The 104,098-nt window shown below is 50.3% G+C and overlaps 6 protein-coding genes, 1 long non-coding RNA gene and 1 pseudogene across 25 annotated transcripts; 2 read left to right on the top strand and 6 right to left on the bottom strand.

Annotated features, from left to right (window-relative positions):
* Positions 1-905: 905 nt before the first annotated feature.
* On the top strand, positions 906-8,141 carry ZNF414 (zinc finger protein 414). 2 transcript variants are annotated; one of them, XM_033134810.1, is made up of 8 exons: positions 906-1,043; positions 1,781-2,093; positions 2,417-2,524; positions 2,638-2,743; positions 3,258-3,601; positions 3,682-3,732; positions 4,146-4,325; positions 7,645-8,141. In XM_033134810.1, exons 1-8 carry the CDS (start codon positions 1,041-1,043, stop codon positions 7,671-7,673), a joined length of 1,134 nt encoding a protein of 377 aa, XP_032990701.1. In that variant the 5' UTR covers positions 906-1,040; the 3' UTR covers positions 7,674-8,141. The 2 variants fall into 2 exon arrangements, with proteins under 2 accessions (XP_032990701.1, XP_032990700.1); XM_033134809.1 differs by lacking the exon at positions 7,645-8,141 and adding an exon at positions 4,419-4,582.
* LOC117038140 (uncharacterized) lies at positions 4,774-8,915 on the bottom strand. The gene is made up of 3 exons (XR_004425632.1): positions 8,664-8,915; positions 5,565-5,892; positions 4,774-5,229 (listed from the first exon to the last, which is right to left on the bottom strand). It is a non-coding gene; the product is annotated as an uncharacterized LOC117038140 (long non-coding RNA).
* PRAM1 (PML-RARA regulated adaptor molecule 1) lies at positions 8,561-16,106 on the top strand. The gene is given in 12 exon segments (XM_033134808.1): positions 8,561-8,812; positions 8,904-9,013; positions 9,015-9,116; positions 10,796-12,716; positions 12,802-12,868; positions 12,943-13,019; positions 14,967-15,021; positions 15,136-15,241; positions 15,391-15,553; positions 15,635-15,668; positions 15,754-15,788; positions 15,922-16,106. Coding segments are annotated over 12 exon segments (2,811 nt in total). The 5' UTR covers positions 8,561-8,709; the 3' UTR covers positions 15,960-16,106.
* A 1,108-nt stretch (positions 16,107-17,214) lies between these two features.
* HNRNPM (heterogeneous nuclear ribonucleoprotein M) lies at positions 17,215-54,609 on the bottom strand. Of its 17 annotated transcripts, XM_033135270.1 has the most exons (18): positions 54,267-54,443; positions 46,943-47,112; positions 39,245-39,297; positions 38,319-38,326; positions 38,140-38,233; positions 37,021-37,059; positions 36,868-36,903; positions 36,011-36,164; positions 34,812-34,861; positions 33,922-33,982; positions 31,525-31,626; positions 30,178-30,222; positions 29,626-29,703; positions 26,401-26,499; positions 22,744-22,797; positions 20,074-20,873; positions 19,360-19,411; positions 17,219-17,641 (listed from the first exon to the last, which is right to left on the bottom strand). In XM_033135270.1, the coding sequence occupies exons 1-18, from the start codon at positions 54,377-54,379 to the stop codon at positions 17,478-17,480; spliced, it is 2,172 nt and encodes a 723-aa protein (XP_032991161.1). In that variant the 5' UTR covers positions 54,380-54,443; the 3' UTR covers positions 17,219-17,477. The 17 variants fall into 17 exon arrangements, with proteins under 17 accessions (XP_032991158.1, XP_032991161.1, XP_032991168.1 ...); XM_033135267.1 differs by having other exon boundaries at positions 17,215-17,641; positions 36,868-37,059; XM_033135277.1 differs by lacking the exon at positions 26,401-26,499 and having other exon boundaries at positions 54,267-54,609.
* Positions 54,610-57,775: 3,166 nt separating this feature from the next.
* MARCHF2 (membrane associated ring-CH-type finger 2) lies at positions 57,776-70,646 on the bottom strand. 2 transcript variants are annotated; one of them, XM_033135096.1, is made up of 6 exons: positions 70,505-70,646; positions 68,101-68,192; positions 66,767-66,994; positions 61,695-61,890; positions 60,130-60,339; positions 57,776-58,370 (listed from the first exon to the last, which is right to left on the bottom strand). In XM_033135096.1, the coding sequence occupies exons 3-6, from the start codon at positions 66,940-66,942 to the stop codon at positions 58,212-58,214; spliced, it is 741 nt and encodes a 246-aa protein (XP_032990987.1). In that variant the 5' UTR covers positions 66,943-66,994; positions 68,101-68,192; positions 70,505-70,646; the 3' UTR covers positions 57,776-58,211. The 2 variants fall into 2 exon arrangements, with proteins under 2 accessions (XP_032990987.1, XP_032990988.1); XM_033135097.1 differs by lacking the exon at positions 68,101-68,192.
* A 2,302-nt stretch (positions 70,647-72,948) lies between these two features.
* On the bottom strand, positions 72,949-73,264 carry LOC117038521 (thioredoxin-like; annotated as a pseudogene).
* A 7,421-nt stretch (positions 73,265-80,685) lies between these two features.
* Positions 80,686-91,856, bottom strand: RAB11B (RAB11B, member RAS oncogene family). Its single transcript, XM_033134870.1, has 5 exons — positions 91,222-91,856; positions 83,913-84,108; positions 82,838-83,031; positions 82,447-82,527; positions 80,686-81,887 (listed from the first exon to the last, which is right to left on the bottom strand). The coding sequence occupies exons 1-5, from the start codon at positions 91,259-91,261 to the stop codon at positions 81,742-81,744; spliced, it is 657 nt and encodes a 218-aa protein (XP_032990761.1). The 5' UTR covers positions 91,262-91,856; the 3' UTR covers positions 80,686-81,741.
* A 5,303-nt stretch (positions 91,857-97,159) lies between these two features.
* On the bottom strand, positions 97,160-102,648 carry ANGPTL4 (angiopoietin like 4). The gene is made up of 7 exons (XM_033135220.1): positions 102,142-102,648; positions 101,829-101,939; positions 101,592-101,709; positions 99,260-99,373; positions 98,852-98,947; positions 98,482-98,763; positions 97,160-97,784 (listed from the first exon to the last, which is right to left on the bottom strand). The coding sequence occupies exons 1-7, from the start codon at positions 102,475-102,477 to the stop codon at positions 97,603-97,605; spliced, it is 1,239 nt and encodes a 412-aa protein (XP_032991111.1). The 5' UTR covers positions 102,478-102,648; the 3' UTR covers positions 97,160-97,602.
* Positions 102,649-104,098: the final 1,450 nt, after the last annotated feature.

The following is a 104,098-nucleotide window of genomic DNA, read 5'->3' as shown; positions in this document are numbered from 1 at the left end:
ATGCATTAGTGTCTAGAATAGAAACCACACTCCTCTCCAGTTCACAAGGCTCTGCACGACCTTCCCTGCACCATATTCACTTTCTGATCTCCACACCCTGCCTCCGCTCTGCTCCAGCAGCTGCTGATAGCTCTCCTCACTGTTCCTTGAAAGAGACAAGCTTGTCCCCACCTCAGGGCATTTGCGCCAGCTATCCACTTTCCAGAGTGCTCTGCCCCATGACCTTCCATTGGCTCACTTCTACCAGCTCAGAAGTCACCTCACCGAGAGGCTTCCTTGACCGTCACTATCTTTTTTTCTTTGTAGCACTTAACCTCAGACCGTTTTCTGCATTTGTTGTCTGTTCCTCCATTTTAAAATGTGAGCAGCCTCTGAAGGCAGGGATGTTTGTCTGTACTGTTTATCTCTGGGTCCCCAGAAACTAACACAGTAGGCTGGACAGGTGACTCATTCCATCTGGGTCACTGGGGGGCCAGTACCCCCAGTGCCGCCATCCTGGAAACACACTTTTCATGACTGACAGTTTGCCTTGCTTTCAGTCCCTGGCTATAACAACAGACCCACTCCAACTTCAGAACTAAGTGCACTGAAAAGTTTGACGACCATTGCCAATTTCTTTCCAAAAAGGCTGCCCACTCAACACGACCTCTTCAAAAAGTAGAACCGCTGTTTATCGCCTTTGGAGTCTGGTGACAGGACAGGAGGGAATGAAAATGCCCATTTTGCAGACGAAAACACAGGCCAGGAAAGATTTTAATCCCGGATCTCAGCGTACAGACTCTGTTAAAAGTGCACCCTAGGATTGCTCTCGGCTCGCAACTCTGTCCCCGGGGTCTGCTCTGGGGTCCAGCGGGACTCCTGTTCTCAGGCCCCGCCCCCTCGCGGAGCGCAGTGCGCAGGTCCCGCCCCCACTCTCGCGAGAGCGGAAAGGCGGAAAATGGCGCCGGCGTGATCGCGAGCCCGCGGCCGTCCAGGGAGTCGTCGCAGGTTCAGCGAGAGCCGTCGGAGCCGCGGGAACAAGAGGCTGAACCGGGCCGAGGATGGTGAGCGCGGCGCCGGGGACGCGGCGAGCCAGCGGGGACTGGCGGGAGCAGCCCGGTCTCTCACACACGCACACACACACACACACACACCCTCCAGTCGACCCCGCCCCCACATCCGGGCACTCGTCCACCGCTAGCTGTCACTCGGCGAGCGCCCTACCCCCTACTTCCGGGCCCGGCTTCGACTGGGCTACGCCCACAGGGCCCGGGCTCCGCCCCTGATTCTTGTACAACCGGGCCCCCAGCACTTCCAAGTTCTGCACAGCTCGCGCCCGGCGGGTATATGTATCTCCGCCCTCAGACAATCCGCATGGCCACTTCTGGTCCCACCAGTATCTTCCTAGCCGCGACTTGTTCAGAGCCCCGCCTTCATAGTCTTTGTCCTGTCCACTCTAGGCCACGCCCTTTCCGCGTAGAGGGCCTCCCACCTTCCCAAGTTGGGTAGGAGGGGATGCTGCTTTCTTAAGATCATTGCTGACAGATGCCCCCTTCTACATTTGGGACACCGCCCAACTCCTTGCCTGGGGATGGAGACAGGAGTCAGGAGCCCAATCCACATTCACCCCCTGCCCTCTTAATGGTGCCTCCTTGGGGTGGGGGCTGACTGGGTGATGTCTCGAGCATTCACTGCTTCAGGAATACCCAACGGTCTTGCGGGGGTGAGAGGGGATCCTCTGGCTGGCCCCAGCAGACACTGGGCCCAGAGGGGTTGGTTCTCCTCACCTTTCTTCCACCAGGAGGAGGAACCCTCGGGACCCAGCCCGGACATGCCGGCCACTGCAGAGCCCAGCTCCAGTGAGACTGACAAGGAAGTATTGTCCCCGGTTGTGGCTGCTACAACCACCTCCTTCTCCATGGCGGAGGAGCCGGGTCCTGACCGGGCAATCACTCCCCCAGTGTGGGAACGTGGAGGGCCTAGCGGGGCCCAGCAGGGTGCCTCCCCAGTCCCAGACAGTGGCCAGCCTGGCCCTGGACCCAGCCTTGGCCTGACAAGCACAGTCTCCGGGACCAGTGAGGACCTGCGGCCTGCTAGACGACGCCCACTACCAGGTGACCTGTGATGGGGCCTTGTGTGGAGTCACAGGCCCTGGAACAATAGGAGTGAGGAGTGCAGAGTATCTCCAAACTTGGGCCTTATCTAGAGGGAATCACCATTTACTGAACACCAAGTTGTGCCAGGCTGTGGCTACAGAGATGGGCCAGGCCAGCTCAGCCCCTGCCCTCTGGCAGCTCAGTCTGGTGGAGGAGACAGAGTAAAGGCCCCAATAGGAAATCATAGGGTAATTCCTGCCTCGTATATACCTTTCTGGGGCAGAGCCCTGGACAGCGTGTGTGGGGAAGGGACCGGTGACCTGGCTGTGTGCATCCTACAGGAAAGCAGATACCCTGCTCCAGCCCTGGCTGCTGCCTCAGTTTCCCCAGCATTCGCGACCTGGCACAGCATCTGCGTACCCACTGCCCACCCACACAGTCCCTGGAAGGTAGGGCCAGGGTAGGTGGTGGGAGGCAGGTTAGGGTGGGAGGCAGGCAGAGCCCCCAGGCCGACCCTGGCCACCCCACTCCACTCCTCTGTCCTCCAACCCTGCCTTGCCAGGCAAACTCTTCCGCTGTTCCGCCATGAGCTGCACGGAGACCTTCCCCAGCATGCAGGAATTGGTGACACACGGCAAGCTTCACTACAAACCCAATCGCTACTTCAAGTGAGACCCTGACCACCCCAACCTCCTATGGTGCTTAGTGACCAGGCAGCTCCGCCCACCTCTGGTGTGATAGGCAGTACTTGGGTACCAGGCCTTTCCCCATCCTAGTCAGGGGTTGGGTCTGGATGTGGGTGTGGCCTCAGGCAAGCCCTGCCCTTACCTGCCCAAGAAGAGAGACTAGTACCAGGAGTAAGTCCCAATGACACGGAAGGGGTGGGGCTTACGTGGGTGTGGCTCCGCCCAGTCTCTTTACCTCCCACGAGGAAAACTGACCACCTCAGTCAAAATTGAGACTTCTTCCTCGTTTTCCCAGGGCTCCGACCCGGAGGGGTTCGGAAGGGTCGCGGCCACAGTAGGGGGATGCTTAGGGCAAGCTCCTCCCCGCAGGTGGGGGATCTGTGATTTGGGCCCAGGCTCCGTTATCACGCCCGCGGGGCGGGTCCCCAGGTGGCATCGGATAGGCCCCTCCCTCGTCCCCCAGGAGACCCAGCCCAGCCCTGTGCCTGCCCCCCAGGTGTGAGAACTGCCTACTGCGCTTCCGCACGCACCGCTCGCTCTTCAAGCATCTGCATGTTTGCGCCGAGCATGCGCAGAGCCCAGCCCCGCCGCCACCCCCCGCCCTCGACAAGGAACCACTCGCGCTCGAGCGCCCCCCGGAGTCCGACCCCACGTCGGCACCGGGCCTGCAGTTCCCGCTGCTCGAGCCTTTCACGACCCCCGCCCCTGCCCCCACCGGGCCCTTCCTGCCCTACTTGAACCCCGCGCCCTTTGGCCTAAGCCCCCCACGCCTGCGCCCCTTCCTGGCCACCGCTCCCGGGCCGCCTGCCTCCAGCGCCGCCGTGTGGAAAAAGAGCCAAGGTGAGTGTGATGGCTGGAGCGCCAGAAGGGTGGACTGGGCTCGCTCCGATTTCTGACCCTGACCCGCCCATATACCGCAGGTGCAGGCGGCAGCCCGCGAAGACCCCAGGGCGGCTCCGACGCGCCCTCAGGTGCGTGCAGGTGACCACCAGGGCGGGATGGAGGGGTTTCTGTCCTTCGCCCTGCCGGGCCCAGGAAATACTGGGAGGCAGCAGTGCCAGCCCCGAAATACAGGATTTTGCCTTAAAAACTACCGGCCCTCGTGCCTTCATCTGCGCCGGCGTTTCCGTGTAAAGCTCGCGCCGGGTTCATGAGTCCCTCCCCATGCGGTGGTTCCGGGGACGGGATGCGGAGAAGTCAAGTTCAATGGCCCCAGTTCCGGGGGCGTGGGGGACGGATTAGCCAGACCGGATCCTCGGCGTCCGGGAACTGACGGGGAGGTGGGGAAAGGTTCGAGCCGCCCTCGCCCATGTCCACCGTCCTCAGGAGTGGACGGGTCCTTCGGGCAGGGGCCGGGGACTGACGGGATCCCGCCTGCCCGCAGGGCACGCGGCCCCGAGCCGCATCGTGTGGGAGCACACGCGGGGCCGCTACTCGTGCATGCAGTGCGCCTTCTCCACGGCCTCGCGGCCCGCCATGACCCTGCACCTGGAGGACCACCGCCCTGGCGCCCCCGCGGCCCCGGCGTCCGGGCAGCCGCGCCCCGACCCCGACGCGCGGGCGGGTAAGGCCGGGGAGCTCGCGGGTGGGGAGGGCGGGGTCCACGAGGTGAAGGGCGGGGCCGAGGCTCAGGTGCCCCCTCCTCTGCCCCACCCAGACCCGGCCCCGCTTGCACCCAAGGTGTCGCCGCTGCTGTCAAAGGGGGAGTGCCCAGGTTTCTCGCCGCTCTGAACCCCGCCGCTTAGGGGGTGGGCCGTGAAATGTGGGTAGTTTTGTAATTTAGGGGTGCCTGAGATGGATGGGGTGGGGGACAATAAAAAGAGGCGCGCTGATCTGACCTGTGCTGTGTGGGTCCCTTGCCCTCTGATGTGCAGCAGGGCTCCTCTAGCAGTCCTGGACGCTGCCCCCTTGGGAGAGGGCAGGCCTCCCCTCACTGCCCACCTGTGTCCCCCTCCCCTGTCACCTCGACACTGGGACCCAGGTCTCCAGCTCAGTACACCAGTGCCCACTGTCCTGTGCCACCACTTCCAGAAGCCAGATGGGATGGAGGTTTCCAGTTTTATTTTAAGTCCTAGGAACATGGAAGATCAGGCTGGGAGGCTGGTCCTGAGAATGTTCTGGGACTGGCCCCGTTGGAGCCCCCCAGGTCCTGAGGCCAGTGCTGCTTCGTAGAGAGGTGAGAGGGTGGTGGGGCAGCCCCACCAGAAGGCAGTGCCAGGGTCTCCAGGGCTGGAACTCAGCCTCCGTCCATGTTCTCCCTCACTTCTCCTCCTGCCCTGGCTCTGCCGAGAAGGGTGGGTCAAGGTCAAGCCTGTAGAGCCTGGACGTCTTCCCTCCTTAGTACTCCTCCATCTTGGTCCTCCTCTTCCCTTCCTTCATGGGAAGTCAGACCTGGGCCAGGGTTCAAACTCAGGTGCCACACTGCTGTGTCAGCCCTGCTGTCAGCAGAATCTGGCAGGCGAAGCCTCCTAGATATGGAAGTCCCATGTGTTGGCAGCCACCCCTCAGGCTGGTCTTACCTCCTGCATCTTGCTCCCTCCCAGCCCCGTGGTCCTCTAACCCAGGCCTCAGCCCTCTCCCCTTCCTTGGGAACTCAGAGCAATCCCCCCTGCCCTTCCTCCCAGTGTGAACACCCCCAGAAATGGGTCTCTTCTGATGGTGCCCCTCCCCTGCCTAGTACCCATCAGTGGCTTCCCACAACTATATGGATGAAGATCCTGTTCTCCTAGTAGCCCACAAGGCCCCATTTGAACCTCCCTTTCCCCTCCCCTTCCTCCAACACAGACAGCCTGTGAGCAAGCACCTGAGCGGGAGCACCTCCAGCCCCTTGCTGAGGTGGTTGTCACTCGTACCAGCTGTGGGGTCACATGGGCCATCAGGGGGTGGGGCTCCAGGGCCTCCTGAGCTCCCCCTCTCTCAGCCGGAAGCCTTGGAACCATGACTGTGACGCTGGGGAAGACTCGGCCTTCCTGCATCTCACTTTCCTAGTCCTTAAAGTGGGTGTCACGATGCTCACCCCTGGAGTCCTTGTGAGGATTCAAAGGGGGACTGGGAGGGGCTTGGGAAGTGTTGCAAATGATTCACATCCCTCTGGTCACCAAGCCCATGGCTTCCTGGACCTTCTCAAGAACCTGGTGAGGAGATGGGGCAGGGTCAAGGGGCTTATTTTAGAGAAGATGAGGCTATGAGGGTAAGTGACAGCCCTGACCCTAGCCAGGCCCAGTTTCAAGTCACTAGCTGATTCCACACCACCCTGGAAGCTGGGCAGTTACCACCCAGGAGAAAACCCAGGCAGCTGGGCTCCAAGGGCACTCTTCCCTTTTCCCACACTCCCAAGGCCACTAGCTGTCCCTGGGGAATCCAGCCCTAGTCCCAGGCTTTCCTGGATCTCCAGGGACAAGGCTTAGTGGTCCTCTTTCCCCAGGTCCCCAACCCATCTCCAGGATACCAGGTTCCCCCAACCCCTAGGCGTCTTCCTTCCCCATTAAGTCCCTCATTCAGCCACCCGCAAATCCAGGCGATGCCACTTTGCAGTCTGTCAGGACCTTTCCAGAGAGACCCAGAGTCAACATCTTGGTCCAGGTACACCCCTACCTCATCACCCATGTAGATGCAACCACCCCTCCCATGAGTATAAAGGGTCCAAAGCCCCCACTGCCCTCTGGAGCCACCTGAAACTCTGCCCTGAGGCCTAGGGAGCGTGATCACTACCTGTCCTGGGTACCCTGTTCACGCCAGAAACGACCTCCTCCCTCATCCCCTCCCAACTCACATCCAGCCTTGTCTGCTCGCTTGGGAAACATTACTGCTCCCAGTGTCCTTTCTGGGCTCCCGCAGCTTCTGTCCTCCCTCTGGCCAAGCTGTAACCCCACGGAGGTCCCCCACCCAACCCCAACTTGAGGATGCCGGCAAGCTGAGTCCTCGGAGGGCCCCGGCTTGCCCAGCAGAGGGCGCCCAGGAGTGTCTGAAGGAGAATGAGGGGCCGCGCACAGCTGCCCCAACCCGGGCAGGTGGTCCAGAGACTGCAGGTTCGTGTTGAGCGGGCTGAGCGTCTCCAGGCGGCTTAAGTCCACGTGAGGCAGGCCAGGTGGCCGTCCACCTGGCAGTTGTCCGGCACCAGCTTCGTCACTGGCGAGTGCCGGCTGGGTTACCCTCACCCAGGACTGGGAGAGGGGAGGTGAAAGCTCCTGACGCGGGTCCGAGCACCCCATCCCTGGCTCCCGACTTCACGCGCGGCAGTGGCCCTGGGATCAGCCGCCCACGTGCTTAGTCCTCCGGGCGCTCAGACCACACGTGGCTGCCCCGGCCGCTGACACTCCGCCCCAGCCCTACCCCCGGGGATTAGGGCAGTCGAGTGCACTGCCCCCGGCTCTTGCGCTGGGATCCCACGCACCAGCTTCGGCTTCCCACACGCGATGGAATTCCCGGCGGGCCCCCTCCCTGACCCACACAGTTCCACACACTCGCCCCAACGAAACTCCCCCACACACACACACACATACATACACAGACACCCTCAAGTCACCAAGGCAGACCCTGGCCTGCTGTCACTTCTCATGGTTTCTGGTACTGCAGCTCCTAGTGCAGCGCTCTGTCGGTGTTCACGGGCCTGTGTCTGGGAAGGTGCCAAACACACAAAGGGGAGTGGAGGGGCACACGCCGCCCTGGGGGCCTTGCTGGCAGGCTCTCCCCCGGGGAGGGACCCTCCAAACTCCGAGTTCCGGGCTGTGGGTTTCCCCAATGAGTGGCTTGCCTGGAGCCTGCCTGGGGAGTCACTCATTCAGTCCTTTAGCGTGCCTTAACTGAGCCAAGACTGTATGCTCTGGGCAATCAGTCATCCCTCGTTCTTTCATTCTGTGTTCCCCTCACTCACCAAACACTAGGACGGTCAGTCAGCCCGTCACCAGCCTGAGGTGGCTGCTCTCGGAGACCCAGAGAGGACCCAGACATCATCCCTGGCTTCCTGGGGCCCTTGCTTGGAGGGGGACCCACATCTGGAAATGTGACTCAGGATGCGTGTCTGTCTGTGCACGGCTGGATGCACAGAAGCTCCAGAATTCTCAGGCTGTGCTCTTAACGCTGACATACTAACAAGCGGTCGTTTCCGACGGTGCCTCCTGAGGCCTTCATGGCAGGGCAGGCAAAAAGAAGGGCTCCCGCTGGGAATTTAAGTCCTCAAAACAAAAGAGCCTTCTTCTGGATCTCTCTGAAAACTTCTGTGTCCTTACAACTCCAGGTGTGATCCTCGGATCACATCGGCAGCACCGGGACGCGGCAGCCTAAGCGGTCTTACCATGGACCAAAGGCAGACTCCACTTGAACAACGGGGAATGAGGGTGACCGATGGGCACCAGTGCTTCTCAGCCTAGCTGCACAGTAGAGTCACCCCACAAGTGTCTAAGAAACCCTCTGGCTCAGGCCACACCCCAGACCAACTACGAATCTCCGGAGCTTGTCTCTGTAAACTTCAAGCAGTCCCAACGAGTGGCTAAACTGAAAATCAGGACTCTGCACTCTCCCATCTATGCACCGAGGTCACTGACCTTCTGAGGAACCTTATCTGGCTGGGCCTCATCCTAATGGTGCTAGTCTTACCCACTACCTTCCCCCCCTTTTCTCTGGTCTCCCACCTATCTCGATTTTCCTCCCATCCTCTGTCCACTGGGAACCTGGGGTGTCCTCGGACCCCGTCCCTCCTTAGGGACCAAGGCCTTGGATACTACCCACCCACCCAACCTCAAATCTGCCATCCCAGTGGGCCATCTGCTCAGCCGCAGCCATCCATGGCCCCTTGTGACATCTGCCCCTGCAACAGGGAAGTCCTGCTCAGAGCTGGCAATCAGACCGCAGAGAAGTGTTGAAATGAGGAAGACAGATGAAGTAAGTCACAGAAGGGTCTCACCCATCACTCAGCAGACTCCTGGGTCTCCCGCCAAGAGAAACAGACCATGCCCTTCCGTCCCATGGACACACCGGCTGGAGCTGGCCTTGGCCTGCTTCTGGTGGCAGGAGGTCCTCGGCCTGGCACCAGGTCCTCCCTGGAGCCCCGAGGTTAGCAGGGCATATGGTGGGAGTGAGGGAGACAGCAGAGAGCCAAGAAACCAGTGACAGTGTTGTGACTGTGCTGCCCTCCGATGCCCAGAGCAGGGAGACAGCAGCAGGCAGGTGAGGAACTCAAGAAGTGCCCAACAGGGTCTGGGGACAGGCCAGTGGCTGTCCCCGCCTCCTTTCCTTCCTCCTCTGCCCTGCCCACCCAGTGGGGCCTGTGGAGCAGAAGCCACTGTCACTTCCTGAAGGCAGCAGCCTCAGCTCAGGTCGCACTCGCCCTGTGGCCCATCATCTGCCTGCAGCCATGGTGAGTGAGTCCCCAAGCCCTGGGAGAGCCCCCACTGGCTAGAGGCAGGAGGTGCCACGGGTGAAAATTGGGGGGCATATTCCAAGAGTGGAGCAGAGAAGGGGCTAAGAAAGCCATCTGGGGAATGGGAAAGACACACACAAATGTCCAGGGGTGGGAAGCAGCCAGGACACACCTCTTGGACAGTCAGAGCTCCCCGGGGCCTGTGGCCCGGGCTTAGACTGCAACTATAAAAGGGGACAGGTGGCACTACTCAGACAGCTCCCTTCCCCCCAGGTCAGCATGAGCAGAAACCTGGTAACAGAAGACCAGGGTGAGTAAGCGCAGGGTCTTCCTGTGGGTGACAAAGTGGGTCAGGCCCCTGCTACCTGCCGCCACCCCAGCCAGTCACCCCGGCGTGACCTTCTGGCCCCACGGGCCATCTGGGAGCCCTTGCCCTGACTCACTGGGTAGGGAGGCTTTTTCACAGACGCATTTCAGACCCCAGGCAGGAATCGCAGTCTTTTCTCACATTCTCTGGATGGGAGAGGGAGGCAGAGGCAGGGAAAAAGGACGTGGTCCTGCCCTTCCCCTCCCTCCCCATCTCCTTGATCCCGGGTAAAACCAGGCATAGGGGCCTGCAGCAGGGCCACCTCTGGGGAATTTGTCATCAAAGCAGGCCTGTCCTACTTTGTGCATCTGCCTGTGTCTGCCTGGTGCTGCAGGTTGGTGGCCACAGTACACGGGACAGACGGCGTGTACCACAGATGGCGTGTGGTACATGTGCCTAACCGTGCCCAAGCTCGGGGGCATGGCTGCCAGTCCTCGTGGCCATTGTCAACTGAGCGTCCCTGACTATCAGCCTGTCTGTGACTGAGAGAGACTGTGCCCACATCTGCCCCAGGCCCCCGAGTGTCTCTGCACCTACCTCTGAGAGTCTGTGACAGTCAGACTGGATGTGGCTGAGTATACACCTCACTGTGCCTTCTACCGTTTCCCCGAAAATAAGACCAGGTCTTACACTAATTTTTGCTCCAAAAGACGCATTAGGGCTTATTTTCAGAGGATGTCTTATTTTTTTCATGTACAACAATCTACATGTATTCAAATAGTCATGTCATCTTCTCCTGGAACATCGGCATAACGTACTAAATGCATCCGTCTGGCTGATGATCTTAACTGGGGCTTATTTTCGGGGTAGGTCATATTTTCGGGGAAACACGGTATGTTATTTATTTCAACAAATATTTACTGAGCACCTACTGTATGCCAGGCACTGGGAGAATAGCAATGAATGAGCAAAGTCACTGCCCACATATTTAAAAAGCAATATAAGTGAAATAAATATGACACATGATGGCAGGTACTAAGAGAAAAATAATGTAGGCTGGGGGATCGGGGTTAACAGGCTTCCTCTGGCTGCTGTGGGTGACTGACCAGAGATGGAGGGTGGACAGGAGTCCAGGGAGGGAGCGAATGGATGGTGCCTCCGGCGGGTGAGTGCTGCAGTCAGAAGTTGAATTCCGGATGTATTAGAACAGAAGGGACTGGGGACATGGGGGATGGGGTGGGGGGATGAGGGGGAGAAAGAATAAGAAGGAAGGAGTGGTGTGTCTGTGACCATGTCCTTGTGTCCCCATGTCCATCTCTCCACCACCTGTGTATACCAGTCCCTGCCTGACTGGTTCTGTGTCTCCTAGGGAAGCCATCAGGATTTCCGGAGCCTTCAAGCAAAGTTCCAGGCCTCTCAGCCCGAGACCAGCGAACTCCCTCTAAAATCCCCTAAGCCCGAGTTCAAGAAACTCCTCAAGAAGTTTCCGCAGCCTGAGCTAAGCGAGCACTCCAAGAAGCCCCCGCAGCCTGAGTTCAATGTCGTGCCCAGGAAGCCCCCGCAGCCTGAGTTCAGTGATCTCCACAAGAAGCCCCCGCAGCCCGAGTTCACTGATCTCCACAAGAAGCCCCCGCAGCCCGAGTTCACTGATCTCCACAAGAAGCCCCCGCAGCCCGAGTTCAGTGTCGTGCCCAGGAAGCCCCCGCAGCCTGAGTTCAGTGATCTCCGCAAGAAGCCCCCGCAGCCTGAGTTCAGTGATCTCCACAAGAAGCCCCCGCAGCCCGAGTTCAGTGAGCTCCACAAGAAGCCCCCGCAGCCCGAGTTCAGTGTCGTGCCCAGGAAGCCCCCGCAGCCTGAGTTCAGTGATCTCCACAAGAAGCCCCCGCAGCCTGAGTTCACTGATCTCCACAAGAAGCCCCCGCAGCCTGAGTTCACTGATCTCCACAAGAAGCCCCCGCAGCCTGAGTTCACTGATCTCCACAAGAAGCCCCCGCAGCCTGAGTTCAGTGATCTACACAAGAAGCCCCCGCAGCCTGAGTTCACTGATCTCCACAAGAAGCCCCCGCAGCCCGAGTTCAGTGTCGTGCCCAGGAAGCCCCCGCAGCCTGAGTTCAGTGATCTCCACAAGAAGCCCCCGCAGCCTGAGTTCAGTGATCTCCACAAGAAGCCCCCACAGCCCGAATTCAGTGCAGTGCCCAAGAAGCCCCCGCAGCCTGAGTTCACTGACCTGCCCAAGAAGCCCTCCAAACCTGAGTCCAGTGAACGCTTCAAGAAGCCCCCACAGCTCGAGGCCACTCCGTTCCCCAGAAAGCCCCCACAGCCTGAGGTGGTTGAGGCCCCTCAGAAGGCTTCACAGCCCGAGCCAAGTGCACTTGCACAGAAGTCCCCGAAGCCTGAGCTCAGCAACCCCACCAGCTCCCCCACAGAACCCAAATTCAGTACATTCCCTAGGAAATCTTGCCAGCCTGAGCCCAACGAGGCCACCCCAAAGCCTGAGTTCAGTACCTTCCCAAGGAAGCCCCCGCAGCCTGAGTTCAGTGTGCTCCCCAGAAAGCCCCAGCAGCTTCAGGTCGGTGGCCTCCCTAAGAAGTCCCTGCCACAGCCCGAGTTCAGCGAGGTCCCTCAGATGTCCCCCCAGAAGCCTGAGCCCAGTGAGCCCCACCCCCACTCCTCACAGCCCAACTTCAGTGCCTTTCCTAAAAAGACCCCACCACCTCAGCTGAGTGACCTCCCCAAGAAGCCCCTGCAGCCTGAGTCTGCTGACCTCCCCAGGACATCCTCCGAGCCTGAAGTCTGTGTGTTTCCCAAGAGGCCCTGGCAGTCTGAATTCAAAGCGCTCTCTAAGAAGCCCCCGAAGCCTGAGCTGGGTGGCCTCCCCAGGACCACCTCAGAGCCTGAGGTCAGCCTGCTCCCCAGGAAGTTTCTGCAGCCAGAAGGCCAGGGGCCCTTCCGCAAGTTCTCGCAGCCTGAGCCCAACGCTCTGCCCAAAAAGAACTGGGCCGAGTTCTTTGGGGATCACTCTAGAAAGCCTCCACTGCCTGGCTCGGTTTCGGAGAGCTCACTGCCCACCGCCATTGAGGGCTCCAGCCCCAGGTTCAGAATCAGGCAGCAGAGGTCAGGAGCTCTCACTCACAGTGGAGGATCAAGACTGGGCCTCAAACCCAGACACCCACCCCAGCGGAGGCCTCTACCCCCAGTCAGCAGCCTAGGACCCCCTCCAGCCAAGCCCCCGCTGCCCCCGGGCCTCAGGGATGTCGAGAGCTTTCAGAGACACTCAGCAGCAGCCACAGGTGGGTCAGGGCGGCCGAGGCTGGCAGGAGGGGGCAGAGGCTCCCCGGCCACACGTGCCTCCCTCCCACCCTCATCTCTCCACAGCTCTGCGGAGGACCTGCTCTGCTGCTGGAATCCACTTCCAGGCCCCACAGCCTAAGCACATGGCGCAGTGAGTGTGGGGAGTGAGGGGACACAGGCACAGGTCATGGGGCAGAAAGGCCCTCATCTCAAGTATCCTTGCAGGGACCCGGACGAGATCTATGAGCTGTACGACGACGTGGCACCCTCAGATGATTCCAGATCCAGCCTCAAGGGCAGAGGTTTGTTGGCGGCGGGGCTGGACCCAGCCAGACCAGGCACCTGGGACACATCTGTTGCAAGGGCATTTTCTGCCATGCTGCTGGTGTGAGGCCCAACAGCGCCTGGGAGAGAGCAGAGGGGAGGAGGGGCTTTTCAGAAAGGCCACACCAGCTCCTTGTGGGCAGGACAGTGTGAGAAATGGCAGTATGGGGGCCAACAGCCAGTGGGCATGATGTGGCCGGGGCAGTGGAAGAATCAGGTAAAAAGTGGCAAGAGGACTTAGCGGTGTACTCTGCAGGGGTGAGGGAGTGAGAGCTTGATATTGATGAGGCCTGTTTGGAGGCTTGAGCCTGGATGCAGAGTGGAGCCATCCCTGAGTTGGGGACAGTGACAGGTTGTTGGAGGTGCCTGGAACTCAGAAAGGCATGGGCTGGACACAGAGTGTGGCCCTGGCACCTCTCTGTGTGTCCTGGGGTTCCAAAGGACCATTCTCTCCCTTCTTCCAAGTCTCTGCTCCTGGAGAGCAGGATGCTGGCCTAACAGGCTGGTGCCTCCAGCCCAGCTCCAGAGTTAATGCCTTCACCAAACTCGTGAAAAATGAAGATGGGTTCCGCGCAAGCACTTCACTCAACCTACACAGCCCCCTCACCCCCCAAGGCAACGCCATGCCCCCTTTACAGATGTGCAAGCTGGAGGACCCGCGAAGTGCCCTCCCCCAGCTTACACAGCCAGTTCAGGGGAGCCCAGGACCTCTGCCCCCAGACTGCTTCCCTGCCCTGGCTTTGAAGGGCCTCCTGCAGGGGAACTCTCAGGGGTGTCTTTAGGATGCTACCACTCCCTCCCCATTAGCACCCCCACCCAGGTCTGCTGCCTCTGTGGCTGCTGCTCCTGAGCTTTCCCCGGGGGCTGCTTGCAACAGCCCTCTGTTAGCACAGAACTTCCTGACAGGGCCCCTCCTGCTTCCGCTCCAGTGAGGCTGTGTGGCTTGGCTCTGGGGGGCCACTGTTGGGGACGTGGACCCGGGAAGGGAATGCCCGGGGCGTGCTATGCTGTGGTGTCTTGTAGGGGCCCTGGGGTGCCCATGTCAAGGCTGCTTCCAGCTGGGTGACCATCCGCCCTGGGCGGCCTCTGGGAGAGGTGGGAGCAGCCGGAGGGAGTAGTCTGGGTGGGACCCTGGATGGCACTACTGTCTGAGCAGCAGACCAAGTCTAGAGGCGAGCTCAGCGTCTGAAGGGTGAGAGCACCACGCAAATACCCCTCAGTGGGCGGCTTCACGGCAGGGAGTGCTGGCCCGCAATGTCAGATGCTTGGAGTCATTCAGAGGACAGCAAGACCTGGGGGGGGGGGGGGGGCCTGGGGTTCTAGCACCTTCACTCACCTGTTCATAAGGCACTCACTGTAAGCCAACCCCATGGTTGGTCACTTGCCAGGAAGCCGGCCTCACCCTGGGAGACCCCTCCCAGTCCAGTCTCATCATCAGCCCGTCCAAGAACCCGCCCCATGAGCCCCTTCTCAGAGGCTGACTTAGTTTGCCTCCAGGAAATGCTTTTGCCTCATTTTTGATCCAAATTTTATTACAGTTCCCAGAACCCAACCTGCTCTAGGTGCCGGCCGTGAAATAGCCTCAAAAGCAAGCAAATAAATCCTGCCTCCCTACCACTTACCAGCTGGGTGACCTTGGGCAGGTTACTTTACCTCTCAGAGCCTTATTTCCTCATCAGCAAGCTGGGAATGACAATATTGTCATGAAGAAGGTTGTTGTGAGGGTTGAATTAACCTGAAGTTTCTGCCACGCCTAGCGTGGGCAGAGGATGGACAGGTGGGCAGGGCAGGGGTTGGGAGGGCGCCTGGACAGAATGAGGGGATTCTGAGACCTGACAGAGAAGGTCCACTCAAGACCAAGCCACCAGGGCTGAGAGGCCGAGCCCACGGACCCTGCCCTAACTCAGTGTTCTGACTGCCCCCAGATCAAGTGCCACCCACCCAGCAACCCCCCAGGAAGTCACAAGAGCTTGAACTCAGGTACCGCAGGGCAAAGGGGGGTGGAACAAGGAGCTGAGCTCTGGGAGGGCGGTGGAAGGGGACCCCTGAGGAATACATCTTGCTCATGATCAACCAATTCCTTGGGGAGCTCAGGAAGGAGAAGGCCCCCCAGCCACAGTTGCTGCCCACGGACCCGAAGGTCCTGAAGCAGATCCGGAAGGCAGAGAAAGCCGAGAGGGAGTTCCGGAAGAAGTTCAAGGTGTGGACACCAAGCTGAGCAAGAGCCCTGGGAGGGCTGGGCTCAGCCCAGCTGACCAAGGCCCCACGAATTCCATCCTCAGAAGCGGGGGCGCGTGGGGGGGTGGGCTCAGCACCAGCCAAAGGTCTAACATGTCCCTCCCTCCCCAGTTTGACGGGGAGATTGTGATTCACACCAGGATGATGATCGACCCCAATGCCAAGACGCGTCGGGGGGGCGGCAAGCACCTGGCAATCCGGCGCGGGGAGATCCTGGAGGTGATCGAGTACACCAACCAGGAGGAGATGCTGTGCAGGAACAGCAAGGGCAAGTGTGAGTACGCCGGCCGGGGCCCCGGGGGGCCCGGGGAGACGGGCCCCGCAGCAGGCTGACACCCGTCCCCTCTCTTCGCAGACGGCTACGTGCCCAGGATAGCGCTGCTACCCCTGTGAGTGCTGTGCTGCTGCAGGGGGGTGGGGGATGGTCAGTGGGCCTGGGTACCCCTTTGCTGACACAAATGTGCTCCCCACCAGGGAAACGGAGGTGTACGACGACGTTGGCTTCTGGGGTATGTAGACGCTCGGGGCAGGTTGGAAGGGATCACAGCGCCTTGGGAGGGAGTAAGCCCCCACCCCATTCCCCTGGGGGCTGCTTGGTATCTGCTTCTGGGGAGATCACTGGAAGTCACCCTTCCTCTGCAGACCCTCTGGAGAGCCAACCATTCCCCAGAGGACGATAAGGCCCGACGGTGTGGGGACCCGGGAGAATACGCCAGCCTAGCCACCTACTAATCCAGGAGTCCTGGTCCCAGCTTGGAGGTCACAGAATTGCCAAGGCTCATGCCTGACCATGTACACGGACCGCATAAAGTCCCTTTTTAAAGTGATCCCCGCTTCTTGTCTGTTCTTTCCCTCCTGATCAGCGCACACAGTGGGGCCATGGTCACACTCAGGGGTCTGTGGGGTCAACCCCTTCCTTCTCGGTCTCATCCCTCAGGATAAACCAGGAAGAAGTGTGGCAGGGAGAAGATGGCAAGGGAACTGGTACCTTGCTAGACTTCAAGGTGGGAGTCCCTGTGATTGGCCTGTCAGTGGCCAGCCACGACGGAGGGAGGACGGGCAGGGCATGTCTCACACTCTGCAACCGGCCACATGCAGACAGGACAAAGCAGCAGCTGCTGCTCCCTACAGGGTGCAAAGAGCAGTCCAGCCCAAGTGGACCTATGTGTGAGGTCACATCTTGGTAGTGACGGTGCTGGGGTGACCCAGTTCCGACAGGGCCCAGGTATCAAATTCAGCCTGAAACTCTGCAGGACTAAATATGCTCAGAAACCTGCACCCTTCTGGGTCTGTTTTAGCAAAGAAAAGCTGCTATGGACTGAACATTTGTGTCACTCCCTGTCACAACTCCTATATTGGAAACCTAATGCCCAATTTGAGGAGATTAGCTCATGAGGGCAGAGCCCTTGTGAATGGAATTAGGGCCCCTGTAGCCCCCAGAGAGCTCCCTCCTCTCCTCCCACCAAGTGAGGTCACTGCTAGAAGGAGCTCTCTACGGGCAAGCAGGCTCTCACCAGACATCTGCCAGTACCTTGAGCTTGGACTTGCCAGCCTCCAGGCCGAGAAATCTGTGTTGTTTATAACCCACTCCGCTTCTGGTACTTTTGCTACAGCAGCCAGAGCAGACTCAGACAAAAGCTAAACTGGAAATGGGCCTGATGCAGTGCCTGTGCCACTCATCAATGGCACAGGAGGGACACAGGACAGCTTTCCTGACTGCTAACAGCCAAGGGCTCCATTACAGCACAAGGGCATTAAAACCCACTCAGGGCTCGGTTTCCATAAACAATTTTCCTTAAGTGGCAGGGCTGACAGACAAGCAAGAATGAAGATGAGACCCCCTAGTGGTCACAGCTCCTCAGGTACAAAGACCGAGTGACTTCAGCTCCCCAAATCTGGGGTGGTGGACCCACAACACACACACACAAAAGCAAGCAGCTTTCAGGAACTGGTATTTATTATCAAAGTCATATTCGATGTCAACAAGATGCCACAACTACAAAAAAAATTGCGCACATTGCAATCTCAATGCAAACAGTCAAATGGAACCCCAGTCATTAAAAAAGTAATTCAAATTACCCCAAAAAGCAACTGAATTTTTTAAACATCTTTATACATCCAGCCAACAAATTAAAATGGTTAACAAGAAAAAATACAAATTCAGAGATCTGGTATCGATGTTTAAAAAAGGCAACTGCTTAAGCATTTCTATCGATTCGAACATCAATCTCTCGGCCACTCAGCTTCATCCCATTCATCATCCGGCAGGCTCTCTCAGCCACCTCTGGCGACTCAAACTTAACCACACCGCACCCCTTGGACTTCCCATTCTCCATCTTGATGTCGGCATACAGCACGTGGCCTGGGCACAAGGAGGGAAAAACAGACCATAACTCATCAGGCAAACCAGAGCACAGCCTGAGGCTGGGCTCCACTCAGCCCAAATCACCTGCTGAATTTCAGATGAAGAGTCAAAAGGGAGCGTGGCCCCCGGGCCTGGCGCATGAGCACAGTGACCGGGACTCACCTACTACAGCCCTCGACCCCACTGCCATTCTTTTGCCAACAGGACAACAATCTGACCGGTCCCGTGATAAGTCTTCCTGGCAGTTTCAAATGCACGCCTTTACACTAAGCAGAGTTGGGGGGCGGCGCGCGAGAAGCTGACTTCACAGGCCAATTTTAAAGGCTCTGTTTCCAATACAGCACACCGCCACCACTTATACAAGGCCGTCACAATACGACGGACACTTCTGTACTGTCCAGTGTAAGCTGCGTAATAATGAACAAGCAGGTTTCTTCTCAGGCTCATTCAAGCTCCGATTAAGCATCCAGCTATGTGTCACGCACCATGGAAGCAAGTGCACAGGATAAGTGCCCCAGCAACACAGGGCTCCACTTCCGTGACTGCCACGAACAGGGCAATGCAGCCGTGGTGAGGGGCCCACAATTCTACAGCCATTAACTCTGAGGGAGGGTCAACGTCCTAGACGGCTTCTCACGGGAAGTCCTGAAACAGCGTAAGTTCACCAGAGCAAGACTTGCTGGTAACAGCTCTCAACAGAGCCAGACCTTCTGGAGAGGAGCACTTCCAACTCAGGGTGCAGAGAAAGGAGGGAGATGCAACAGAAAGGGACCAAGTAGTACAGGGCTTGTGAGCTTGGACTTGCTCTTGTCGGCTGAGAGCCACCTCCAGGCCTCTGGGGCAGGGGGAGTTGCATGCTCCAACCTGACGTTTAGGAATATCTACTACAATGTGGAAACTTAGGAGTGGGGACAGAGGGCAAGAAGGCAGGCTATGGCTCAACATCAGACCCAAGAGAAGGACCAGGAGAAGCAGCCATCATGGTGAAATCTGAGCCATTACTGAAACAGGAAATGAGAACACCGAGGAAGCCTTGACCCAGCAAGCCTCCCACCTGACAGGGTGAAAAGAACAGAAGTGGTGCGGGTGAGGGGTGGGGGGTTCTCCTGGAGACAACTTCACTTCCTTTTGGCCACTTCCTTTTGTCTGAAGTGAGCCTTTCAGAACGGTTGCCTGGTGTGCCAGGAAACCACAATCAGAGACCCTCAGCCTCATCCACACACAAGCTACGGCAAGCCCAGAGCCTGCAAAGCCTCTCCCATGGGACCTTGCTGGGCGAATGCACTTTGAGGCACAACCCAAGGGTGCTATGGTGGAAAGCGACCTGGTCTCGGTGGTATTCATTTTATTTTGCTTTGTCACTTAGAAGCCATGTGACCTTCAGAATGTGACTTGGCCTGACTCATCTATAAAATGGGGACAACGCTACCTCCTTTCAAAAATTGTAAAAGGAGAAAACCAGATAAAGATGAAATGAGAACACAGATAATAAGTACCTGACACATAACAGGAAACTCAACCACCTGCTTGAATATATGAATAGGCAGGAAAATAGCGAGTCCCACCCCACCCGTCTTCCTGAGTCCTGGAAAACTGCTCTGAAGACAAGGATGGAAGCCTCACTGCGCGACTCCAATGCATCACCAGTGGGCTAAGATTGCTGAAGCCACAGCATATGGAAGGAAGCACCTAGACAGCCTTTCTCGAACACTTACCACATTCGTTGAATTTGTCCTTTAGCATCTTCCATGTAAAATCAAATGGGAGCTAAGGGGTAAAAAAGAACAGACTGATGAGTGATTCAACCAAACCCTAATGCATACACATCAGCACTGTCTCTGAGGGTGACTTAAAGGGTTCCTTACTGCAGAGAAAGTGGCTGACCTTCAAACTAAGACTATCAACAAAACAAGTCCATCTGGAATGAGGGTCTAAACTAGCACACTAAGTTCACTCCCTTGTGACTTTATCTGTCCGTGGGAGGATCGTGCAGAGAGCAGAATGCACAGCGGCCTGTGGTTCAGCCCTCGGAACCACTGAATCGCAGCTAAAGGCGGTCAGTTTGGTAGTTAATTCAGACACAGCCATTTTTTCCTCTGAATCGTCATGCCAAGGTTCAGCGGCTCTTCCAGCCGAGAGATCAGGAAACGAGTTCCTCCGCTCATTCCCGGTCTGTCCCATCTAGTAGTCAGGGCAGCCCACTATTCTTTCTACATGGAGTGTCGGAAGCACTCACATTCCCTCCTCATCCTCCCAGCACCAAGCTTTGGGGGCAGCAGCAAGGTGGTCTTGCATGCTGCTCAACTCCCTTTCTGAGGGCACCGTCTCTGACTCTGACCTGCCACCATTCTGTCCTGCTGACTTCCTGCCCCCCACCGCCCCAGGAACGCCTCACAACACCACTGAGGCGTTCCTGAAGAGCCACTTACGTTTCTCACAAATATCTGGCAGGCCTTCCTGGCCACCCCGGGAGCATGGCCTCCAGCTCCACCAAAGGAACCTGCGAAGCTTCCTCCGAAGTTGCCACGCTCCATCTCAATGGCGCGGTCAAAGCTGGCACCGCCACCACCACCCATAGCCAGGCCCATGCGCTCAATGCCAACGCCCAGGGCCGGGCCCATGGCAGGACCCATACGCTCCAGACTGTTGGCGCCCATGCGCTCCAGGCCCATACGCTCCAGGCTGTTGGCGCCCATGCGCTCCAGGCCCATTCGCTCCAGGTTGTTGGCGCCCATGCGCTCCAGGCCGGTGGCCATGCGATCCATCACAGGGCCCATGCGCTCTAGGCCAGCCCCCATGCCTGCGGGCACCATGCGCTCCATGCCCAGGCCCATACGCTCGATGGCAGGGCCCATGCGCTCCACACCAGAGCCCATGCGCTCAATGGTCTGGCCCACACGGTCGATGGGCGCGGCCATGCGCTCGAGGCCAAAGCCCATGCCGGCACCCATGCGATCCACGCCAGACCCGATGCGCTCCATGGTCTGGCCCATGCGCTCGATGCTGGAGGCCATGTGGTCGAGGCCCAGTGGGCCCATGCGCTCGATGCCGGAGCCCATGCGCTCGGAGCCCATGCGGTCCATGACCAGGCCCATGCGCTCGATCTCAGAGCCCACGCGCTCCATGCCGTGGCCCAGGCCTGCGCCCATGCGCTCCATGCCAGCACCCCCAATGCGGTCAATGCCAGGGCCCATCCTCTCGATCCCGGGGACACTGCCTCCACCTCCACCTGAAACAGGGACATAAGACACAGGCAGATGTCAGGGGCTGTGCAAAGAGAGTGGCCTGAGTACTTCACAAGCTCAACCACAGTTCCGAAACTAAGAACCACAATAATTTACCATCAGAACCGCGCCCCCCACCCCAAATGTTGACAGCTGTTAAAACTGCGTAGTGAGTACATCATTCTTCCTACTTCTGTACCATGGTTGAAATTTCCATAATAAAAATTTAAAAGGGAAAACCCAATCCTGGAGGGCTTGTGTCAACAATGTTCTCTGTGTCACTAGTGCTACTATTTGTGATAACTTTTATGAGCCATGGCTGTCAATTCCTGAGAACTCTGCAGTTTCCCCACCACTGGACACTGAGAAATGCTCTTAAGGGGGAGGCTCAGAAATCCCACCCTCAGATCACCCGGTATAATGGATTACATGGTGACAATACAAAAATCACTCACCACTTTATCCTCTCCCAACTTGTCCCTTTTTAAGATGCCCTGCTGGTGGCCAGGCTGACTGCCATTTCCTTAACATCTCCAGGGCACAGAGAAGCTATTATATAGCTACGTAATCAAGAAGCGATACAGAAAAGCAACACCAGCAGCAACATAGATCCTGCGTATAAAGGAACAGGCGGCCCCTTCCAAGGGAACTGCCAACTGACTAGTATGTAACTTTGCTGGCATTGGAGGAAAAGGGAGTTGACGGCACCCTAGTGGACTCTGGAAGAGGCCAAGGACACCCGTCCCTCACTGCCACAGTTCAGCGGGACATACGCTGGCAGGTCAGCAGTGCAGTGACCCCATGAGGCCACCGTCCACTCCTTTTCCACATGCTGAGCAGGAGGGTCCCTCACTCCAGCTTCACCACACCCCCACCACCTGCCTCTGGAAATGGGAGTTGAGCCTGCAGCCCAGTCCAAGATGCAAATTTAAGAGGAAACTCAGCAGTTTCTATAACTGATTCTATAACTGACCAACATTGTGACCTGGCACGAGTCACTGCCCTTCTCTGTGCCTATTTCCTTAGGTGAATTAACAGCATACCAAGTGGCAAAATACAGGCACCATTTTAAGACTTTTAGACTTTCAGATCAGAAATTTCTCAGAAACTGTAAAAGGGTAAGAAACTCTGAGAGGGGAGGTTGCCTGCCCCAGAGCATCCGAAATGAGGCTGACCACCCGTTCCAGACACCAATAGCAGCAGAGAACTAGGAAGAAACGGTGCCCACAAGGATTTCTAGAATCAGCCCGCCACAGAAGGAGTCAGCAAGGGAGTCACCAAGGAAATGCTAAAATGCTCAGAGCCATGAGGACAAACTGGGCTGAAAACAGCACATTTCGTTTTAAGTACCCATTTTAAAAAGTCTATTAATGAAAGGATATATTCCAAAATCCGTATAGCATTCAACACTGAGCAGATATTTACTTTCCTCACAATTTTCTGAGTTTTTCTGAGTACATGTATATATTTGAGTAAGCATTTGTTACATGTTAGGTAGCATATTTTTATAATCGAGTAAAATATTTACTTTTAGGAATTTACAGTTTTATAGTATTGAAAACAAGAAAGCCCCCGTATTATGTGGACACATTACGATAATGACAATGGCTGACAGCTTACATAGTAGCACTTGTATGCAGTAACTCATTTACTCTTCACAAAGGCCCTATGAGGTAGGTACTATTATATCCCCATTTTACAGTATAAAAAACAGGTTCAGTAACTTGCCAAAACGTCACACAGCTACAGGCAGAAGCTGGTTCCCGCCCCAGGCCGTCTATTTTAGAGCCCATGCTTTTCACCACTACACTCTACTACCCCCGGGAATAACAGCCTATTCTAAACATCAAAACAGCAAAACTAAGCGTTTCCTACCTCCTCCCTGCTTTGCAATGATCTCTCCTCTCTTCAGTGCATTACTTAGGATTTCTAAGGAAATCAGGAAGAAAAAAAAATTAGCCAAATTTCTCTATGGTAATAGAAATGTGTTTATTACAGCTTCCAGAGTAGGAGTATTACTAATTAAAAATCTTAAAAGGAAAGGGAGGGGGTGAGAAATACACACACAGACAAGATCACGTTCCGGGAAAACCATGGCAGAGCCCTTGATGACGAGTCACGACGCAAGGAGCCCACGTCGCCCCGCAGTCCGAGGCCCAGTCGGTAGAGCCACCTGGGAATGCGCCCAGCAGAGCTAGGAGCCACTCTGCATCCATGAACTGAATTTGGAAAGTCAGACAGGAACGGGGCCAGTGGCAGTTTTTCTAAAGCTGCTCCAGAGCCACAGTACTCACAGACGAAAGCCTGCACTCACCCTCCCAGATCCAATCAACACCTCGCAGTAATCCCTCAGCCAACTAACGGTGTAGCTACACTTCAGGCCAAACCGTGCAAACAGCAGCGACTGCATGCAGTGCGGGGAATACGACCCAGTTACCAAGCCGTGCACGGAAGGCCTTCAGCAAGCTGAGCCTACCAGCCCCGCCTGGAAGGAGCTGGGGGTGACGATGACTAAGTGACACACGAAGCCTCAGGAAAATAAATACCCAATGCACTCAGCTGTCCAAAACGGAAAACACTGCTGCTTGCTTGCCAACGGTTCACCCAAACCTCTTCAGAGCTTGTCTAATACTAACATTAGTGATAGCTTTTCAAAGTTTCTCCTCGGTCTCTCATTACGTAGAAGAACGTTGTACCCACTCCCATGTATCTGGTCCTGAGGTGGACTCAGCAACATGAAAAACAGTCACAGGGCACATCTTGTATTACGACCATGACCACAAAGAGCTTAAACCCCACCCCACAGCTGATTCTAGTACTGCAACTGCCTGCTAAAGGAAGGAGGTAGAAAGTAGACCAAGAAGCAACAGACCTTCCGCCCGCAAGCCAGTGCAGGGCTTATTCCTCCGTGACACCCATAATCCTGACCACCAGGCCCAGGCCCAGGCTCGTTTTCCTAAAGCAGTGCTTAGGACAAACCATTCCCACCAAAGCCTCGGTAAGCATTCGCAGGCCTCCCTGCTGACTCCTAACTTGAATTTGCTCTTCCCACCCCGGCAGCCCCTCACCTCCAAGCCGCTGCACCTGACGCTGAGAGCTCTGCCAGCACAGCCGCTAGGTACCGATGCTGAACCATCTGGCACTAGCCTGTCCAGCTTAAGCCTCTCCTGCTCTCCGAGCAGCACGCTTCTATTAGCCAGCTAGGGCAGAGTTTTTTCAAATCTGAACAGAGAAAACCCTCACTTTTGTGTGGTGCTCACAGAGCTGCCAAGGGCCCGGGACCCAACACCTCCACCGGCTCCCTTCCTAGGTCCCTGCGATGTGCTGACTTGAGCCACTCGCAGCCGCACCATGTCCTTCAATGTCAAGGACCACGTATCTATCTATGTCCCTGCAGCAAGTAGTTGTTTGCACAAAGTGCAAAGATCCACTGCCTTGACAGGAGAGAGGGAACACTGAGTAGGGAAGCACTACAAAAATGCAGGATCTGATTCAACTGTCAAGTAAACAACACAGAAAATAAGATGAACAGAATCTGGAAAACCAATCCAGGTAACTACTCTAAAAACCTGACAAATATTTTATTTGGTACAAAGACCTTTTTACCAACTTGGGTCTGATGACAAATAGCAAGAGGGAAATCCAGAAATCCTTTGCTCTTGCCCATGGTCACTTTGGGAGACTTCAGAACAAACAGACAAGTCTCAGTCAGAGAGAAGGTGCCAAAGTAGCAAGAGAGAGCAAGGCCGGCAGATGATGTTTTCCTCCAGGCCAGGACAGGATGAGTTTCTTGTTGCCACATGAAGTAACCTCACTAGATCCTGTGCCACTGCAGGAACTGGGACAAGGCCAGCAGCCTCATCACAGAGGTGAGAGGTACCAGAGTGGCAAAGGATTGAGGGCTCAGAGCAGGAAAAAGTGCCCGTGGGAGCAGTCACGTGCCACGTTTTTCTTCTCACTATAGGTATCCATAAATTGGTATTTGCAGCCAAATGACAATACATTTTTAAATATTTTTTTAATGTTCTACCATTTTAAGACACAAAAACAACGCCAGTCATGGCAATGAGAAACTTTTAACTGACCCAGTCACATACAGATTATCAACTCACCCCCAAATTCTAAAGCTTTGGAACAATCTAGAATAAAGCTAAAGTCATATCAAGTAAATACAGAAAAAAAAAAAGATGCAAGGAAGTCATTCAAGTTCTCTAACCACAGTCAGAGAAAAAGCGAAACAAAAAAGTCTCCACCAACAGTGTCTACTCTGAGGGCAACAGTTCCTATTAGTTCTGGATCTTCAGGAAGAACACAAAGCACATGGGGTCCTGGAGACAATGTGCAGAACTAAGAATCCCGTTTCACTGATGAGCTGACTGACGACTCTTTCTAGGGCCTTCATAAATTCTAAGCATGCAGCTTAGCTCAAACTAAACACAAAAAGCTTCAAGTCCTCACACCAGGCGCAAGGTGTCCCATGAAGACAGAAGCTGAGGGTCGGCCCAGTGGCTCAGGCAGCTGGTTGGAGCTCTGTGCTCCTTACGCCGAAGGCTGCCAGTTCGATTCCCACATGGGCCAGTGCCAGATGGCTCAGTTGGTTGGAGCGCAGGCTCTCAACTACAAGGTTGCCGGTTCAACTCCCACCCGCAAGGGATGGTGGGCTGTGCCCCCAGCAACTAACAACAGCGACTGGACCTGGAGCTGAGCTGCACCCTCCACAACTAAGACTGAAAGGACAACAACTTGACTTGGAAAAGTCCCGGAAATACACACTGTTCCCCAATAAAGTCCTGTTCCCCCCTTCCCCGATAGAAAAAAAAAAAAAAAAGACAGAAGCTTAGCACTCTTGAAGCTGTAACCTAGCAATCTCTTATCTGCACAGGATGAGAAGCAGGTGGAGATTGGGGGGTGGAATCCAAGCTCTGAATCGCCTTTGAAAGAAACAAACTTCTTCTTTATAGCCCAGGAATGACCTATCTCCTTGCAACACACTAATGAAGGAGAATTAAGCTGAAAGTCTCAGAAAAACCTAAACTCAAAACGGGAAACATGCCCATGTAAAAGTAAAGAAGAAACTGCTTTGCAATCTAACTAAAACTGAAAAAAGTTTCTCTGCATTTCAGACAGGCCCCATACTCATCCTCAAACTCTCCTTCAAAGGCATCAACCAGCAAGCACACGACACCCCTTGCTGACTGAACAGCACCCTGGACTATGGAGATTCAAACCCTCACCGGGCAGGGCCCTGACACTCTCTACCAGGACCAGAAAGTCAGTACCATAAATGCAGCTTCTACTCCCACAGCCAGCAAACACCTATATGAAAAAAGCCATCTGAAAAGACTTGAAAAGTGGCGCTATGGACATCAATAAAAAATTCAAGGACCAGAAGTTTTTACCTAAGCTCTAGAGAAAACACAATTTTTAAAAAGCCTAAGACAAACCACCAGACTTTGCCTAAGAAAGAACCCCGACATCAGGGTGAGCCTGCACCCCCGGGGGGCGGACCCCACCCGCAAGGGGCCTTCTTACCCATTCCTCTGCCAAGGGGCTCTCCAAAGCTTCGAGACATTCCCATCTCGTTTCTGGCAAAGTCTCTCTCAAATCCTCCACCCATGCCACGCTCCATCTCTGTGGAAAAAAACATTACCCTAGGCCTTTCCAGGAATACCAATATATTTTAGACATAAACAACTATACACACAACAGCCGCCACCAAGTCAGCATGTTTAGTTTTTCTATAGGAAACCAACATCCATCCTTTATGCCTTAAAAAGAAAGTCACCTCAAGTGAATCCCTGAAAACAACCTACCTTTAGCTCATTAAGGACTCACTTACAACTTCCATTACAGCCACACTATCGCACACCAAGCAGTAACTGGGGGGTTGGGGGGGCTGCAGGGCACGCTGAGTCAAAGGCAGGCTGCCCGAGAACCTACTTAGGTACCAACAACAGCAGGCACCATTTCTGGGGCACCCCACGTACCCTGCTCTGCCAAGGGCTTTCCCTGCTCTGTTGTCATGGACTCCTACAACCAGCCTGCACACCTCTATTACCCTTCACCACCAAACACAGCCCCTTTACAAAGACACTGAGGCTCAAATGACTTAACTTGACCAAGGTGACATGCCTGGTAAGGGGCAAGGCAAAGGTTGGAACCTAAATCCAATGCAAAAGCCCATGTTCCAATACACAAGCACAGCCATCTGAGTACAGAAATATGCCGCGGGTAACACGACCTCTCTACAGATAACCTGGAGTGCTTTTGTCTACACACTGCAGTTTGGGTAACATTTTTTTCTATGCTGACAGGAGTATTTATTTTTTACAGTGTCTTTTAAAAACAAAGTTCTCAGCTTCTGTGGGGAAAAGCCCTGTCACAGATGTTGCTTGCTTGAGAAAGCCTTTCATGACGCCTTATTACTACCTCTCCTTATACATTCAGCTAAAGCAAGACTTAAAATGCGTTATCACACTTTCTCTCCTTCCTATATTGAGAGGTCCTTGAAAATACCTAGTTTATTAACCTTGCTCCTAAGAAACGCCAGGTAAACAGGTGCTATGTAATGAACACCTTTTATTGCACAACTACAAAAAACTGCTTCTAGCCTTACCCCTTCAATGAAGTAAAAAGTCTATCAGACACACGGAAGCAGGCGAGCATTATGAATTAATAAAGAAATGCAGCAGATGTTGGCAATGGTGGACTTCATATTCATAGTTTCAATCAACCCAACCAAACCCCCTAGGTTGGTGGCGTGCTATCTGCTGGAAATACAGATAACTGTGTGAGCCTGTGTCTGGTGGACAGAACAGAAATCCCAGAGCAGCACCCACCCCTCTTCAGAGAGGAAAGTCATATGCAGGCATTGGCGAGGTATCAGAACTCACCTCTGAGTTCAGGGAACCCTGCGTGTACTCCAATGTACTCCCCCCAAGAGAGAATTTTCTCTGTTAAATATTGCACCAAATCAGTCATTATTTGGTATATGACGGTGTTTTAATTACAAAATATTTTACATCCACTCTGTCAAGATTTCACCTCTACTGGTTGACTGGTCCTGAGAACTTGATTAATTTCTATCAGGCTAATGTTGTCAGCACCTGTAACCATGATATATGCATTACAGTCATCAACTACACATTAAATTAAACCTGAGTCACCTTTATCAATTGTTTTCCAATGATTAAAACTTTCCTCAGACCAGCACTGAAGGGCTCTGAAGCTGATTCCAGCCAAATCTCAGAACACAGCTCAAGTGTGAAGTCTCTGTTCTCTATTGTAGAGAATGGAGAAGGACTCTGAGTATCTGTGTCTCAGGACATCTCAGAACTAACATTTTTACTGTGACTCTTCATGAGAATAAGCACTTTGAACCTTTCACCACCAGACTCAGAACAGCACCTACTGGGTTCCAGCTGCCCGGTCACCAAGGACTTGGTCCACATGGCCCGGCACAGCCCCCACCAGTTCTCACCTGCTTCCAAATCACATCAGTGCACTTGGGCAACAGCCCAAATCTTCCTAACGACTCACCTGCTCTGAGTAAACACTCTTTCAAGCCAGATTTCCCCCAACTCTCATTTTTTATTATAAATCCCAGTCACACAGGCAAGCTTCAGAGTACACTGGCCACACAGACCTTTGTCCCTTCATTCCTAACTTACGGGGAGGACCTCCCGACATCTTTTCCCATCATCTAGAACAAGGCACCCCGTGAAGAAGAGCACTTTATTCAGCAGAGTATGTCCTTCCAGTTGACAGCTGATGTCTGTCTTAATAAGGTTCTTGCTTGCTCTATACTCTCTTCCCATCAAAGAAAGGTTTAAACCCAAATCCTTAATGACTTCCCATTCCAGGGAAGTTTCTACAGCCATATTCCCAAAGGTGGGTCAAAGACTCCACCAACATCCAGAGGATTTCAGACAGACAGACTCAGGGCACACTCAACAGCCCTGCTGGGGAGGGGGTGCTGACGCCAGTGCTAGAGGCAATCCTACAAGGCAGCATCACAGCACAGCAAGAGCCAGGCTCTGGAGCCAGACAGCCTGGGCCCATATCCCACCATTACGAGCTATGTGCCCTGAGGCAAGTCACTCTCTGAGCCTCGGTTTCTAAGGAAATGGGGATAACAGTACCTACACATCATGTGCTATCTTGCAAGGACTAAGTGAAATAACACATTATCATCATTATAATTAATATTACTACACTTCTGTTACGAGGTTGGAGGAGTTGGAAGATCTGAAGGACAGTACACGACAATTCCCATGATGTAAACGCTAAATGAATGCCTCTGCTTACAATTCCAGTCACCAGAGCAGATGCACAAGGACTCAACCGTCCAGCACTGCAGGGGAAACATGAGCTTCACACAAACTCCAAGGAGACTAAGCCCTTATACCTGGACACCTTTGTAAAGCGTGCAAAGCAGAACCACAGACACCTACATGACACTTGCCAGAGGGCATAAGAAAGCTTTACAATTTTACTGGACAATTACTGAGGAAGATTCAGAACACAGGACATCTCAAGAGTTTCGTGACTAAGAGAATGAACTTGTCTAGCTTATAGAATACAGACTTAGGATTTTACCATGTAATGCTTAAGGCAATTCGAAGCCATCTGATCCAGTAGAAAAGTGAAAGGGGAGAAATTCTATTAAAAATGGGTCTGCTGCCTAAAGGTCACCGAGAGCGAAGAGCCAGCAAAGGGTAAGTTTAAGTGCAAGCAGGAAGGCAACACTAGTCTTACCGTTTATTCTGCCCATGTTCATCCCAGATCCAAACCGACCCATGTTTTCCATACCGCCACCAAAGGGTCCCTCCATGCCTGAAAAAGAAGTCAGATTTCAGCACCATTCCAACGAGACTGCTTAGACTGATCAGGAAAAGAACAGTTTTCACAAGTTTCACCCTGGGCATCTTCTATTTTCTGCCAGGAACTTACTTACCAAGTTTAAGGATTTGGGGGGGAGGCGGGGAGAATGCTAGTGCCCTTGTTTAAAAATCAGCATCCTCAAAAAGCTGCTCTGATCCAACCCCCTCTATGACTAGACAAGCAAAGAGGCCCAGAGAGATGGAATGATTTGCCCAAGGTCACAGAGCTAGTTAGTGAGAAAGCCAGAGCCAAAAGCCAAGACACCCACTGGAAGGACTGACAGGTAAAGGTAATTTCGAGACTCAAACTTTTTGGAAACAAAAGTGAGAATTTCATGCAGGGTTTAAGAGGAGAGAAAGGGTTGAAAAAAAGAGAGAAGCCATACCTAAAAGTGATCACATTTGTACTTCATTTTAAATTTCTTACCTCCCATTTTATTTATTCCAAATCCTATGCCTTCCATTCCCATTCCTTAAAAAGAAAAAGTCAATGCAAACTAAATTATGTCAAAGCAGTAATGTTTGCACTTAAAAAACACAAATTCCAAACCAGCAAATGAACAAAAAATATCTGTTTATGAATATATTTTAATTGGCAAGAAAAAGGGGGGGGAGGGGAGACCCTCTGCCATTTCAACTGTCAAACTATCAATTCCAAGAAAACCGTTTAAGCCTTTAATAATCACCATGTGACTCAAAATTCTGTAGGGTCCACACAGTTTTATTAAATGACCAAGGTGGACAGTTTTAAACATGAAATATAATTACAAGGTACAGAGTAGGGAACATTCACTTTTTAGAAGCTTACTCTTAGGAACAGAAGTGGATTTTAAAATCCCTTTGAAAGATAAAATTTGAAAGATAAGTAAAAAGCAGTTCCTAAAAACACTGAGGTTACCCTCCCCGCCACACCAGCCTGTCCTCTCTAAGTGTCAGGTGAGGGGGTGAGGGTGGGTCAGACTGGCAGAGCCATTCGAGGCCCAGGACACGCTGAGGTCAGCCCCAGATTACACTGAGAGGAGACAAGACATATGCAGAACTGACAGTAGGAGGGCTGAGGGGCACTCGTCTTGGAATTCAAAGGATTTCAAGAAAGGCCTTAAATCGGAAGTCATAAAAATGGATTATTTAATAGTATAGAAATGCCTCACTGCACCGAAATGAAAATGCTAAACAGCAAAGTTTAAAGTTTATTCTACACGTCAAAGCTTTCATTCATTAGCTGTTTCTTGTCTTCTTGAACAAAAACAACACTGCATCATTTGCCCTGTGGCCTACAGCAGCTATGCAGTCATGCAATAAGGCGCGCCGTATCTTTCTGCATCCATCAATGCCCCTACAGCTGAAGCTATGTCAACACCAGCCCTGAGCCCAATGGGGTCTGGGTAATAGACTGTGGCAGTGCTGTGGTCCCATGGTCAGGAGACCTACAGTCTCTGTCACTAACTGATAGTGTGACCTTGAGCAAGACCAACTCTCTGGCTTGCCTCCTGTTTTTGGATGGCTCAACTATCTCAGCTCAGGATGATAAAATGCAAAGGTATAATGGCTTTAGAAAAAAAGGATTCAAGTTGGGAAATATGTATACAAAATACTGCCTTTATCAAAATGAACCAAAGATTAATAAAGAGGGACTTTTGTCCCAATTACATCTTTATTCCATTTGAACTATTCAATGTCCAATTATCCCAGCTGATAATTTTCATTACTATAGAACTGTAATAACTTTTAACGTCCGCAGAAATGCCCAGTCGCGGCACACTGTAATTCTCACCTGCGGGCCCTATGTTTCCCATGCCAATGCCTTTGTTCAGGTGATTGGCATCAATAGGCTGCCCTCCTGGTCCTAACCCCATGCCAATACCACCAAGTCCATCTGAAATGAAAAGAGAAAGTCAGAAGTGCAGACTCCACTTACTTACAAGAGACCTGACCCTCAAAAGCGAAAGAGTCTGTGTTTACTGTGGCACAGCTTCTCAGTCATTCCCACCAACAAACCACGGTCTATTCACAACACTGGTACACTTGGGAGCTCTCCCTTTTAAGGCACAACTTTTTATATGCAATTACAGATTGAAGTTTGTAACATGTATAAAGCACGGGCAACTAAAAATCAGTTCACTTGAAAGTTACAGAGAAGAACTATGGACAACTCACACAATAAAAGTCATGAGCATCTAGCTATTTCCCTAAATCGTGAACTGAGAAATTTTTTATCAAAAAAAGCAAGTCAAAACATCAGGTGGTAAGGAGCACAAATATGCCCACCCACCCCTCCTAACATGGCAGCCCAAAAGACTTTTCTTATGAAAAAACAATGTTATAAGCCAGTCAATTAATATACTGAGCATACACTACTCTCTGTTGCAGGCGATTTTAATAACAATGAAGCTAGTGGATTCACAGAACCTATTCTTCTACCCAGAAAGCTTCCTAAACTTCGATGGATACCCCAGCTCATCCCCAACTCCATGTTCCACAAACAAACAGTGACACCAGAATAGAATGGTATCAAATTGCCAACAAGGCCTAAGACAGTGTTAACATACTTGTAACGCTCTGGATAACCATGGTCTGAGGCTTCAAGCAAGACCAGGCGAGACTTTTTAAAATGGGGGAAAAGTGCATTAAAGAGAGCCTGAGAGCTATTCCCAGGTATTTAGTCTGATTAACAACACTGCTTTTAAATTGCACAGAAACAGCAGCAAGAGATCACCAATGTTACTGCTCCCCAAAGCACTGAAGACTTTCAAGTCAACCCTCTGAAATGTGCTCTGCGACCAAAAGCCATGGATAATGGGCTCCCTGGGGCCCAGTGTGTGCCTGCCAAGGTTACCAAGCAGCCTGCACCCCGGCTCCTCTAGGCAAAAAAGTCAACAAGAGGCATCACCGTGAACTTGAGTGGTCACTGCTAAGCGATCATACCGATTACAAGGAAATGTGGTCCTTTGCTAAATCATGTTAACTCTCAACTGGTAAGCCATCTCCTGTTATTGTAACCATCGACCTCCCTTCAAAATCTGCCTCTACTATGCTTCTAGAACCCTAAATTGCAAAGGCACTCAAGAAATAGTTTTCTAATCTTTGAGGGCTTGGCCACAGGCTTCATTCACTGCTCCAGACCAGAGGTACTGGCTGGCCCTCCAAACAGCCCTGCCCCAACGGCCTCATGTGATGACAAGTCCTCCCCACCAGAGCACAAGCAGGTCCCAGCCCCTGTGGGTTTGTCAGATGGAGTGCCTGGGACGTCACTAATAGGCCCCCTTTCCATCCACGTGGTGACCTATCAACTAGCCTTCCCTGTCTCAGGGCAGATTTTCACCTGGATGTTGCAAATAACCCTATATAAAATTTTTGATAGCTGTATTTCACATACCGTAAGTTTCACCCATTTAAAGTGTACAGCTCAGTGATTTTTAGTATATTCAGTTATGCAACCATCACCACCATCTAATTCCAGAACATTTTCATCACCCCAAAATGAAACTCCCTCCCCATTAGCAGGCACTACTCTCCACTTACCCCTCTCCCCAGCTCCTGGCAACCACTAATATATCTACGGATTCGCCTGTTCTGGACGTTTCCTATAGATGGAATCAAAGCTCATCCATGCCGTAACATGTATTGGTACTTCATTCCTTCTATGGCTGAGTAAATTCCATTGTATGGATTTACCACATTGTATTTATCCACTCATCAGCTAAAATCATTCTGCTATGAACATCTGGGTATGAGTTTCTGTGAGGCTGTAAGCTATTAGTTCTCTCGGAGTGTACCTAGGAGTGGAAGTGCTGGGCCATCTGGTGACACCCAATCTCTTCTGGACCCAAGTGCAGCCTGGCTTTAATTCCCTTTGCAGTTTTGAGTTCTTCGTTCCCCAGGATACCCTCAAAATGCAATTACATCCTGAGCAGCCTGCCTCACTGCAAAGTAGTCCTAACAATCCTTACGAAGTTGTGAATCCCTCTGTTCTTCTTCCACGCTGGGAAAATCCATAGGGGATTAAAAAAACAAACAAACAAAAAAAAAAAAACACCACCCTGTGAAACTGTCCCTCAAGAATGGTCAAGAGAATTGCAGAATAACATGGCCCAGGGTTCATAGGTAATTATAGTTTTCTGGTCAGTATAAACAAATTCGAAATCTCAGCCATAATAATTGAAATACTCACGGGGAAGCTGTTGAGGACGTTCAGGAGGGAAAAAATCCCCCTTTGGTAAGGCCCTCTCATCCTGAAAGACAAAGTGAATAAATCTCATTGTTCCTGGCAACACTGTTTGCAACAGAAAAGATGGAAACAATCCCCAATAAAGGACTGTTGGATATCTTATGCTACATCCTTGCCACAGAATACCAAGCAAGTATCAAAAGGAATATGGGAAGAGTTCTTGCCACCTTTTGTGTAAAGGGGGAAGGATTAAATATACTCATGTATATACTGTGGGGGATGGGCAGGACCTGGGCATGAAGCAAGAACAAGACTCTCACACTATCTTTTTCATGCTTTTGAGTCACGTGAAACAATTATCTATTTTAAAAACAAAAACAAAAAACCGAATGTTTCAAGTAACTAAAAATTCTTTCACAGTCCTTTTCTTCCTGATGTGCTAACTAGATTGCCCTCAGCACATTCCAGTCATGCTTATATTAACCATTATCTTCGGCAGAGCCACAGCAGGGCTGATGTTTACATTGAAGGGCTTCAACAGAACTTTAAAGGCTGTCTGAACCAGACTTAATTAGGTTCACAACAGATATGCCAACTAAACATTTTGAAAATTGGAAACCCATATTATACATAACCAGTCTTTGAAATTGATCGCTTGCTCAAGCAGGATACTCAGCTGACCTCCTGACCATGCCGATCAGCCAACTGTGCAAAGAAAAATGTATCTGCAGCAAGAGCTACACGAGCAAAAAGTTCTTTCTGTCATAAATTTGCTCAATGCACAGCACCCTACTTAACTTAGACTGATCCATAAACAATGACTATGTGTACACTCTTAACAACCCCATGTATTTGAGTATGTTGTGGAGAAAAAGATCCTCCTACTAACTTACCATTTTCACGTGCATTGGTCTATCAAATAGCAGTTGGCCATTAAACATAGCTGATATTACAATTAAGGCTATTTCTTACAATTCTAAAAACATGCACAGCAGAAGAGAAACACGTAAGAGAAAAATAACCCAACTGCTACCGTTCCCTAAGTGGTGAATTTATGAGCAATTTTGATTCCTCATGACACTTTCAAGTATGTGTTTCTACTCAGCAGAAAAGGAATAAATAATGCTCAAGGGGGGGAGAAGTAAACCTGAGCGTATTCCTTAAGTGTGGCGCTTCATTCACACCACCTTACACTTCTCGCCAAACCATCCTCTTGAGCACTGGCATCAGTTTTCTGTACGTGTCCAATGGGCCAGGTATCCTACCCCCCTTTTTTTTAAAGTGTTTTTCCAGGACCCATCAGCTCCAAGTCAAGTAGTTGTTTCAATCTAGTTGTGGAGGGCGCAGCTCACTGTGGCCCATGTGGGGATCGGACCGGCAACCCTGGTGTTACAACCATCACGCTCTAACCAACTGAGCTAACCGGCCGCCCTGTCCTACAGTTTTTGAAGTAGTACAATGTTTTCTGGGTAAGATACTTGGTGACAGTATTGCCGGAGTTTAGTGACTGTGTTCCTGTGTGGTATTCTCCACTGTGACTACAAAGATGTCACTACAGGGTAAGCAGCCTAAGGGTTAGAGAGAAGTGCTTCTTCCAGAATGATCTCAATCCACTGAAGAAAGGGGGCCCTGAAAAGACTTATATACGAAATAAATGAATTTCTCTCCAGTGGCACATGCTTCGGATTTCCCCCTTCAAACCAGACTCCTCTAAAAAGAAAACACTGAGAAAGATCACTCGTGGGAATGTGACTATTTGCTAATCGGCCCTTCTACTGTGTTTCTCCAAAAATAAGACCTATCCGGAAAATAAGCCCTACCATGACTTTCCCCCTGAACATAAGCCCTAATGCGTCTTTTGGAGCAAATCTTAATATAAGACCTGGTCTTATTTTCGGGGAAACACGGTGTCTACACAAAACTGAATTAATTCCATCCTAGAGAACTTTCAAATTCCATAGTAATGCTTTCCCTCTAGTCACTCAGGAAACAGTAATACACAAGGAAACCACTTCCCCCCACATACGTATATTAATAATACAACATTTAGGCCAATCCGTTCACCAAGAGTTGAATTCCAATAAAAGGATACATATAGCTTGCACAGCTTCAATGGACTGTTCAAAAGTAACAGTGCCTATTCCACGACTTTTCCCATCTTTATCTTCTAGAATGTCTGCTCGGACCACCACACCAGCCATACTAAAAACTTCCTTCAGTTTCTTCCAGCCAACTTTATAATCCAGCTAATCAAGAGACAGGGAAGAAACATCTCAACGCAGACATCTTAAGAAAAACAGTATTTGTATTACATGAACACAACATGCCTTGGTTGGAAATAAGCATTAGAAAGATAAGTCACAAAAACTTATCGACTACAGTGGAATTTTTCAAATAGGATGAAATCTGGCCTTAACTGCTATTTACTGCCTCTTTCCTCTGAAAGAACAGCTTAAGTCACCTCATGCATTTCAAATTAATGCTTATTTTTTAACACTTAAAAAAAAAAAAATGTTCCCCAGCTAAGGTTATCACCCTCCCCAACCAACCCACTTTCTTTTAAAATATTTCCCTTTACAAATGACAAAGGCATTGTCATTCATCCCAGACACAAGAGGGAAGTGTCAGTACACAATCTCTGCTAACTTTTTTACCCTGCACCTAAATAAACCCACCAAGAATGCAGCTGCCACTTTTGTAAACAGCAGCAAAACGCAGTAAACAGGGTCCCAATGGGATCACAGTCAAGCCTGTGATTTATGACTGCGTGGTCATCAGGGAACAAAGCCCAACCAACCCCAAGGCTGATTTTTAAAAATAGATCAAAAAGATAACATAACCCTCTCTAAAGCTTTTCTTCTCAAACAGCAGAACTACTTTTATAACACGTTGACAAGGAGGTTTCATAAAGTTGATTTTCTACTTACGACACTGTTTCATTCTACTTACATTTGCTACAAAGACTGTGCTTCCAAGTCTTCCAGCCTGTAATGCATGGATAATCTCATTTGGGATGTTAGGGTTATTTAGGATACTGGGTGGGATAGTAATCATTCCTGGGCCACCTGGTCCCATACCCATCCCACCAGTCGTAGCCATCACCTTTTGCATTGCTCTCCTGGCATGTTCACCATCAGGATCCTAAAACAAGCACAAAAACGTTACATCTAACTGACCCAGAGACAACTAAAACCATGCTCGGAGTAAGTGATAGTCCCAAAACTTCAGAAATTGGAAGGTTGTTTGGAAAGCATTTTTCAAAATCTATAACAAGAAATTCAAATGAACTCAACCACTAGGCCAGGAAGAATCCCAGCCAAAGGAATGAAGAAGAAAGAAAGGGGTGTAAACTTTAGCTCTCAATTGAACTAAGTAAAAAAAGGGAGGAGGGTGGAGGATATTAGTTGACATAATATAGAGCTTCTAGATTGAAATAAGATCTTCACGGGCGTGGCATGGCTGGATCTTATTAATTCAGTGGAGGTTCTGTAATTCCTGCAAACCCCATCAGTGATTTTTTCAGTTTGAAAACACAGCTCTAGATCACCAAGGTACTCTCCATCCTTCATGTTATTCAGGCATCTGACTCCTGTGTAAAGTCTGGACAGGTTTGTGAAGCTCTGGTATTGACACTATGCTTAAACTCTCTGCCCTTTCGTGTATCATCTTCAACACACAAGAGACCTTAAACCCTACCATACTTTCCACTCTGAGCTCTGAATATACTAATTTTCCTCCAAGAAGAAGTAAAAATAAGTCAAGGAGGGAGCGAATCACCAAAACAACCTCCCCCTTCCTGGAAAAAGAGAAGGTATCTGAGATTTGGATTAGATATAAAAAGAGGATTTGAGTAATGACAAACTCAAACAAACAAACAAACAAAAAGGCGGGACAAGAATAGGGGTCAAACTGGGTAAAACTGTATGTGTAGAACCCACTAAAAAAAAACAACAGAAAACCACAGGCTCAGTATGAGTGCCTCTGAGAAAATCGAGGCAGGTGGTCACAGACCGATCACAAACATTAGGAAGGCAGGTGGCAGTGGCTCAGGGAGTGCTCATTCTTACAGGATGACTACTGAAGCCTGTGATGACCCTCTTCATCAAGAACAGGTTAGTCTGCACTGTAAAACGTAGTCCAGGACTACTTTTGTCTTTTCCTAACTCCGAATAGGACAACTCGACAATTACAAACGATATCCACAGGGTTTCAAGAGCTTACTTCTTTGACTTTCAGTGGTCTTCCACTCAGACTATGCTTGTTTAGAACTTCAGCAGCTTTTTTCATGCTCTCTTCCATCTTGAATTCAACAACGCTATGAAGAGTCAAAAGGAAATGAGTGAAACCAGTCCTACAACTTAGAAGGCTCAATTGCCAATAAGTAACTAGACAATACTTACGCACATCCCTTTGGAAGAAGCCACAGACCAATCAGAAGAGCAAGGAAAGGGGGAAAAAAAGACAAGAAAAAAATAGTAAATATCAATGACAGTTATAAAATAAAAATGATGTATGTAATAAAAGTTGTAGTTTTCTTTAATCAACCCTTCTAAGGGGAAACTGGCAGAAGTAAGCGTCTCGCCTAGCCGTCCTTGTTAAAAGCTGGGCTCCTTATCTCCTGTTCCCGCACGTTACCAGCATTGCACTATAGCTGCTGAAGTTATAATAAGCAGACCTAAATTCAGATTCTCCGAGAAATCACACAAACTTTAGATCTGCTTCCTTCTGTACTCAAAAAAATTCCTTATCATACTCCTCCTAAATCCATCCCTTCCATAAATTAAGCTCATCCTTTTGATTATTCTAAGCCATTCTATTGCACGACAGAAAATAGTTTATTGTCTCTTTAAACTAGGCCAATTTTAAACGTTCAGGTTTTAAATATTTGTTTTACAATTTACTGGCACAAAGGCAACTTTTCGGAATCTTTGGTTCACACCACTTTCAAATTCAGCAAACAACCAAGAGTAACATTTTCTAGACAAGAACACACGTTTTACATTAATATACCACCGCTAAAATTCCATGCATAATTCACACACAGCCAATTCCTCTGTTAACAAAGAGACAATGCTGCTATTGGTCCCCAGTTATCCAAATTGGGCATCCAAACAGAATACCAAAAAGCTCTTTGGCCAGCCATTTGGAAAAGCGGGACTCCCGTTTGCAAATCCCCTCCCACCCCACTCGAATGTTTGGCAAAATCAAACATGGCTACTATAACATGAGCACTCACTGCCTTCCTGATTTCATTCGATTCCACGCCACCATACAGTTACATTTTTCATGTAGTAAATCCACAGAAGAAATTCTCTCAGACACTTACCCTTGACTTTCCTTCAGCGTCCATTAAGAGCTCCACGTATGTTACCTCACCAACTACAAATCAGTTTCCAGACGACACATAAACCAAGGGAGAAAAGCCAAGAAAACAATGGGAATTTAGAACAATCATCAGCAACCTTGTATGGAGCCTCTGCCTTATAAGAAAGCCCAGAAACACTCCATATACTCTAAAACCACCGAACTAGGCATTACAGGTGTGCAGTAAAAGTAGGTGAAACTTGTTAACAATATGTCCTTGATTTTCCTCCCACCACAAACAAGCTATTTCCACAGATTTCCATATCAATTTCTCTGTCTGGACTCTCCTTCGTGACTAGAGGCAATCCAAATCTACAGGAAAGAAGTCTGCGTGATTCACTTTTGAGGGGAAGAACACAGTTTTATACATACACTTATTGGTGAAAGCAGGTGAACAGCACAGCAATTGCAATGCCACTGAGCTGAGCTCAAACGCTAAATCAAGGACATGTATTAGCTCAAAGACGCTCACACTGTGGCGAGCTCCATGGTGTGCAACCTGCGTCACAACACTGGGCCTTACACTAAGGAGGGTCACAGGCTTGGTTTAATGCTCTGTTGCATCTTAAAATTCCGAACCATTTATTAACAATGGGCCTCCACATTTTCATTCTGCACTGGGCCCCACAAATTCTGTAGCTGGCCCTACACACAGCACTAGGCCCCACAACTGTCAGAAGCAGACTGTTTGAACATCCTATCAGAAAACCAGAGCATCTGGATTCTGACTAACCCAGGCTTTATTCTTGATGCTTTCGCAACCTCCCCATTAAAGGACACAGATAAATGCAAATTTAGAGTTCAATTTGCATCTGAACAGTTAAACAGACTCACGTAATTCTGATTACACCAAGGGGGTAAAAAAGCAAAGCACTTCAAAAGATTCCGCAGATTTTCCTCAAGGTTTGGATTGCCAATTCATGACCACCATGATCAGATGTTAGAACCCATCAAGACAACCACCAAAATGGCTGCTGAACTTGAAGATGGCACACAGAAAACTAAGCAGTTTCTCCAAAGTCAAGAAAAGGGCTTTTGTTCTCAGAAATATCCTTTTTTTTTTTAAGGATTATTTTGATAATGATAAAGCCTTCTCCGATTCAGTTTTCAAGTTTTTGTTTAGCAATACAAGGGTTAAAATAACCCTTTTAATGGCCTCGACAAGCCATGCCTATTTTAACTCTTTTGTTCAAAGGATATTAACATTACTGAGGATTTTTAATTATAAGAAAAGATTTAAATGCAAGATAAAATTAGTAATTTGAAAGGCACATCCATTAGTGATGTACTTGCATGGCAGTTGAAAGTAAGAAGGCCACGCGTTCACAGTGTAAGGCTACAGTCTCGCCTCCCTCGCCCTTTCCTGAAATGTGAACCAAACCAGCCCTTTGCACAAAACAGGAAGGACACAGAATCAGTGCAAAGAGATGAAGAAAGGAAATAGGAGGGACTGGTACAGTTTTAACTTGTGCAGTATGTACTCCTGTGGGGCAAACTGAAAAATGATCACAAAGGACAGTCACACAGATTGGCTTTATTTTACCTGTACAAAAGTAAAGCAATTCCAAAAAAGTTGTGGTCATTCTTGAAGCCATGTTAAGAGCCATTTATTTCAAAAACAGCAGCCATTTGAGGACCAACAGTCCTTGTTTCCATTTTGATGGAAGTAGTGTCAAGACAGTGAAGAGAAACCCCAAGTTTATTTGCTACGAGCCTGTAACTGTGACCACTGCCTTGAAAATAAAAGAATCACAATATCTACCTCAAGGACAGCTGTAACTATGTTGTTAAAATCCAAATACTGTTGCATATGGACAGTTTCTAGTCTGTGCCCATAAAGACACTGCATCAAAAAACTGTCATTGTAACCTAGAAACCAAGCAAGTCCCAACCAAACTTTTCTCCATAGTCATAACCATTTTAACAAAAAGCCAGTTTTAGAAATTAGGACTTTTCACACTTAACATTCTAGTGATGGCACACACCCGACTTCAGTCCTTTGCACTAAAAATTTGCTTTAAATATTCCCTGTCTTTTTTTCCCCAAACGGTACAGTTTAGTAAAAACAAAGAACTACATTAAAGTAACCCTCCAGCCTTAGTTTAGCCACAGGTGAAGGTGATCCCTGGGCTGTAGCATGAGCAATGCTGTTCCCAGGGTCATCAATAATAGCCATGATCTTTATAAATTCACAACCTTCCCCTCTGGACCCTGAGACCACAGCAGTCCAGGTGTTAAGCAAATCAGCGTCAAGGATCTGCAACAGTAACTAATTCATACTTCCCTACAGGAAGTTAATGATAAAGCCTTCAAAAGACCACTTCTCTTTTAGATCTAAACATTAAATTAAGCAAGATCTGCTTAGTAGTCAGTACAACTATCAACAAAAACTCTGAAGGCAAAATTTGCCATAGAACTATGCAGACTCTGGTCACATTCAATGAAATGAAGTTTAAAAGAGCCAATCAACCAGAGCAGATCACAGTTAGGACTGAGAGGCTGAATTCACAAATTGGCAGTAGCCAACAGTGTCACAGAAACGAATTCTCAGGTGTTAATGAAAATTACTGCTGCTCCTCTTCCTTTCGGAATATGGATGGACTCCCAAGATGAGGCTACTGAGACAAATTCTACTCCAGCTAAACATCAAAATATCAACATGAAATAAAACTAAAACTCTGAAAAATCTAATGCCAAATGTTATCACCTACCTTTTAAAAAAATGCTAACAGGAACTCATTTTTAAGCAACATTTAGGTGGTTATTAAAAATATTGCCTGAAGAATAAAACACATCATGAGGATAAGTAGATGAGCAACCCAAGAATAATTTAGGTAGTAATTGGAGCTACTCTGGAATTTAACACTTCTGCACCTATTTTTCCCACAAAGCATATTTGTTTGTGTTCTCATTTACTGTTCGAGTCGGAAATGGACCAAAAAATGGAGTACAGAGGCCAAAGCTTCACTGAAGAGAATTCATATGTGAAAAGGCCTCTAATTTTAAATATGGGGGCTCGTAAGTAGGACATGCTAGCAAACATTTTCACTTTAATGGAGGGGTGCATAGAATACATGCATACTTGAATTTAGAAAGGCTTGTTTCTTTAATATGCAGGAAACTTGAAATCTGGCAAAATATTACCGTATTTTGCCATGTATAATGAGCCCTTTTTTGCCCAAACTCATGAGGGAAAAATAAGGGAAGTGTACGCTTTACATACGGGTACTAATTCCGTATCTACATAAATGGTTTTAATTCTTATGAATTAATGCTTATGAATTAAAAGTGTAACTCTAGAAATCAATAATAATATCCATATGCAAAATAATACCCAGGAATGGGATCCTCGGTTTTGTTGAACTTCCCACAAACTTGCAACAAATTTACCAGTATGTAGCCTTCTAGGATGCGTAAATATAAATGTCATAAATTTGTTACCCTTAGGTAAGATTTCTTGTACCTTGTATCTGTTCTTGTGTTTTGTAATTATGTTACCTAAAATTTAAAATTTAAAAATTAAACGCTAAAATTCCTTTATAATACAAAAAACAAGTACTTAAATGTAAACAGATAAAAATTTGAATTAAAAAATTAAAACAAAAGATTTTTCCCCCTGCAAGTTTCGGCCAAAAACATGGGTGTGCATTATACGCGGCACTATACGATAATCTACACAGTGACTGCTTCATTTATGGACAAGTTAGAAAACGACTGAGCCCATTCTTGCTCCTGACTGTAGCAACAGCAGAAGAGCACCACCAACTAACTAGACCAAAGACCACCAAGTAAACCAGGCAGGCTGCGCTGTTGGGGTTCAACCCAAGTACCCACAGATATGAATGCTTTAGCATAACAGGACTTTCCAAAATGCAGGCTGAATTTCCAACAAAAGAAAACCTGAAGGAGCCAGATAGACTGGGTGGGGTTTTCTGAAATTAAAAATAAAGTTCTGGTCCACAGACACCCAGTGAACATTATCCCCCAGAACCACCAGGGACTTCCTGTGACTCCACGTGCCCTCCGGGCCTCGGTTTTTTGTCAGCTGGAATTTGAAATTTACTTAAAGTGATGCATTAAGTTAAAATAGAAGGATTAAGTGCTTAAGAAATCTTTGCTTACACAAGTTCAACTGACTACTGCTAGACTTGGCATTGAAGAGTACACTCCAGCACTGACCTTCCTTTCTTCCTCCAACTGTGCCATTTCCCCACTGTGGGCATGGCCTGGGCAGCAGCTGCCCCACCGGTTCCCCGGCTCCCCAGTGAGGCCCGAACCAGCAGCCCGGCACAGAGCTTTCCGCACCCACACAGGCCCTCCCAGTACTGCAGCACAACACTGAGTGCAAAATGCTCCAAATCACCCTTTGCTCACAGAAATCTTACTTTTTTGCCCAGTCCTTATGGAGAAAGTCTTTAAGACATTCAGTGATAAAAATTAGGTAGCTGTTAGACGGTTAAGTCACTTTCAAAGCTGGTTTGGCAATCGCCCAATTTCGTATTACACTGGCTCTCAATTTTTTTTCAATCCAGCAACAATTGGGTGTTCAGAGCAGCTATTTGTTCCATGTAATACCTCCGTTAAAAAATAAGCACAGTCAAAAGGAAGGACAACAGAAACCTTTCCCTTGTCCCAGCAGAACACTTAGAGCAGGAAGGGGAAAGTTCAGGGGAAAGAGGGCATTCAATTCTAAGAGCGTGAAAACTGTTTGTTTAATCCATGTCCCTGACAGATATGATGGGGGTGGAGGGGTGAGCAAAAAAGCAGCCTGCCTCAGAACACAACAAAGCTCTTAATACATTGTTTCTCTTTAAAATCAGCAATGCTGATTTCGTGGAAGTGCCACCAAAAAGCTGGGCACCAAACAAGCTTTGTGATCCCATCTACGGAAAAGGCCGGGTTTGGAAAGATGATCAGTTCACATAATACATAAATTATTACTAGGATCTCCCAGAATGCTGTTAAACACTAAAATTAAAGACAAAGACTATATATAAATATACACTTGATGTCCAAGGAGGGGGGGAAAGATCGGGAATTAGGGAGTGGTACATAAGGAAATCTCAGGCAAGATTAATCAGCCTTAGAAAAGCTCCTGTCATGCCATCTCAAAGCTACTACTTTAATTCTGAGAGGTGACAGTGCTGCAACGATGTTAACATTTTCAGGTCTTTAAGCTGAGGACAACTAATTCTAGCTCCACTAGTTTTCTGAAACAGGATGATCTCATCAGGGATCGACTCTTAAAATACAGAGAGATAAAGAGGTTGGATCATGACAGCCCAAATCTCTGCTTTGTCCACTCCAGAGATTATCTTGAGACTCATGCTTTTAGAGTGGCCTCTATCTGCAATTTTTTCCTGCACAATAACAAGTCTTCAAAAACCTAAAACTTATTTGCAACAGGTTTCGAGTAACTATTTCAATTTCAATCAGATTTCAGATAACCATTTAAAACCTATTCTTGGTATACCAGGACATGAATAAAAATATATTTTGAAAACCTCATAATGAAAAGAATAAGAACATTTCTTAAGGAGTCATATGTATGTAAACAGTAATTTTCTTTAGACTTTACATACTAAATACAAACATTACCATAAACAAAGGCTACCTTTCTCATAAATCCCTTTACCCACAATCCAATATGGCTAATAATTTAATTATACAGAAAGTAGTTAATTTAACCTGTACAGGGGAGCTCTAAACAAGAACATTTTAAGGTTTGTTAAAAATAACTGATTTACTGCACACCTGTAATTCTAAATTACACCACCAAAAATACACTGAAAGGGCTGAGCCAGGGCATTCATAGCAGTATGCCAGGGGAATATGAGAACCAGTTTGGAAGTATCCGAATAAACCACCAGGCTGGCTCCACGATTAATACAGTGCAAAATAGGAAATTGAGGTGAACTGCTTCTACATCCAGAAACGTCATGGCTGCTGCTGCTACCAGCTTTAAGGCTTCCAAAACTGAAATTACTGAATGGTTAAGCAGTAAAAATGTCACCTACTTTATCCATCATGTCCCAAAACTGGTTCACACACTCCTAAAAATGAAAAAATAATTTGGCCTGCAATCTCTTACAAAATTCTAACATTGCATTTTCAAAGCCACATTCCTGGTTCTTGGAACTACTATACCTTATTATCAATGGAAGTATCCATTCAGTGGTTCAACCAAATCACAAGAACACAAATTTGGGGGTTATTCCAAAAACTAATTCAAATGAGACCCAACTGTACTGTACAGAAATTCTAAGCTTGTATTGAAGCAGCAGTCCCAAAAACCAAGAACACTGCATCTGGGATGCCACATGACACGCCCTTCAGACAAAAAGAAGAAACTTCACTCTTGCCCTAAGAGCATTGGCAGGAATGATTTGGCTGATCAAGGCAGGAAAACAAATCTCACACCAAAACGTTTTTCCATCCGTGTTATCTGGAGAAATACTACATGGGAGCAGCATACATGACTGTACAGAGCGGTTCACGGTGCCTAGTGCTTCTGGAATGTCATGGTTGAATCAAGTGATGGGACAATGATGGCAGCGGGCCATTCATATTTTCAAAACCCAATGCTGGGAGCACCAGTACACATACCAAAATGGCCTATATCCAAGTGGCACCTCTGTCCGTCACTGAAATGTTAATCATTTGACAAATCAAGCTCAAATCTCTTTTCATTATGAATGCTCCAGAAAACCAATACCTTTCAGTCCTTCAAAAAGACTCCATTTAAGGGTAATTTGAGTCTAGGTTTCCCTTGGGGGTGGCGGTGAAGGGAGACCTCGAGGCATTAGACAAATTGTTCTCTATCAAGTTTTGTCTAAACCAGGGCTGAGCAATCTCTTTAGCCCTGAGTGCCACCAGCAGGGCCAAGAATCAGGAAAGAAAGGAAGACAGAAGCAGCAGAAGAGTGGGAAAGAGAAGACACACCTGGTGTGCACAGGTGTGTGAGGCAGAGACCATGGGGGCAACCAACCTCCTCGGACCTCCTGGTGGCAGCAGAGCTTCAGCTGTTTTCCCTGCCCTAGTCCAGAATTTGCACACCTGGGCTGTGACTACCATGCGCCTGAAGGCACAGCAGTGCACGGCAGATGCCTTATTTTGAGCTCTGCACTTGCCAATCTAAGTGTTTTTACCCAGGGGGAAAAAAGCCTAACAGTTTAAACACAAGCTAATGTTTTATAATTTAGAATCTGAGTAGCACAAGTACCAGATACCAAATTTTAACCCCAGGAAGACATCCACAAAATTTAAACAAACTACCTTGCCACCAGCATTAAAAAGCTTTAAAAAATAATAATTAAAAAAAAAGCAAGAAAAGGAAAAACCTCTCCCACCTAATATGAAAAATTCCGAAAATTTCCTGAACACAAAGAGGACCCCCTCAAGCTGAAGTGAAGTCCTATTAGCCATCTGAAGCCAGTAAAATCATTTGTAGGCCAAAGGACCACACAAACCACCCTGTTTGACACACAGGTGCATGACCACAAAAAAAATGGGGAGGAAGGAACTTAACTCTCAAGCCGGGACAGAACACATGCTCTACCCAGAACAGCTTCCAATGACAAAAAATAACCAAGGAATTAGCCACAGAAAAGATGACACACCAACCTTCTTACCCTAATCAACCACCAGTACCATTCATTACCTTTTTCTTTAACCAGGTCTTTAAGTGACTGCCATTTCACATCAAAAGGTATGTTTGTAATGAAGGCTCTGTATCTTTTGGTTGGATTGGCATATGGCTCAAAGCGATTGCCTCCTCTTTTTATGTTTTTCTCCTTCCTCTTCTCATTCTGAGTAGGTCGTTCTCCTTCACTGAATTCAAAAGAGGTAAAAAAAAAAAAGGGGGGGGGCATTCCATATATTAGTACAAGAAGACAGTATTTGATCTGCCAGGTTTACAATTCCACACACAGTTACACATAACACAAGCCTAACACTGATTTGGACGCGACATTCAAACTGAAGTGTCCCATAGAGCAGCAAGTTGCAGTAGTGCCCTCCTCAGACCCACCTATCAAGAAACCACTCCCAAGAAGAGGGTGCTCCCCTAGGCCTTCACACACTTCTGTGGGGCTGTAACAAGAGCTGGGACTCAGGGCCAATTCCCTACCTGAGGCGCTTTAATTCCAAAATAGAAACAGCAAAAGATTTACAAGATTTCATGGAATAGAAATGAGGTGGTGCACATAGGCCCAACCAATTTTAGCTCCACAAATAAAAGTGCCTTTTGCTGTGTAAAACAAAAATTGTTTTAAGTGGGAATGTAAAAGGCAACTGTTACCAAAAAATGTGGCAGTTACTCAAAAAGTTAAAACATAATTACCATGTGACCCAGCAATTACACTCTTAGGTATATACCCCAAAGAACTGAAAGCAAGGACTCAGGTACTTGTACAACAGAGCTTTATTCGTAGTAGCCAAAAGGCAGAAACAACCCAAGTGTCCATCAAGAGATGAATGGATTAAAAAAAATGTGGTATATACAAGAGCATTATTCCATCATAAAAAGAAATGAAGTGCTGATACATGCACAACACAGATGAGCTTTGAAAACATTATGCTACGGTTAAGTGAAATAAGCCAGCCAGAGAGAAAGAATTGAGGTTACTTACCAGGGACTGGGGGGAGAGGGAAATAGGGAGCTATTGTTTAGTGTGTACAATTTCTGTTTGGGATGATTTTAAAACCTCTGAAAATGGAGAGTGGAAGTGGTATAACGTACAACATTGTTCTTAATGCACTAAATTATACACTTAAAATGGTTAAAATGACAACTTACGTATATTTTACAATTAAAAAAAATTTTAAGGGAAAGAAATCATTCTCTATACATCCACACTACGTTAAACTAAGAAAACCCCAAGTCTGAGCAACCCTGGAAGGTAAAAGACAGCTTGCAAACAATCCCACCTTCGGCAAAGAAGGGTGGTACTTTCTTGGCATGGCCTTTCTTGTAATACTTTCTACCTTGGTGTGTTAGGTGTCTCCATGCAATAACACTTCATTTCTAAGCTCTATACATACAAATGTGGCTTAGAGTGGGACACGAAAAAAGCTTCGTAAGAAATGCAGACTTCCAAAGCACAGAACCAGACATCAGGCTGGAAGCCCAGGCAGTAGCCCAGGGACAACAGGGCAGTACACCCATGCGGTGCCCAAATGAGGCTGTTCCTCAAGCTGCCTCGTCGAGTTCAGCCCCTTTTGACCACAGGCAGACATGTGTAAGTGCCAACCAGGAACCGGGGAGCCACAGGAAGTTCCTCTTAGGGCATCGAGTCCTGCACTTTCTGCTTCCTGAGCCCTGTTCTTTCCACCAGTGAGAATCCTGAGACTCCCAAACAGCAGAAGCTTTTGATCCATAATGCAAACCAGGCTGGGTGGGGTGGGGGGTGGGGAGCCAAGACTATTCGGAGTATTGATGATTTACAAAACTACTTATTTAATTAAAGGGCTGATCTTTATTCTAGGAGAGTCTTCCTTGTACGGGGGAGTAGTGTTCAAACACTGGATGGTAGCTAGAGGACCTTCTCTTAACATACTTACTTGGAAAAATTGTAAAGTTAGCAACTTTTTGCAGTCCCCTAAATTTTTTTACTAGTCCCTCATATCCCAGTACAAAGGTGCCAAGTGGTAACCCATCCGAGGCAAAACTAAGGAAAGCAGCTTCCTCCATGATCTGAATTATACCAACATGCAATAGACTTCCTTCACGTAAAGTGACAGATGTCAGATTCCTAGAACTCTTTACCATCTACCCAGGCTCACAACAGACCCTCCTCAGGCTGGCTGCACACCACAAACGGATCTGTCACACAGGCCAGTGTCTACTCCACAGGAAAGTCCTGCACCCAAATCTCCAGACAGAGAGTACTGACCAATTGCTTACTCTTTGCATGTGAGGAGGCAAGTGTTAGTAAAAATTCCTAAACTGTAGATATGATCTACATTTCACGGACCTACACAGGGTCTGTGGATAGAAATGAATTTTAATATAACTGGCTTCTTTTGAAACCCAAATATTCTAAGATTAACATTTAAAAAAACATTCTGACACAGGGTCCATGACACAGTAATACTAGTCTGTGTTTTCAGACAGCTGTCAGCTCACCTACTAGTTACAAAATGTATAAATCACTAATTACAGTCAAAGCAGGTAACAAAGCACCTAGACTATACTCTTCAGTATTCTCATGGCTAAGAATAAACTGCCCAATTTAACCACAGAAGCTGGTATGTGGTTTGGAGTTAATCCACATCACATGGCTCGCCACTGAGAAAGCAGCTCACATGGATTATTCCCAAGGTGTGAACACAGTACCAAATCCTCACTCTGAGGAGTTTCCTCATGAGTAAAAGGCGTTAGGACGATCTCTTTGTCACTTCCAGCTTCTTAATAAACTGACCTCTTCTTATTTCTAACAACCACCATAAACTCTATTCTTGACAGAATTGGAGAGAACCACTCCTAAAGATATCTCACTCAAGAAAGATATTCAAGTATAGATGATGTGACAGTTTAAGAATGGTGTCCTGAAAAGTCCATTTTTCAAATGTCCAATCCAATTTTCTCCCCATCTTCAGGATAAAATTAGGTAGTCTTCTGTAGCCCTAAAATGTATGTTAGCACTGAACTCTAAAAGCCTTTCAGAAGTATATTTTTTATAGGCAGATTATAATTTGGCAACATTGATAAATACCCCAAATTTAGATGATAGACATTAAAACATGGTAAACAGACACTTACCATGACCCAGTCACCCACAGCTACCTACCCAAGAGAAAATAAAGCATATATCCATACAAACACTTGTACTTGAACATTCATAGCAACATTTGTAGTTATCTCAAAACAGGAAATCTAAACGTCCACTAACAGATAAATGAACAAATTGTAGTATATCCATACACTGAAATACTACTCAACAAAAATAAACTACCACAGATAAATCTCAAATTATACTCAAAGAAACCAGACAAGTATACAGGCGTATATATGGTATGATTCCATCATATAAAACGCTGTATTTGAAAAAAATCTAATCTAGCAAACTGATCTGTAGCAGGGTTTCTCCACCTCAGCACCGACATCTTGGGCCAGATAATCCTGTTATGGGGTTGCCCTGTGCACTGCAGGGGGTTTAGCAGCATCTCTGACTGCTATCCAAGAGATGCCAGCAGCAACCTCATCCCTCAGTCTTGAAGATCAAAAATGTCTCCAAGACACCCTGATGCATACTGATAGAAAGCAGCCCCTAAGTTCCCAGGCGTGGGGGAAGGGAGGACTCAGAGGATCACAAAGTGGTGAAACAAAGTTTCTGGGGGTTATGGATATATATTTATTATCTTCATTCAGTGAAGACTTCATATACTGATACTTTCCAAATTCTAAGTTTACAGTGCAGTTTATTGTGCCAATTATACAACATTGTTTTTTAAAGTTTCTTCTCATGTTTGTTCATTTCAAACCCAGTAACTTGACTTTTAACCATAAAGTAACAAATGTGTAATCTTTCAAAGAAACATACTGGGAAGCCACAGTGAGTGATCTACCTAGGCCAGCCTAATTCGCCTTGCTAACTGGCTCTCAACTCCCAATCGCCAATGATTCTGATTCCATCTGATCTGGCACCCAATCATCCGCGTTAACGTCTAAATAGAACCAATATAACCAAAGTTTTTTCTGACATTCTATCAACCTATTTCATAATACATCAATAAAGACAAGCCTAAAATATCTGAAAGTACCTTCCAAGTCATTAAAATAAGATTAATTATATTTAATATGGTTTGGAATCGTTTCACTGACTTTGTTCTTTGAAAATTGATAATTTATCACATCACTGCTCTTTCACACTAGAATTATACTGTACATAAAGATCACAACTTGAAAAAAAAAAGTGCCTATTCCACAAGGACCTCTACATTCACTGTGTAAAACTGAACCCCTACCCTCCTAGGCCTCCATGGCATTCCCATGTGTAATAATCTCATTACTTTCAGAGATTTTCAATCGAGAGTGCACTCTGAAATGGCAACCCCAATCCCCTAAAATCCTGAACACATTTCCTGAGGGTAAAGATTCTCCAACCCTGCCCCCAATCCCCTTGAGAACCATCCCTTACATAAAATGATTCTTCACAGAAATCCTTTCAATCCTGAGCTCCTCTAATGCATATAAGATGTGGAGAGCACTATTCATAGCACTATTCCAGCTCCAGGTCCACCACTTAATTAGCCACGTGACTCAAGCTCTTCCTCGCTGGTTCTCTACCAGCAAAACCAGCAAAACCTGTGTCCATGGTAGCTCACAGGGCTGATCAACAAACAGCCTAACAAAAAAAATTGCTTGGTAAATGTTAAGCGCAACGTTTAAGGTGACTAAGGTAGTAGGGTCCCATACCAAGCCTAAACCTCAAGGTCACCATCTCTTTGCTAGGCCTCAGTTCTTTCACCTGTAAAAGGTTACTATCCACACCTACAGGTTTAATTAAAGCAGCGACTCAGCACAGTGACTGGCAGTGATATATTTTCCTACCAATAATTTTCTTGAGGGAAGTAGGGAGGTAGCCTGATTCACTCCTAGCCTTCTACCATTGCAGATACTGATTAGGTTTTAAAACAAGCTCACCAGAACAGCGGCTGAGGAAACCTAGGCATTATACTCATTACAGACTATGGAAGGAGCAATTCAGCTTTCAAAACATGGTAATGGGAGAACCCACCTGAGGACCCTGAAAAGAAAACAAACAACCTAATCTTTGCGGACTCTATCTCTTTGCTTAACTACTGTGAATAAAATCAAAGAGCAAAGTGAAAGCAAAGAGCTGACAGCATGCATTTGAACAATCCAGAGGCCCCTATTCTAATCCTGAGCTCACAATCTAACGTGCCTCAAAAATTCTTTTTATCAAATATACAATCCCTTTTTAAATTATGGGGCGCGCGCTGTGCACACACACACAAAGTAGCTCTCAAATCACTGCGAAGCACGGAGACCCTGGTTTAAATAATACATTTCAAATGACTGTTTAGTAAGAGGTTACAGGGTGGTGTTGTGGAAGCAGCTAAGGCCTTGGAGTCAAGATGGCCTTCCCTAGACTCTTTGGGTCAATTATCTTAACTGGAGTTTTCTCAACTGTTAAAAAAAAATTTTTTTTTCTTCCGTTGCAAAACACTTAACACTAACATTACCACCCTGGTAATCTACAGTAAACATAAATTTTTATTTTTAATAGTCCACATGCTATGTTTGTCAAATAAATCAGTCATAAAATGATTTTGAAGAAACTAAACAGTGGGGAAAATGGGAAATTTGCTAAAGTACCTCAAATGCTACATAATCCATGACTAATTCAACTTCTCACCTACCACAGTTCTAGCAGCTCCAACCTGTGATAACTACTTTGAAAGAAAAAATACAGGAAATAAATGTACTGTAAATGTACTGCCAGGGCCCTCAGAAGTCCAACTAGGCTCCCCCCAGACAGATGATGTAAAAAGTCTAAACTGAACACATCCCTCCAAAGTTTTCAATAGTAAAGTGTTGGAAATATTTCCAGAATGCCTTTCTCTTGATTCCTGAGGACGAGGAACCACGGTATTTTGTTCCTCCCCACCCAAGGAAAGTTTAACAGCATAGTAGCTAGTAATTAGTGAGTGCTCATTAACCTTGCTTTAACTACACTCACTTTTAATCTCCACAAACTATAGTTAAGCACATTAAAAATGTGTTGGAAGGCAAATTCGTAAGAGACAATGTATAACTGAGGTAACAAGGACCTGGGGAGGGGGGAAAATGGGGAGTTATTGGTTAATGGCTACAATTTAGTTGGGGTATGAAAAAGTTCTGGACATGGACAGTGGTGATGTTTGCACGACACTGTGAATGCACTTAAGGACACTTAATCATACATTAAAAATGGTTAAAAGTGTAAATTTTATGCTACCGCAATTTTTAAAAACTTTTAGGAAATCAGATGTGTGCCCCAGCCTTCCCCTGTCCTCCCCCACAGCTGCTGGTCAGAGCCAAAACGTCTTTCTGGTGACTGTAATCAAAATGGGGGGTTTCACAGGGACACAAAATGATGCTTTAAGGAAATTTTTAAAACCAAGGATCCGAGACAGAGCCTCAAGCAGGACTCGAAAGGTGACGGAATTTGGAAGTGGGTGGCCAGCTGAATGATGGAAAATCTTCCCCTAGAACACGGAAGAGAATGTTTTCTTTTTTTTCTTTTCCTGTTTCTAAGGGTGCACACGGAGCAGCAGGCCCGATCTCTCCATAAATAACTACTGCGCACCTGGGGAGGAAGTGAGGGACGCAGCGAGGGACTTGAGCCAGGGCCAGAGCGTGGGGCGAGGGGCGGTCCCGACCGAGGCACTTCTCGCGGGGCGGGAGAGGGGGGCGGCGCGCGCCGGAGGGGGAGGGGAAGAGAAGGCCCCCGGAGCCGGCCTCCCGGTCCCTACCTATACCTCCGCTACCCGCCTCCGCTACCGTTTACCGTGGTCGACCACGAGCCAAGGTCTGCGCGCGCACTCTCCTCCCCCCACTTTAGGGATCGGGAAACTGAGACGCCGAGCACTGGAGGGGTTGGAGGGAGATATGAAACCACGCGCCCAAGGTCACCCGACAAGCGAGCGGGCCGCAGACTCTGGGACTCGCCCGCTCCCGGCCGGGTCCGCGCCATCATCCCCGCGCGCAAAGACTAGACCCGAGACCTCGGACCCGGCCTTCAGGAGCCGGAAGAATAGACGCCCGAGGCCTGGGAGAAAGGAGTAATCCTTGAGGCGCTCCCGAGACTGCCAGGCTTCATTCCTCACGCCTTGTCCGCCTCCACCCGCGGCAGGCCCCGCGGGGAAGGCCTGGGCCGAGGCCCGGCTCAGGGGAGGCAGCCAACAGACTTAACGGAGCCACCGCCAACTGCCGTGTAAAGTGCCCGACCCGAAACAAGGAGCCGTGGAATACTCACCCTTTCGGGCCCGGAGCCCCGTTGCCGCTCGGCGCGCCCGGCGCGCCGCTCTCCCCCTCCATTTTGGGCTCCGTCGCCGCCACCTCGGCCGCCGCTTCGACCCCTGCCGCCATTTTCTCCGCGTCTGGCTTTGTGTGAGGGAGCGGGCTGCGCGGCGCTGCGCCTGCGCTCTCACGTGATCCAGAGCGACCAGTAACGCCTGCGCGCGCCGCGGCCGGCTCCCGCCTAGTCCCCTCCCCCCGGGCCACGCCCCTGCTCCGGGCCATGCCCCCGCCGCGCGCATGCGCGGACCCGCAGCTGTTATTCATTCATTCCCGCGACAAATTCGTTAGACGTCTACTGGATACTCCACCCGCTCTCGAGGTCTGGGAGCAGGAGTCATCTCCCCACCCCCTACCTGGACCTAGTCACTTCCTTCTTTACGTAATCAGCTAGAGCGGAGGGGCAGCGAAATTTGTGTTTACTAGAATATAAAGGAATTAGCTAGGCAAGGGCAGAATACCGACGGGCCAGACTGACTGGTGTGCAAAATGATGTCTCTAAGCAAGTATCATCCTGCACCAAGAATAACTGGCACTGTCCAGCCTTTCTCTCCACTCGCTGGGAGCTCCCGGGTGTAGAGCCCATGGCCTAAGCCTTTCTTACTAAACCCATCAATCAACCACAAAAAGCATAGCTGAGGACTTAGTATGTATTCATACTCATCGTTTATTGAGTGAATGGACAAGCCAGAAGCCAAATGTGATGGGAAAAATGAACTACAGGCCAGCAGATCCCATTAGCCACAACTGGAGCTTCCTTCTGCCTGACACTGGGTCCCTCTGCCCTGAGGGCTTGTCCCTGACCCCAAACTGGTTTTCAGTGCTGTTACAGGCAGAGCCCAGAGAAAAGGCCAGAGCCTAGGGGTGCGTTCAGAGGCTTCAGGCTTCCTTCCCCGGCAGCCCATCTCTCTGGTGTCTCTGGAACTTCGAAATGCTTCACTGAATCTTACAGAAGTTGCCACCAACCTCTCCCAAGGCTAACAAAGGGAAATGCTTTTGTTTTGTTTTTTTTCCACCTCTCTCACAGAATGACTACATTCCACCAGTCTCTGGAGAACCACCTCACCTGCCACCCTCTCCCAGCTGCTTACTTCTGCCTGGTGATTCTGACCTACAGAATAAATTCATCAGGTAGCCCAACATGACAGGAGGCTATGCCCCACCCTCTCTTTCCACTTCCATTCCCATATACGTCGCAAACTACCTGTCTCACAGAATTCCCTTCTCTGGCCCATCTTCAAGTCCCGCCGCCTCCCATGCCTCTTCCTGATATCTCCTCTCTACTCAAATCCACTGTGCACAGCAACTCTTCTGCCATGGCCACGCTGGAATCTGTGGACCTCACCCCACTCCCCCTTAGATTTCTCCTACACTGGAGGGGCTCTTGGGACAGAAGAAGCCTCATAAACCTCTGAATTTCTTTGCCCAGCAGTGTTCAGAGATGGTGGAAGAGACCACAGCAGTCTGTCAGAACCAGGGAGAAGAGGCCCATTGCAAAGCATCAGGGACAAGAAGCCACCTCTCTGATCCTTTCTCCCACAGTGGGTGTGATTGGAGATTTCAGACAAGCCAGGCCCTGGCTGAGGAGACAAACTCTCCCAGGCTGGTCTCCTGCAAGCTGGACCCAATACTGCCCAGATTCCTGGGTTTTGCCATCTTCAGAACTATTACTTACTTTGCACTTTCCTTTGACACACCTTGTTTTTCCTTTTAAAAGTACGTGTTTTAAAATTGTGTTTTATATTGAAAACTTCCTATAAATAGCTTATTGTAAAAACTAAATAAGAGGGCCGGGCCGGCCCGGTGGCTCAGGTGGTTAGAGCTCTGTGCTCCTAACTCCGAAGGCTGCCGGTTCGATTCCCACATGGGCCAGTGGGCTCTCAACCACAATGTTGCTGGTTCAATTCCTCCAGTCCTGCAAGGGATGGTGGGCTGCGCCCCCTGCAACTAGCAATGGCAACTGGACCTGGAGCTGAGCTGTGCCCTCTACAACTAAGACTGAAAGGACAACAACTTGACTTGGGGGAAAAAAAAAAGTCCTGGAAGTACACACTGTTCCCCAATAAAGTCCTGTTCCCCTTCCCCAACAACAACAACAACAAAAACTAAATAAGAGGATGATGCTATTAAAGTATAAATTCAGTCGTGCATGCTGCCAAAGTCTCTGAGCCTAAGACTTGCTCTCTTTGCTAAGGTTAGGGGTCATTAAAGACAGCCTTAGCACCAAGCTACAACTTTCTCCTGGACATAATTGAAAATATTAGAAGAGACCTGAAAAGGAAACAGCTTTCTCGTTTCATGATGGCTTATCCTGGGGCCTCTCTGCCTCATCTCCAGGGGCACCACACTCCAAAGATGGCCTGAGAGGTAGGTGCCAGGCCTGGGTAGAGTGAGCAGCTGCAGAGGTGAGAAGGGTGTAACCCCGTGTTTCTGCAGACCACCAGATGCCTAAAAGCCCTGCTTGTCTCACTGCCTCCCTCCGAGCCCTCTGCCTCTCAATCACACTGCTACAGCACCGACGTCTGCCATGCTGCTCCCTCTATGGGCCGTGCAGGTTCCAACCCCTAGGCCTTTCTCTTTGCTGTTCCTTCCACTCCGCAGCCAAGCTGGCCAGCCTCTCCTTGCCCTTCTAGTCTGGCGTAAAAAGGGTTTTTCTTCCTCTGTGGGTGAGCCACAGACCAGACCGGGATTCATGCAGAAAACAATAGAGTGTGCCAGACACTGCTAGGCCCATCGGGGACGTGTCACCTTGGGTGAGCGACCCCACTGCTCTGAGCCTCATTTGCTCATCTGCCAAAGGGATTAATAAGAGAACCCCAGAACCCAGTTTTCAGAGCTGCTCTGAGTGTTAAATGTGGCCCGATGCAGAGAGCTCCCAAACGTCCAAGACTCCTAAAACGCTCAAAAAGTGGCTGCTGTTATTAGCATGACCGTTCTCCTTGTTTCCTGAGTCCTCCTAGAAGGGGAAGCACAAAGCTCAGCACTAGGGCCACACAGACCTGTGATCTGTCCCAACTCCACTTCCTAGAGCTGTGGGACCTTAGACAGAGGCTTCCCAACTCTGGGCTTCAGTCTTCTCATCTGCAAAGTGGAGGTCATAGCCATTCCTCCCACCGAGGATGGTGGTGAGAGTCGGAGGAAGCCTGTGAAGGCTCCAAACTGAGCCCCATCCAGCGAGACCCTTAGTAAGTGTGGACATCAGTTATTAATAAGTGTCAAGGGCCCAGCACGGCATCTGGCCCATAGTAGATGCAAAGTAAGTGGCAACTGTTCTTCCTATGTATATTTGAAATCATTTATTAGATAACTTTGCTACCTGCTCTTCACTTGAAAACTCAGGCTTGACTTCTTCTGCTGTGTTCCACGATAGATCCCTCAAACCAGCCTACTGCATTTTTTTAAAACCTCTGTGTGGTCCCTGATTCCCCTTGGTCCCAGGTCCCTCACTTTGAGGCCTCGGTTCCAAAATGTAATTGACAAGTCCATTTTATCCAGCAAGAGCTCCTTTTATTCATTCAGGGTGGGTTTGTGAAACGCGGTGCAACTTTATAAAGTCGAGGGTGCCAGGAATGCGAGCCTGCCAGGTGCAGAGAAGCGCAAGAAGCTTGCGGGACCCCCGCCCCATGGGCGCCCTCGACTAGCCTATGGCTACGGCTGCGGGCCCACAAGGGGCCGAGTGGACCTCAGAATGAGATCAGAGTGCCTGCTCCGTCTGAAGCTCAGGACCACATCCATCTGTCCTCCTCATGTATAATAGTGTGCAAAATAATCTGAAAACACCTTCACACAGCATCACAGAATCAGCTCCACTTGGCATCTCTTGGCCTAAGAAGCGTTCTGGCCGTGCAGGAAGGGTCGGGCAGTTCCCGTCCTTCTGAACACCAGGGCATCGCCAGCCGGGCCTTCACACAGGTGTCTCCTCTGCCACCTTCTTCAGGAGTCCAGCGGCCAGTGGGGAGTGCTGGGTAGCCTCAGGGCCATCCGTGTCCCGGATCTTCAGGCGCACTTTCTGGTTGGTCCTCCTCCACTCAGTATACAGCTGGCAATGGTAGCGGAAGGAGACCTGTGGGCAGTGCAGGCATGGGTGGAAGGCCAGCCGGCAGGCCTCCACCCCCAAGGGAGGAAAACTGGGCCCCTGAGCCTCCGGACTTGGGCCACACCAGGGCCGGAGCTCTTGCTTCCAGAAGCAGAGTCAGCCGCCAGGCAATTTTCATACAGACTGTGCCCACACACAGCCATTCACTCTCCTGGGAATATTCCCACCAGTGTTCACAGGTCTGCAAAGGTGAGGGGATCTCTCAGAGGGTGAGAGTGAAGTGGTATAATCTCCTGGAAGGGATTAAATGTCGATAGGTCATATAATCGCCAAAACTCAGAAGCCACCAAGATGTCCTTTAGTAGGTGAATAAATAAACTTAGGACATACAGACAATGGAATATTATTCAGTGCTAAAAAGAAATGAGTTACCAAGCCATAAAAAGATATGGAAGAACCTTAAATGCATGTTACTAAGTAAAACAAGTCAATCTGAAAAGGCTACAAACTGTATGATTCCAACTCTATGACATCCTGGGAAAGGCAAAACTATGGAGACAGTAAAAGGAGCAGTGGTTGCCAGGGGCTAGGGTAGGGAAGAATGAATAGGTGGGGCACAGGGGCTTTTTAGGGTAGTGAAATTATTCTGTGTGCTACTTTAATGGTAGGTACATGTCATGATGCATTTGTCTGAACCCATAGCACGTCCAACATCAAGAGTGACCCCTAATATAATCTACGGACTTTGGGTGATAAAGACATATGTGTCAATGGAGGTTCACGACTGTAAGAAATGTATCACTCTGGTGCCATGTTGACCGTGGGGGAGGCTGTGCCTGGGTGTGGGGAGAATATATGAGAACTCTTTGTACTTTCTGCTCAATTTTGCTGTGAACCTTACATTGTTCTAACAAAGTCTATCAACATTATTTTTAAATAAATGTCAATGGTTCATACTCTTTCACCAAGCAAGTTCCAAGAAACAGTCGCACATGGGTGGTGCCCCAAGCACTGTTCATAATGGCAAAAAAAAAAAAAAAAAAAAAGGAAAGAAAGAAAAGGAAAACCAATATTGGAAAGCATCCCGGAGCCTATCAAAAGGGATTAGTTAAATCAATATGGTACACCCATACGACGAATGACTGCTGGGTGACTGCCTTTTTTTAAAGGACATTAACAAAGTGAAAACAAGCAGATTGCAAAGCAGTACCTCTGGTTTCATCCTATTCATATTTAAAAAAAATATGCTGGTGGATGCAATGAAAAATAATTTTTGAGGAGAGAATGCCCCCACAGGTGGACAACAGTGGTTACATCTGAGGGGTGAGACTTTGGGGGAGCCTTTGCCCTCTGAGCAAGGGTTCTACTGCCTGCCAGAGGCCCGGGACCACGCCCCCCACCCCCGTCCCGCTCTCTCTGTCCCAGTCACTTTTTCTCTCAGACTCTTGATCTTCCTCTCTCCAGGTCTCTCTCATTCTCCTATTCCTCCTCTCTGCGTTTTGCTCTCAGTCTCTCTCTCGCCCCCTCTGCCCCCAGCCCAGTCCTGTCTTGGGAAGCTCGTGGATGCTGGGCCTGCACCCAGCACTGGTGACCAGGTGCCCAGGTCTTCTTGAAGCGGAAGGAGCCTTGGAATCTGGAGTTCCATGAGACTCTGGGGATTGCTTCCACCCAGGGCCACATGCACAGGCAGGCAGGGAGCCCCCCAAAGCCACTGACCAAACCCATGGCCTGGCTGCTCCAAGCCGGAGACTCGTAGACACCTGCTCTCCAGCTGACAGCCACTCACCAGTGTCCAAAGGACGTAGATGGTGAAGAGGGCAATAGTGAGAGCGATGAGTCCCACAGCCTCCAGCCGGCTGTGGAGCCGCAGGTGGTCCTGGGCCCCACGCAGGCACAGCCAGCCTGAGATGGCAGCCAATGGCGTGATGAACAGGAAACACACCATGTCACAGCACAGCGTCCGCTTCTCTGTCCTGGGCCCCGGGTCCTTCAGCCACTGCGGGGTGGGGGGAAAGGCGGAGCTGCTGAGAGGGGCTACAAGCCCCCCCACCACTAGCCCCCACCTAGGGATGGGACATGGGACCTCCAGAGCCTGCGCCTCCCTCCTTCCTTTCCTTCCTTCAAATACTTGTTGTGCCTACGATGAGCCAGGCCCTGCTGGGCATTTTTACCCCATTTTACAAATGGGGAAGCTGAGAGGCACAGAGGGGCTGACTCATTTGTGCAAACTCGCACAGCTAGTTGCCCACAAAGCCAGGACTGGAAGCCAGGAAGTCTTTCCCCAGGGGTTCTGTGTCCTTGACCACTGGTACTACACTGCCTGCCACAGATGACGGGCAAGAGAAATGGGCTTCCCTCACGAAATTCTGGTGAACGGGACAGAAGGGGTCCCCACCCTCCAGGAGCTCCCATGCTAGTGGGATAAGGTATGAACTGGGGCAGGTGGTCAGGGAGGGGAAGGCCTTGCCGAGGAGGTGACATTGAGGAGAACTGGATGAGCAGAAGAAGCCACAAGAAGAATGGGGGAGATGGTATTCCAGGCAGCAGGAACAGCAGGTGCAAAGGCCATGAGTAGGGAGTATGTGAACTGGACAAAGTGCAGTGGGGAGGAAGCCCATACGCTGAGCATGAGGGAGAAGGGGGATGACAGCTGGGGTCAGCTCTCCCTCCTGCTGTTCTCTAAGAGCCCAGCTCCTGGCTGGGCCAGGGGCCTTTCCAGGAGCCCACACCTCAGCTCAGTGACATCAGCCTGCAGCTCTCAGGCTACCCCTGCCAAGCTGGGCAGGGAGGAGCCTAGCTGGCATCCAAGCTGCCAGCAGGGCTCTGGGGAGCAGGAAGGCAACTGCCAGGCCTGGGAATGCTCTGTCTCAACCCTGGCCCATTGCACTCCTGGGCATGGCCCACAAAGCCCAGTGTGGCTGCTACCGCCTCCTTCCAGGCCACTTTCCTCCTGCTTTAACTTGCTCCACTCCAGCCACCTGGGCGTTGTCAAGAACACCTAGCTCTTTGTGGCCTCAGGGCCTTTGCACTTGCTATGTCCTCTGCCAGGACTGCCCTTCCCTGGGTTCTTGGCATTGCTGGCTCCTTTTCATTCTTCAAGTCTCAGCTTCAGGGGTCACCTGAAGTGACCAAATCAGGGAGGGGCACAGGGTCTGTCAGGTCTGGAACTCAGGCCTGGTTCCCCACCCCCATCAGCGGAATCTACCCGGGGTGGGGGTGGGGGTGGAGAGAGGTCCACCCTGTATCGAAGCTGTTTCCCCAGTCAACAGATCCTCCAGGGGAGTTCCTTCCTCCAGGCCCGTGCCTGCCTTTCTCCCCTCTGCCCACTCTAATCTCAGGCTCCAAGCGTACCTCTGTGAGGGGCCGGGGCCGCTTCTCCACTGCAAACTCCGTGTGGCACAGCTCGCAGTAGCTGGTGTTGGACGAGGAAAGCCACCTCTCCAGACAGCTCTTGTGCACGGCACCCAGTGTGCCGGTGCAGCCGCATGGAGATAGCAAGCTCTCCCCATTCGCTCCCTCATGGCAGATCCGGCAGAAGGGACCATCACTAGACACAGATGAGACATGTGAGCAACGATCAGGCTTCCTGCCTACTATGCCTGCTTCATTACCCACGGGACTGCAAGCTCAGCGTTGCCCCTGTGCTCCCACTTGGCAAACTCCTAGTCATCCTTCCACACCTAGTTCCAAATGTCCTTTGCTTTGGGAAGCCTAGACTCCCACAGGTGACGTGATATGCTCTCTTCCCAGGGTTCCTACAGCATCTTTTTAGGCCCAGGGTGAGCATCTTTTGTACCTATCTGCCCAGTGCCCACTTCTATTTTTCCTACCACCCTGATTGTCCTGGGCAAACACCCCATCTTAACTCTTGGTCTTCAAGGACTAGGGAAGAGCTGACGATACCCCTGACGACCTCAGGCCTGACCAACAGTAAGAACACATGCCGCTGAGCACAGGGACCAACTCAGATCATCTGTGAGGCAATCAGAGCCACAGGGAGTTAATTCCTGAAATTCTTTTTTTTTTTTTTTTTTGTAAACTCCAGAACCACAGGCAGCAGGGCTGATGTAAGTCTGGAACTGGTGGCAGCAGCCTGGTCTCCACATGGAGTCTGTGAATGATGCCAAAAACAGAGGAAAGCAGGGCCAAGAGACAGCGAAAGGCAGATTCTTAAGGATATCAATCAGAGACACTGGATCTAGCCACACCTGAAGGCCATGCTACCTGAGAAACCTGTGTGTCCAGGGAGAAGAGCTCCCCTGCTCCTCTGCCCTGTGAGGCTCAGAAAACACACATAACAAGCATCGCAGAGAGCCCCTTCGGGAAGTCTCATCCCCAGTACGATCTCTGGGGTTGCTGGTCCTTCCTGGGGCAGCTCAGGAGGCCGGGGGTGTGGCCTTGGTGGGCCCAGGGGCTGTCTAGTACATGAGTCATTGTTTTCCAGACATTTCTGCCCAGAGAGCAGTACTGCAGGAACACACGGAGGCGGAGCAGGAGAGCAGTTTTCCAGAAAACACCAGTTTCCCTTTGGAAACTGTTTTCCATTCTTTTCTCAGCAGCTCCTGTTGGGGGGCAGGGCCTGGCTGCTTTGAAACCAAAGAGCTGAGCTGACCCCTTGTGTCTGCTTTGCGTTGCCAGCCCTGCACAGGCTGCTGCTTTCTCCCACAAGATCAAAGGGCATGTGCAGCTGCACTCTCACCCCATACCCTGATCGCACCCACCACACACACACACACACACACACACACACACACACACACACACACGACGTTCACAGGAAAGGAACCCCAGCTCCGGAACCTAAGCTCGGGAAGTGGAAGTGACGAGAACATTGAGGAAGACCCACGTCAGTTCGGGGTTTGTCCTGGGGAGCCCTACTTTGAAGGAGTAAGTTCATAGAGAAGGCAAACCAAAAACAGATTTATGATTGAGCACTTATTATATACTGAGTGCTGTTTGAAGTGCATCACCTTGGATTAATTTGTCTTGTTCTCACAGGGAGCCTAGGAGGAAGATGCCCCCATTGTAGAGATGGGGAAACTGAGGCGTAGAGGGGTTAACTCAGTTATGTAATCTCTCACAGCTAATCATTGGCAAAGCAGGGATTTGAACCCAGGAAATCTTGCTCCAGGGCCTATGTACCCTTGGCCACCATGCTACGTATGCTGCATGCCACAGATGGTGGGGCTTCACTCAGGAAATTCTGGCAGGAAAATAATGTACATAAGACAGATGGGAAGGAAATGGGGTAGGGATGGGGGAGACATCCACAGACTCCAGGGGGGTGCCCAGAGAATGCTCCAAGAGTAAGAGGAGAAGGGAGAGTGTGAGTAAAGAAGGAAATAGAAGCCGTGAACAGAGGCAGCAAGGGAAGGCTACGCAGAAGGGCTGGGGATGCAGAACTGCTCTAGGAAGCTTCCAGAAGGGCCTGGGCCCACTCACAGCCTGGTGGGCAGAGTGCCGAAGGCTCGGGGCCCAGAGGGGTCCCAGATGCTGACCACAGGCCTGAGCTTGTGTGGATTGTCCTGGACCCTGGAGACACCTCCTGGGCCTTCCTCTTTGGACTCTTCAGGTTTTGGGTGGGGCCTAATCTCTGCCATGGGACCCCAAGAGTCAGGGTCTCCTTTAAAGCAAAATGGAAGGTTGGATTATTATGAAAGCACTGGGCATTTTATCTTGGAGCCCCACCCCCGCTGCTCTCAGAGGGCACAGGCTGGCTAGGAGGAGTTGTTACAGGGGGTGGTGACCTGCTTTCTTGGCCTCTGCATCTGTGTTAAGTGGTGGGAAGATCCTCCTTTGCTCCTGGGGAGACGACCAGGAGGCTGCAATGAAGGCCACATCCCTGGATGATAACAGCTCTTTGGAAAAACAGCGGCTTTCTCGCTGGGAAACGCTGATCTGCCCTGTCTTCAGCCTGGGTAGTTGAGATTGAGTTGCATGAAAAAGCAGAGGGGAGAAGCCACTGGCAAAGAGGCCATGAGGCAGATCAGGAGGGCCCAGTGGTCTCCAAGGGGGTGGCTATCCTGGCCACCAGCCTGAATGCAGAGGGGCTGCTCTGTTCCCCGCCACTTACCTGGGTCTCTGAGGGCCACAGGAGAGGCTAGTGGGACCCATGAGCTTTTCCCCTTTCTCCTCCCCCACCCTTGCAGGATCCCTGAATTTAAGACTCAATTCTGCTCAATGATGTTGGCAGGTGTCTGCCTCTCTCTGGGCCTCAGTTTCCTCATGTGTCAAGAGGGAGGGTGGGGCAAGGTGGGGCCAACTCACTCAGTGCCCCTCCGGAGTCCCATGTAGGGAGACCTCAGCTCCGGTCAGCGTCTTCCCTCTCCTCTTGCCCAGGCAGCTCTGGCCAAGAGGCCCCTGGGTCTACCAATGGTCCCCCTCACTCCCAGCTTCACCGGCACAGACCTGCTCCTGCCTTCAAGGGATCTGATGGCAATGCAGACATAAAAACCAATGCCCTGAACAGAAAAAGGGGAAGGGGATTAAGAAGCCCAAACTTCCAGTTATAAAATAAGCCATGGGGGTGTAGTGTACAGCACAGAGAATACAGTCAATAATAACGTAGTAACTATGTTACTAGACTTACCGTGGTGATCACTGGTAAGGTTTATAAATGTCAAATCATTATGCTGTACACTTGAAACTAATATAATACTGTTGTCAACTACAATTAAAAATAAATTTTTTGAAAAAAAGACAATATAAAAATGTACAATAAAAAAATAAATAAAAGCATGGAACAACAACAACAGAAACCGCCCTGGAGGAAGCCCAGAAGGAAAACTCGCCATCTCATGTGGCCTCAGGCAAGGGTTCCTGCAGGAAGTGACGCCAGGCAAAGGCAGAAGGGGAGCGCAGGGAGTCCCTCCAAAGCCCTGCAAAGCTTCCATTTGCTACTTTTTATGTTTGAATGAAAACCTTATGAATTAATTTTGACACCTGCTACTTCATGGATGAACCGAGGGCATGATGCTCAGTGAGATAAGCCAGACACAGGCGGACACACACTGTGTGATCCCCTTATATGAGGTCCCCAGAGGAGTCAGCTTCAGAGACAGGAAGTAGATGGTGGTGCCGGGAGCGGGGGCGGGGGAGGGGAAGAGTGTTTAATGGGGACAGAGTGTCTGTTTGAGGAGAAGAGAAGAGTTCCCGAGATGGATGTTGGGGACGGCTGCTCAGTAATGTGAGTGCACTTAACGCCACTGAGCTGCACTTAAAGGTGATTAAGATGGTACAGTTTATGTTATGTATATTTTACCACAGTACAAAAAAATTAGAAAGAGCTAAAACATGAAAACAACACAGGCGTCTGGATAGACAAATGAATAAACAAATTGTGGTCCATCCGCACAATGGAACTGCATTCAGCCTTGAAAAAAAAGGACATCCTGACACCTGCTACAACGTGGATGACCCCGGAGGACACGATGAGGCTCAGTGAGAGAAGCCAGACACAGAAGGACACACACTGTGTGATCCCACTCACAGGAGGTCCCCAGAGGAGTCAGAGTCATAGAGACAGGAAGTAGGTGGTGGGGCCAGGGGCTGGGGCAGGGAAGAGTAGGGAGTTATTTTGTAATGGAGATGGAGTTTCAGATTTACAAGATTAAAAGAGCTACGGGCATAGACGATGTGCCGGCTGCACAACACTGGGAATGCACTGAATACCACTGAACTGTACACTTCAAACGGTTACGATGGTAAATGTTATGTGTATTTTAACACAATAAAAAACTGGGGGGAAAAGCTTGTGAATTAAATAATATAAAATAAACATAATGACAATACATTAAACTTGAAAAACTGGTGTCTATTTTAAATTTTAATGAGCTAAGATTTAAATTTGTGTGGGGTTTCCTGGAAAGTCTTTTCCTTGGAACTGATGACAAATTGGCGAACCAGGCAGATCCAGCTCACAGATGGGTCTGGAAAGCCAGCACCAAAGTTTAAACACATTTATCAAACGCAGACGAGGTGGCAAACCCCCTTGCGAGCCCTCTTGTGGACCCCGCAATGTACTCTCAGAACAACCCCATGAGGAAGTTGTCTCCAATTTAGAGATATGGGGGTGAAGCAGGGTGTCCCAGGTCACACAAGGAGAGAGGCTTCCCCTCAGGATTTGAGCCCCGGCCCTGTGAGTCACACTCCTATCTCACTGCACTCCTAACTACTTCTTTATACTGCCTCCCCAAAATATGAGCTATTCGCCAACACTTCATCTTCAGATTTCACATAATAATCTGGAATTTCTGGCTTATCCTAAAGAATCAGATCTGCCCACCCTGAGCCTGTTTTCACACGAAGATTACTGATCGGGCTCCTCCAGGTGGTTGGATTTCTGACCCCAGACTGAGAGGAAATCACTGGGCCCAGAGAGTGAAGTGAGTGAAAGTAAAGACACCTACTGGGCCACCACTCACCTTGGCGTGTCCAAGGCCCGGATGACGGTTGAGAGGAGCCGGCCGTCCCTTGAAGTCACCTGTGCCACATATTGGGGTGGCCTGAGGCCTGTAGCCTCCACAACCTTGGAGAAGGCAGGGCTGCCAGAGCAGTCGCACAGGGAGCCAGGGAGGTGGCAGCAGTCACCCGTCGTCATGGCCACAGGGAGCACCTGGTCTTCAGGGCCCGAGGCCCATGGTCCCAGGAGCCTGGGGAGAGGCCAGCAGGAAGAAGGTCAAGGTTAGTGAGCTGGGCACAGACCAGGGTTTGAATCCAGCTTTTGCAGCCTTGGTTGCCCAATCTGTAGGTTGGGGCCTTGTAGGGGACTGTGAAGAGTCAATGAGATCACATGCGCTACTCAGCCCAGGCCTGGTACACAGCAGGGGTTTCGTTATATTATCTCTAACTCTCCAAAGAAAACCAGCCTGGTCCAGCCCTAAAGCTTGCAGGCCACCCCAAAATCACCTTTGCAGACATGGTAACAGCACCTAACAGTTACTGAGCACCTGCTGTGGCAGCCTCTGTGCTTGGCGCTCCACGCCCACGAAGCATATAGGGACTGGTTCTCCGCGGACTAGACTCCCAGGGCCGGGCTCAGAGCAGATGAGCCTACTTCTGAGCCGAGGAGAACTGAGCTGGCAACTTGGCCCCACAGAGGGGGATGGTGAGTCACCTTCACCCATCTGGTTCACGGCCTCTCATATAGCTCTGAACTCCTTGACACCTCAGGCCATCAAGGAAGCGGCCCCAGCTAGGGGGGACCTTGGTGGCCTCTGTCCCCACCAGAGCAGATGTCCTAAGCCATGCCTCTGTCCCAGAGGAGAGGCCATGGGTGACAGCCGGAGCCTCAGGCAGCAATCTGAAGTCAGCTTTGGTGGGTGACTTGAGCAGGATTTGGCGCCTCCACCTCAGGGTCTGACCTGCCAGAAGGAACCCTGGGCAACCTCCTTGGCCACCCCAGAACCAGCCATCAAGACGTGCGTGTTTCCCTCTGAGAATTTCATGAAAGTAACAGATGCCCCTCTAGATGCCCCTGGAAGCGAACACAGCTAAGGAGCTAAGTATCTCTGTCCCTAACTTGTTTCATCCTTTGTCTCCAGGAGCTATGATACAGAGACCCCAGAAATACTCACTGAGGTACCACCCAAGTCAGCTTTGACCAACCCCTACCAGTCAAAATATGAGACCCAGAGAAAGAGAATGAGGAACAGAAATGATACATGTCTATTACATAGTTTTATACACCTGAAACTAAGTTAAAAAAAAGAAAAAAGAAAAAACGGTGGGGGGAAAGCAGTATAAGTTATTGACTAACCTTTTGCACCAGGACAGTCTGCCAATGGATCGATGGCCTCTGAACAGCTCGGCCAGAAGTGTTCCTAGGCCAACATGCCCTTCTGAGCCTCCCTGGCAAGGCCAGACAAGCACGTATCAGCAGGAGGCGCCAGGAGGAAGAATGGCTGACCAAGATAATGTCCGCAGGGCAGCGGCCAGCCTGCATGTTGTGTATGCTGCTGTCCCTCCCAAGTGCCTATAACCAGAACTTCTGGCCCAGGTCAGCAGGGAGGCCACTGGCCTATCCAAGGGAACGCTCCTGCCCCTCCAAGGATCAGCCTTAACTTTCCTGCAAGTAATTGGGCTGTATAAGAATCATCACAGCTCCCACATATTAAGTTCTGCCATTTCTTTTACTATCATGGGGGAAAAAACCCTACTGGTAGATCTGCTGATGCAAGGCCAGAAAATGGCCAAAATAATAACAGCAGTTACTCTGTCTTAAGGACCTAATGCGTACTGGACACTGTGCTAAACTCACTGAGCTCTAAACAGTTGTTTTAAGTGTCCCCTTCAAAGGTCACCTCCCCAAAGAGGCCTTCCCTGACCACCCCAGCTAAAGTGCTATTGGTGTCCACATTATTGCCCTCACAGAATGTGCCCCGCTCCGAAATGCTCTTATTTCTTCATCTACTTGTGTAGCCACATCAGTCTTCCATGCTTCATGGAGCTCTGTGAAGAAGGAACTGAGTTGGACTTGCTCTCCGCTGTCCCCAGCACCTGGCTCTGTGTCTGACACAGAGTGGCTGCATTAATATCTCAGTCCCTACTCTGTGTAAGAATTATGTTAAGAATTGTGTAAAGAACAAGGTCCCTTCGTCTGCCAGTGCCCATGGTAGGAATCAAAGATATTTAGAGGCTAGAGGTCCATGCGAACCAGAGACCTCGGCTCAGCAGAGGTGAAGAGGTCAAATTTGAGGCTGGACACAAGGACAAGATGCCTGCAGGTTGGACTGAGCTCTGGGGCTGCTGGTATGGGAGAGGGAGCCAATGCCTAGGGCAAATTTGGCCCAGTGCCCAGGAGATGGATTTCACTGAGTCTTTACAACATATCTATGAAACCCCATTTGAGACTGAGGATCAGAGGGGGCAGCTACTTGCCCAAGGTCACACAGCTAAGAAGGGAAAGTGCTAGGTGCTTTCCCTGCACTTTCAACTTAGTGCAGTGAGTGGGTCTGGGACTCAAAAGACCTGGGTTCTTTTAAGTCCTGACTCTATCACTGATGCTGTGAGTCCTGGGATGAGTCACTTTACTTCTCTGGGCCTCATCCTTCTCCTCTGTCAAATAAGTTGACTGTGTCTGCTGAGGGGCTTCCTGAGAAGGAGCTCCCAGGCTCAATTCCTCCAGTGAAGCTCATCCTTGTCTAGGCCTGTTTTGGGGCACTGGGGCAGCACAACCTTTCCACACCTGCCCAGCCTTCTTTTTCTGAAGGCAGGAAACGGAAGAGAAGTCTGAGGGCCCTAATTCCCCATAATGTGATCTTGGGCCAGCTGCTTCATTCTCTGGCCTAGGTTTTCTCATCTGTAAAATGGAAGTCATAATGATACGCAGCTCAAAATTCCATTAATATTAAGAAGTCAATAAATATTTATTAAATATAATTGCTGTCATCCACTTGAGAGCTGTTGGAAGGATTTGATGAGACAAGGCAGTCAGTGCCTGGCACACAGTTAGTGTCCAATAAATGCTCACTGTTATTTTTTTAAGGATAAATGTGGAGCCTGTGAAATGCATTCATTCCTCTTCACTCACCAGAGGGGCTCCCGTGTGCCCTTCAGTACTTCCATAGCTTTGCACTGGAAGCCAGGTTCTAATCCCAGCTCTGCTCTTATTTGCTGTGTGGCCCTGGGCCAAAACTCGACCTCTCTGAGCCTCCGTTTCCTCATCTGGACAAGAAACATTTCTAGTACTTGCAACTATTATGGTCCCTAGAGGACTAAATGAGCTAATGACATAAATTTTGAGCACCCACCAACAGCCAGGCAGTCTGTTAAGCAAGTCCTTTCTACACGGTGCCTGGCTCACTGAAATATTTACTATTTTCCAGGCAGAGCCCCTTTAAGAAGGAGGTTGGGAAAGGACACTGACCACTTATTGACCGCCTACTGTGTGTCTGACACTCTCCACATCCGCCACCTCCAGAATCCTTCCAACAGCCCCATTAGGTTGGCGCTGGGATGACCCGGTTTCACAGATGAGGAAACCGTGACTCGTATACCTCCCGCCGCCCTCGAGACTGGAACTGCGATCCCCTCGTCCCAGGGAAGGTTGAAACCAAGGGTCCGAACCCAGCCGTCCCGCCCGGGGGCCAGGCTCGGGCCTCGAACCCGGGACCGGCCGGCGGACCAGCGTACCCCGGCCCCACCCGGCCGCCCGTGCCTACCTGATCCGCGGCCGGGCCGGGAGGCCGCTCTGGCCCCTCCGTTCGCCCCGGCCCCGGTCCCGGCCCGGCCGGTCCAGTCAGCGCCGCTAGCTCCGCTCCTGCCGGCACCTGCGTCCGGACACCGCCCGCCGAGCAGACGGAGTCGAGGGCCAATGGCGACCGCCTCTCGCCCGCACTGGCCAATAGCCATGCACGTCCCGCCCTGGGAGGCGGGGCCGGAGGCGACGGGGACGTCCTGGGCGGCACAGGCCCTGCGGCGCCGCAGCTGCTGACTCCGCCCCCTACCCCGCCCCCAGTCCTGGCTCCGCCCCATCCTGCATTGGGCACGAAGCTACTGGCGCCATCTGCCGACGACCAGTGCTTGTTAATAAAACCGTTACAGAATTTGACACCCGTCAGAGATTTGAGTGTTCATCACCTCCCTTACGCTTCTCATCAATCTTGGGGGAGAGAGAGACGCACCATATGGCCACATTTTACAGAGGGGAAACAGAAGCCTAGAGAGGTTAGGAGGCAGTGGAAGAGCCGAAAGCCAACCTCATTTATTTATCATTCATTCATGCAATAGATTCTTTCACTAGATGTAATGTAAACATCAATAAGAAGGTCTATTATGATCCAGGCGCTGTACTAGACTCTGGGGACACACAATGTTGAGTAAGAGAAATATTGCTACCCTCATGGACCTCAATCTAGGGAGTAAGACAGACATAAAACAACCAATTATGTTACTAATGATTAATTACAAAGGTGATAAATTGTAGCAAGTGAGGGGAGCATAACTCATGGAATAATTTGGAAAGTCCAAAAATATGTTCTTGAAGATGAATCAATTGAACTGACAAGATGTGAGTAGAGGTTAACTAGAAGAACAGGAGGGCACGAAATCCTAGGCAGAGTTCAACCACATGCAAAAAGACTGAAGTAGGAGGAGAATCGCCTTAATACTCCTTTCCCCTCCTGCCCCTGCTTTTATTTAATATATAGATCAGCTTGTTTACCTCAATTAAATTCTGTTGTGTTATATTGGCTTATATATTTTTTTAAATGTAAAGATGAATATAACATTTTGAAAAAGGTTACCTAGAGAGAAAAGGAGTAGGATGGAAGAGACAAAGGTAAAAGCTAGACTTTGAAAAATATACCTTGTTTTGTATATTTGACTTTACAATCCTGGAAATATTTTATATAATTATAAAACAAAATTTAAAGATATCTCTAAAAACAAAAATTAAATGAACCTGTGTGTCCAGTTGGTGACAAAACAATGCAGAGATGAACTAGTAACTTTAAAATGCAGCAATTTGTACATACCACTACTGTATTGTTACATATGCAGTATGGGATAAAGCAGAGGAGTAATTACACTGATGTCGAGAACTGGGATTTTCAGGAATGAAGAAGGTACAGATGTATGATTGATTACATTAAATAAAAACCCTGGGGGCTGCTGGATGGCTCAGTTGGTTACAGCGCGAGCTCTTAACAACAAAGTTGAGGGTTCAATTCCCGCATGGGATGGTGGACTGCACCCCCTGCAGCTAAGATTGAAAATGGCGACTGGACTTGGAGCTGAGCTGTGCCCTCCACAACTAGATTGAAGGACAACGACTGATGGGTTCTGGAAAAACACAGTGTTCCCCAAAATTCCCCCCCCAAAAAAGAACTATAAAAAAAAAATTGGAATCTTGAATTTGAATTGGGAGTATCATGATATATTTTATCTTTCTAAAAAGGAAACCTTTCCTAGTTCTGTTCATTGAAAATATCAGAAACAAAGACCAACCTTGCTGCAATGAGAGCTCCTTAAGCCTGTGATTTCTAAATATCATTTCCAGTCCAAAGCACTAGGGAGCCTTGAGGGAACGGCTGACTCTGGATCTGGTGCAGAAAATGTACAAGATGAACCTGGCACATCCTGATAAACCAGAAGGCACGAGAGTTACCAAAGACATCACCTAATAAAGTAGTGTCAGTGGGGGCCAAATGGAAGAAGCTTCTACTGGTCACAAACTGGATAATTTGGCTTCTAATAAAGATAATGATTGCAGATCAAAACACATCAAATGCTTAACTTTGTGCACTTGGGCTTTTTAATTTACCTTAAAATAATGTCAAAGTTACATAAAAGTTACAGAAATAATGCACAGAGCTCCCATAAACCTTTTGTCCAGATTCCCCAATTAAGATTTGTGAATCCTTTGAGTATCAGGTATACACGGTGTCTTATTAACGCTTAATACTTCAGGGTATATTTATTTTTTTTAATGGCCACTTTTCATTTATTTGGAAAGCTATTCAAAGACACCAGTTTTAAAAACAGTAGAATTAATATTTTATTCTCATTTATAATTAGGTGGCAGTTGAATATTATCTTTCTATTTGATCTTTCTTTTTCATAAAAAAAAATACGAGTCTTAAAGAGCTGATGGCTGGTTATGTTTTCAGAAAACATATTCATTGATGGTGGATTCAAGTTGTTCCTTATTAGCTCCAGAAAAATTCACTTTTGTCCATTTTCTAACAACGGGAAGGTTGGAATGCATTTGACTTCACACTCTGAAGCAACATCCTGACAGTGACCTTCGATACCTCAAGAAACACCACATTGGAATACTTTTCAGACAGGAAATGAAAGAAGGGTTTGATCCTTTTGCAAGGCCCACACCACATGGCTGAGAAGTCAACTACTATGAGTTCACCTTCTGCACTGTTCAAATCTTCCTCAAAAGCATACTTGCTCTCGATCTGCTTCACCATTTTGGAGGCTGAGGTCTGATGAGCGACCGCAAGAATGGATGGAGGTGGATGCAGAGCACTGGACTAAGCTTCCAGGACATATTTCTTAGGGATAAACAGTCTTCCATATAATTGCAGTATAACTTTCAAAATCAGGAAATTAGTATTACCATGTAATTCCCAACTCCCATTCATGGTTTCAATAAAGTCCTTTAAAGCTCCAGAATCCATCTCAGTATCACGTTATATTCTTTTTTTTTTTTTTCAGATTTTTTCTTTTACTGGGGAAGGGGAACAGGACTTTATTGGGGAACAGTGTGTACTTCCAGGATTTTTTCCAAGTCAAGTTGTTGTCCTTTCAATCATAGTTGTGGAGGGCGCAGGTCAGCTTCAGGTCCAGTTGCCATTGTTAGTTGGTTGCAGGGCACCATCCCTTGCAGGTGGCACCACTCCCACCATCCCTTGCAGGTGGGAGTCTAACCGGCAACCTTGTGATTGAGAGCCCATTGGCCCATGTGGAAATCGAACCGGCAGCCTTCGGAGTTAGGAGCACGGAGCTCCAACCACCTGAGCCACCGGGCCGGCCCTGTTAAATTCTGCTGTCTAATTAAGTCTCCTCAGTCTAGAACAGTTACTCAGTCTTTTCTTGTTGTTCATAACATTGATACTTTTGAAGATTATGGGCTAATCGTTTTGTAGAAGGTCTCTCAACTAGTGTTCGTGTAATATTTCCTTGTGGTTTCTACATTTGGGACAGGAACCACAGGAGTGATGGTGAACTCAGTGCATGTATCAGGAGGTAGAAAATGTTGATTACTTCCATCACCAATGATGCTAACCTGGTTAAAACTAAGTCTGCCAGGTTTCTCCAGAGTGATTGAGAATGTTGCACTTGTAATAAGTGCTTTATGGGAAAATACTTTGAAACTAATTAAATATCCTGTTTCTCAACAAACCTTTACCCACCAGATTCAATATCCTTTGACGACACTTGCCTGAATCCATTTTTGTTGTTGCTGTCATTAGCTTCAACGAAGAGGGTTTTATTTTACAAGTATTCTGGAGAAGGACGGCTGCTGGCATTGGCTTAGTCAAATGATGATATAGGGTCAACAACTCAGACTCTCTTGGCCTTTTTCTCCCAGTAGCAAGACAGCGGCTGTGCCTCCAGGCTTCCCATCCTCAGTTGTGGCAGGAAGGAAGCAGTAGCCCGGAGGTGTTATCCGTGCCTGTCTCTTTTATCATATAATGGTTTTTCTAATTCCAACTTTGAGCACTTGCTTACTTACTGGCTCAGCAAGATGTTCCAGGTGGTGTTTTCTTGAATTTTTCCCTGCCCCAGCTCTGGAATCAACCATTTCTCCAAGGAGCACTGGTTTCTTTTAGTGGGGAATGATATTTAGAAACTAAGATCTGAGTGCTAGGTGTGCTCATTGCTACCCTTGATGAGGTAAAAAAGGAGTTAATAAAAGTGAGCCCAAAGGGGGACTGCCCAGGCCTGCACCCCCTCCCCAGGAACCGCCCAGGCTCATCCCACACAAATAAATCTAAGGTGTCCAAACACTTCTAAAAAGAGGAGATAAGACCTGAGTGGTTCTAACTGGTTCCTCACACATGCACAAACTGCTACAACCTGTCGTTACTTGAACTCTAGCCTCATTATAATACAATTAAAATGAAATGAACATTACGGCTTGCCCCCCCACCCACCCATGGGCTTTTCTGTATGCATTATGGGTAAGAGCACAAGCAGAAAGAGACTAGTTATGTAACAAACATATGCCAATCAAATGACCTCAGAGGGACATCACATCTCCTGCTGTAGGGACACTTACCTGCCCATTTCTAGGTAAGAAAAACTGAGCCTAGAGTACAGGGCAGCCGCCTCCCTAAGACACTTCCGTTAGTTTCCTACCTCTTGACTTTAATACAAACTTCTCGTCTTTTCACTTTTCTGTGCCTCGTGAATTCCTTTACACTTTGCGAACCACCGGGAGTTTCAAAAGACAATACAACCCTGATATCATTAATTCTTGGTTCTCTCATCGTAATACACACGTATGTATGTACCTATATACAGACATTTACTTATCTATCATTAAAGCCATGAATACACACCAATACCTCTCATTCTAATCCAACATCAAGATTTAGCCCAGACCCTTTACATGTTTCTAACTTCCTTCTCTGACTCTGAGAAACCTGGCTCCCATGCTCCTCAGTGAATTTACTCATTTTTCCACCCCCACCCCACCGTGTGTGTAACCAAGCTCTTAGACACACTGGCCAAGGCTCAGCCCCAGATGTGCTGCCTATTCCACTCCCATTGGGTCCCAACAAAGGGGCTCAATCCACGAATTTAACTAAAAATAATAATCATTACTTTTGAAGGCTACTTGGGAACCAACTCAAAATCTTGAAAACTACGACTTTTGAAAACGGACAAAGGAAAGAATTCAGTATTTATGTTGGCCTATACAGTCTATGCCTCAGGGCAAGCGCATATGAGGTCTGACAATTAAGTTCCCGAACTTTGTTGCACTGATGTTGCTAATCTTTTTTGATATCAGAGGGATTATTCATTATGAATTTGTAGTAACCAGTCAAAGAGTTAACCGAGTTTACTGTTTGGAAGTGCTGAAAACACTGTGTGAAAATAAGTGAGATGAAAACGACCTGAACTTTCCCCCAGCAATTCATGGCTCTTGCATCACGACAAGGCACCAGCTCACACGGCACTGTCTGTGAGGGAGTTTTTAGCCAGTAAACAAATAGCTGTATTGGAACACCCTCCCTACTCACCTGATCTGGCCCCCAATGACTTCTTGCTTTACCCTAAGATAAAGAAAATATTGAAAGGAAGACATTTTGATGACATTCAGGACATCAAGGGTAAAACGATGACAGTTCTGATGGCCATTCCAGAGAGTTCCCAAATTGCTTTGAAGGGTGGACTAGGCACTGGTATGGTGCATAGCTTCCCAAGGGGAGTACTTTGAAGGTGACTGTACTGATATTCAGCAATGACATATGCAGCACTTTTTCTAGGATGAGTTCGTGAACTCAATTGTCCGATGAGGGGAAATTTCTCTTTATAGATGTGTTCCAGAAATAGATGAAGGCGGGATAGAATTTGAGTATACCCACTTTGCAACCCCCTAATGGGTTGCGAATCTAGGTGATGCTTTGCAGCGGCTCCTAAAACCAGGAATGAGAAACACACTGAAATACACCTCGTAGTGTATACACACATCACCTATGAGGTTTTCAACCCTAAATCTGATCAACCTCTAGATCTATTAATTTACAGGAAATCCTGGGGACCAAGAGATATGAGAAATGATGCCATAGGTCTATAAGAGGAAAAGCAGATGAGTGACTGCCAGAGGCTGGCAGGGAGAGGGGAAATAGGAGAGACTGTAAATGGGTACTGAGATTCTCTTTGGTGCAGAAGTTTTGGATTAGATAGTGAAGGTTGCACAACGTTGTGAATATACTAAATATCACCGAATGTACTTTTTAATTTTATGTACATTTTTGAATTTTACATTCAAAATGTACATTGAATGTGCATTTTGAATTTTATGTTATGGGAATTTAATCTCAAATTTTTGAAAAGCAGAAAGACCCCCAAGGGAAGCCATCAGCAAAAGGAATTCAAATGACCCATTTCTTAAAAATAAAAATAAAAGGCACGAAAAGACATCAAAGGAGGGGGATCTACAGCTTAAAACAAACTGAAGAGACACGTACAACCGCTTGAACAAGCGTACTGTGTTTGGGTACCGATTCAAACAAATAAAAATAATTTAAAAAGAGAATTGACTCTGGGTGGTGAACACACAATGTGAAATATAGATAATGTATTACAGAATTATACTCCTGAAATCTATGTAACTTTACTAACGATTGTCACCCCAATAAACTTTAGTTAAAAAAAAAAGCTGAACAAAAGTAGCGTAAGACCTGTCCACTGAAAATCACAAAAAAACTGCTAAGAGAAATCAAACATTTAAATAAGTTGAGATACAATGTAAAAAAAAAAAATTAAGACAACCAGGGAGATGTGAATACTGGCTAGACATGTGATGATATTAAAGAATTACTGCCCATTTATTTAGGTGTGATAATAGCAGTGAAATTATGTTACCAAAAGTCTTTGGATTTTAGAGGTACAGACTGAAATGTTTCTAGCTGGGATTTGCCACCGGGAGGGAAATAAGGTGAAACCAAATTGGTTGAAGTTGGGTGGTGGCATATAGGGGTTCATTCGGTGTAAGAAACTTCCAAACCTATAGAGAATTTTTCGAGTTTATTTGAGCCGGGGAGCAAGATCTCAAATGCTCGGGAGAATAAATTTTGCAGTTTCTTTTATGCATTTGAGATTAAGGAGGGAATGTAAGGAAGATTACATGGAGGTGGGAGAAAGCAAGGTGAGGGTCGGATTATAGGATAGTTATTTGCTCTTTTGAGGGTGGTTATGTCTTAGAACAGGGGTGTCCAAACTGCGGCCCGTGGGCCAACTGCGGCCCGCAATCCATTTTTAATTGGCCCGCAGCAAATTCCAAAAATATATTTCGTTTACTTAAATAAACCAGGTGAGGCAATACATACTTCACCTCGAGTGAGTGGCCTGGCCCGGCTGTTTGTGTATTTTACCGCTTATGGACCTTGGTGAAAAATGTTGAAAAAAGTTTGGACACCCCTGTCTTAGAAGGAGGGGTCTGAAAGGGTGGTTCACACATTAGAAAGAGGGGTCTAAAAAAAGGCATTTCAAAGGTGTGTTACCCAAGGTGCCCAAGAACAATGGACAGGGCTTGCTTATGGCAAAAAAGATAAAACTTTTACTAAAAAAAGTTATATGCCTGGGGTGGGACCATCCACCATGACCTGCCCAATTCAGAATTTATGATCAGATCACCCTTCAGGTTACTTTCCATAGAACCCCTTTTCCGTCTATAGGTTCATTAGACTATTCTCCCCACTTTAAAATGTCTAAACTTTTCCATTAAAAAAAAAATTTAAAAACATTTAAAAGTTTTGGTCTACTTCTTAACAGTCTTTTATCTGGGTATTTTCTCCAATTGTTAGGACTTTCTCGCACATAGCAAGCCCTCAGTAAACATTGGAAGAAGCTCCATAGCTTAGTGGTTCCGAATACAGCTCTGGGGTGGAAACCTGCTTGCTTCTTACTAACTGTCGGACCCTGGGTGAGTCGATGACTTCTGTTTCCCATCTATAAATTGGGCTGGCAAATTATGCCCACCTCCTAGGGTTGATGTAAATACTAGATAAATTATGACATGTAAAAGACTTACTTTTTTTTCCTTTTCCTTTTTATTTTTATTATTAGTTTCAGGTAAAATACTTATTTTTTTGTGTAACCATGTTCTTTTATGTGTCGTAATTTATTTAGGTTAACAGTTCCTCAAAAAATTAAACACACAATTACCACGTGATCCAGCAGTTCCACTTCTCAGTATCTACACAAAAGAATTGAAAGCAGGGACTCCAACAGACACTGGCACACACATGGTCATTCTAGCATTATTCACAGTAGCCAAAAGGTGGAAGCAACCCAAGTGTCTATTGACGATGAGGGATAAACAAAATGTGGTCCATCCAGACAATGGAATATTCTTCTGCCTTAGAAAAGGACATCCTGACACCGGTTACAGCATGGATGGGCTCTGAGGACATGATGCTCAGTGAGATCAGCCAGCCACAAAAGGACAACTATCGTGTGATTCCCTTATATGAGGTCTCCAGAGGAGTCAAATTTGTGGACAAAAAGGGGGTTCTAACTTCCTGGGTGATCTGATCATAAATCCCTAACTGGGCAGATCAGGGAGGGTAGTCAGGCCTGAAGCAGGTAACATGTTAGTAAAATGTTTATTTTTGCCTTACGCCAGCATCTGGGCTCACACACTTTTGAAAAGCCCCCTTTCAGACCTCTCCTAAAACATGCGAGAGAGCACATCATCTTACTATCCTGTAATCCAATCACTGTTACTTGCTTCCACCTTCATATAATCTTATATTCCCTTTTTAATCTCAGATGCATAAAATACTGCAAACTGTTCTTTTCCGAAGCATTTTTCTCAGTCTGTTGAGATCTGGCTTCCAGGTGTATGCTGTCTGGCTCAAACAAATTTTTATGAAAATTCTCTACAGGTTTGTTCTTACATTGACAAATCCAGAGACAGTAGATAGTGGGGGGCCAGGGGCTGGGGGAGGGGAATGAGCAGTTAATGGGGATAGAGTTTCAATTTGGGAAGGTGAGAAAGATCTGGAGATGGACGGTGGGGGTGGTTGCACAACAATGGTACTGTACTTAATGCTAATGAACTGTACACTTAAAAATGGTTGAGATGGTAAATTTTATATATGTGTATTTTACCATTAAAACAAAATAAAACCCCTGAAGACAGTGCCAGGCACAAAGCGAGTATGTTGTGCTTATTAAATCACTGAAATTAGAGTAACTGAAGTAGTAACCCCGAGGGGACAGTCACATCAATCTTGTTCCCTAGTAATGTGCCCAGGGCCTAACCAATCTGAGGCTCCAGAAAGATCTGACCATTGCTTGAAGCCCTTCCAGGTGTCTCATTGCTAGCTCACCTGGCCCTTCTGAAGCCTGTTCACCCTCTGCCCTCTGCACAGCCCACCCTGCCCAAACCCAGGGGAGTCAGTACCCCAGGGTCCGTGAAAATGATCCCTGGAGTGTGCGCCCACCAGATCCCCCGCCCAGGGTGCTCCTCGGCCCAGAGCACGCGCCTGGCTCACCCCAGCTCCCATCAGAACAGCTCCCACAGCTATGAGTTCTTCGGGAGAGATGTCTGGGTTTGCCCATCCCTCTAGCAAGGCAGCTATAAGGAATCTGAAGGGCATGGATCTCCCCCTGGTGGCTCTCCTCGGGTCAAAGGCACATACACTGGGGTCATGTAGTCAGTACAGGGAGGGGACTGGCCACGTTACCTCCTCCTCCTCCACAGTGGGGAGAAGCAGAAAAGCAGAACCCCAGCTCATCTCCCCTACCCCCACCCCCCGCCCATCACCAGCGTCCAGCTGGGTCCTCCTCAGAGGTCAGACGGTAAGTTTAGAATGGAGATGCGGAGAGCTGGATGGGGCTGGTACCACCACTATCTCCTGGGCCAGCCCTTTGCCAGTCTTTGCTGGGACCCCAGGTGAGGTGGTGGCCAGTTGGGTAGTAGATGGAAGCGATGAGCAGTCTACCCCAGGGCTGGAAGTCGGAAGCAGTGGGCAGCCCATCCCCTCCTGGAGGGCTGTCCTCAGGTCCTAGAGCTGTTGGTCTAGGGCCAGAGTTTAATGTCAACCCCCAGCCTTCCCTCCCTCCCGCACAGGGGCAGCTTGGAAAGGATCCACCCCACCCTTAGCCACCCCGAGACCCCTGTGGTCAGCTCCAGGAGGCCTCTGCATGGTCCTGGGCGGGGCTCAGGCCTAGTCTTCTAGCTCCCTGTAAGACTGAGCAGGGCAGTGCAGCCCACCGCAGGACATGAGCAGGGAGGGGCCTGGCTCAGGGGTGGCCATCGGGAGGGGAGAAAGAAGACAAAGGCGCAGCGGCAGGTTTCTGTCCAGGAAGTCGGATTATACATTTTAGTAATGGGCCAGAGAAATGAAGCATCGGGCAACAGTGCAGGACGGGCCACAGGGAGAATAAGAGATCCGAGAGCTGGGGTTTGGCGTCAATCTTACAAAGTGTATAAAGAATCTGTTTCTCTACAGTAACAAAAAAACGAAAGGCTACAAGAGCGGTTGTATATACAAAACACGGAGATATTGCTTCACTTGCAAATAGATTCCTGACCAGACAGGGAGACAAGACAGAGGGAAGGGTACAGGGAAGGGTGGGGAGCGCGCTGCGTGCAAAAAGGAGGGGACATGGGGAGGGGGGTCTTCTCCCAGCATAAATCTACAGGCAGGAGCTGGAGTCACGCACGCACGGGAGAGGCTGGAGGTCAAAGGCATGTGCCGGTGCTGGCTGTGCGTGGGGAGTGGGGTGCCGGGAGCCTGTGTCTGCCTACCTGGCCCCCGGGTCACATACTCTTCAGGCTTCAGCCCATAGAGGGTTTCTAGGTGGGGACTGAGGCCAGATGGGCCAACTGGCCAGGGAGGGAGGGAGGCAAATGCTCCCTGGAGTCTGCTGTGGAAAACTGGAGAAGCCTGTTCAGCGTGCCCATCCTCTTGCCTCTGGCTGGCCCTGTCCATCGGGCCACCCTCTCTGCCCCGCCCAGAAGCCCAGTGGGACCCAAGAAGAGCAGGTGCAGCAGCCAGGGCTTTGAGCTTTCCTGGGGGGGGGACAGGAGGTGCCGCTTGACTCCTGCTCTTCCGAAGCCCCAGTTGGCTGTGCGGAGCTCAGTGGGAGGGTGGGAGCCAGTCACGGAGGGACAGAAAGGGTCAGGGCAGGGAGGACAGCGCGGTGAGGGGAGGGCAGAGGACGAGGACGTGCACGCACACTCGGGTGAGGTGCGGGGTGGTCACAGGTTCTGGCAGCACTGTAGCTTGTTGGGTTTCTGTCCATCGGTAGTGGGCGGGACGCTGATGTCCACCACGTTGTTGCCAGGGGACTCGTCGTGCGCTGCGCGGTCTGCTATCTGCTTCTGTGACACGATGCGGTAGATCTCTGCAATGAGGGGAAGCGGGTGAGTGCCCTGCCTGCAGGGACTGCCTGTGGGACTCATCTGGATGTCACCTCCCCAGGTAGTGCCCCGGGGGCTGTGTCCAGGGCCCTGCCCAAGGGACCCTACTGTGCCCTACCTGCCCCCATGACACAAGGGTTCCCCCTGTGTACTCAGCAAGGGCAGAACACATCTGGTCACAGAGGTCCCCCCCAGCCCAGGCCTCTTCTTGAAGATCAGAGACCGCCTCCTCGTCAGAATACACTCCCAGAAGCCCAAGGGCTCTGCAACGGAGGCCACCTGCCTCCCCAGCTGGCTGTGCCCTGGTGGAGCTATGGCAGGACCCACCCACCAGAGATGAGTCCAGGGGGATCTCTGGGTCCGGAGTGTCAGCAGGCGTGGGATCCCCTGACCTCCTGGAACATGACATGTTTGTCCTCCTGTCCAGACTGACTGGCAGGTTTAAAGAATGAAGGTTCAGGGGCTGCATTCAGGAGCATGGGACCAAAGTGGCTGGTGCCCTTCCCATGCCACCCTCAGTGGGCCCGCCAGCCCTGGAACCACCTGTGAGGATGTTCTTGAAAGCTTCCTCTACGTTGGTGGAGTCCAAGGCCGAGGTCTCAATGAAGGACAAGTTGTTTTTTTCTGGAACAGAGAGAATATTGCCCAGGTGAGTGGAGCGGTGGTTGTGGGGGGTGGGGGGGCATGGTACCCGCACACTCTTGGAGACTCCGCCTGCTGCACCTGGCCCAGGAAATGAAGGGGTAGGACCGAGATGCCCACTCCTGGTGGGGAGGCTGGCACTGAAGCCAAGGGAAAATGGGAGGGGCCTAGAGAGGGCTGCCTGCCCCCAGATACTTCTCCGCCACCTTCGTCAGTCTGGCTGTCAGAGCTGGACCCTGCGGGAGGCCCTGGCCCAAGTGAAAGCCCTCTCCTCTAGCTCGCAGGCACCTACCTGCGAAGGCGCGGGCCTCATCAGTGGGCACGGCCCGCAGGTGGCGCAGGTCGCTCTTGTTGCCCACCAGCATGATGACGATGTTGCTGTCAGCATGGTCCCGCAGCTCCTTCAGCCAGCGCTCCACGTTCTCGTACGTCAGGTGCTTGGCGATGTCATATACCAGCAATGCGCCCACTGCACCGCGGTAGTACCTGCGGGGACGGGGCAGGGCCCAGGCGTGAGCTGCCTGCTAGCGCCCCACAGGGACGCAGGCTCTGCAGGCAGCGGCTCAGGGCCCACGCACAGAGCCACAGGGACCCAGGCTCTGCAGGCAGCGGCTCAGGGCCCACGCACAGAGCCACAGGGACTCAGGCTCTGTGGGCAGCGGCTCAGGGCCCACGCACAGAGCCAGTGGAGGGGCAGCCATCCTGGCCTCACAGGAGGGCTACCGTCCCAGACTCAGCCCAGGACTCTGGGGGCCTGAGGAGGGAGTTTAGGGCCTGGAAACAGAAGACACCCACAAACTCAGCCACACAGAAGGGAGAAGGAAACAGTGCCATGCAGGGAAAGGGCTGCTTCCGGGCAAAGTTCTGTGCCTGGCGTGGCCTGGCCCAACCTGGAGGGATTGTGGAGATGGGGAGGTGAGCAGGCCTCAGTGGAGGGCGACCAAAGGACAGCAAGTGACAAATGGGAGAATGACCGGGGGTTTGTACTGGTCTATGAGGAAGCAGCTCGAGTAGGTCCTGATGGTTGGGTGGCCACGGGGAGCTGAGGGAAGACTGGGAACACGGCCAGACAGGGCGGGCTGAGCAGGCAGGGCTGGGGAGCGGGTTGGATGAAGTGGCTCACACCAGGCCCCGATAACAGCCCTCACTGTGCAGCCAGCACCCAGCAGAACTGCAGTCCCTCAGGGGGACTCCAGGGTCAGAGGGGCCGCGGGACACGCCCATCAGAGGTCACAGTATGGTCCTGAGGGTCCCACAGCTGCTGGCCAACTATTGTCGAGGCTGTAGTCTCCCCTTCTCCTTCTGCCCAGCTCCCACCCACCCTTTGGGGCCCGCGGCCCCCGCATCTCCTCCTCCCTGCCACTCACGCGGAGGTGATGGCGCGGTAGCGCTCCTGGCCGGCGGTGTCCCAGATCTGCGCCTTGATGGTCTTGCCGTCCACCTGGATGCTGCGGGTGGCAAACTCCACACCAATGGTGCTCTTGCTTTCCAGGTTGAACTCGTTGCGGGTGAAGCGGGACAGCAGGTTGCTCTTCCCCACGCCCGAGTCCCCAATGAGCACCACTGTGGGGACGACAAGGGACACAGGTGAGGCTCCATGGGCCAGAACGGGCAGCACCACCAGGGCAACACCCATGAGCCACCCATGTCCACCCACAGAGCCTTCACAGGATTGCCTTGGGTGCTACAGACATGTGACAGCCCACAACAAGATGGAGTCAGAGATGTCCTGGAGCCCCTCGCCAGACGCACCACATTTCCCAATGCAGAAGCCAACAGCAGCTCCGGGTTTCCACAAACACAGCCACTGTAGACAGCACAATACCCCTCCCTGTGTCTGATCCTTCAGAGCAGGGCTGTCCCAGCTGGGGCACAGGGAACTAGGCATCCCGGCAGGCAGGGGATCCATCAAACCCCAAACCTCCATTGCAATCTGGTGGCCGGAGTAAGTTCCCAGGTTGGGCGACCTTGGGCAACTAACTTAACCTCTCTGGGCTGCCTTTTCCACAAGGGTAAAGAGAAAGACGGGAACAAGAGTCACCTCGCGGAAGGGGACACAAGAACTTGCAGGTCAGAACTCAGCCAGCATCCAGCCCGCTAAGACAGGTGGGGGAGGTATTGTTACTATTGTCCCACTAGGTTCCTACCTACAAGGGTCTGGCTCTGGAATTTCAATAGGAAACGAGAAGCTTCACGCCCCATGCCCTCCCAGCTGCTTCCTCATGGGAAAGCTGCTGCAAGCAAACCAATATACAACCCAGCACAGCCAACTCACCCAGGTGAAACAGGAATGTGCCCTCTGCACGCAGTCTGGAGGAGACATAGCCTGCTACCCCTCCTATCACCCCAACCCCAGGGTTGGACCGCCCTGCAGGGACATCCAGGATGAGAGCCCTCTTGAACAGGACAGAACAGGCCTGGTCCGTCTCTCCCTTTAGGGGTGGGGCCACAAGAAGTGGTCCAGGAAGGCTCTGGGTCCTGGAGGGCCATCCTCACCCAGGGCACACTGGTGCTGACTTATATCCGTGTGTGCACACACATGTATAGGTATATGTTCAGCGCAGACGGAACATATAGAAGCCTGACCAGACGCCCCAGCTTTGAACCACATGGACCCTCAAGTGTGGGTCTTGGGCTCTGGAACCGCGGGTGGGTCAGCTCAGTGGAGAGCCAGGTGGCTGCAGGCTTGGTCACCCTCAACCCTGATGAAAAGTTTCTCCTCAATTAAAAACGTTATGTGTGTGTGTCCAGATTCACCCTCTTTTTTTTTTTTTTAATTTTTATTGGGGAACTGTGTGTTTTTCCTATCAGCCCCAAGTCGTTGTCCTTAGTCTAGCTGTGGAGGGTGCAGCTCAGCTCTAAGTCCAGTTGCTGTTTTCAATCTTTTGTTGCAGGGGGCACAGCCCAACATCCCATGTGGGAATCGAACTGGCAACCCTGTTGTTCAGAGCTCACGCTCTAACCAACTGAGCCATCTGGCCGTCCTCACCCTCACTTCTTACCACCTTCACTGCCAGTACCCTAATCCAGGCCGCCACCATCTCTCCCTGGATTGCTGAGCCAGCCTCCTCCCTGGTGTCTTCGAGTTTACTCTCATCCCCAACCAAGAGACTGTTCTCCCCTCTGCAGCCACCAGAGGGCGCCCGTAAGCACCCGAGTCAGGTCCTGCCCCTCCTCTACCCACATCCCTCTAGGCTCCTCCCTCCCTCGGGGTAAAAGCCCAAGTCCTCCCCTGGCCCACAAGGCCCTGCAGGACCTGCCCCTCCCTGTCCTCACCTCCTCTCTCTCCCTCTCACTCACTTTCCTCCTGCCACATGGGCTCCCTCGGGACTCAGCGATGTGCAGGTGCAAGCTGCCCTTTGCCTGGAATGTTCTTCCCCAGGAACCCACCTGCTTCCCACCCTCCTCTGTGTGGAACCCACCTGCTTCCCACCCTCCTCTGTGTGGCGCCTGTCCCCTCCCTGCTGTCCTCTTAACACTCCCCACTCCCCTGCCTTGCCTTTCCTTCACAGCTCTCCCCACCCTCTCACACTGGCCAGGTTTCACTTATTTGTTGTTTGCCAGTCTGTCTCAAGGGCGGGAGCTTGGACAGTCTGGTTCCCTGCTGTATCCCCAGGGTCTGGCGCAGGGCCCTGCACACAAAACAGAGTGAACAAACAAATGATAAAGTGGCTACAGAGTCTCCCAGGCCCACCTCCTCCCTCACTTGGAGGATGCCAAGGTCACCATTCTCAGGCGACGGTGGAGGAGGCAGCCCCATGACCCAGCACCCTCTCTGGACTGGCTGTTTCAGAGCCAAGAACAAGAACAAGAAGAACGCTTAAAAATGAATCTGTGCTGTGAAAGCCTTTGATTCTCATCACCTCACAGGAGCCTCTTGTAGCCCATTTTACAGATGAGGAAACTGAGGCATAGACAGGGGCCTCAGACAAGGCCCATGGTGAGCAGAAAGTGGCAGAGCAGAGGTCTGAGCAGGCTTGCTCCCACTTCTCAACTGTGTTCACCAGGGCCACCCAGCTGAAAAGTGGTCTGCCAGGATTTGAACCCAGGTTTTCTGGGTCTAGGGCTGAGCTCAGAGGTCTGAATTCAGCCTCTTCCTATCCCACTACCTGGAACATCCTGACCCCCTGGAGTAGTCGGCAAACTCCTGCTCATCCCTCAAAACCCCTCGGTTCAGGCCACTTTTCTCCCCCAAATCATCATGTGGCCTGGCCCACAAGACCTGTGACGACAGGACCAGTGTCCTGACTTCAGAGACACATGGAAAACAGGAGGAGATGGATATGGGCCTGCCAAGAGCTCCCAACCATGCTGGCTGGGCCCCAAATCGACTCCCAGGCCATGTAGGGCCAGGCTGGACTGACTGTGGGGCCCACCATCCACACCCCCAACCCCTCACCTCCTTCCCATGGTGGCCACAGGAACCTGGCCAAGGCCGGGGAGGTCTGTTCATAGTTCTCACATCCTCAGGAACAGAACAGGAAATGAGGAGAGTCCCTTTGGGCTCTGCCCTATATCCCCCCTCTCACTTCCTTCCCAGCTTTGTCCCAGTGTCAGGGTCTCCTTGGCCCCATGAGCTCTGCCCTGGCCCAGCCAACAATCTCCTCAGCCCCACAGGCCAGGCCCAGTCCTAAAGGCTTTATTATTGAGTTCTCGGGGCCACCCCAGAGACAAATGTATTATCATTCCCCATGTACAGCTGGCGACACTCAACCCAGAGTGACCAGGTCCTCCAGCCCAAGGTCACCCTGTGAGAACAGGGGAGGCCAAAACAGGACGAGGGCCACCAGCCACTGCCCAGAAGAATGTCGGGAAGGCCGGGCTGCCCAGGCACTTCCTGGCACAGGTGCCCGATGCAGAGAGGTGGCCAGCAGGGCAGGGGCCGGGCTGGCCCTGGGTACACTCCGGGAATGAGAACGGCTTTGTCAAAGGCACAAGTGATCTGTTGTCTTGGGGAAATAAAGGGCCCTTGAGGCCCCTAGCATTTCCACAGAAATGGATGGCATCACTGGCCAGGAAATGGCCTCTCTGGACCGGCCACTTGGCTGGCAGGGCAGGCAAGCCCAGTTGGCAAAAACAAAGAGCTGGCACCTCTTGAAGGCCTGGGTCCTCTGGCCTGCCCCATGGCAGTGTGGCCCCCCTGGGGCCCACACTCTGAGGTTCAGGCAGACTGAGTGGCTATTCGGGTGAGGGGCAGGCTCCCCTACTCCAGGCAGAGCAGGACCTCGCCACTGCTCCAGGAAGCGGCCCTGACCGCCCCAGGGACCAGCCCTTGGGGACAATGCTGTCACAACTATTCCCAGGGGAATCAGAGAGCAGAGGGCAAGTGCCCATAGTTGTGGCACAGGCAGGGCTGCTGTTCGCAATGGGAAGAGATGGTGTAGTCAGTTCCTAGACCAGTGGGTCCCGTGGGGTCCCGCCCAGACTGCAGAGCCAGGAGGCTGCCTCGGGAGCACTTGGCAGAGAAAGAGGTGAGCACGGGGGCTGGCCTGTTTCCCAGAGCTGGCTGCCACTCTCTTTTCGCCCCCTTCCCAGAAGGACTCACAGATGGGGTCGGGGTGGACACAGACCAGAGGACAGGGTCCTGGGCCACCGTGCAAGCAGCCCACATCACAACCTCGCGGGCCAGGTGAGTGGCTGGAGGCGCGGGGAAGGCTCAGTGGCCCTTGGGGATACCAACGCTCCTCCCACTGCGGACCCTGCAGTCCGGTCCATCAGAGGAGAGGTCGGGGAGCCCCCAGGGACAGATCGTCAGGCTGAGAAAATGGCCCACAGCTGACAGGACAAAATGTTAGCAGGATAAATGTGAGAACCTAAAATTAGGTACAAATAAACAACTTCAGTCCTGGGGAAGCGGGGAATGTACCACCACATGGGGAAAATACCCCGGAGGATCCGCTGGCCTTGGCCATGGAGGTCAGGGGAGCCAACGTGCGATGTGGCAGCCAAAACAAACAAGCCTGCTGGGAGGGCTGGCTGGGGGCAGCCAGTGTCCCAAAGTGAGAGGTCTGGCCTCTCTGTGCCCAGAGCAGGGACAGGGGAAGGTGACCAAAGCCTGGGGAAGGCTGGGCACAGGGTAGCGGGCGAAAGGATGGCTATCCCCTTTTCTCCTAAAGGGATCCCCACACCAGGCAGCAGGGCCGGGGAGAAAGTTGGCCCTTGTTAACCCTTCCGGTGCAGCTGTGCCTTGGACGTCTCTCTGACATCCGGGCCTGACCCTCTGCAGGCCACAGGGTCTCGGGAGGGGCCAGAAGGGCGCAGCTGTCACGTTTTTGTCCACCTGACATATTTATGGCAAGTGAGGTGATGGTAGCGGCTTCCTTCCTCCCTTCTTTTATCTGACTTTTTATATTTGACTTTCGATACAAAGTCAAATAAGAGTTTATTTTTCCCATTTAAGGAAGTGAAAACCTGAGTGAATATAAAGACAAACATTACGGGATAACAAGGGGGTCCTCGGACAAGGTGTAACTATGAAGGGGAGGGCTCAGAGGATCCCAGTTAGGGGAACCCTGACCTTGTGGATTAGATTTTCACTTGCAACCCGGCTTGAGAAGGTCAGCAGGGCACCTGCTGGACTCAGAAAGGGAGGCCAGTGGGGTAGAGCTGCAGGGCAGGCGGGCACCCTTTGCCAGTTGTCCCAGAAGCCAGATTAGTGTTTCCAGGAAGTGAACTAGAGACAAGTCCTGGGAAGTACACAGCTGTTCCACTGCCCCTGACCCAGTAACGGTACTTCTGGGAACACACTTCAAGGAAGTAACCCAAAGGGTAAAAGATGAGTAGTGCAAACATTTGGAGCTGGGTTATTTATAACAGCACACAGTTGAAAATAACAAGCAGGAATGGCCACAGAAGCCTGCAGGGGGCAACTGGGGGAATGCCCCCTGCCCTGGCAATGCCACAGCCAGGCAGATGCCCAGCCCTGACCTGGGAGCAGCTGCCTCAGGGCAAGCTGAGTAGAGACAGGCACCAGCTGCAGCAGGACTGGAGTCCAAACCACCTGTCACCAGTCCCAAAAGCCTTGACAGAGCTTCCCCTGCTTCTAAGGTGACACCACAAGACTCAGTCAGCACCACAGCCTTGGCCTGAAGCCTGCTGACCACACAGCCTTCTCTGCCAGTGACATGTCAACCCGCAGGCATTCCCAGACCCCACAGTGCTGTGCGAGGACTCTGGGCTTTTGCATGGGCACCCCCTTTGCCCAGTAGCCTTTCAACACATGGATGTCCCAGGTAGGGAGTGCTCCACTCACTCTCCACAACCCCAACGTCCCCAGTCCCCAGGCCCCAAGATGCTTGATGGTCAGCCGAGGCTAGCTCCAGACACAGACGCACTCCCAGGGATGGCCAGGATCCCCTAGCGAGTGGAAGATGCCAACAGCTGGTGTGGGAGGCAGACCCTCACACAACAGGCAACAGAGCAAACATACCCTGCATGGGCCCAAGAGTTAGCTCTCAAGGGCGGCCGCTGTCACCCAGCACGGACAGCAGAAGACCTGGCAGAGGTCCAGCTTGGCACAGAAGGTGCTGTGAAGCCAGTGACCCTTAAACCAGCCCAGTTGAGAGACGGACTCCAGTGACATGTGGTGAGTCTCCCTCGCTGTGAGGCAGGGTGAAGGAGCTCTCCCGCTGGCCCCAGGCCAGCAATGGCTGCCTGACCTACCTAGGCCTTACTTGAGGCTCCCAGAGCCCTGTGTCCCTCCGGCAGGGAAAATCATCCAGCAGGTTGGCCCAGACCTGAGGCATCAGCGCGCAGATGTTGGGGGAGGCGGTCTGACAGCCCACTCCGTGATCCGGGTGCAAGCTCCCCCAGATACACTCCTTAAGTGGTAAAGCCCACAGCTGGCCTGGGTTCAAATCCTGCTCCAACACTTATTCACTGTGTTCTTCTCTTGTCTCCCTGGACCCCCGTTTCCAGACTGAATAATACTGACCTCACAGCGCTGTGGTGAGAATTTCAATGAATTCAGGTGTGTAAAGTACTTAGAAAAGTGCAGGTACTTTGGGTAGTGCTATTAAGAGTTCTAAGAGCTGTGAGAGATAGAACAACAGTAACGACCAGACCTGGGTCCAGCACACACAGTCCCCTCCACCAGGCGCCCCTCCATGGAACCCCGGGTCCGCACCCCACCCTGTGTCCTCCACCACAAACCTCAACACACATTATCCACCCCTCCCTTCCGGGCTCCGCCCCCAGACGCAGTCACCAATCAAGTCTGCTCCCGCCCACCCTCTGAAGAGTAACGCCCCAAACGCCCAGCCCACTTCTTGGACACGCCCACCACGCCTCAGCCCCGCCTCCAAGGGCCCCGCCCGCACCCCATGGAGTTTTCCACCCAACCCGGCCTGACAAACGCTAGGCGGTCCCGCCCCCTCCAGGGCTCCGCCCCTAACGGCCTCTCCCACCGCGCTCTGGGACCCACCCCCTCTGGGCTCCGGCCCCGCCTCGGCGCATCCAGGGCCCTCAGGCCTCTTTGGGCCACCCGCTCGGCACAGTGGCGCACCAACATACAAAGCTGATCGAACCCGGGCTGCCCCGGTCTTCCCGGCTGCTTGACCCGCCGGGCCCCAAGCTCCGGGCTCCGGCCGAGGCCCAGCGGCCTGGAGGGCAGCTACGGCCCGCCTGTTCGCCGTCTCGCCGCCGCCCCCTCGCTCGTCTGTACCCCAGCGGCCTTACCTTTGAATAGGTAGTCGTATTCGTCGTCCCGGGTCCCCATTGTCCTGGCGCTTCCGGCGGGATCGGCGACTCCGCAACCCCACCACAAACACCCTGCGGGGGCGGAGCCGGTGCCGCGCAGAGCGGCTGCCAGGTGGCCAATCAGCGGCGAGTGGCGTAGCGACCGGCACCCAGAAGAGCCAATCAGAGGCGGAAACAGAGCCCCCGAGGTGGGCGCAGACTGGGATCCACCCTCCTTGCCCTCGGTCTCCTGGAGAAAGGCGGAAGGAATGCGGACTTTTCTGAAGTGACGGTCGCGTCATCCTATCAGAAGCGGACTCAGGAAGCGGAAGACTGGAAGAATGAAACAAATTGACGGAGCGAATAGCCAATAAGAGGCTTGATTCAGACCGGGCCCGACTAACGGAGGACATGTCCAGGAAGGGAAATGGAGCTACGTCCAGGTGATGTTACGCTATTTAACGTCCCGATGACGTCATAGGTCAATGTGTGCCGCTCTGGGCCCCCTCCCCCACCATAATTAATGACCGTTTCCCGGGGTCCTCTGCGCGGCGTCTTTTCAACCTAGAGGTCCTCCTCTGTCCGTTGCAGTTTTCATTCATTTGTAAGTGACTCATTATGTCAACCCACTGCCTCAGTTTCCCTCTTCTGTATAACAGGAAAGAAACACCTCATTGAAATTTTTGAGTATATCTATGGATCATTTACCTAAACGTACTAACTCAACCATCCATTTTCTGTCATTAAGTTTTTGTGTAATAAATATTTATAAATTTTACTGAGCGTCAGACTTTGTCCAACATGATCTCCCCTTCTCTGTCCCTTACCCTGTTTTATTACACACGCGCACACACACACACACACACTGCCCTAGGATTTATCACTACCTAACTTTAAAGTATGTATTTCTTTCTTGGTCCATTAATCTGTTTAGTTTCTGTCCCAAGTCAACAGAATCATCAGTCCCATGAGGGCAGGGACTTGGGCACAATCACTGCTGCATCCTCAGTGCTCAATAAATATTTGATATGAAATAGATACCGTAAGCATACAGCTCATGTGCTAGTTATTATAACTGTATTATAATTATTATTGCCTCCTGGACCTCATCCCTGGGACGTCCATCAGGCGTCCCAGACACCAATTTGGCCTCCTTCCCCCTTTTCCTGTTGTCTTCATCCCGACTCCACCCCATCATCAAAGCCACAGGTCATGTGCTTTTCCCTCTTCATCGTTTACTCCCTTGTCCCTGCCTCCCACCCCCTCTCTCAATTGCCATTTTCTATCTCTCCTTCCTCCTAAATTTCTGACCAGTTCTCTCCCCTTCCCCTGCCACCATCCTGATCCTGGCCCCATCATCACTGCCTGGACCTGTACAGTTGCTTGCCTACCTCCAGCAGTCAGAGGGTGTCTTTTAAAACATGAGAGTCAGCACCTGAAACTAATAATAATAATAAAAAAAAACATGAGAGTCAGATCGTCTCCCTCCCCTGTTTAAAAATCTTTTAATCCTTCCTTTAATAAGCATTTACTAAGCACCTACTAACAGCGCTCTAGGTGCTGGGGATGCACCATTGAACAAGACAAAATCCCAGCACTCATGGAGCTGACAGTCCAGTAGAGTCAGGAGGAAGAAGCAAGTAAACAACACTCACAAGATAATTTCAGAACGGGAGGCATGTAATGAGGGGAATAACCTGGTTTATGTGATGGTGGAGCTCCTTAGCTAGGAAGGCAGGGAAGGCATCCGGGAGGAGGTGGCATTTGCTCTGAGTCGCAGGTCGGTGTGGAGTTAGTGGTAACAGCGTTTCAGGCAGAGGAAACAGCAAGTGAGAGAGGAGAGCCTGATGGGTCTCAACAGCTAGGAGGCCATCCATGGTGGCTGGAGAGTGGCGTCCAGGGCCCAGACACGAGATTAGGTGAAAAGGCAAGGCTGTGGGAACCAAACCAGGGCAGATCCTCAGAACTTTATCAGCAGGCTCCTGGGCAGTTGGCTTGAAGCCAAACCCCTCCCTACCCCACCACCACTCACCACCCAGCTGCCTGAGAACCATGCTGCAGCCAGGTGGTCAGTGCACTGCTTCCCCAGACAGAGCTGCACTTCGGACCCAGGCCACTAGGCTTTTGCTTTCAGTGTCCTCTTCCTGGAATACCATTCACCGCCCCCATTTTTGTAGAATTTTCATCCTTCTTTGTAAACCATACTCAAGCCACGTCGACCTCATGAAGCCTTTTCTCCTATCTGGGTCACGCTCCCCTCCGGCCCCACCCTAGCATGATGGCCTAGTAAGGATGGCTAATGTTTATATTGGGTGCTCACTGTGAGCCAGACACTGTTCTCAGTCTTTTTCACATCATGTTCCATGAAATCTTGAAATCCTCACAGCACCAGGAGAACAGGAATGGGTGGGGGGCAGGGTAAGGGTCGGGTACAGAACCCCATCCCTATTTTCCAGAGGCAGGAACTGAAGCCACAGAGCTTTAGTGGCCTGTCGTTAGTCACCTAGGATACAGATGTGGTTAAGAGCTCCAGCTCTGGAGTTGGACAGGTCTGGATTCACATCCTGGCTTTTGTTTGGTTCCCAACCATGGTGGTTATTCTTTGTGTTGTTCCTGGGAGTGGAAGGACAGAAAATGCTGGGTTGAAAGAGATGGTGATGGCCGGAGAAAGGACAGGGTAGAGAGATGAGCCCTCTTGCAAGAGCGTGAGAATTAGGAGGGCAAAGCTGGGTGGGACTCCCCACTAGTTCCAATGGGGCTTCCCAATAGTTCCAGTGGGCTCAAGGGAGACTTTCTAAGCCTGCCTGGTACAGGACACCCCCAACAAGGAGCCTGGAGAGGATCTGGCCTATAGTCGACCCTCTATGGGCTGAGGATGTCGTCGTCCATACTCAACCAGAGCCCCCGGGAAGCTACAGTGATGCCAGCACCTTCCAGGAAGAGTCATGGATCACCTATCTAGGGAAAGAGGCTCCCACTATTTCTCCAAGGAGCACTTAAGAGGAATAGTGGAAAGATAGATTCTCCTATTAAAACAGCAGCTGGGTTCAGGGCACAGGCAGAAGCTTTTTCTCAAACATGTGTCCTGGACACAAGAGATCACATAATTCCAGGCTATAAGATATGGGAGATAATTTTAGATGGTGCGTTGAATAACATTGTGTTAGGTCAGCTATGGACATGGTCAAAGCGGCCAGGAGCCAAAAATACCCCTCTGTCAAGTCAGACCCGCCCCCAGGAGCCAAGTCATGCCCCTCTGCCAAGTCAGACCCCTCCCCGCATGACAGACACTGAGGCCCCTGGCGTTTCAGCAGACCGCTGGTGTGATAAGCAACTCCGGACACAGCCGCTCGCGCCCGATCTGTGCTGGGGGGGCCTGCTCATCTGCCACCTCACTCAGCCAACCCCCACCCCAAAAACCGCACATATGCCTCCCTCCCTCGACCCTGGGCGCGACTTCGCCCCGTCTGCGGGACCAGTGAACCTCGCCGGGGAGCGCAGAATAAAGAACTCACTTTCCTCAACCTGCCTGACGAGCCTCATTATCTTGCCGCAAGCCTTACACATTGAACCACAAACCGAGAAAGTCCTACCTTTTCTCAATTCTTAAAATCCTTTATTATCTCTCCAGGAGAGAGGCTTACTCTCTCTGGCTCATATCTCTTGAACAATTTTCTAACCCTCATCTCCCTTTTAAAACAGAACTGGGATGCAGACTGAGAGCCTGCAGTAGGCAACAGAATCAGGCTAGAATTTTCTTACCCATTTACTGTGAAATGTTTAAACACTTAGAAAGTGGAAAGAACTGTACAGAGGATATCTCTGTACTCATATCCCCACCAGTATTTTGCTTTGTCACATATCTACCTCTCTATCCACCCATCCATCATCTTGTTTTTTGATACATTTCAGAGAAAGTTAAAGATTTGGGGGATCTAATGTATTGCACAGTGTTTAGAGTTAATAAGAGTTGCTAAAAAAGATCTTAAATGTTCACACCACAAAAAATAAATGGCATTGTGTGATGTGTGGACGTGTTAGCTAATGCTACTGTGGTAATCATTTCAAAATACATAAATGTATCAAATCAACGCATTGTAAACCTTAAACTTACACAATGTTAATATCAATTATATTGTAATAAAGCTGGAAAACATTAAAAATAAAACAAAGAAAATTGAAGGCATCAGTTGTCTTCACCTCAACACTTCAGCATGCATTTCGTTAGCTAGACTTCAGTATTTGTTTATGGCTCTTTGTCTCTTTTCTTTGAAGATAAAATTTACATACAATGAAATGCACAAATCTTAAGGGGATGCTTGCTGAGACAGAGGCATACACCGGAATAATCCACCTCTATTAAGGGTCAGAATATCACTGTAACTCAGGAAATTTCCATCATGTCCCCTCCCAGTCAATCCCCACTCCACCCTTCCAGGGGCAGCCACTACGTATCACAGATCAGTTTTCTAGCTGGTATTTGAAATCATTGGCATTGTTTTATTTTTGACTTTAGTTTTACTAACCTGCTTATGGGAGGTGATATTGGTTTCTCGTATGTGGTGGAGCTATGTTTACACTTTTAAAAACTAAGTCAATCGGTCCTCATATGCCTGGGAGCTGCTTTATACTGTCATATGGCTTAACTATTAACAGTACACTCCCTTTCACTCTTAAGTGTCTCAGTCTGGACAATCAATTATAGGTCACCCTATCTGTAATGGCAGGGGCTTTAACAGTAAGTTTGGGACTTTTCTCTCACTAGAGTATTCCAAGCACTTAGTACAGGGTTTGCCATGTAGCACGTGCTCGATAAATATTAGTTGAATTTATATATATATATATGTATACATATGTGTGTGTGTATATATATATATATATATATATATATATATTTTAGAGGGCGCAGTTCATAGTGGCCCATGTGGGGATCGAACCGGCAAACTTAGTGTTATCAGCACCATGCTCTAACCAACTGAGCTAACTGGCCACCCCTTATATATGTATTTTTAAAGCAAATTTAAACAAAAACTTACACAGATGTGGCAAAGAATGTGAAGAATTTACCCAAAACACTGCATTAATGTACACACCAGAGCTGGGCTGTCCAAATATGGTAGCCATTGGCCTCTGTGATTATTGAACCCTTAAAATATGGTTGGTCCAAATTGAGATGGGCCGTAAGCATAAAATACACACCAGAGTCCAAAGACTTAGTTCAAAAAGCAATGTCAAATATCTCATTAACTACTTTTATATTGATCACATGTTGAAACAGGAATAGTATTTTTGATACATTGGGTTCAATAAAATATTTCTAAAATTCATTTCACCTGTTTCTTTTTCTTTTTTTTGTTTCTGTTTTTACTTTTTAAAAACTGGGACTGCTAGAAAAAAAATTAAACATGCGACTCACAGTTCTGTCAGCTGGTGGGACACTTAAAAAGTTAATCATGCTTCATGTATAAGTATGATCAAGAAGGGGTTCTCATTTTCTCTGTTACCTGCTTCCAGAGGGATTGAATGAGGGTTTCGTTTTGTAATTTTTAAAAAATTTTTATTGGGGAATATTGGAGAACGGTGTGTTTTTCCAGGACCCATCAGCTCCAAGTCAAGTCGTTTTCAATCTAGTTGTGGAGGGCGCAGCTCACTGGCCCATGTGGGAATCGAACTGGCGACCTTGGTGTTATGAGCACTGCACTCTAACCAGTGAGCCAACCGGCCGCCCCTTGTTTTATAATTTTGAAACTAAAAATGAGATACACATCGTGGAATAATAAATGAAGGAGATGAAAATCAGTTGTCGGAGTGGTGGGGATTACCAGTGTTGTCCTTAAGAGATCTGGGAGTCTTCAGCCTCCACCCTAGTAACATGTTTACGTGGACTTTGAAACTGTCCACTTTTTAAAAACAAATTGAAGGACAAAGAAGAACAACATGTTCTGAGGTTGCTTTTATTCCAAGAGTTGTGCGAGCTCCACCCAAACACTATGGCGCCGGCTCAACCCACAGCGCCCGCATACAACAGCACCGTGAGGCGCTGGGCCCCAGCCAGTCAATGTGACTGAATTCGCCATTGAGGGCCAGCCTGGTTGCTCCTGGTCCCTCTGCGTCTCCCACTCCTCGGACAGGCGAGGAGCAGGCCTCAATGCCCCTTGGTCCCACGCTTGTGGGGTCTGTGTCCTGAAGCCCTGCAGTTCTGTCCTCCAGAGAATATCGCCTGTAGCCCCCCACTCAGAAAGGGGGCCTCTCCAGTCATGGGCTTCTTCTCTGTCCACGAGGTTCCAGATGGCCCCTGCCCAGGCAGGGAATGGCCACATGCTGGGCCAGAGTCAGAGTTACTGTCCTCTAGGAGCCTGGGAATAGGCCCCAGCAAGGAGGCTAGGAGGCTGCTTCGGCCACTGTGGGCTGGATCAGCATGGTGGTGGCCTGCAGCGGGTAGTAGCGGCCCCGCCAGGTCTTCCAGAAGATGCCCTTCTTACGTTGCTGCCGCTGCCGTGGCATGGAGCGGAAGTACTGGCCATTCAGGTTGGAGTGGTCACAGGTACCGAACCACCAGCCACCTGCCAAGGTCAGAGTAAAGGAAACATGGTCAGGCAAGGTCCTTGGGCCTCTCCTGGGGCTGGGCTGGGCTGAGGAAGAAGCTAGGCATTGGTCAGACGGGAGGGCTTTGGCAGTGGTTGTCATATGGAATTCCAAAGAACCCCAGATTGTGCCAGAGGAGCCTCGGGGACTCTGGCCCCGCCAGCCCAGTGACCATACCTTTCACATCTGTGACCGTGGCAAGTTACTTCTCTGCACCTGATACATGGCCAACATTCATTCAAGACTTTGTAACTGTCATTTCTCATCAATTTATATTAGATTGAACCATATGAAATGACCTGTATGCCATCATTTTTGACCCACTGAAAGGCAGTTTGATATGTTTCACTTCGCAGGGCCCGGGCTCTGCCTCTGATTTCATTAGAACATGATGGGGTTTGTCTTGGTGGCTTTGCCACATGCCAGCCACCAACCCACAAATGTCATCTCATTGAATGTTCATAATAATCCTATGAAGTGGGCACGATGGTTGTACCCATTTTAAAGATGGGAAAACTGAAGGTGGGAGAGGATAAGTCAGTTGCCCAAGGGCATGAAGCAAGTCAGCAGAAGATGGGAACGGATGGAACTGGGGCTGAAGGCAGGGCAGGGAAGAAGAAAGGCAGGAAGGGGATGCCCCGGTAGGCAAGACGGGGAGGGACAGGGCTCGCTTACCAGAGAGGCTCTTGGCACAGTTCTTGTCCCCGTGGAGGTCGTGGTCCTGGTCCCAGGTAGAGAAGGGCAAGGAGAGGCCGCTGGGTGTGACAGTGATGGCACCCAGCTTGCTGGCCACGGGTGCGGTGAGCTGTAGGCTGTAGGCCGTGTCTTCGCCACCCAGGTGGACGGGGAACTGCAGCGACTCGGCATTACCCTCCCAGTCCTTCAGCTGCACAGCCAGACGGCTGCCGCGGTCCCCCAAGATCTGGTGCACCTTCTCCAGGCCCAGCCAGAACTCTCCTACAGTAGGAGAGGCAAATGGGTGAGATGGGGACCCACCTCCATGCCCCTCCTCCCTTTGTGCCTCTGGCCATCTGGAAACACCCACCTTGGAGATCTCCAAAGCCAGCCTTGTAGGCTTCCCAGGACTGGTTGAAGTCCACAGAGCCATCCTGGCGCCTCTGAATTACGGTCCAGCCTCCATCTGCCAAGAGAGGTACAAGTTCACAGGAGGACCCTTCTCACAGGGGACCCCAACTCCTCCATCTGGCTCCCAAACCCCAAGCTACCTCCAAACTGAGGGAGGGCAATGCTCCCCTCATTCATCCCAGCAGGACTGGAGGAATGAGATCAAAGGAAGGAATACTGTGGGCTGGCCAGCAAGCTGGGGGTCCAGCCTAGATCACTGTCCCCAGAACCCAGAAGGGAATGGGAGCAAGGGAGGTACGCTGCATTTGACAGAAAGACAACAGGGGCCATGATATTCGGGGTGCCCTGGTGGGCCAGCGCATCCTACCTGAGGTCATCTTGCAGTTAACCAGGAACGGCAGGGACCCCTGTGGCTGGATCTGGAACAGTCCACTTTGCCGTTCTCCGTCTTCAAACAGCTCTTGGCAGTCCCTGGGCAGCCCTGCAGGGCAAAGAAAGGGGTGGGGAGATTGAAGCAGAGAGCAGTCGTGGAGATCTTAGGAAATAGGTATGTCTAGGGCCTGGGCAGCGGGCAACAGGGACATGCGAGGGCAACCCTGAGTTCATGACACCCCCGTTCCACTTCCCTCACGTCTTCCATGGCTCCGTGATCTTCCTCAGCACTGCGTACAAGGCGCTGGGACCGGCCCCTGCACCCACACAGCACGCCCACCTTCTGGGCACACAGTCTTGTCCCACACACCTTCCTGTCACAGCCTTTGTACATGCTGGTCCCTCTGCCTAGGACATCTTCCCTCACACCTTTTTCTGCCTCATTCTAAAGGTCCTAGCTTCTAGAAGGAATCCCTGACCCCAGACCAGGCCAGACCCCTGGAAAGGGGCACTGAGGACTTCCCACTTCCAACACTGTGGTCATCTGGTGGTCTCTCCCCACTCCCTCCATTGAAAGAGGGTTCCTTGAGGCCAGGGACAGGGAGTGCTGTTGGCCCACAGTCTGGTACCTGTGCCCAGGCTGATCCCAGCCCACAGCAGGTATTTAATAAAGACAGTGAATGAATGATTGATGAGTGAATGATTGCAAAAGCTGGAGTGGGATGGAGGCAAGAGTTGAGCTGAGCTGAACAGGCTCTGCTTTGTCTAGTGGGGGATGAGCATCAGGCCTGGATGGGGCTTGAAGGGACAGAGGGCTCTGCCTGGGGTCTCAGGTATCAGAGGGGGAGTTGAATGATGGAGGAGTGAAGGAGAGAGGGAGGGAAGAAGTGAGGAGGGAGGGACAGCTAGGGCTGGTCTCGGGAAGTCCCCACCCCCAGCCCTGCAAAGAAAGTAGGGGAAAGGTCACCCGGGGGAGGTGAAAGGCCCAGGACAAGGGGTGAGTGTGTCTGCACCACTGCAGGGGTGGGGGTGGGCCTAGAATGACTGGAGACACTTTCCGGCCCCTGGGGCAGCTCCCCTTTCCCCTACTTTCCTCTCTTCCAATCAGGACAGGCACTGGTCCAAACCACCAATGTGGCTTCCATTAGCACCAGCTGTTTCTCTCTCCAGCTCTGAACTTTCCCCTACTTGGCGAGAGTGAGCAGGAGTCTGGGAGTCCCCAAATCCACACGTCCACCCCTCCAATCCCCTCCACATACCACAGCCCGGACCTATGCCTGCTGGCCTCACCCAGAAGCCCCTCATCCCAGGCGAGTTTGGGAGAGTGTACTGGACCCTTAGAGGGGTGGGAGGGAAGTGGTGGGGTAGGGTCCCAAGAGCCCTCAAAAGTAGAGGAATCCAGCAACCAGCTGAGGGTGTGAAGGGCGGGGGAGGTCTGAACTTTCCCCCAGTTGGCTGCAGACAGCCACAGATGCCAGGCCTAGTGGGGGGCAGGGGGGACCACAGGGAAGTCAGCTGGGTCTGGGACCCTGAACTGAGGGTGGGGCAGAGACATGGGGAGCTGGGAGCCTGTGTTGACATACACAGACGTGCTTTGGTTGGAGATTTCGGGCGGTTTCAGGCAGACACGTATATTAATAGGACTCAGAACTCCATATGGTGGCAAAGAGCCAGCTCTCTGTGGGGGGCGGGGATGGGAAATGGGAGCGATCAGGCACTTCTGGGCCAAGAGAGTGGTGAGGGACCAGATGTGCAGGTTAGGAGTCCTGGATTTATCAGTGATGCAAGAGTGACTGTGTCTAGCCAGGGAGATGGGGGTCCCCTGCCCTCACTCCCCCTTCTAGATCCACACTCCAAGAGACCATGGGAGGCCAAACCTCAGAACCCCTCTCCCAGGCAGGCATTTGCTGTTCACCCAATGAGGACTCCATACTCCCTAGCTGGCACCCTCTTGTCCACCATGGAGCCCTCCTAGAAGGTTCCAACCTACAAGGAGGTGTCCCTGAGCTGCACCACCCACTTCTTCACACCCCTGCAGCTCAAGTCCCACTTCGACCCTCTTTCCCAACCCCTACTCTATTAGTGGCCAGCAAAGCTTTGGAGAAAGCCCACTGGCCCCCTGGGAAGGAGGGTGGGGTGGGCAGGGGCAGACCTAAGGAGGGAGGTGCCTCCATCAGCCCTCCACCAGAGCCCACAGGGAGCCAGGGCCAAGACCTCTCTCCTTCTCAGTAATGCGGACCTGACAAGGACAGGTACAGGAATGACAAGCATATGTGTGTTGGTGGGTGGGGGAGCTGCCAGAGGACAGCAAAGGGCTGGACACTCACTGTGTGGGTGGCTGATATTGTGAGCAGGGCCAACAAGCTGGGCCATCTTGGGTAGCCTCTTTCTCCTGGCCGGCTTGGTCACTCGGTGGTCCAGGTGCTTGGGGGCAAGAAGGCCCACCTGGGAAAGGATGGGAGGAGGGTGTCAGGTCTGGCTGACTCAGGCTGCCCAGCCTGTCCAACTCCACTCCCAGACCCACAGGTCCAGCTTCGACCCCACGTCGGACAAGCCTCATGCACCTGGCTCTGCAGATTCTGGATTCTCAGGTGCTGCTTCTCCAGGTGCCGCTGCTGCTGGGCGACCTTCTGGAAGAGTTGCTCGATCCTGTTGTTCTGAGCCTTGAGTTGAGTCTACGGAGAGTGTGAAAACCCTCGTGAAGACCTGGCTTTCTGCCGCCAACCTCTCCATTCATCCACCCTTCCATCTTTCCTAGTCTTCCTTTGACACCTGGGCAGGAGAGCTCGGGGAGCCCTGGATGCCCCTTCCGTCCACACCCTTCCAGACCTGCAGGAGAACAGTAGGCGCAGTACCGCCACCCCTGGCCGCACGTACCTGCAGGCTGCGGAGGGTCTCTGGGGCGGTCTCGCCCCCGGGGAATAGACTCGCCGGGACGTTAGGAGGCGCGGCGGACGCCCGGGGTTCCTCGCAGGCGGCCCCGCACGCGCTCAGACGACGCTCCAATGCGCCCAGCTGCCCTCGGGTGCGCTCCACGTGCTCGCGCAGCCCGTGGCCGAGCTGCAGGAGCCCGTGAGCTAGCACGTTCATCTCATCCCAGGAGGCGAAGCGCTGCGGCGGCTCGGGCGGCGCCGGGTGGCCCTGCGCGCTCAGAAACCCAGCCGTGGCGGCACACAGCACCAGGGCTGCTCCGGCCGTCGGTGCACAACGCATCCTTCCGGGTGGCTTGGGAGCGGGTATGCGGGAACTCGGAGACACAGGGACACGGGGGTGCAAGGCGGACGCGGGGTCTGGAGATGCGGGGACCCCGGTGGAGGCTCAAGCGGGTGCAGAAGCCACAGGTAAGATTCAGAGCACGGCCTCGGGCCCTCTGAGTTTAGCGTGTCCCCACGACGCCCCTTTTATAAGGCGGGTGCGGGACGGGGCGGGGCAGACTCAGAGGCGGAGCGCGGGGCGTGCCGGGGAGCGGGGCTGGCTGCGGGGGGTGGGGTTCCGTGCGTTCCGGGCCGTGTGGTTAGGATATGGGGTGCGGGGCGCCCTTTGGATGCAAAACTCTTGACTCCTTCTAACCAGGACCTGCCGTGCTTTCTCTGCCGACCATGGGAGACGTGACAGTCCTTCTCCCCGCGGTCCCCTCCCCAGCACCGGAATTCTGCGCCCTCCACCCCGCCCGGTCGTGGTCAGTAAGGGAAAGGGCGCTGGCGTCTGTGGGGGTTGGGCGCGCGGGAAGCATTCCTGACCCCTTCCGAAAGTCAAAAGCTGGGGAGAGGGCTGGAGAGAGACGTAAGAGAAAGGACCCTGGCGCGCAGAGTCACGCAGGACCGAGTTGGGGTAGGGGGCCGCGACGCCTCAAACATCCCCACCTGCTCCAGGAAGCTTCCAGGAAAGCATCCCAAGACCTGCCTGGACCCCTGGGGAGACGTCTCCGGGCTCCCACGCTCCTTCCCGCTCAAAGATTCGTCATTGCAGATATGTTTGTGGTTTATTTAACATCCCTTAGACCCCGCCCCCATAACTCAGTGCCCTAGTATCCTGTTCTGTCTCCAGCTCAGGGCCTCACTCCCCCCTGCCTACTCTCTACCCCCGGGGGGTCTGGTGTCTGAGTCTTGCCTGTATCAAAGCAGGAACCTCTGAGCAGAAGCAGTGGATACATGGAAGGAAGACCAACCCCCTCATTCATTCATTTATTTATTTGTTGGGCAGTCCTCCGCTGTCCTATATTGAGTTCCCAGGCTGATGGAGAGACCCCAACACTCTGAGCCTAGGGTAGGGACAAGGTTGGGACAAAGGAAGAACTGAGTGCGGTTGTGCGGCTGGACCATGTCCATTCCACAAGGGTAAGCATTCATTCAACTACCTTTCACTAGTCCTCCCCCTCTATCTCCACCAACTAGGGTTTCCAGGTGGGAATTCCCACCCATTCTCAGAATTTTTTTCGCTTTCCCGTTCGCGAATCCCGAGAAAAGTTGGTTGGGAAATCGGGAAAATCGACTCCTTGAACCCAGATGTTTGGTAGTATTGGTGTCACTTTATGAAAACGATTCGTCATGGAGAACAGAAAACAGTTTGTATCTCGGGATTCAGGAACAGGAAAGTGAAAGAAATTCCTAAGAACGAGTGGGAATTCCCACCTGGAAACCCTACCACCAACTCCCATATACTCTGTCGGGAAGGAGACTGACATAGAAAAATCTGCCTGCCAGGAAGAACCCGAAGCAGGTTGGCTCCAAGCTCTGGCAAGGACAGAATTGACTCAGCAGGGCTTGGAGCCAGCTCAGCCTCTGGAATCTGAAACTGTGGGCCACTGGGCATACGACGTGCAGGTCACCACTTA

The sequence above is a fragment of the Rhinolophus ferrumequinum genome, chromosome 18 (assembly GCF_004115265.2).
Source record: "Rhinolophus ferrumequinum isolate MPI-CBG mRhiFer1 chromosome 18, mRhiFer1_v1.p, whole genome shotgun sequence".
NCBI classification, from domain to species: domain Eukaryota; kingdom Metazoa; phylum Chordata; class Mammalia; order Chiroptera; family Rhinolophidae; genus Rhinolophus; species Rhinolophus ferrumequinum.
This window is presented reverse-complemented; position numbering and strand designations above follow the sequence as displayed.

What these genes read in the sequence shown, in the direction of transcription:
- HNRNPM (XM_033135267.1), bottom strand. Translation starts at nt 54,379, where the DNA reads ATGGCGGCAGGGGTCGAAGCGGCGGCCGAGGTGGCGGCGACGGAGCCC. An exon ending in TGGAATAAATAAAATGGGAG is followed by an intron (nt 29,704 to 30,177) that starts GTAAGAAATTTA and finishes CTTCTTTTTCAG; the next exon opens with GCATGGAGGGACCCTTTGGT. An exon ending in GAACATGGGCAGAATAAACG is followed by an intron (nt 26,500 to 29,625) that starts GTAAGACTAGTG and finishes TTTTTTCCACAG; the next exon opens with AGATGGAGCGTGGCATGGGT.
- ANGPTL4 (XM_033135220.1), bottom strand. Translation starts at nt 102,477, where the DNA reads ATGCGTTGTGCACCGACGGCCGGAGCAGCCCTGGTGCTGTGTGCCGCC. An exon ending in TCCAGAATCTGCAGAGCCAG is followed by an intron (nt 101,710 to 101,828) that starts GTGCATGAGGCT and finishes ATCCTTTCCCAG; the next exon opens with GTGGGCCTTCTTGCCCCCAA. An exon ending in TAACTGCAAGATGACCTCAG is followed by an intron (nt 98,948 to 99,259) that starts GTAGGATGCGCT and finishes CTCTCTTGGCAG; the next exon opens with ATGGAGGCTGGACCGTAATT.
- MARCHF2 (XM_033135096.1), bottom strand. Translation starts at nt 66,942, where the DNA reads ATGACGACGGGTGACTGCTGCCACCTCCCTGGCTCCCTGTGCGACTGC. An exon ending in CGGGCCTTGGACACGCCAAG is followed by an intron (nt 61,891 to 66,766) that starts GTGAGTGGTGGC and finishes ATCTGTGTCTAG; the next exon opens with TGATGGTCCCTTCTGCCGGA. An exon ending in GGCCCCGGCCCCTCACAGAG is followed by an intron (nt 60,340 to 61,694) that starts GTACGCTTGGAG and finishes CCCACCCCGCAG; the next exon opens with TGGCTGAAGGACCCGGGGCC.
- ZNF414 (XM_033134809.1), top strand. An exon ending in TAGACGACGCCCACTACCAG is followed by an intron (nt 2,094 to 2,416) that starts GTGACCTGTGAT and finishes TGCATCCTACAG; the next exon opens with GAAAGCAGATACCCTGCTCC. An exon ending in CGTGTGGAAAAAGAGCCAAG is followed by an intron (nt 3,602 to 3,681) that starts GTGAGTGTGATG and finishes CATATACCGCAG; the next exon opens with GTGCAGGCGGCAGCCCGCGA.
- RAB11B (XM_033134870.1), bottom strand. Translation starts at nt 91,261, where the DNA reads ATGGGGACCCGGGACGACGAATACGACTACCTATTCAAAG. An exon ending in ATACGACTACCTATTCAAAG is followed by an intron (nt 84,109 to 91,221) that starts GTAAGGCCGCTG and finishes TCGTCCCCACAG; the next exon opens with TGGTGCTCATTGGGGACTCG. An exon ending in TACCGCGCCATCACCTCCGC is followed by an intron (nt 83,032 to 83,912) that starts GTGAGTGGCAGG and finishes CCGTCCCCGCAG; the next exon opens with GTACTACCGCGGTGCAGTGG.